At 46.0% G+C, this 144179-nt stretch overlaps 3 protein-coding genes and 1 long non-coding RNA gene across 6 annotated transcripts; 2 read left to right on the forward strand and 2 right to left on the reverse strand.

Moving 5' to 3' along the window:
• Positions 1–10264: 10264 nt before the first annotated feature.
• Positions 10265–13813, forward strand: Mixl1 (Mix paired-like homeobox). Of its 2 annotated transcripts, none has more exons than XM_021231948.2 (2): positions 10265–10655; positions 12567–13813. In XM_021231948.2, the coding sequence occupies exons 1-2, from the start codon at positions 10265–10267 to the stop codon at positions 12902–12904; spliced, it is 729 nt and encodes a 242-aa protein (XP_021087607.2). In that variant the 3' UTR covers positions 12905–13813. The 2 variants fall into 2 exon arrangements, with proteins under 2 accessions (XP_021087607.2, XP_005078194.2); XM_005078137.3 differs by having other exon boundaries at positions 10265–10651; positions 12596–13813.
• Positions 13814–17600: 3787 nt separating this feature from the next.
• On the reverse strand, positions 17601–59758 carry Lin9 (lin-9 DREAM MuvB core complex component). 2 transcript variants are annotated; one of them, XM_040738466.1, is made up of 15 exons: positions 59662–59758; positions 51889–51921; positions 48809–48903; positions 47977–48081; positions 44881–45014; positions 43025–43150; positions 40321–40478; positions 37832–37965; positions 36471–36590; positions 36133–36234; positions 31906–31986; positions 24941–25066; positions 20063–20242; positions 19839–19936; positions 17601–19028 (listed from the first exon to the last, which is right to left on the reverse strand). In XM_040738466.1, exons 1-15 carry the CDS (start codon positions 59738–59740, stop codon positions 18923–18925), a joined length of 1677 nt encoding a protein of 558 aa, XP_040594400.1. In that variant the 5' UTR covers positions 59741–59758; the 3' UTR covers positions 17601–18922. The 2 variants fall into 2 exon arrangements, with proteins under 2 accessions (XP_040594400.1, XP_040594401.1); XM_040738467.1 differs by lacking the exon at positions 59662–59758 and adding an exon at positions 59061–59205.
• Positions 59759–59832: 74 nt separating this feature from the next.
• Positions 59833–60560, forward strand: LOC121136923. Its single transcript, XR_005874107.1, has 2 exons — positions 59833–59917; positions 60370–60560. It is a non-coding gene; the product is annotated as an uncharacterized LOC121136923 (long non-coding RNA).
• Positions 60561–85493: 24933 nt separating this feature from the next.
• Positions 85494–118024, reverse strand: Parp1 (poly(ADP-ribose) polymerase 1). The gene is made up of 23 exons (XM_005078138.4): positions 117805–118024; positions 113572–113737; positions 109603–109718; positions 107911–108125; positions 106660–106759; positions 103387–103503; positions 102606–102782; positions 100361–100508; positions 99126–99266; positions 98391–98630; positions 98146–98214; positions 97771–97903; positions 96706–96901; positions 93510–93638; positions 91940–92023; positions 91034–91156; positions 90428–90556; positions 89163–89261; positions 88340–88492; positions 87511–87638; positions 86830–86891; positions 86272–86386; positions 85494–86042 (listed from the first exon to the last, which is right to left on the reverse strand). The coding sequence occupies exons 1-23, from the start codon at positions 117922–117924 to the stop codon at positions 85961–85963; spliced, it is 3042 nt and encodes a 1013-aa protein (XP_005078195.1). The 5' UTR covers positions 117925–118024; the 3' UTR covers positions 85494–85960.
• Between the last annotated feature and the right edge of the window lie 26155 nt (positions 118025–144179).

The following is a 144179-nucleotide window of genomic DNA, read 5'->3' on the forward strand; positions in this document are numbered from 1 at the left end:
TGCACATGGGTTTCATAGACTCTAACTCAGGCTGTCAGGGTTATGATGGATGGCAATGGGATGACTTTACACACTGAGCCATCACCCTAGCCAAGTTCTATGATTGTTTGTTTAATAACGGATCAAAGGGGATGGATGAATCCAGACTAAGAACTAGTAGGAAAGTTACATGCATGGCTTTCAGGTCTGTCACGCTTTGCCTTCTAATGTATAGTTTAGAAGTGGTTGGAAATAATCCCCATGTTCTAGGGCTGGGTGTGTGGTTCTACAGTAAGAACTTTGTCCATCATCATCATCATCCTCTCTCTCGCACTCGCGTGCGCGCACACACACACACACACACACACACACACACACACACACACACACACAGGTGTCCCAGGGTTCCAACATGCCTCTGAGTTTGGGGACAGCTGTGCTCAGTCACTTCTTGGTCTGGAAACCAAGGCTCATGGATGACTGTGGGGCTCACTCAGGACCACCTTCCTACCCCTCAGGCCGCCTTCTCAGGGAAATGACAGATTTCATCCCTGATAAGGGCCCCTCCAGGCTTCAGCACCCTCACACCCTAGGTGTGGCTGATGGCATGCTAATTCCCACTGGCACCTCTCCAGGTGGCTTTGCAACTACCCGTCAGCTGAGTACTTCCTCCAGCCCAGACCCTTTCATCCAACCTCAGGCTTTCAAGCCTGCCTTTAAAGTAAAGTCTCAGCTACCAGAGCCCCCAGGGACAAAGGGAGGGAACCAGGTATGCTCTCCCTGTGACACAGACACCTGGAGGAGGGCCTAGCCTCTGCCCTGGGGGATATGACAGACTTTGGAGATCACCCATGAAGGGCCTCACCCTCCCTGGAGAGTGGAGTTGGGATTGGGTGGGGGGGGTGAGGGGACTGGAGGGAGGGGGGAAGAGGGGAGGGAGAGGGAGCTGGGATTGACATGTGAAGCAAGCTTGTTTCTAATTTAAATAAAAAAACAGATTTAAAAAAAAAGAGTGTCCATCACACTGTCCATTGAGGCAGGTTGCAGAACTGTAAACTCTTGGCTGGGTGTCTAGTTCCTCTGGGGACAGATTAGTTAAAGGCACTCTGTGCCTTCTGGGAAAATGGTGAGACAGGTTTCCCTACACTGTGTAACAGCCATAGCTGTCCTGGCACTCCCTTTGTAGACCAAAAGGGCCTGGAACTCACAGAGATCCACCTGCCTCTGCCTCCCGAGTGCTGGGACTAAAGACGTGCGCCACCGCACCAGGCCTGAGTCTCATTTTGGATGAGCTCTGTTGGCACCCTCCGCACTGTAGCTGGCTGAGTGGGCGCTTTAGCCTCTACCTCTGCACCCTCATGAGTTTAGGCTCCAGATCCTCATATAACCCCCACCTCAACATACACCACCAGAGCAGCCCTGGACCCTGGCTGTCCCTGTCCTCCTGGACCTCAAAGAGCCCCAAGAAACAAATGCACACCTGTTCCCAAGCCGTGTGTTTCTGTTTCTGTTTGTTTTGCTTTTCCAGACAGGGTTTCTCTATGTAGCCCTGGATGTCCTGGAACTCACTCTGTAGACCAGGCTGGCCTTGAACTCAGATCTGCCTGCATCTGCCTCCTGAGAGTTGGGATTAAAGGCGTGCACCATCACTGCCTGGCACCATGTGCTTCTTTAAATCTAATTCTTATCCTAGGTTCCCCAGGTTGTATCTTTGGATCAAGACAGGTGGCCCCAAAGGCTTCAACCCAGACAACCCTTGCTTATGTGTGTGCTGGAGTGAATTTACACCATTATCCCACCTGATTCAGTGGCTGGTAATTCCAAAGCAGGACTTGCCCTAGTACTGCAGGGTCTTCCTAATAACCCTGGGTTCAGGTTCATTTCACTGGCAATCTCGGTCCTTTCAAATCTAGCCTATACCAAAGATCACAAGAGTTTAGGGACAATTGCTGTCTCCGATGCCTCAAAATTATGTCAATAAAAGTTAAAAGTATGGCCGGGCGGTGGTGGCACACGCCTTTAATTCCAGCACTCGGGAGGCAGAGGCAGGCGGATCTCTGTGAGTTCGAGGCTGGGCTGGACCGACAGCCTCCAAAACAATACAGAGAAACCCTGTCTCGTAAAAACCAAAAAAAAAAAAAAAAAAGTTAAAAGTATGCCTGCCCTCACGGAGTGACTTCTCCCCTGAAGATCTGCAAACATTCAGGTGGTGGGTTGTGCACTCAGAACTAACTTCCTTCCTTCTTTCCTTCCTTCCTTCCTCCCTTCCTTCCTTCCTTCTTTCCTTCCTTCCTTCCTTTCTTTCATTGTGTGTGTGGGGGGGCGGTGTTTCAAGATACAGTTTCTCTGGTAGCTCTAGCTGTCTTGGAACTTGCTCTGTAGACCAGGCTGGCCTCAAACTCAGGTTGGCCTGCCTGTGCCTCCTGTGTGCTGGGATTAAATGAGTGTGCTACCACCGCGCAGTTCAGAAATGTTTTTCAATTAACATATCAAATAAATACTGAGATTACAGATTTTATAGTATCCTAGGCACACTGGGGATACCGGATGTTGCTGCTTGAGTATGATTTGTCATGGTGCTAGAGATACAGTTCAGTGGCCGAGTACTTGTCTAGCAGCTGTGAAATCCTGGGTTCAATCCCTAGCTCTTCGATAGACAGACAGAGAAACAAACAGGACTTCTGACGTTCTGGACATTGAGTGGTGTTTTAAAAAACAAAAGTCAGATGTGGTGACACAAGTTAAAGATGCCAACACTCTGAAACAGGAGGATAGAATTGTCAAGGTCACCAACAGCCTGGGCAACATCGAGAAACTCTGTCTCAAAACCTCAAAAAGGGGCCAGTGAGATAACTCAGCAGGTACATATGTGTGCCTCAACACCTGACAAACTGAGTTTGATCCCCTGGGTCCTCATGATGGAGGGAAGGCCAGAACCAACCCTGGCAAGTTGTCCTCTGAGCTTGATCTGCTCACTGCGGCACACACACACACACACACACACACACACACACACACACACACACACAGATGATTATGAGCTGGTCCTCTGCTGAGACTTCCCGAGCTAATTCTCGTGGGGGAAATGTAACAGTACACACAATTGCTAGGGACAGCCCGGAAGTCAGCACAGAGTCCCCAGTTATGTGGACTGGATAGCCAAGGTGGAGAACAGGGTTTCCTGGAGGGACAAGCGTCCCTGGGGCAGTGGAAGAAGAACGAGCTGTCCTTTCTGCAGGAGAGCATCCTACTCCTCCCACATCCTAGGGATGCAGAGCCCTGGTCCCCTAAGGACACAGAGCCCAGTCAGCTACTCACAGTTGTTTCTCTTTTTTTTGGTTTTTCGAGACTGGCTTTCTCTGTAGCTTTGGAGGCTGTCCTGGAACTCACTTGGTAGACCAGGCTGGCCTCAAACTCACAGAGATCTGCCTGCCTCTGCCTCCTCACAGTTGTTTCTGCACAGGCCTGGCACACGTGCATCTGCACCTTGGTGTAAGTCCATCTGCTGTTGCTCCTCCTAATCCACCTGCCCCCCCCACGCTGCTTCCAGGCTCGGTCTCTGTCCTCCCCACCTCCTACAGCCTTCTCTCCACAGGCAGCATGTGCTCCTACCAGCTAAGTCCAGTGCTCTTGGGAATGGTGCTCCCTGGGGACGCAGCAAATGAAGGCTTGGTGCTGTGATTTCACCAAATTGCTCCTAACTGAGCTCACTTGAGGCACTGCCTTCCTCTTGTCCAGCCTGGAGAGTGGGGGCCCCCTGCAACCCCTCACCATTTCATTTTCCTTGTCTCCACTTGTTTCAAATGCACAGCCCTTTTGTTGTTGTAATACTTGGGGATGGAACCCATATCACCAACATATGGCAGATAAGTGCTCTTACCACTGTGTTACAAGGAAGCCCTCCTCCTCTCCCTCTCCGCCTCCCTCCCTTTTTCTCCCTCTGCTTCCTCCTCCTTATGGCTTTGAGGACTTAAGTCAGGGTCTCATATATGCTAGGCAAATGATTCCAGGTCAAACCAGGTAATTCTTTAAAAAAAATTGTTGTTGTTACATTTAGTGTGTGTGTGTGTGTGTGTGTGTGTGTGCGTGCGCGCGCGCGCATGCACATTCCATCTGTAGAAGTCAGAGGACAGTTTGCAGGAACCAGCTTTCTCCTTGGCAGCATGCTCTTTTACCTGCTGAGTCTTCTGCCCCATCCCCAGATTGTTTCCTTAGAGTCTCTACTCTTTCAAAGCTTGCTACTGTTTCTCAGTAGCAAGTATCTGCCTCCAAGTATCTACATCTAAATATTTCAGGGCAAAATATTTGCTGTTTCAACCTTAGAATGGGCTGTTTCTCCAAGGAATATTTCCCCCTTTAGTGGGAAATGGTAGCCAGCAAGCAAAGTCCCAGTGTTAATGAGCTTAATTAATCCCCAAACACACAAACAAGTTAAAAAGAGGGCTGTCTGTGGCACTGTTTGTAAAAGTAATGAGACAATGTGAAAGTATATTTGGGGCACTTAGGAAAGGGTTGGGGCAGTTAAGGGAGGTCTCCAAGGAGGTGAGTCATGCTAGCTGCACAGGTGTGCCGAAAGCCAGCCAGCCACATTGGGCGGGTTGATGGTGCACATCTTTAATCCCAGCACGGAGGCAGAGGCAGGTGCATCTCTGTGAGTTTCAGGCCAGCCTGGTCTACATAGTGAGTTCCAGGACAGGCTCCACAGCTACACAGAGAAACCCTCCTCGAAAAACAAACCAAAAACAAAAACAAAAGCGTCATCCAGCCACTCAAGTCTCAGTAGGGGTGTTCCAGTGTTCCAGCATCTTCATGTCAGACAATGGATTCTTGAGGCAAATACTCTTTCTCGTTGGTGCTTTGACACAGACTCTTGCTGAGGCGATGAGTGTGCACCACCACACCTGCCTCCAAGTGTCTTGATAGTTCTTTCAGATCCTCAGTTCCAGGGTTTTCTTTCTCGGCTGTTTCCCACCTTATTGGTTAGTTGCATACATCAGTTCATGAAAGACCCCCTCAGAGGAGCCCCTCCTCCCCGGAAGCGCTGGCACGAATACGGGCACGAATACCAGGGAGAGGAAAAGGCGCCATTCCTTTTGAAGATTCCCCATGCCAGGATCAAAAGCGATGCTGTGTCAGTCACATGAATTTATACCTCCCGCCCGGAGAACACAGAAAGAAAGGCTTCTAATGGCTTGCTACGTTGTTATGTTATGTCGTTTGGGAGGACGAAGCCGCCTCTGTCTATTGTAGCCACTGACTGTGAAATAAACTTCAGAAACTGAAGGTGGTAGCAGAGCAGAGGAAGTCAAAGTGGGGATCAAAGGGACGAAGAGCCCCTGAGGTCTCAAGGGGGAAGCATAGCCATTGGCTCCCCCGGGCTGCCCTTTCCTGGTTTCCCTTTTCATAAACACCCTGGGCTCCTCCACCAGGTCCTGGGCAGCCCACGGAGCGGGCCCAGCTCCAACAACAAAGAGAGCAGGGGAAGAGAGCACTTAGCACTTGGGGAGGAAAGACAGGCCCCTGAGATCTGGGGGTGGGCATGGAAGCCAGAATGGATAGCGGCAACAGTCTTGTCTGTCGCAGCCTGGTGGTGGCTCTGGGTAGCCAAGGCTTCCTCCGCGGCACAGGTGTGTTTGAGGATCACCTTCTGTATCACCTAGTCCTCGCCTGTGTCTGTTTCAACAGATGTTATCAACACTAAATATGAGTAGTGGCCCAAAGCATGTAGCACATCTCATCATATGAGCTGGCCCTGGGGTTGGAGAGGGCAAATCCAGACCCTAACATCAGCTATGGCTGGCTGTCTGAGCTAGCCTTGAACTTCAATCTGCTATTCAGTCCCCAGGGTATTGACCTGTTTCTGCCTAATGAGGTTCTTTATGTAGGAGCCTTAAACTGCACAGTGTATCTATTTATGAAGCAACTCTCTCTCTCTCTCTCTCTCTCTCTCTCTCTCTCTCTCTCCCTCTCTCTCTCTCTATATATATGTATATGTAGATACATATATATATGTGTGTGTGTGTGTGTGTGTGTGTGTGTGTGTGTAATTTAAAGATTATTTTTGTTGGTTTTTGTTTTGAGACAGGGTCTTAGTATATAGCCTTGGCTGTCCTGGAACTCACCCTGTAGGACAGACTGAGGCTGGCCTTGAGCTCACAGAGCTCTGCCTGCTTCTGCCTCCCTAGTGCTGGGATTAAAGACGTGTACCACCACCGCCCAGCTTTCTCTCTCCTTTTCTTTAAACAGGGTCTCTCTATGATATAGCCCTGACTGTCCTGAAACTCATTCCATAGACCCGGCTGGCCTCAGATTCACAGAAACCTTCCCCTCTCGGCCTCCTGAGTGTTGGCATTAAAGATGGGCACCATGGTGCCTGCTTGAGAGTTTTTCTTTTTATCAATTCCAGGTCCACCCTGAGCCTTCTCTGTATCTGCACAAGGACTATATTTTAGGCATGTCCAAGCACACACAAGAAAAACCTCAGTTCAGAGCCAGACAGGTGCTCAGCTGGTCAAGGTGCTTGCCACCAAGTCTTAGTTCCGTCCAGGCTTACAGAGAGGAAGGATAGAACCATGTCCCACGAATTGTCCTGTGACAACTCATGTGTGTGCACATTCACACACACACACACACACACACACACACACACACACGGCAGGGCAGAGGGAGAGAAGATAAAAGAAAAAAAAAGGAAGCCAAATTTAGAGCAAAAGAAAGAGAGAGTGGGAGGAACTGAGGTTTTGTTCAATACAGGTTGCCACATGGGACAAATCTGAGGGAAAATGGCCAAAAGAAAATGATGCCTGTTGGTCACTTTGGAGGACTGTCAAGTCACAGATTGCACACTGACTTCTGACCACTCCTTGGGAGTGCTGAGCTGCACACTCTGTCTCCCAGGAACTCTCAGCCTGTCGCTGTGGCCATCAGCCCGTTTCCCTGCCCGATAGGTCCCTTCTCAAGCAAGCAGATGATGGCAGAGGACAGGGATGCACAAAGAACCTGGGAGAATTTCCACATAGCAGGTTGGAGAATTCCTACAGCCCAGAATCCAGCCTGAGTCTCTCTGGAAGGTTCAGCTGCTGCTGGCAAGCCCCCCCCCACCCTCCCCCCAGCAACAGTCAGAGACCTCTGGCTTCTTCTCCAGGCTAGCCTCTTAATCCCTCAGGTACAGCAATGCAGCCAAAGGACAGCAGCTCCCAGATGTCAGAGACCGGTGTCTCTCACTTCCAGTGTAACTGGGGTCCAGTGCTTCCTTCGAGTCCCATCTGGAGGTCAGCTTGGCGCACCATCTCTTTAGGTCTCTGGGCTTGTATTAGGATTTTAATGTATTTCTTGAAGAATAAGATGGGAGCACACACATCTACTACATATATAAGCACAGTCTAGCACAGCCATAAATATTTTTGCCTTTAAATAATTCATTTTAAATAATGGATTAAAAGTGAGTGATGGGCTGGGGGTGTAATCCAGTGGTAAGGGCCTTGTTGGCATGTGCAAGGCCCTGGATTTGATCCTCAGTGTCGCAGGAAAAAAAAAAGAATAAAATCAGGTATGAAATTTCCTGTTTAGGAGGCTGAGGCGGGTAGATCTCAAGTTCAAGGCCAGCCTAAATAAACAAAGGAAAGCTGTAAGATGTAGCCTAGTTGCTATGGTGCTTGCCCGGCACACGTAGCAGGCCCTGTGTTTGAACTCCAGCCTTGTATAAAATCAGGCATTATGTGGAAAGCCCATAATTAGAGCGTTGAGCAGTGGAGATGGGAAGATCAGAGGCTCAAAGTCATCCTTGGCTATACAGAGAGTTTGAGGCTAGCTAGCCTGGAATACACAAGACCCTGATATATGTATGGGGTTGGGGGAGGCATAGAAAATTAAAATCTGATTTCTGTGAGTCTGGCAAGGAAATAGAAGAGGAAAGAAAAGGAGATGGTTGGAGGAGAGAGAGAGAGAGAGAGAGAGAGAGAGAGAGAGAGAGAGAGAGAGAGAGAGAGAGAGAGAGAGTTTTTGAGAGAGAGCAAGCCCATATGTATGTTTGAGGGAAGAGTTAGATCAGCGGTTCCCAGTCTGTGGATCTGGACCCCTTTTGAGGGTTAACAACCCTTTCACAGGGGTCAGATAGCCTGCATATCAGATATTTACATTATGATTCATATCAATAGTAAATAATTTTATGGTTGAGGGTCACCACAACATGAAGAACTGTACAAAGGGCCACAGCATTAAGAAGGTTGGGAGAGCCGGGCGGTGGTGGCGCATGCCTTTAATCCCAGCACTCAGGAGGCAGAGGCAGGCGGATCTCTGTGAGTTCAAGGCTGGGCTGGACCGACCAGCCTCCAGAACAATTCAGAGAAACCCTGTCTCGTAAAAACCAACAAAAAAAAAAAAAAAAAAAAAGAAGGTTGGGAGCTAGCCAAGCAGTGATGACTCACACCTTTATTCCCAGCTCTTGGGAGGCAGAGGTAGGTGGATCTCAGTGAGTTCAAGGCCAACCTGGTCTACCAAGCAAGTTCCAGGACAGTCAAGGCTTCACAGAAAAACCTGTGTCAAACCAAACAAAACAAAAGAAACAAAAAAAAAAAAAAAAGGAGGAGGAGGAGGAGAAGAAGAAGAAGAGGAGGAGGAAGAAGAAGAAGAGGAAGAAGGCTGAGAGCCACCACTAGATTAGTCTGAAAAGCAGGAGCAGGCCTGGGGTTCCAGGATCATGGAATGCAGGAGGATTTCCGGCTGCCACCTGACTCACTCAAGCCTAGACCTTCAGCAGCTCTCAGATCGCTCTGTGCTCTGACGCCTGGAATGATTGCCCATCACGAAGGTATGCCCACTTGCTGTTCTTCCAGAGGACAAGGGTTCGGTTCTCAGCAGCACGTCAGGCAGCTTACATCCAGCATCTTGGTTAACAGTGGACACATTGTCCTCTTCTGGCCTCCATGGGGGCCCACATGCATGTGAGCAAACATATTGCATTTATGAACAGCACACAAGAGAACATGCCCTCTCCTCTGAGACCTCCTATTAGCATTGTAGAAGCAGCGGGAACAGTCCTGGGCTGGGCTGTGGAATACCCTCCCCCGGTAGAGAGCCCCCTTGAGCCTGTAGAAGCAGCACTCTGGTGCTGTGCCCTTGTTACAGGCCTCTGATCTCTCTACTGAGGAACCAGGGTCTGACCAAAGCTTTTGCAGACTGTTGTCTGAGGTAGATGCTTGCGGTGGGACAGCACTGCCTAGCAACATTTCACACAGGGGCACACACACCCGCGCACACACACGTGCACAGACACCCGCGCACACACACCCGCACACACACACGGGCACACACACCCGCGCACGCCCGCACACACACACGACTTCAAAAGAAAGCCGAGGCTATAGCTCAGTGGAGGACTTCTTTAGGATATTCCAGGTTCTATGTCCTGTCCTCAGGACCAGAGAGTGGGTGGACGGGAGAGAAGACTTACAAGAATAAATGAATGCACAGAGAAGTCATAATTAAACTACAGATTCAGCATAAAACAAAATGGGAACTTCAAATGAGCCCCAGGGGACAAAGGAAATCGCAATGGCATTAGAGGCAGCAGAACTTCAAGGAGTGCTCTGACACTGTCAGGACTCTCTAGGAGCGAGCGCTAACCCGGTTCAACTTCAACCCGCCCAGCTTACACCCTCCGTCTTGACAGGTCACAGATATTCCAGGCAGGAGCATCGTCCCTGCTCAGGATGTGGGCCTGTCCCCTTTGAGGTTTCTTTATCTTCACCCCCCTTGGATTCAGGATGTGTCGGGTGGTTTGGAGGAGGACAGGGCTAGGCTGTTTGACCAACCTGGAGTAAGGTCTAGCACATAGCAGGGGTGGTAAACAGCGCCTTTGATGGTGACAGGCGGACAGCGGGCCAGGCTCAGTGCGGGGACCTGAGAATCCGGCCCAGGAAAGATCCCAGCGCTTTTGAGGGACCTTCTGACCAAGAAGAGGGGGTTCTGTCCAAATCTGGCCGGCACTTGGGGCAGCCCCTCTAAAGCAGATCGGTTCTAGGCATGTGGATTGGTGGTCCGGCTGGCTGGCGGATGGGCGTGGAAGGGACGGAGAGGCTTGGCTCAAGTTCGCGCCTCCCTCCCTCTGTCCCCAGGTCAGCGGAAGCGATTATTCCCGCGGCGTCTGGCGGGGCTGGGGCGGGCTCGCACCCCAAGGAGACCTGGCCTGCCTCTCCGACGCCTTTGATGGCGCCGCCGCCCCCTCCCCAGCCCCGGGTGGCTATAACTGCAGGCGCGCGGGGGTCGTGGGAAGTGTCTGGGAGCCATGGCTGCAGCAGGGTCCCAGCAGCTCCAGTTCGTCGAGGGCGCTGCTTTCCCCTCCTTCCCGGCCGCGCACCCCGGAGGGCCGCTGCTCCGGTCTGCGCGCCCCGCCACCGGGTTGGCCCTTGCGCCCCCGGACTCCCGCGCCCCAGCGGTCACGCCGTGCTTTTCAGGACGAAGCCCAGAAGCGCAGACCCCCGCCGGCCTGGATCCTCCCGCGCCCCCCAAAGGCGCGACCGCCCCGTCCGCGCCTCAGCGCCGCAAGCGCACGTCGTTCAGTTCGGAACAGCTGCAGTTGCTAGAGCTGGTCTTCCGCCAGACTATGTACCCCGACATCCACTTGCGGGAGCGCCTGGCCTCGCTCACGCTGCTACCCGAGTCCAGGATCCAGGTGAGTCGCGTTTGCAGGTGCGCGGAGTGGAGGTCATGGAGAGTCACAGGCTTGTTGAGTCATTTTTCGAACGGGACAAGTTACTTTCTTGAACCTCATGATTCTAGACTACTAAATAGAGATATCATTAACCGCCTTGTTAGCGTATGATTTGGCCTGCTAGGAGGCTTCTGACTCCCTTGAAAGGTCCCCTCAGGAAAACGATGGGAAGTAGTTGAGCTTCTTTCCAGGGTCCAGTAAGAAGACAAAGGATGAGGGTCATGAGGGGGGTGTCATCATGAGTCTTCCTCTGGCTTTGCTTTTAAGTAGCAGAGCAGGGTTGAAACAACAGGTACCTTTAAGGCAAGCAACTTTCTTCTAACTTTGAAGAAAAATGAGTGCAAATTGAGTTTATTGTCCGAAGTAATTTAGATCAGAGTCCTGGAGTTGCTGAGAGAAGCTGTGAGCCCCCCCCCCGTGGTGTGTGTGTGTGTGTCTGTCTGTCTGTCTGTCTGTCTGTCTGTCTGTCTGTCTGTGATTGAGACAGGTTCACGCTGGTTAGTCAGATGCTAAGTGGTCAGACTGGACTTGAATTCACAATCCTCCTGTTTCAGTTTCCTGGGTGCTTGGATTACAGTTGTGTCCCCCCCCTCCCCAGATTAGAAACTCGCAGTCTTGACTGTTAGTCTGTGCCCCCAAGGAGGCCTCGTTTAATCCAAGGACAGTGGACCGATCCCAGCCCCTGCCTTTTTTTCTGTGTAGCCCTGGCCAGCCTGGAACTCATTCTGGTATACCAGGCTGGCTTCTACTCAGAGATATCCCGCCTGCCTGTTTCCTTGGAGCCCTGGGATTAAAGGTATACACTACCACCACCCAGCTTCAGCTGTCACTTTGGTTTTTTTTTTTTTTGGTTTTTTTTTTTTTTTGAGACAGGGTTTCTCTGTATTGTTTTGGAGGCTGTCCTGGCACTCGCTCTGTAGACCTGGCTGGCCTCGAACTCACAGAGATATGCCTGCCTCTGCCTCCCGAGTGCTGGGATTAAAGGCGTGCGCCACCACTGCCCGGCCAGCTGTCACTTTCAACAGTTGTTACCAGAGGCTTCCTAAGCAGCACACCTTCAGTGATCAAGGAGAAATAGCAAATTTACATACAGAAATGGGTTCGTTAAGGAAAAAATACCTACTTGTTTTGATAGGGGGAGTCCAGACATTCAAAACTGGATTCTAAATAATTAGAATGTCTATCACCAAGGCAGAGTAGCCTTGTTGTCTTGTTGCCAAAGAACTTCGGGTGCCTTTACTTCTGTGACCTCTTTTCTCATTACAAAAATCCCATATAAAGTGTAGACAAAAGCTGGGTGTGCTGGCACATGCCTGAAACCAACCCCAGCACTCAGGAGGCAGAGGCAGAAGAATCGAGAGATTCAGTGTCATCCTTGCCTGTATATCCAGAGTGAGGCTAGCCTGGGATCCACAAGACCCCCGTCTTTTACTTATTTTTTAATGTGTAAAATGAAAAACAGACAAACCAAGTATAGCAAGTGTAGATAGAACCAGGTACCATTCCAGTTTTGCATCTGAGAATGGCCGAGAAGGTCTGGTGTCCTGACCATCACAAACCAGCTCAGTGTTTTCTGAGAGCCATGGCTAATAATAACCGGAATTTATTTTGTTATTTGTGAACAAAGTGATAGGAAAGAACTCTGAGCCAGTCTGGGGATAGCTCACTTGGTAGAGGGTTTGCCTAGCGTGCATGGGTCTAAGCCAGCGCCTCACAAGCCAGGTGTGGTGGTGCTTGCCTGTAACTCGGGCTCTGAGGAGGTGGAGGAAGGAGAACTGGAAGTTCAAGGTCAAAGTCGTCCTTGGCTACAACCTGAGTTTGATGCCATCTCAATAAAAGCCCCCAAACCAACAACAACAACTCCAACTCAAAGCAGCTGTGCGTTGGTTTCCTCCTGTCTCCCAGGTGTGGTTCCAGAACAGACGGGCCAAGTCCAGGCGCCAGAGTGGGAAGTGGTTTCAGCCCTTATCAGCAAGGCGGGAAGCCTGGCTCCATCGCTCTCCTCCTGGGACTGAAGCAAGATGTTTGAAGCCCCAGCTGCCTCTGGAGGCAGATGTGAACTGCCTTCCCGATCCCAACAGGGCTGGAGGAGGCATCTGTGCCTCTGGTTCTCAAGGTCAGAGTTTTGACACCTATCCAACGCTCTCCGAGGACTTCGGCTCAAAGTTGGACTCATGGGAGGAGCACATCTTCTCTGCCTTAGGTAATTTTTGAGGATTCTGGGAGAGTTCAGGATGCACTAAGAGGAGTCCGGGGGATACGAACCAGAACACTACCCCAACCCTGACTGTCCATGGCCTTGTTGTTGCTGATGGTTCTCACGGGAAGATTTCTCCTCTTCGCCACTGAGCCTATACGGTGGCTTGTTCCCAGTAGCCACCCACCCTTCCGCCCAGGAGTACCTGTGAACCTCTGAGTCTGCACATTCAACTTGGTCCATTCCCCCTGGGCTACCCTTGTTTTCCAGACTGATTGTTCAGAACTTGTTTTCTTCGTGGGAACCCTCAGCTTGACCCAATGTCCCCTTTTTCTTGGCAGCTGTTGCCTTCTCATGGTCCCTCCAGGAACTCATCCTAGAGTCAGTCACTCATCCTACCTCACATCTTCAACTCTAACCTTTATCACCAAGATTTATTACTCTACCTTTATCTTCCGAGTGCTGGGATCACTAGTGTGTGCCACTGTGACTGGATGTTGTTATTTTTGTTTAAAATTGTATGATATACAACAGATATGTCCAAATCAAGCTGTATGACACATGTATGACCTCACATAGTCACCTCTTCTTTTTCTGTGATGACACCAAATCTATTATTTTAGCAATTTTCAGGTATATGGTATGTTGTTATTAACTACAGCCATTACCACAGATTTCCTCAGCGTATATTTCCTAACTGAAACTGTGTCCTAAGCACGTCTCCCCTGCTCCCCACCTGACTGGCTCTTCATCTGGCTTTGTCCTCCTTACACTCATCAGCAAAGACACCACATGCAAGTTCCTCCGGGAACCCCAGTGCGTCTCATTCCCCATATACTCAAAAAAGAAATGACTCTATTTGGAAATCTGTGGTAGCCTTCAGTTATTAAATTGTGCTCCCAATAAATGACATCATCTTTAGCTTATGCAAACCTTAAGATCATTTATCCTCAATATGTTTCTCTGTCTCACTCATTCCTTTCTTGTTGGGACTCATTGAAAAAAGTTTTTTTTAAACATTTTTTAAAACTTTATTTGCATTGGTATTTTGCCTGCCTGTATGTCTGTGTGAGGGTGTCAGATCTTTGAGTTACAAATCTGTACAGATCTTGTGAGCTGCCATGTGGGTGCTGGGAATTGAACTCTGCTCCTCTGGAAGAGCAGTCAGTGCTCTTAGCCACTGAGCCATTTCTCCAGCCCCCACTTTAAATCTATTTTTGTTTTAAAAGTTTTTTTCAGATGGGCGGTGGTGGCACACATCTTTAACCCCAGCACTCGGGAGACAAAGGCAGGTGGATCTCTTGAGTTCCAGGCCAGCCTGGGCAACAGAGGGAGTTCCAGGACAGTCAGGGCTACACAAAGAAACTATCTCTCGAAAAAACCAAGGAAAGAAAAAACAAAGTTTATTTTTGAAAACAGCTTAGACACCCACCTTTCTGAAACCTAAACTTTTTCTTTTCTTTTTCTTTTTCTTTTTCTTTTTTTTTTTGGTTTTATGAAACAGGGTTTCTCTGTATTGTTTTGGAGGCTGTCGGTCCAGCCCGGCCTCGAACTCACAGAGATCCGCCTGCCTCTGCCTCCCTAGTGCTGGGATTAAAGGCGTGCGCCACCACCGCCCCGCAACCTAAACTTTTTCTAACTAGTCTTAATTTTTGTACCTGTTACTTTGACCACCTTTTTTTCTTAGCACTTGTTATTATGTTTCTTGTATGGATTACTGAATGTAAATTCCATCAAAATGAATTATGTTTTCAGGCGGCTCTTAATCACCATGTGTCAGTGCACAGCTGCTGAGCATATACTGAATGGCTGTGAAAACGTTTCCAAGGGAAGTTTCTCCAAGTACAGTGCGTTGAGAATTTATTCGAGTTAAAAGCTTGTGTGCTGGGCTGTTGAGATGGCTCAATGAGGGTAAACATGCCTGCCACCAAGCCTGATGACCTGAGTTCAATCCCCAGGAGTGGAAGGAAAGAAGGGATTTCCTCAAGTTGGCTTCTGACTTCCCCATGAGTGCTGTGGTGTGTACCCCCCCAAGACCAGTAAATAAATGTAAGAAAAAAAAAAAAGAAAAAGTTTATTGGTTACTTTTCTATTGCTGTAATGAAACTCCACAAGCAGGACAGCACATAAAGTGTTCAGTTGGGCTTTCAGTTCGGAGGGTTGGTTAGTGTCCATGATGTAGAAGGGGGGCATGAAGACAGGAAGTGCTCACATCTGAAGATAAGGAGGTAGAGTACTGGGGATGGCCTCAGAGCCAGCAACACACATTCCCCACAAGACCGGGCAGCTCCACCCACTGGGCACCAAGTATTCAAACATGAGCTGTAGGGACCAGTCTCATTCACTCTCACTTACCTGTGCTTGTTCAAAGTAGGTAGCACTCATTGAGTAGTTTGGTTTCATATTTCATTCTGCTATTGCATTCCCAGTGTGTGTAAATGAGTACCTTAACTTAAGATCTGTTCAAATACTGATACTCTAGTTTGAGGTCTCACCATCAGAGTCTCGTACTTAAAACTGGTGACAATTTAGACGATAGTTTGTTTAGGCCAGTTGAGATGATGAAAATCCAGTGACAAGATGGAAAAGATTTCAGAGCACCTTAAAGTTAATCGTGTAATTAGGGGCTGGAGAGATGGCTCAGCAGTTAAGAATACTTGTTGCTATTGCAACAAGTTTGATTCTCATGGTGGCCAACTGTCCTTAATTCCAGTTCCAGATCTTATGTCCTCCTGTGGCCCCCCATGGGCACCAGGCATACCAACGGTGCACATATGAACAGACAGGCAAAACACCATACACATAAAAAAAGAAATGAAAGACAGAAAATAGAAGAATGGCTCATGGTCACAGAGTTAAACACAGCAAGGGCCGAGCGGTGGTGGCACACGCCTTTAATCCAGGCACTCGGGAGGCAGAGGCAGGCAGATCTCTGTGGGTTCGAGGCTGGGCTGGACCGACAGCTCCAAAACAATACAGAGAAACCCTGTCTCGAAAAACCAAAAAAAAAAAAAAAAAAAAAAAAACCACAGCAAGGGCCAGGACTAAAGGAAGGATGACTTCAACCCACTCAGTTAACCGGCACATCTCCTTTATCACTCTGACCCTTTTATATGCAAGCTATTATCTTTCAGGTAAGTGCTCATAATGTCAAAGGATTTAGAGATAAAATAGACAATATATATCTGTGATCTATATGTGTGCGTGTATGTATTCTCTCTCTCTCTCTCTCTCTCTCTCTCTCTCTCTCTCTCTCTCTCACACACTGCTGTGAGTTACAAGAACAGAATTAGGCTCACGATTGCAAAGGTAGGCTGTCTGAAGCATTTCTGGATGTGGGTTGTGGTGGAGCTTCCTCTCGGGAAAGTGCTGCTGCAGTAAGACCAGTTAGGAATGGTTGGAAGTTACAGAGAAGGGGATAAGGAAGCAGATGGAGAGGCAGTGGAGTGGAGACTGGACTGTGCCCGGCTTTGTGGGTTTTCTCAGACTTCTGAATTTGTCCCGAGGTCACAGGCTTTAAAGGTATTCCTAGACAGGGATAGCACGACCAACTCTGCATTTTAAAATGCTATCCTGTCTGAATGTGGAGATGCTGAGAGCTAAGTGGAGATGACTGTGATGTCCCAGCTACAGACGGCAGCAGTGGAGTGAGTAGCAGTGATGAAGATAGATTCCAAGCTGAGAGCTTAAAGCTGGTGTGGCAGCCATGACCAACCCTAACACTTGGGAAGTGGAACCTGGAGGATCAGAAGTTCAAGGCAACTTTCAGTTATGAGCAGTTTCGAGGCCAGCCTGGCTGCATGAGACCTGGAGAGGAAGAAACTTGTTTCATGTGTGGTGCTGGTACCTTGGGCCTCACACAGGCCAGGCAAACACTGTGTCTTGGGTGTTATACATGCTGAGCAAGCACTCTGTCTCCAGGTAATCCCTGAGTTCAATTCCCAGTAACTATATGTTGGCTCACAACCATCTATAATGAGATCTGGTGCCCTCTTCTGGCATCCAAGGCTAAATGCTCTATACATAATAAATAAATCTTAAAAATTTCTTTAAAAACATTTATCTACATCCATGCAGAATATATTATTAAATTTAGTCTTCTGCTAGCCTATAGTAGAAGAAATAATTTACTTGTTTAGTGTTTCCACATTGATTTACTAGCAGATGAAAACCAAAGCAAATCACTTCTCCCTAATACTGGATGGTGATGTTTTTCAAGATGATTAGAGCTGGGCATGGTGGTTGTGTGTCTTAAAGTCCCAGCTGCAAAGCATGCTTGGGCAACATAGTGAGAATTTGTCTTTAACAAAAACAATATAAAAGGCCTGGCAACTGATCTGTAGTGTACCTCTTGAAAACTTAGTGGAAACTGTAATTCTTGAAAACATTAAAAAAATTTTTTTGAGACAGGTTCTCTCCATATAGACCAGGGTATTCCTGAACTCACAGCAATGTACCTACCTCTGCTGGGTTCCAAGTGCTGGATTAAAGGGTTGCACCACCACACCTGGATATAAAAGCATATTGCTTTTATTTGTGTGTGTGTGCTGTAGTCACTTCTCTCCTGGCACCCTGTGGGTCCTGAGAATGAAACTCAGACTGCCAGGCTGGGCACCACACACTTGTCACCTGCTGAGTCATCTCACCAGCCCTCTGAAACATTTTACATACAATTAACTATCAACTTGTGTTAATGAAATGAGAATGCAGATATCAAATTTCATAGATCGATTTATTTAGAATTACAAATATTAAGAATAAAAGATTTATGCATTTCTTAATTAACATAACAGTTTAGCTAAATATAAACTCTGCACTAAAGATCTGCAGTGGCCCAGTACCAACAAAGACACAGAAGCGCTTTTAAACTATACAAAATTTCAAATGGAAAATAATCTTATTTCAGTTTTATTATACATTAATTTACAAAAAGTCTCATTTTATGAGACATCAAAGAATCAGGTCACCTCTATAGTTATATTTTAAACTCCAAATCTGAAAACAATTATATTTTGGCTTTATAATAATCTATATTAAAACAAAATTTTAAAATACACACTTTTTACAAGATTATTTTAGGCAGGTTTTTTCTTAAAAAAAGAAAAAACAAAACCAAACAAGAAAAAAACTAAAACAAAACCTCCCTCTGTAATTCACACCGGTCATATGCTTTCCTTATAAAATATTTTTACTTTATAAATTGTGTACTGTTGGATTTTAACCAGTAATCTGGTTTAAAGTTGTGCAAATAAACAAAAAGATATGAAAATAGTGTGTTATCAGTCTTTTTTTTTTAAATAAATCTAACAATAGCACTTTTTGCCCTGAATCATGGAAAGGCATGCCAAGTCCACTTGCTGAAATTCAGCGTCCTACAATACAGTTCTTCCCACTCCTTCATTTTCTTCTACTGATAAACAACGTTTTTATAAATTATGATAAATTAAAATATTTATTATTATAAATTGATCTATAGAACCATGTCATACTGTCAGTATATGTAACATATACTTAAGTCTCTGTTTCCCATCCATATTCCAGTGGCTTCCTCAAGACCAGGACAACTTCCCACACTCACGATGTATATTTTGAAGCCTGAGATATAATGATCAACTAAATCCACTGGACCGCTGATTTTTCAGACGGCTTCCGTCATGCGTGGAGAAGACCATGCTTCTTCGTGTTCTCTGTCACAGGAGTTGTTTGCATGTGCTGAGCAGAATTCATGCATGTATAAAAAATGGTGAGCACTCTCCTCCATGAAATAGTACGTTCGGATAGTTTTAGGTTAAAATATTTGCTGATAAACATGAAATGTAAGCAACACTACTGCATCTGGATAATAAAAGAATAAATAAATGCTGGTCAGCACAATGCTGGTTGAAGAAGCAGTACAGTGTGTTAGAAGCCGTGTCTGGAGACATACAGGTCCCTTGTTTTCCAGCAGATAGGCTGTCTGGTGTTGGAAGCTTAGATTAATGAGAAGGACGCCTCAGACTACGGTCTTGTGCAGCTGGGAACCAGGTCTCCTGGGCTCAGTCTCTGTTGGTGTTGTTGGCCGCAAAGGCATGTAAGTTTCCCATCTGGCTCAGGCCACTCTGGATATGTGCAACGTGAATTTCTACATTATTCTGAAAACAACTAAAGAAATAGGAAACAAGGTTAACTATCACAAAATTAAGAAAAACAAAAACTAAATTTATTATCTTACAGTGTGTGTGCCGTGGCGTAACTCTGGCAGTCAGAGGATAACTGCGTGCAGTCTCATCCTTCTGTCTCTTTCACTTGGGTTCTGGGGACCTAATGCATGTCTCCAGGCATGTGTGGCAAATGCTTTCACCCATCCTGACAGCCCTAAAACTTGTTCATGTATTACCATGTGTGTGCAGGCATGCCCAGGTTCACGTGTAGAGGTCAGAAGACAACTCTGTTAAGTTGCTTCTCTTCATCCAACTTTCTGTGGGTTCTGGGGATTGAACTCAGGTGTCCAGGCTAGCAAGGCAAGTGCTGTTACCTTCTGAGACATCTCATGACCTCAAGAAAAGCTTTTTTTCTTCTCTCCTAAGGGAGGCTTAATTTTAGTTAGCAAATAGCTGTTTCTTAGAAAACAGCTAATAAAATGCCTTCAGGGACGAAACAGATCTGTTTCAGTGATTGTGGGAAAATATACTTAGGAGCAAAGACGTGTCAGGGCTACTGAAGCCAAAGAGACACTGTTAAGTCTACCACAAACCAAAAATCAAACGTTATGTCCTGATGCCTTCGTACAGAGAGGTTGTGTGAAATGTCTGTTCTGTCAATAGAATGAATGTAAGTGAAAACTCTTTTAAGTATATTTAAGGGATAAACAAATACACAAATACTTCACAAATAAACAAAAATTTTAAAACCTCTACCAAAATATCACTATGAATTTAACATAAAATGGCTATCTTATACCTAAGCAATTACCTGATATTAGAAGCATCTATTGTATTCTTGATGTCATTTAACGAATCTGTGAGTGATTTGAATTCAAAGGAATTCAGGTCTCCTCCCTCTGCTAGACACTACAGAGAAAAAAATGTTTCAAAATTTAATTAGATTTTAGCTTAAATATAGACAGACATAGGAACAAATTAATACAGTGTGCTTAGTATTAAAAAAAACATAAATCTATTTTCTCTGAAATTTACCTTAATTTGTAATAAAATAGCAGTAAGCCTGGCGATTAAGTCCGTCAGATTTTCGTTTTCAACACATGGATGTCCTGAGGAGGAGTTGGCTTGCCGGACGATTTCCTGGGCTTCTTCCTCACACCTTCGTCTCAAGTCTGTGGGCTGATCGGCAGGCTGGAGTCCCTGGTCTGGTGCAAGCTGAGCATGGAGGAGCAAAGCGTGAGACATACTCCGACAGGACAATGTGTGGGCACAGGTGCATCCATCCTCTCCTTCTAGCACCTGAGCTGGGTGATCCCCTCCACACAGGTTGTGTGAGCTGTCACTAGACTGAACCTGCACATCTCCGGCAGGAGTACCACAATGTGATGTAGAGTCCTTCTCTGTACCACTCACTACTGGAAAGAACCCAGTGCTCATCTGGCTCATTATTAGTGACCTGTGTTTCTCACTGTTAAGAAGTGAAGCATCTGCCAGATCTACACACAGTAAAGATTTCTACTTTTAATTAGTATTCATGAGAAGACTTTGAGGCTACATAAAGCTCCTATTTGGCATCACACTTTTCTTTACCAGTCTGAACATCCATTGATGAGCCTTGCTTATATCAGTCATTACTATGGTCATTGTCAAATGTTATGCTATGCTTGTTTATTTATTTATTTTGGTTTTTTGAGAAAGGGTTTCTCTGTGCAGCTCTGGCTGTCCCAGACTGGCTTAGTAGAACAGGTTGACCTCAAACTCACAGAGATCTATTTGCCTGCCTCTGTGTCCCAAGTGTTGTGATTAAAGATGTATACCACCACTACCTGATGTTTATTTATTTTTATGTGCATTGGTGTTTTGTCTGCATATATGTCTGTGTGAGGGTGTTGGACTCTGGAGTTATAGACAGTGTGTGCCATGTGGGTGCTGGGAATTGAATCCAGGTCTTTTGCAAGAGCAGTAAGTACTTTTAACCACCAAGCTATATCTCCAGCCCCATGTGTCTTTTCTTGATTAGTGACCAGCAACTCCAGGGCTGCCTGGCAGAGGGTAGCCCCAGCCTGACAGGCCAGCTGGTGCTGCTGTTTGAACACATAAAAGGGAATCAGACATTTTTTTATTCTTTTGTGTCTGACATTGTTCAAAGGCTGAACAATAATTGAATTCTGTAATTCTCATTGCAGATAACACACCACTGTGTAATGATAGCACATTTATTGATTTATCCTAGTATTTATGGGTATTTGCAGTTTCTAAAAATTTTTTTGTTTTATTTTTATTGATTTATTTATTTTGGGGTTTTTTTGAGACAGGGTTTCTTTGTGTATGCTGGCCTGGCACTTGATCTGTAGACCAGGCTGGCCTTGAATTCAGAGTGCTGCCTGCTTCTGCTTCCCGACTACTGGGAACAAAGGTGTGCACTACCACCCACTCAGTTCCCCCCCCCCCCCGATTTCTTCAAAAATTTATTTTATGGCCAGGTAGTGGTGGTGCACGGCTTTAATCCCAGCATTTAGGAGGCAGAGGCAGGTGGATCTCTGTGAGTTCAAGACCAGTCTGGTCTACAGAGAGAGTTCCAGGACAGTCTCCAGAGCTACACAGAGAAACCCTGTGTCAAAAAACAAAGCAAACTGTTGGAGAGATGGCTCAGTGGTTAAGAACACTAACTAGTCTTCCAAAGGTCCTGAGTTCAATTCCCAGCAACCACATGGTGGCTCACAACCATCTGTAATGAAATCTGGAGCCCTCTTCTGGCCTGCAGGCATACATGCAGACAGAACACTGTATATATAATAAATACATCTTTAAAAAATTTTTTTTAAATTTATGTGTATGTTTTGGCTACACGTGTGTATATACACCACTTGTGTGCCTGATCCAGATGGGGGTGTCAGATCCCTTGGAACCTGTGTTACAGATGGTTGTGAACCTCCATGTGGGTTCTGGGTAACAAACCAGGGTCCTCTAGAAGAGTGGACAGTGCTTCTAACTACCAAGTCATCGCTGCAGCCCCAAATTTCTGATTTCTAAATTTTATCTACTATTTATTTATTTTGATATCCAGTTTCTAATTCTGGGTGCTAATAAGAAATGAACATTCTAGTATATTCCTTTTGGTAAATACATGCTGTCTGTTTATACTAAGGAGTAAAACTGCCAAGTCATAGAGCGCTGGTTTATTATTTCTTTAAATCGATGCTCTACTTCAAGAGCTTTGTGGAAATCAATTCATTTCACTTGAGTGGGAAAGAAGCCTATCACAAATGCCCTTGGGAACTACATGAAGACTGTGTAAGCCTCATCTTTATGTGCCATTTTGTTACAGAAGTCTCTTAAGCCCTGTGGTCTATACTTCTGGATAGTTGCTAGTTGGGGTAGGAAATCTACTTACTGGAACAAATCACTGATAGACAAGTAGCAGATGACTATCAGGAAATTAGAAATAAATAATGATGCAGCTAAGCACAGTGGCATATACCTGCAATCCTAGCACTTAGGAAGTGGAGGGGGGAAGATTGTGAGTTCAAGTTCAGCCTGGGCTGTAGAGTAATACTGTATTATTAAAACCAAGGGATTAGGAATTTAGCTCAGAGGCAAAGAACTTACCTAGAATATACAAAGTCCTGGTTATGTCATTATAGGAAGCATGAAGGGGGAGGGTGTGAGAATGGACAGCTAAAAGAACAGGCATAGGTGATCACAATTCATTCTCTGTTTAGTTCAAGTAGCTAAACATCATAATGTATGACAGATTTTTGGGACTTATCAATATGGTGGTTAGAATCTCCGATCACTAATATAGGAGCTTTACTAGAAACACAGTTTCAAAGAATCCAAGGGCAGAAGCATTCTAAATTCATCACTTATAATTTAATACTTTGTAGTAAGAGCCTCAAATGTAGATGATGGTTGAACTACTTTACTAGTTATAATTACATGCAAATGAAGAATTCTCTAAACTCCTGTGACCTGAATACCTGAAAGCCAAGACTCACAGCTCTGAGACACAGCTGAAGGAGGAGGAAACAATACAGGGTATGACTGCTGACAGAACGCATGCTGCTTAAAAAGGGGGGAATGGCCGGGCGGTGGTGGCGCACGCCTTTAATCCCAGCACTCGGGAGGCAGAGGCAGGCGGATCTCTGTGAGTTCGAGGCCAGGCTGGACCGACAGCCTCCAAAACAATACAGAGAAACCCTGTCTCGTAAAAACCAAAAAAAAAAAAAAAAGGGGGGGGGAATGAGCTGGGCGGTGGCACACGCCTTTAATCCCAGCACTCTGTGAGTTTGAGGCCAGCCTGGTCTACAAGAGCTAGTTCCAGGACAGCCTCCAAAGCCACAGAGAAACCCTGTCTTGAAAACCGGAAAAAAAAAGGGGTGCCTGTTGAAATGGCTCAGTGGTTTAGAGCACTGTTTTTGCAGTGGTTTCAGGTTTGGCTCCCAGCATGCACATGGTGACTCACAAACACTTGTAGCTCAGTTCCAGGAAACTTCTAGAGGCACTGGGTGTACACATGGTGCACACATATTCATACACGCAGACAAAATATGTATACACATAAATAAAAAATAAATAAATAAGCAAGCCTAAGGAAGGCGGCTGGAGGGATGGCTGAGTGGTTAAGTGCACTTGTTGCTCTTGCTGAGGACCCAGTTTCAGTCCCCAGCACCCATGATGGCTAATAACAGTTTATAACTCCAGTTCCCAAGGCTTTGACACCTTCTCTGGCCTCCAATGACACCAGGTACACACATGGTGCAGAAGCGTAAACACAGGCAAAAACACCCATACATTAAAAAGATCATAGGAAACAAAAAATATGGTTTCTGGGATAGTGGAGTAAGAATAATTGTTTTGGCAGGCATGATGGTACATATCTGTAATTCCAGCACTTGGGCTAGAGGAGGCTGAGGCAGAAGAATTATGAGTTCAGGGTTAACTTAGACTATGTAGCAAGACACTGTCTCAAAAAAAAAGAGAAAGGACCGGGAGACGGCACAGCCAATGAAGTGCTAGCAGTACAGACATGAGCCCCTGGGTTTGATCCTTAGAGCCCTGGAAAAAGCAGGTGGGACAGTGTGTGCTTGTGATCCCAGTGCTGGGGAGGCCCAAAGAGATGCCGGATTAGTGAGTCCCAGTGACACCCTATTTGATAAAACAAGGCACATAGTTCCTGAGGAATGACACCTGAAACTGACTGCTTACTCTGGCACCCATTATGCCTTGCCCCCAACAAATGAACAGACACAATCACGAGCGTGCACAAACACACACACACACACACACCGCACTATCAAAACACAAAAGATAGTTTTCTGATGCTGAAATCCAAGTTGTGTGTTTCTTTTTTTTAATTTTTATTATTTATTGTGTATACAGCCTTCTGCCTGCATGCCATCAGAGGGCACCAGATCTCATTCAAGGTGGTTGTGAGCCACCATGTGGTTGCTGGGAATTGAACTCAGGACCTCTAGAAGAACAGTCAGTGTTCTTAACTGCTGAGCCATCTCTCCAGCCCGTGGCCCGTGTTTTTTTTTTTTTTTAATAGAACAATATCACTTATAATTTAGTAACTGAAAATTGATAGTTTATTGCACATAAAATATTCTTAATACTGATATGATTAAATGTATATTTAAAATACAGTTCTGCTAAAAGAACTGGCTTAATTTAGAGCCTGTAAGAGGTGACAGTGATAGCATTAAATTTCCAATAATAAAACGTGGAGGGAAAGTAATACAAATTAGGCTGGGCATGATAGTGCACACCTTTACTCCCAGCACTTGGGAGGCAGAGATCTCTGTGAGTTCAAGGTTAGCTTGGTATATACCGTAAGTTCCAGGTCAGTCATAGCTATAAAGTAAAACCCTGTTTCAAAAACACAAAAAGAAAGCAATACAAACCACCTACCTCATAGCAATACTGCTGAACTTTATGCAAAACTTTGTTTAGGTCCTTGTTCAACTGCTCAAGCTCTAGAACAATTGTTGCATATCTCCGTTGAAATTCAATACCAATGGGCATGGAATATGATTTCTAAGACGAAAGAAAAAACAGATATTAATAAGGTTTTATCTTGTTAACAATGCAATTTCAACAATCTAAGAGATCTAAAACACTCAGCAGGTTATTACATTAGCCTACAGTCAACAATACCATTCTGTGATAATGGTGTTAGTGTTATTAGAAGACTGTCCTTGTTCTTAGAAATGCATGATGTCTGCAATTTATTCTTTTCTCTCCTTTGTATTTATTTGATTGCTTTAAATTATGTAAGTGTGGCTGGAAAGTGGAGGCACACGCCTTTAACCCCAGCACTTGGGAGGTAGAGGCAGGCAGATCTCTGTGAGTTCAAGGCCAGTCTGGTCTACAGAATGAGTTCCAGGACAAGTTCCAAAGCTACACAGAGAAACCCTATCTTGGAAAAAATTTTAAAATAAGTAAATAAAATTATGTGAGTGTGTGTACACACATGTAAAGGCCAGTGCTCATATAGGCCAGAAGTGTAGAATCTCTCTAGAGCTGGAGTTATAGGTAGCTGTGAGTTGTTCGATGTGGATGCTAGGAATTGCGTTTGCATCTTTTGCAGGAGTTATTACGTACTCTTAACCATGCAGCCATCTCTCCTGCCCCTTCTTTTAATGGAGATCTTATATGCAGAAAACTTAAATGGAGCAAACACCCCTGTGCCTTGCTTTGGTCCAGTATCTCCACACTATGCCCCTGTTTTTCCCTTCAGGAACACTGTGGTGATATCTTGCTTATACAAATAAAGCCTGTCTGAAGATCAGAGAATGGAGCTGCCACTAGCTGACCACAGAAGTCTGGGGGTACAAAAAGATATCACCACAGAACGCTAAGTCAGAAGTATGCAATTTGAGAATTGCAAAACTCCATGCTACTTCCAGTTAGTTTTCTCTACTTTGGGCTTATGGTGAGAATGTGAGCTCTCAGCTTCATGCTCCAGCCTCCAAGACGGATGGATGCTTACTCCTCCAATGAACACTTCTGTAAGTTACTTTGGTCATGCTGCCTCATTACAGTAACAGAAAAGCACTAATACAGATAATCCAAAGTAGGATTTTGGCTGTCAACATGGCCAGTTGCCTTCTAGGAAGACCAGTGGCTTATCTTCTTACTGAAGAATGTACGGACACTTCCTTGAACACTAACCAATACTCTAAACATGAAGATGGAGAGTTATAGGATCATTCTTCACACACTATTTTTTTTAAGATTTTATTTTCATGTGTGTTGGTATTTTGACTGTGGTGTTATGTCTCTGCACTACACGTGGCAGTCCCCATGGAAGCCAGAAGAGGGAACTACAGGAATAAGGGGCACCACTGTAATATAGCATGTCGATTGACAGGTTGTTCATTAGAGTGATGGGGAAGAGTTCTGTCAGACTATGTGTGAACGTCCTAAATGCTAGAATGAAGTCACAAAGGTGTAACTTCATGCTGGACAGTTGAATGTCATACGGGTGGAGTACAGCTCAGTAACAGAGTTCTGGCTAGCATATGTGAGGGCCTGGGTTCAATCCTCAGTATAGGGGGAAAGTTGTAACTTTGGCTGGCCTAGTACATGCTACATACATCAGACTGGTCTTGAACTCAGGAAATCTTCAGGCCTCTGCCTCCTGAGTGCTGGAATTAAAGACATGTGCTACCATGCCTGACATTATCATCTTGTTTTTTTTTTAAATAACTCATCTATTTTTATTTTATGCACATTGGTGTTTTGCTGGCATGTACATCTGTGTGAGGGCATTAGATCCCCTGGAACAGGAGTTAGACAGTTGTGAACTGCCATGTGGGTGCTGGGAATTGAACCTCAGTCCTCTGGAAGAGCAGCAGTACCTCATAATCATTGAGTCATCTGTCTAGCCCATCATCTTGTTTTTTAATGTTTTTGTTTTAACTGAAGTTTTAATACAAAATTACACAAACATATACAATTCAATGGATTACTACATAGTAATCACATGTGTAAAAACATGTTCAATTATCATAAACATGCAAAGAGAAATAAAAACACCTACTTGTACACAAATGTTCACAGCAACTTTAGAGAAGATGGAAAAAATCCAAATGCTCATTTGTAGGTGAATGGATAAATTGCAGCATACTCATAAAGCGAGGTGCTATTCAGTAGTAAAAAAGAGGTACTTGGGAGGTTCAGCTCAGTGGTACACGTGTAAGGCTTTGGACTTGATCATTAGCATTGAAGGAAAAAAGCAACTGTGTATTCTGAATCCGACACTAGGTATGCATATCTCAAATTTGTTATGCTGAAACCAGGCATGAAAAGAGCTCAGGCAGACTGTATGATTCTATTTTTACAAAATTCTAGAAAATATAAACTAATTTTAACCCATGATGACAGGCAGCATACAAATGGCTGCCTATACAAATCAGGAAGAGATTACCAAAGGAAATTTCAGAGTAGCAGTAAACAATTTTCTTTTTTAGCAGAGCATATGGTAATGAGTTCACAGGCATATGATCAAATTGTAAATTTCAAGCAAGTATGGCTGACTGAGCATCAATTCTATCTCAATAAAGTTAGGGAAACTAGCCAGGCAGTGGTGGTGCACACCTTTAATCCCAGCACTGAGGAGGCAGAGACAAGTGGAGTTTTGTGAGTTCAAAGCCAGCCTGGTCTACAGAGCGAGTTCCAGGACAGCCAAGGCTACACAAAGAAATGCTGCCTCAAAACAACAACAACAACAAAACAACAATAGACAAACAAAAATTAGGGAAACTAATAATAGGGAAGCCCACCTAGGCCAATTAAGAGAACACCAAGGTCCTATAATCCTATCTGCATTGTTATTTCTATTTTCTCTGTCCAGAGGAGCCATTACCATATAACCATAAATTCACAATTTTGTATTTTATTTAATAAAATATAGCAAAACAGGATGTATTGTTTGCTTTTTGCAGTTTTGAAAAAGCATCTTGACATATAGTCCTGGATAATCAGGAGCTCATTGTGTAAAGCAGGCTGTACTGGCATCTCCAATGGTCCTCTTCCCTCTTCCCCTAAGCACTACAGCTAGGGCTGAGCCACCATTGGTCAGATTTATCCCCACTGCAAATATACTATCAGTTCACCTGTTGCTATACAGTACTCCTTATAGAAACCAGCGATACACAGCCATGCTATGCTCTACTTGCTGGCATCTGGGCTGCTTCTAATATAAGCCATTATCAATAGTGTTGTTATGAACACTTCATACACATATAGCTCGTCTTTTTTTTTAATGGATAAAATTATCCTGAGTTGTGGAATAGGAAGCTTTAACTTGTCAAATTTTCACCCATCTTTGGTTTTAAGTCTTTAATAGACATACATGCTGACTAAACACCCATACACACAGAATAAAACCAAATTTTTCAGATCAATGAAGTCTTTAAAAGAGAATGAATGGCATCTGTGTCCTCACATTGCTCTGGTCATTAACACAGATGAGCATGAAGTTTGGGAAGTTTCAGTCATAGCCAGCAATCAATCCTCTTGCCTCCACCCCTGTGCTATCGTTATAGACGTGTGCTATCGCACGCAGCTGCAAAGTTGACTATTTGTTTAAGGCATTTTGGAGGTAAAACTGAATATCTTTCTGCATAAAAGTTTCCGTCTGTTCAGTCCTCCTTCCTGTTGTCTACCAGGCTGCACATCTTTTTCTTACGGGTGTATAGCAGTAAATGTTTCCTCTGACCCTGTGGTTTGCCGTTTAGTTTTTGTTCTGTGTTATGTTCAACCAAGATACTTGATTTCAATGTAGGCTTATCTAGCAATCTTTTCCTTTATGGTTACTGTTTCTGTATTTACTTAGTCTCAGGAGTCCTACTCTAAAGTCATAAATATAATCACTTACAGTCTCTTAAATTTTCATAGCTTCACTTTGCATTTCTACACTTAAGTCCCCAGTCATTTTGTCTATAGGATAAGTAGTGGCTGAATCCCCTAAACTCTGTTCTGATAGCCAATTAACTGAATATCACTATTTCAAAGATTCCTTTCCCTACTGCTGTGTCAAACCACCTTGTCATGCATTCTTGTGTCTGTATGCATGAGTGTCTGTTTCAATCTGTCTACCAGCGCTGCCACCCTCAGTTACTCCAGCACTGCGGTGTGCCACCCTCAGTTACTCCAGCACTGCGGTGTGCCACCCTCAGTTACTCCAGCACTGCGGTGTGCCACCCTCAGTTACTCCAGCACTGCGGTGTGCCACCCTCAGTTACTCCAGCACTGCGGTGTGCCACCCTCAGTTACTCCAGCACTGCGGTGTGCCACCCTCAGTTACTCCAGCACTGCGGTGTTCAGTTTTTCCAGTTACTACGGTCGCTCTACTACCTCGGCATGTTCGTCTGTGTACTATGTGCATGCCTAGTGCCCAGGAAGGTCAGAAGAGAGTGTCAGATTCCCTGGAACTAGAGCTACAGATGGTTCTGAAGCACCATGGAGGTGCTAGGAACCAAGACCCTCTGGAAGAGCAGCCAGTGCTCTTAACCACTTAGCAATCTCTCCAGCCTCATATGCATCATTTAATATGCTTAAGATGTATTTGAGTAGTCTAAAATAGAAAAGACATATTGAAGTTAACAAGCTCAAACTTTCACTAACTTACCAGTACTATATAATTTGATCCAAAAAAATCTAGTTCAAAGACATACTCTGAAAAACTTCATCAAATTTTCTAGGGGTTGGGAAAATGACTCACTTGGTAAAAAGGCTTGTTGCACAAGCATTAAGACCTGAATGTGTATCCCCAGCACACACACTGCCTTGTAATACCTCACCAAGAAACCACACCCTATCTTCAGACATAAATACTGTGGAGAGTGAGTGATTGAGGAAGATACCTCACATTGGACTCGGGTCTCCAAACACATGTACACATATATGCACGTGCACAAACATGTGAACATGAATGAACATACAACACACACACAGTCCAAAACAACTTTTTTTTTTTTCTGGATGAAAAGGAAAGTGTAACAGATGAATTTTCTTTGTAAGAACAAAGTACTATGTCTAATCCTTTGAATACCTGGCTAGAAGTAACTGACATTTAGTGAGTTTTTGTTTTGCTTTGCTTTGTTTTTTGTTTTTTCAAGACAGGGTTTCTCTGTGGAGTTCTGGAACTCACAATGTAGACCAGGCTGGCCTTGCACTCAGATATCTGCCTGCCTCTGCCTCCCTAGAGCTGGGATTAAAGGCCTGAGTCATCACAGCTTGGTTAGTTCAGTGTTTTCAACTTGAAGTTCCCGGAAAAGGAAAGAAAAAATTCTTAGTTCGCACTGCCTAAAAAAATCTGTACAATTAGCAGAGTGCTGATTTCCCCTGGTCTTTTAAACAATTCAGATGTTATTGTTTTCATTACAGAAGAGGGTGAATAAGGATTTTCTTTTTTTGGAAACATACTGTTCCATAAAAATTTATACCTTTTGCCATACTTTATCCTATATATCTGACTCTAAGTTTGTGTTTTGTTTGTTTGTTTATTTATACATGCTAGGGACTGAACATCCATCCATCCACCCACCCACCCACCTATTTCTGTTATGGTTTGAATCCAGGTTCCCACTGAGCTATACTTCAGTCCCAGGTAGTATTTTCAATGCCTTGATAAGAAAATCTTGCTGGCTGTGGTTGCTCATACTTTTAATTCCAGGACTCTGAGGCAGAGGCAGAGGCAAATGAATATCTGAGTTTGAGGCCAGCCTGGGCTACGATGAGAGTTACATTTAAATAGTATTTTCATGTAAATAGTGACCTGAGGTCAGTTCTGAGCACATATGTTGGGTAGCCCCGGGATCTCTGACGACCTGAGCAGGACTTCAGGGATGTGTATATGCATGTGGCATAGTCTCACACAGACACAGACAATCTCAAAAAGCCCAACCCTTCGGGGCTGGAGAGATGGCTTAGTGGTTAAGAATACTAGCTGGTCTTCCATAGGTCCTGAGTTCAATTCCCAGCAACCACATGTAATGAGATCTGGTGCCCTCTTCTGACCTGAAGCAATACATGCAGACAGAACCCTGTATACATAATAAATAAATAAATAAATACATAAATACATAAATAAATAAATAAATCTTTGTCAAGTTAACTTAAACATGACAGCTTAGCTACCTTCTTCTGAAGCACTTTTAAAAAGTTGTCATTAAATCTTCCTTAGTAAGATGTATTAATTAGTCCTAAGAATTCTACACTCATGTAAATCATCCATAAAGCTAATCCACTCATTAATCCTGTACAACTGTGTAGTCAGTGGTCTAATAGGTAAGGAACTGCATCACAGTGCTACCATGTATTGAATACAGTAAGAAAAAGTGAAATGAAATAATGATTTAAAGTAGTATTTATTGCAAACCAGGTGAGGTGGCACATGCCTGTAGACCTAGCACCAGGAGGCAAGTGCAGGAGGCCAGTTGGAAGCCAGCCTGGCTATACAGTACATTTCAGGTCAGCCTGGGAAACATAGCAAGACCTGGTCTCGAAACAAAAACAAACAGAAGAGTCTCAAAGATGTTTTTTTTTTCCCAGAAGGTATCTAAAAAATCAGAAAGCCTCACCACTTTAAAATTAGACACATAATCGCTTCTCGGCTTTTTGGCTAAGATCAAGTGTAAAATTAGACACACAAAGAAAGGGAAAAAAGCCGGGCGGTGGTGGCGCAAGCCTTTAATCCCAGCACTCGGGAGGCAGAGGCAAGCAGATCTCTGTGAGTTCGAGACCAAGCCTGGTCTACCGAGTGAGTTCCAGGACAGCCTCCAAAACAATACAGAGAAACCCTGTCTCGAAAAAACAAAAAACAAAAAACAAAAAACAAAAAAAAAAAAAGGAAAAAAAATCCTTACCAGTTTTTCTGCTTCTGTGTTCATTTCCCTTAATTTCTTGATATGTTCTTTTTTAATCATGAGAATTTTTGATAATTTAGTCTGTAGACAAAAGAGAAACGTTTTGGAATAAATAGAGATATTTAAGTATATCAAATTTCCAGTTTCCACTAATATGTTCTAATGGTACAGTTTAGTCTCAATATAATTATGGCAAAACATTTTATTTTACACATCTGAATAGTAAGCAAAAATAATAGTTTAAACTCAGCATGGACACACATTCAATTTCAGCACTCAGGATACTGAAGCAGGAGGACCACACATTTAGGCCATCTGAGGCTACATAACAAGTTCCAGGGCAGCCTAGTCTACATAATGATGTCCTGACTTATGAAAGAAAATATGATCTGGGCATTGGTGGTGCACAACTTTAATCCCAGTACTTGGGAGTCAGAGGCAGGCAGATCTCTGTGAGTTCAAGGCCAGCCTGGTCTGTGAGTGACTTCCAGGACAGCCTCCAAAGCTACAGAGAAACCCAGCTTTGAAAAACAAAAACAACAACAAAAATATGACTGTAAAATCTACTGTATTTAGAGGTGGTGAGATGCACCAACCCTGACCACCTGAGTTTGATTCCCTGGTCCCACAGAGTAGAAGGAGAGAGCTGACTTGTTTGTTTGTTGTTTTCAAGACAAGGCTTCTCTGTGTAGCCCTGGCTGTCCTGGCTTCTGACTCTTAGAAGCAAGACCATGCACATGTGCCAACTCCCTATAAATGGATTTGTAAAAAAAGGTCATCGGTGAAGGAGACAGTAATAACATGAAATGACAGCAATACAAAGTGTGAATGAGCTCTATCACACGTAGATGTGTACAGCCATGTGGCTACGTTAAAGTTAAAATCATTGGGCCATTGGGATGACTCAGTGGATAAAGATGCCTGCTATCAAACGTGCTGACCAGAGCTCAATCTCTGGAACCCATATGGTGGAATAAGAGAACCGACTTCCTAAAGTTATTTGCACTGTGACACATGGTGTACTCATCTACCCATCTCTCTAGCCCACACAAAATAAGTTAAAATGTAATGATAAATAATTTTAAGTCTACTGTAATTAGGATAAGTTAAAAAAGGATTAAGGGGTTAACCTGTGAATCTTAGGTACAAGTTTCAGAGTCCCACTACCTGTCCCTCTTGTTCTGTGGACCAGCAAGCACCTGCCCACCCAGGACAGACTCACCAGTGTTCCTATCTGGTTTCCCCACTATCTCTGCTACAACAAAAGCAGCTGAACAGCCCCAGCTGCTAGGCTCAACTGTGGGATGGTTTCCAGGGCAAGATGAAGATTTGAAATAATCTGTCTATAGAAGGCTCAATGTGACTCCCAGTGTCTATTCCTTTCTGCAGTCAAGTCTTTCAGACAGTTCCCAAACCTCTTTGCCTGACCCAGAAAGTAGTCAAGAGAACTGCACATACAGCCCATGCCAGGCCTCCTTCCCTGTAACAACCCTCCACCCTGCAATCCTTACACCTGCTGCCTCTGTGTTTACATGGGTTTCTACTTCATAAGAGTGACTATTTTATATACTTACATTGTGTAAGTTTTGTAAAAGTCAATCTGAACAAGCTCTCACAGCTCAAAATGAACAAATTGTAGACCAACAGGAGTAAAAACTGCTAAGAAGGGAAATACGAAAATTCTTGAAGTTAAATTTTTTTGTTGGTCTACAGAGCTGGCTCTAGGACAGCCAGAGCTGTTACACAGAGAAACCCTGTTTCTAAAAACCAAAAATAAATAAGTATGTAAGTAAATAAAAGTCCTGAAGTTTACAGTGATATTTTAAAAAGTTAAGCAGTTTAAGTAGGCAGGACTATGGTCTTCAGCTGCTCTACCACTGCGCATGTACGAATTGAATCTTGGTCCTCTGCAGAAGCAGTGAGTGCTCTTAACCACTGAACATTTCTCCAGACCTCATGTTTGCACTTATTAAGTCTCAAACCCTGGGACAAACAGTCAAGGTGCCTATTTAACATACCAGAGCGAACCTGGTCACCTGGTTCTCCCTGCATCCCTCAGTTCCCTCCTGTTACAGAGTCCTTCTGGCTGGCATACCCCATAACAGGTAAGGACTAAGGGGTGCTGGGAGAACCTGGTGGCCAGGTCCACTTTGATGTTAGTAGGCATCTCAGTTACCCATTTGTACCAGGTTTGAGACCTAACAACAATATAATGAATGAATGACATTACTCATCAGTGACAGCCAACAAATGAAATATAGACCTATCATAAAAATAACATAAAATTAACTGTAAAGTACAACACCCAAGAGCTGGAATGCTGCTCAATAGTAAAGTGCTTTCCTAGTGTTCATGGGTTAAAGTCCCAGCATCACATACATCAGACATTGTAGTCTGCAATCCCAACAGTTTGGAAGCGGAGACAGTAAGATCAAGGTCATCCTTGGCTACACAACAAATTCTAGCCCAGCCTAAGATACATGTGGACTTCAGATTAAAAAAAAAATAAGAAAGAGCCGGGCGTTGGTGGCGCACGCCTTTAATCCCAGCACTCAAGAGGCAGAGGCAGCCGGATCTCTGTGAGTTCGAGGCCAGCCTGGTCTACAGAGCAAGTTCCAGGACAGCCTCCAAAACAATGCAGAGAAACCCTGTCTCGAAAAACCAAAATAAATAAATAAATAAATAAATAAATAAATAAAAAGAAAAAGAAAAAAAGAAAGCAAGGAAGGAAGGGAGGAAGAAAAAAGTACAGCATTCATATAAAAACAACCAAAGGGTATATGTGAGAGGGAGCCACAAACCTAACCAAACCTCTAGATCCCATTATCAACTTACTCAATATGTCTACACAAAAACCTACACATAGATGTGGTGATATCTTGCTTATACAAATAAAGCCTGTCTGAGGCTCAGAGAATGGAGCTTGAAACTTCTATCTACACACAGATCTTTAGGGTAGAATCATAATTTACAATTGCCAAAACCTGGAAGCAATCAGGACGTTTTTCGTGAGAGAATGGATACACACGGCAGTACATCCATCCAATAAACTATCATTCAGTGCTACAAGGAGATGAGACATCAAGTTATCAGAGGACATGGAAGAAACCTAAATGCATGTTCTGCCCACCATTTCTTTCAGGCATAGGCATATTGCAGGAAAATGAAACATAATCCCAGCACTAAATACATGGCACAACACCCCAAATCCCTTAGGGCTGTGCTGAGCTTGGGGGATGAAGCCCTGGCAGTTTCAAATATTTCAGGGAGATACTTGTTACCCTCCCTTTGCCTACTAGACTAATGAGCTAGAGACTGCAAAACAGTGGAGAGTCAAAATTTCCACAGGAATCAGCATGCTGGAGAAAAGGAAAGCCTAAGAAGACCTGGTACCAGTGGACCAGGCAGGGGAAGAAACTGTACACAGCTCTGATGGCTGATCTCACAGTAAAATTACCACCAACATTTCCTCTGGCTTTAGGTTCAATTTTTCTGTCTTTTTGTTTTTCTCAAGATAGGGTTTATCTGTGTATCTTTGGCTGTCTTCAAACATACAGAGTCTCCTACCTCTGTCTCCTGAGTGCTGGGATTAAAGGCATGCACCTCCATTACCTGGCCAGTTTTGTCTTTTCTACAGAACTGTAACACTGCATCAGGAAGGGCAGCAAGAAAGGTCTTTCTCAGGTTTGCCCAAAGTATAAATAAATCCATGTATGTTCTTTTATCAATTTGTTTCTTTTTGTTTTTTCTTTTCTTTTCTTTTTTTTTTTTTTTTTGGTTTTACGAGACAGGGTTGTTTTTGTTTTTTCAATACAGAGAAAATAGTTAGAGCATAGCAGTTAGCAACAGAAAGAATTTGTCCAAACTCCTAAAATACTCAAAACCAAGGGGGAACCTCACTATAATACAGTTTTGGGTGATGATGATAACGATAGAGGCTCACTGTAACAAATGCAGCACTTTGGTGAACCTAAGCTCATTACACATGTGTATTGCAGGGGCACAGGGGTATAGAAATACCTTTACAGTACTCTTGGTTATGAACTTAAAACTGTACCCCACAACCCCAAAACAAAACAAAACATCCACAGAAAATAAAATACATAAGCACCAATAATGCTATCAGTACAGCCGACCGATGGACAATGCATGCTGAAGCTCCCTCGGCTTACAGTTTTCCTTGGGTATTTCTTGCACAGACTGCTGCAAGGACAAGTCTTGACTCACCACCTGGATAAGGAATTCCACTGGAAAGCCTCCTAATGTCTCCGTGTCAGAGCCAGAAATTTTACTTCTCCAGGGTGACTGTCCTAATAAAGGATCACTATCCTGTGGGACACAAGGAATCATTTAATCATTGACAGTATCTTTAGATGAAGTGAAAGTTCTGTTTAATTAAAATTACATTAAATACAATAACAAAATATTTCCAGAACTGAAGCAACTATTTAAATATCTGCCCATCAATTAAAATAACATAGATACAGGTGGCTGTAATGTGTTCTTCATGACACAGTTTATATTTGCAATAGCTACCCTGCTGAGGACATTTCTATACTACTTACTGTAATTGGTGACTGCAGAGGAGGGGTATAATGTAACCGTGGAGGGGTCATAAAAAACCGAGAAGGCCGCTGTTTTTGTCCAAAGGCAGCAATTGGCATTGTCTCATGAGGTTCATTACTCTTTGGGAAAAGAAGATAATCCATAAAACTTGGAGAATTTGTAAACATTGCATATCAACTTGAGATATAGCATCTTACCAGTTCAGATTGCAGCTATAATCAATTTATTATTTAATATTTATTTGTTTGTTTACTTAGCAGTCTCTAGGGACTTTCACGTAGTAGGCAAGAACTACCACTGAGCTATATCTCCAGCAGTTATTTATTTATTTATTTATTTATTTATTTATTTATTTATTTAGGTTTTTCGAGACAGGGTTTCTCTGTGGCTTTGGAGGCTGTCCTGGAACTAGCTCTTGTAGACCAGGCTGGCCTCGAACTCACAGAGATCCACCTGCCTCTGCCTCCCAAGTGCTGGGATTAAAGGCGTGCGCCACCAACGCCCGGCTTCCAGCAGTTATTTATTAAAAAAGCACGTAAGGCCAAGGATGTAGCTCAGTGGTTCAGTGATCACTACGCCCTAAATTCAATCTAAAGTACACACACACACACACACACACTGTCTACAACATTACAAAATGAAGATTGATAAGTCCCTCAACAGGTTATTATATGTATTAGGACATCAAAAGACCAAGATTTTAGTCTCTATTTGCCTGACAGACAAAACCCCAGCTTGAATAAGCTGATGAACATTATGGCAATTTTATCAAGTAAAAATGATGGTTATCAGGCTGTTCAGTGGTCCAGACACCTGCCACCAAGCCTGATGACCTGAGTTAAACCCTTGGGACCAAAACGGTAGAAGGACAGCATCGACTCCCACAAGTTGTGCTTTGACCTCCAAACAAGTGTTGTGGCATGTGTGAGCATAAGCACAAGCAACACACACACCAAAGAAAATGTAATTTTGAAAATTGTTCTACATAAATGTGAGAAGAAAATAGAAGAAAAGCACTGGAAGTCTAACAGGCTACTTCAGTTTAAATTTAGGACCTAGTGGCTAGACTGAAAATGGGTAGATCCCAAGATTACTTAGTTAGAACCCATGACTCCACCATAGTAAGGTGCCTTGTGATAAAGCACAAGAGAGGATCCTAGCGTTGGGCAATGAGGCTTGGGTACAGCTACCCCCTAGAGATCTAGCACACAGGATTGGGAAAACCTAAGCATCTCTTTGAATTGAAGCCTTGATTCTCTCATAAAAGACAATTTATAGGAAAACACTAAAATAATTAAAAGGCACAAAATACAAATATACTATAAAATATTTTAATTAAGTTTAATAAAATATTACTCACAAGAACTTCATAGTCAGGAATGGTGTGAGTCCCAAGCCCTGTCCTATCGAAGGTTACTCTGTAAGTAGCATTTAGAGTGTCCACAGCATCTATCTGACCAGTGAACAAACCATCGTGAACACCACGTAATCGTGCTAAGAAACAAAAGCATTATAACATTTAGTACATGCAAAGAGTTGTCAAATAAACTGTTCTAAGCATGTAGTTTAAACCATAAAAAATACAGTGTCACTATCTACACGTTTTAACAGAACTGTGTGTTTTATTTTAGAATTAGAGCATTAACAAAGCTTTTTACACAAAAACAAGTCAAAATGATTCCTAATTTGACACATAAATGAAATCATATCGCTACCAAACAGACTAAATAAAGATCACCATTTAAAGTATAAACCCTAAAAAAGTCACAAAATAACTCTGGATATCATACTTTTAGTTTGTTTTGAGACAGGGTTTCTCGGTGTAGCTCTGGTTGTCTGGAATTCACTTTATAGACTAGGCTGGCCCCAAACTCAGAGAGATCTATTTGCCTCTACCTCCCGAGTGCTGGGATTAAAGGTGTGAGCCACCACTCTTGGCTGGATATCACACTTTTAAGCGACACATTAGGAGTACTTTATTTTCAACTTTATTTTATAATTTTATTTTTTATTTTGTGTGCATTGGTGTTTTGCCTGCATGTTTGTCTGTGTAAGGGTGTCAGATGTCCTGCAACAGGGGTTACAGACAGTTGTGAGCTATTATGTGGTTGCTGAGAATTGAACCTGGGTCCTCTGGAAGAGCAATCGGTGTTCTTAACTGATGAGCCACCTCTTCAGAAACTAGGGAGACATAAAGGCTGAAATAAGTTCTCATTCATCTCTAGCTAACTGGGAAGCTATGCAAATGAGCAGGAAAGAACCAAGAGAGCCTGCGGAAAGTAAAAGTTAAAGAAGACTTGAAAACTAGCAACAGCTTTGCACAAATCAGTGTGAGGTATTTCAAACCTCTGCCCACATCACAGGCTCACCACTGAACTATATAGACACAGCAATAACACCTTGGGAATTAGGATTAATAATAAGCATTAAAAAACTGGAGAAGACAAAATACTAGAGAGATGGCTCAGCGGTTAAAAGCACCGATTCTACAGGACCCGAGTTTGGCTGCCAGTACCCCAGATGATTGCTCACCACCAACTTAATTCCAGTTCCAGGGAATCTGATGCCCTCTTCTACTTCTGAGAACACTGCTCACACTTGGTGCACAGACACACATGTAGGCAAAAGAATCATATACATTAAATAATAATTAAAGAAAGGAAGGAAGGGAGGGAGGGAGGGAGGGAGGGAGGGAGGAAGGAAGGAAGGAAGGAAGGAAGGAAGGAAGGAAGGAAGGAAGGAAGGAAGGAAGGAAGGAAGGAAGGAAGGAAGAAAATGGAGAAGACAGACCAGTAATTGCAAAGGCAAGCTACTATAGCAAATTTAACCACACTGTAAAACAACAGTATAGATTGACCAGAGTATCATGTTTTCTCTGGGTGTTGGTGGTGCACGCCTTTAATCCCCACACTCGGGAGGCAGAGGTAGGAGGATCTCTGTGAGTTCGAGACCAGCCTGATCTACAGAGCGAGTTCCAGGACAGCTTCCAAAGCCACAGAGAAACCCTGTATTGAAAAACAAAAACAAAACAAAACAAAACAAAAATCATGTTTTCAACCAAAAATTACTAGGTATATTAACTATGAAATATGATTCTAACTCAGGAGAAAATACACAGCAAGAAAGGAACAGTGAATATGTATGAATATAATAAAAATATACTGTATGCATGTATAAAATTATCAAAGAGTAAAAATAAATGAGAAATGGTTAAGATCACTTGTTGCTCTTGCAGAAGATCAAGGTTTGGTTCCCAGGACCCACATAGTGGCTAACAACTGTCTACAACTTTAGTCTCAAGGGATCCAACATTCTCTTCTGGACTCTGATGGCACTAAACATAGGTATGTGTATTAGAGAAGTAGCTATTTCCCCAACCCTTTCCTGAGACACGGTCTTGCTATGTAAGTAGGCCAGACTGACCTCAGCTTTCCATGGAGCTGGGGTAATAGGTCTTTGCCACTATGCCTGACTACTTTATTTCATACTGTAGTGGACACTATTGAACTAGTATATATTTTCTAATGCACTTACTTTTATTTTATGTATGAGTGTTTGCCTACATGACTGTATGTATATCACATGCATGCCTGGTTGCCTTCATAGGCAAGAAGTGGGCATCAGATCTCCCTGGAACAGGTTGTGAGCTGCTGTGAAGGTGCTGGGAACTGAACCCAAGACCTTTGCAAAAGCTGCAAGTGCTTTTAACCACTGAGCCAGCTCTTCAGCCCACAAATATTTCTTTACTATAGTAAATTGCTACAGAACCAGAATTATAGTTACTAAACTTCTAGTAGATGCGATCTTGGCTACAACTTTCAAGTGACTCATAACCTAGTTTTTGCTTACCTGTAACTTTGGTTCCAATAACCAGGGGTAGAGGAATTTCATCTGGGAGATCTTTGAATTGTGAAACATCTGCAACTTTCCTTTGTTGTAAAAGCCGAATTTTCTGCCGTTTCTGTTTTAATGCTGACCTCTCTTCCTCAAAAAATGCAGAAGAACATCTAGAATAAATTACAGATATCATATAAAGCAAGCCAGGCCAGGCGTTACAGTACACACCTGTAATTCAAGCACATGCACTATAAATATAATAAATTGTGTTTGAAGTGTATAATCAGCTAAATTTTGGGGGCCTGGAGAGGTGGCTCAGTGGTTAAAGTACTTGCTATGCAAGCCAGACTGGAGTTTGAACCCCCCAGCACCTGTGTAAACACTAGTTAGGTATGGAAGCTTGCCCTTATTTGTAACCTAGGAAAGCTGAGATACGATCCTAGAACGAACTAGCTGGAGTCTCAGAGAATGAGGTGAGGCTGGGTGTGGTGGTGTACAACTTTAATCCCAGAATGCTGAGGCAGAGGCAGATGGATCTCTGGGAGTTCAAGGCAGGTATTATCAATCTTAACGAATACTTTAATACTTCAGTTGATACCTGATAAACGTCCTTTATTTCTTTGGTTTTTTAGACCTTCTTTACTTGATTTCTCCTCTAGCAAATAAAATTTGGGGGGAGGGGTCTGGAGGATGGGAGACAGGGTTTTCACTGTCACCCTTGCTGGCCTGAAACTCACTTCATAACCCATTCTAGGCTTGAATTTAGAGATTTGCTACCACATTTTTTTTAAAGATTTATTTATTATGTATACAGTATTCTGCCTGCATGCCAGAAGAAGGCACCAGATCTCATTACAGATGATTGTGAGCCACCATGTAGTTGCTGGGAACTGAACTCAGGTCCTCTGGAAGAGTAGTCAGTGCTCTTAACCTCTGTGCCATCTCTCCAGCCCCGGTACCACACCTTTTATACAAATACAAAATTTGGGATTAAGTCATTGTAAAAACAAATGTGGTGAAGCTTGGCATGTATATCAATGCAGAACACCTTGTATGTGTCTTATGTGCTCTAAAACCTAAGTTTGACCTCAAGCATAGACTTTTACAGTGCTGTTTTAATTTACAGATTAACTTAAATCTTCATATTTGTTCATGTATATCCTATGTTTACTCTTAAGTTCCTTCTTAGTAGTTTCACAGTATGGTGTACAAATGGAAATCAGAGCACAACTTACGGAGGTCTGTTCTCAGCTTCCACCATCTGGGTCCCCAGGATTGAAGTCAGGTCGTCAGAATTGGCAGCAAGTCCCTTACTTGCTGAGTCACCTTGCTAGCTTGGGCCAACTGATTTTTTTCCTTAAGTGTGTGTGTGCACATGCACATGTGTATACATATATATGGGTGTGTTTATAGTGTGTGTCCAAGGAACCCAGAAGAGGAGGTAGCACATGCTCTGGAACTGGAGTTACAGACTGTTATAAGCTACCATGTGGAGCTGGGAATCAAATCTGGGTCTTCTGTAAGCACTCTTAACACTGAACCATCGCTCTAGCCCCTGGCCTGAGTTTTGAAATTAGGGTATTTCTGAAAGCTTATTGTATTAATAATTTGTATTATAACTTGACTTCCTTAAGCGTGTCCACATGAGAACATACACACAAAGTCAATAAATGTAAGAAATATATGTAAGACTTTATGGCTTCCTTAAATATTTTCCAAGACAAGTAAACATATTTTGGGGGTGGACTGGGAACATAGCTCAGTTAGTACAGTCCCTGACCAGCATGTACAAATTCCTGGATTTGATCTCCAGCACCACATAACAAAATTGGACCTAACATTTCATACCTCTAATACCAACACTTAGAAGGAAGAGGCAGGAAGATGAGAAGTTCAAGGCTATGTTTGGTTAGATACACCAGTTTGAGTCTGAGGCCATGGGATACATGTGACTCTGCAGATAGATAGACAGACAGATGGATGGATAGGTAGACAGAATTGGGATGGAAGATGGACACAAAGGAAATAGGTAATTTCATACAGTAACATTGGGGTTGGGCCTGAGTTCAATTCCCAGCAACCACATGGCGGTTCACAATCATCTATAATGAGATCTGATGCCCTCTTCTGGAGTGCAAGCATACATGCAAGGAGAACACTGTATACATAATAAATCTTAAAAACAAATCTTAAAAACAGTAATATATTAAAAATCTCTGTGATCAGAAAAAATGAAATTGTATATTTTATTCTAAGTATACAAAGCTCTTATATTAAAGTTCATTAATATGATATATTTAACATATAATCAATTATTCTGAAAAGTTATGTTTTGGTACTAGTCATTTGAAGACTTAAAAAGTTAAGGTACAAGCTGGGCGTTGGTGGCGCACGCCTTTAATCCCAGCACTCGGGAGGCAGAGGCAGGCGGATCTCTGTGAGTTCGAGGCCAGCCTGGTCTACAGAGCGAGTTCCAGGACAGCCTCCAAAGCCACAGTGAAACCCTGTCTCGAAAAACAAAAAAACAAAAAACAAAAAAGTTAAGGTACTGTATGAGGTTGAGTATGTCTACAATCTCAGCACTTGAGAGGCAAAGGCAGGTAGATCTTTGTATGTTCAAGGTCAGTCTAGTCTGTATAGTGAGTTCCAGGTAAGCCAGAGCTACAATGATACTATTAACTATTTATTAACATTAAACAAAAAAAGTTATTTTTACCTCCGTGGTTTTCCCATTAGTCGCCTGATTTTTCCCCATTCTACTCTTGTTAATTTTCTTGTTTTCAAATTAGGAAAAGATTCCTTTAGGCATACACAGAAGTCATTATCACCTTCAAAAAGTGGCCTGTAAAATAAAAATGATTTTATTTTATTGGTTAATCCTTAATGTGTTACTTTCTTAAACAAAATCTAAAATCTACCTTTCAAAGCTGGGTATAGTGGTCCACACCTTTAATTCCAGCACTTGGGAAGAAAGGCAGGAAAATCAAAAGCACAAGGCCAACCTCAGCCACATCACATTTGTAGCTACATAGGGACAAAGCAAGGTTGAGAACAACCTGGATTACAAGAAACCTTGCCTCAAAAAAAAACAAAAAACAAAAAACAAAAACCACATACATTCTGATTTTTTATATCATACTAATCACAATGTGCCCAATTTCTACTTCTAAATTGTATGTAGGTGAAATTCAAAGGGTTGAAAAGGTACTTGGTAGATGAACTACCTAAAGTGTTGAGTCATTCAGGAAATCAGTCTAGTTCCAAGGTTCCAGGAGACCGGGTGTGACAGGTAGTTTGCTCAGATCTCCATCTGGGACTATCCTCTGGCTCTGGCATTACATTTGATAAAGACAAACAATATTAACTACCAAGTATCTTTGCCCCAAAGGAAAAGCCATCGCCAAGGAGCCCTGTCCTCTTTGGGATTAACCAAGCCTTAGAACACTGGAGCACTCTAGAGGGTTGGGGTAGTTTTGGTCACTCCCAAAATGATCACACCAAAACCATCGAAAAAATTCAACTCATGCGTTTGAAAAATGAAAGGTGCAGTTTTAGCACACACATGTGAATACCCATGAACTTTACAAGCTTCTGAGCAAGCAACTGTTTTTGGAGGACAGAAGGGAAATACAGATCAACAGCCAACCAAGCAACTGCCCATAACGAACAGGCACAGGAGACAGATCAGAATCAGAGACGTTCGTCAATAAACCTATTGTATAGTACTTGGATTTCAGCCAATCTCGATGTGCTACTCAAAATTCCTGTATAAAGTGTCTAAATAACGGCTGTAAATGGAATGATTTGTCTATTTCTCCAGATTTGTAAAACAAATCTCACTGGTTGCAGGTGATGGTGCTTTGATGTAAGGTCACTTATTCTGTAGTAGTTGCTAGTTATGATATGGAAATTATGCTTTCATTTACAACTTCTCACAAAATGTATAACTTCTTACAGAGGCAGGAAAAGGAGAGAGAAAACTGTAGTAAAAACAGGAATTAAGTAAACTGAAATGGACTCTACACTGGGTATGGTGGCACACACCTGTACTCAGCTACTTTGGAGACTGAGGAAGAGGATCAGCTGAAGTCAGGAAGGGGGGTGGGCAGATCTCCAGCCTGCTCTACCAGGTCAGTCAGAGCTTTTAAAAATAAAATCATTTGAACCCAAGAAGTCAAGACAAGTCTGAGCAACGCAAGACCTTGTCTTGTCCTTGTCCCTAAAACAAAGGATTTAAAGGAAGAAAAAAAGGGGGTGGGGGGGTGGCCAAAGAGCCGGATCAGTAGTTAAGAGCCTATATTGCTCTTGCAGAGGGTCTGGGTTCAATTCCTACAAACAGCAGCTTACAACTGCCTAATACTCCAGCTCTAGGGGATCCTACACCCTCTGACTTCTGCGGGCACCTACACACATATGGTGTACATAAAGTCATGCAGGCATACATACATATTCGTAGTAAATAAAAATAAATAAAAAAGAGAATGTAGACTTACAGAAGATGTGACAGCTTATAATGGGAAAAAGCTAGTTTTCAGTTCAAGCAACATTAGTGATACGAGCAGTGATACCTACTTGTCTATATTTGAATAGAACCACTCATAAATGCACCATTTATGTGCTTTGGGAAGTTTGAGTAGGTTCCGTAATCGAAAACCAATCTTCTGCGATGCTTTCTTATCTGGTGTTGACATTGTTGCTGTAAATTTCTAACATTAAAAAAAAAAAGATGAATTATAGCTTCATTAAATAAAAATGAACATTTGCAATACTAAATGCATTTATAAAGAGTTAGATCATATTTAAGTATTCAAAAAGATTCAATATTCAACATGGAATTTGTTAACAAGCAAACCTCCTAATAACACGGGTAAAAACCTCAGTCTGGCAATGTGGTTTAACATAAAGACATTTGCTGCTAAGTCTCCTAACATGAGTCCACAGGTCAGCACAGAGTGGAAGGAGAAAACAAGCTATGTACGTACACACACACACACACACACACACACACACACACACACACACACACACACACACACACACACACAAAACCTAAGTTAAAGCCTCAGGTTCTATACTCTAAAAAGGAAATGTGAACTATAAGATAATTTCAGTTTAGTTAGGCAGGAAAAACAGATGCAGTGAAATACTTACAGACTTCATGAGTCAGAAAAAATTAAATCTAAGTAAATACACATGAAATGCTTAGGACAGTACCCGATACACAGTAAATACTCAACACATGTTGGATCTTAATACTTCTTCAGCTGTGGACTGTGTTCTTTAAGTCAACACATAGCCAAGCTGAGCTTGGTGATAGAGCACTTGCCCAGGAATACAAAGTCCTGGGTTCAGTTCTCAGCACCAGAAAAACAAAAGGCAAAAAACCCACCCAAACAACAACTACGAAACCAGACAGACAAATGAAGACTTAGAGGAGATGACTAGAAGGGGAAAGAAGGCCGGGCGTTGGTGGTGCACGCCTTTAATGCCAGCACTTGGGAGGCAGAGGCAGGCGGATCTCTGTGAGTTTGAGGCCAGCCTGGTCTACCGAGTGAGTTCCAGGACAGCCTCCAAAGCCACAGAGAAACCCTGTCTCGAAAAAAAAAAAAAAAAAAAAAAAAGGGGGGGAATAAGCTACATCACATAAATGACAATGACAACTAGGGCTGTTCGGACTAAGGAAGAGGAATTTGGGTGTAATTTTTTTTTTTTTTACATATTTAAGGATGTCCTGTCTTTCATTTGTCCTGTGTTCTTTGTTCTAATTGCTCAGAAGAAGAAAAAGACTGTAAATCAGTCCTAGGAGATGTGCCTGGAAAGCAGCCATGGTTAGAGCTGGGTCAAGACAGCTCCAGTGATAAAGACCAAACTATTGTTATATTTGCAACTTACCCAGATTATTATAGTAACACAGCTTTGTCAAAGTCTAACAATTGATATTTAGCTAGTTTTTTTAAGATTTATTTATTTATTACATATACAGTGTTCTGTCTATATACCAGAAGAGGGCACCAGATTGAATTGTAGATGGTTGTGAGCTACCATGTGGTTGCTGGGAATTGAACTCAGGACCTCTGGAAGAGCAGTCAGTGCTCTTAACCTCTGAGCCATCTCTCCAGCCCCTTAGCTAGTTTTTTACAAATTAATTAATTTATTTTTAATTTATATGCACTGGTGTTTTGTCTGCATGTATGTCTGTGTGAGGAGTTACAGATAGGTATGAGCTGCCCTGTGGGTGCTGGCTTGAACCCAGATCTTCTGGAAGAGCAGTCAGTGCTCTTGATCACTGAGCCTCTCTCCAGCCCCCTTAACTAGTTTTTAAATCCATTTGATATTGTGTCCAACACCTACTAAACCAACACATTGGATTTTTACTATCAAAGAAATCATGTTTTATTTCCTTGTCAGGTACTTATATACATTTGTCCTTGATGTTTTAAAAGTTCAAGACGCATTTTGTTCATTCTATGGAACATGATATTTTATCATTATAATCATCACAAAGAAGTTGGTCATGGAGGTACACTCCTGTTATCCCAGTACTTGGGAGTCTGAAACAAGAATGATTAAGTCTGAGACCAGCCTAGGCTAAATGCTGAGTTCTAAGCATTGTATGCAAAATTTTGTCTTATAACATGTTAGGGGAATAATAAAAGAATAACAGAAGTTATATCAGAAGTTATAAAGCTGGTCTGGCCAGGCGGTGGTGGCGCACACCTTTAATCCCAGCAGTCGGGAGGCCGAGAGAGGCGGATCTCTGTGTGTTCGAGGCTGGGCTGGACCGACAGCCTCTAAAACAATACAGAGAAACCCTGTCTCGTAAAACAAAACAAAACAAAACAAAAAAAAGCTTGTTTGAGAAAAACCACATTATTGTTAAAGGTCATACTTTCTTAGCTAAGTTTCATTCCTTTATTACATGCCCATTATGACTTTAGATTTTTAAAATTACATTTGTTTACTTTCCAAATGTGTGCCCATATGTGTGTGTGTGTGTGTGTGTGTGTGTGTACACATGTGTGCGTGTGCGCGCCCGTCTGTGCCACACTGTCCATATGGTGGTCACAGGACAGCCTGCAGGCAGGTATCAGTTCTCTTCTTCCACCATGTGAGTTCCAGTGACAGAATTCAGGTTATTTGGCTTTGGTGACAAGAGTCTTTACTCTGAGTATCTCACCAGCCAAAACTTCTTAAGTATCAAAAATAAAATAGGATAAATAAAACAAAATAAAATAACTCAGTGGAAAAGCCTAGCATATGAGACATCCTAGATTTGATCCACAGCACCCCTCCCGAAAAAAACAATACAAAAAGGAAATCCCATTTTATACTGTATTGTTTTCTCTTCTGGAAACTTTTCATCACACTTCTCATGACAAAGTTAAACATTTCCTTTCTCACTTATTTTAGTGTAAAAATCGAATCCATATTACCAAGTCTATTTTACTTATGTGTCCACAACCTTCATGCTTAGAGAGTCACAACTGGCTTCCTACCTAGTTTAAGTAAATCAATAAACACTGAATTTTCTAGGTTAGTAAAAATAATTGCTGAGCAGCAAGACTGACTTAAAGAATGCTGTTCAAAATGTAACAGAATAAATACAAACTATCACATTGCACAATTATTCACATCCTTCACATGAAACAAACTTCAACACATACATACCTGTGGAATCATTGCAACTCTCTGGTTTCTTTTCGGTGACTTTGTATTTATTTGTCTATCATCTTCATCAGAAAAGAGTCGACTTCTTTTTGAATTTCTGAAAGGCTATGATAGAATTTTAGCTTAATGAATGTTTCTTGTTTTTGTTCCAAGTGCAAATTAGATCTGGAAAGCAGAGCTAACTCTAGATTATCAGCAGTATTGGACTATAAATGAGGAGCACAAGGCACACAGAGCCAAAATAAACATCTTAAATTAGCAAATTATTTAAATATGTATTTCTGCAATGATGATAAACCTAAAACTAGAACCCACATCTCTGTGGCCCACTGGCAACCTTGCATAGAGAACACAGGAAAACATGTTCTGGAATTCCAGCTCAAATTAAGTTGGTTAATATGAAGAGGCTATTACATGCTATCTGCTGCAGAGGGTTAGGTTAGACAAGGACACTACATCACTTGAGAAGAGTATGCCTAAATGGCTTTACTATTATATTATATCTAATGTCAAAAGTTTATCAAACTTCTAACTGTAAATAAAAATCTATAATATATGTCAGATAACCGTTAGCTTTCCTTAGAACTAAAAACCCATAAGTACCAAAAATATATGGTACTATCCCAGCACTCAGGAGCCAGGGACATAGGTAGGCAGATCTCTGTGAGTTAGAGGCCAAAATCAAATACTGCTCAATGACATGTTAAAATGAAAATACTTACAGCTGGAGCGGGTGGGACCTTGTAAAACTATTTTTGTGCTACGTGAACTTATGCACACAACCACACACTTCAGTGAGAGATCCTGTGTCTTTCAGGGAAGCTTGGCTTACCATTTCTACAGCAGGGCCCGCATTCCTGCCTTTCCAAACAGGAGTTTTCTGTAAAGAACTGTACTTTTCATTCCATGTGTTAGATAAACTTCCCTCTGTAACAAATAATTGATACTAATAAGTGTAAGGTTAGCTCAAAGGATATTATAGCATGAACACTACTACCTTGTAGTAGTAGTGGTAAATATATGGGGGGCTGGAGAGATAGCCCAGTGGTTAAGAGGACTGGCTGTTCTTCCAGAAGACCCAGGTTCAATTCCCAGCACCCACATGGCAGCTCACACCTGTGTATAATTCTTGTTCCAGGAGATCTGGCACCTTCATACAGACCTACATGTAAGCAAAACACCAATGCACATAAAATAAAAAGATAAATAAATAAATAAATGAAGTAAATACTAATGTGAAACAGTTACAATGTGACTGTAATAATTTAGTTTACTAGAAACAAAAGAAACATCTCAGGCCAGAGATACGGCTTAGATCAAAGGCAATTGAGAGAGATCTGAAGACCCAGTCTGAGTTTGATCCCTAGAACCCACAGTGGAAGGAGACAACTGACTCCTGAAAGTTGTTCCCTGACTGCCATTAAACACTGTAGTACACATCCACACTCAAACAATACAGTTTTTAAAAATCTTATTATTTGATGTGCATGGTGTTTTTCCTACCTCTATTTCTGTGCACGAGGTGAATGCATGGCACCTGCAGAGGCCAAAGAAGGCCATTGGATCCTTCAGACCTTGAATTACAGCTGACTGATGAGCTGCCATGTGGTTGCTGGGAATTGAGCTGGGATCCTCTGGAAGAACAGCCAGTGCTCCTGACCACTGAACCATCTCTCCAGCCCCACACAATTACATTTTTTTTTAAACTAAAAAAAACAATATCAGCCAGGCGTTGGTGGCGCACGCCTTTAATCCCAGCACTCGGGAGGCAGAGGCAGGTGGATCTCTGTGAGTTCGAGGCCAGCCTGGTCTACAAAGCGAGTTCCAGGACAGCTTCCAAGACAATACAGAGAAACCCTGTCTCGAAAAACCACAAAAAAAAAAAAAAAAAACAATATCAAAAACCTCACCTGTGTTTTCTGTCCATTCTTTTAACAATATGATAAAACAATGCATCTTGAAAGTATTACTTTCTTTGGTTTTTTTGTTTGTTTGTTTGGTTTTCGAGACAGGGTTTCTTTGTAGCTTTGGAGGCTGTCCTGAAACTTGCCCAGTAAACCAGGCTGGCCTCCAACTCACAGAGATCCTCCTGTCTCTGCCTCCTAAGTGCTGGGATTAATGTGTGCGCCACCACCACCCAGCAAAGCATTACATTTCTATATGAAATATACAGGTTTTTGTTTGGGCTTTAGGTTTTTAATAATTTTTTTACTGTTAAGAACAATTTCATATTTTAAAAATAAAATTCTAACCAAAAGCAGGACAATGGAAAATAAAGAATAAAACCCTTTTAATTCTATTTGTTTTTGTTTTGAGACATACTCTCACTATGCTTCCCAGGGTGGCCTGGGATTCACTGTGCAGCCAAGGCTGTCTATGAAACTAGAGTGATCCTTTTGTTCTATGTTTCCCAAGTACTGAGACTGTGGCATGGGCTAACACCTAGCTTCCTAGAGGACTTTTCTAAATGATTTTTGCTTCCATGCGTGACACGCGGCATAGGGAAATTAATATAGTATGGTATGGTGTTGTAGCACATTCCTACATCCCAGATTGACCTCAGAGTCACAGCAATCCTCCTGCCTTAGCCTCCAGAACAGTTGGGATTACAGGCATGAGTCACCATGCTCAGCCATTCTTCTTAATTCAAAGAAATGTCTTTAGTGTTATGCAAAAAACCAGAAAAAAGTCCTATCAATTAAATGATTAGATATACAAAATAAAGGAGAATAAATTTAATTTTTGTAAAGAATTATGTTTAAATGCAGACATATGTTTAAATACATATATAATAAAACTGATATATATGATGGTTCTTAATTTTCTATAGTTGGTTACCAACATTCTCTAATTTTTTTCCCTAAGAAATATATTAGTTGGAGCAGGTGTGGTGGTGTTCTGTAACCCTAACACTAGGAAGCCTGAGGCAGGATTAGTAGTTCACGGCCAGCCTCAGCTACGTAAGGATCTTGAGGCCAACCTAGGCTATGAGATCCTCTTTCAAAAGACACAATAACTACTATGGGGCATTCTTGTAATCCTAGTACTAGAGAGGCAGAGGCAAGAAGATTAGCCAAGTCTGAGGCCAGTCTGGTCTAAACACTGAGCTCTGTCAGTCAGGGCTATATCCAGTGAAACCATGTCTCAAAAAAATAAAGCAACAAAAATAAATAAAAACAAAACCACAAAAAGCGTTAAGTCAGATAGAGGCTGAGGCAGGAGGTCCATTGGGTCCAGGATGTCACCACCACCTCCTCCTCTTGCAGAAAAATCTGGTTCTTTCAGTTCAGAGAACATGCAATGTTCTTATCAATATCCATGTAAGCTCAGCACAGGTTTCTTGAATGTTTCGAATGTTTTACAGCAGTGACACTAAACAGAGAGCTTAGGCAAGCACTCTACAGCTAAGCTCCACCCCAGCTCTAATTAACAGGTTCCTCAAGCACGGTATGGTGACTTCAAAAAGGAGGTAGAGGTAGGTGGGTCTCTGTGAGTTCTAGGCTAGGCCAGTCTGGTCTGCATAGTGACTGCTAAGCCATCTCAAAAAACAAAAACAAAAACAAAAACAAAAGATATTCTTTTTTTTTTTTTTTTTTTTTTGGTTTTTTGAGACAGGGTTTCTCTGTATTGTTTTTGAGGCTGTCGGTCCAGCCTGACTTCGAACTCATAGAGATCCGCCTGCCTCTGCCTCCCGAGTGCTGGGATTAAAGACATGCGCCACCACCGCCCGGCACAAAAGATATTCTTTAAGCCCTAACTTTAGGAAATTTTTTCTTAATTACTAGCAAATAAAGATCAATTCTCTAAAGTGAAAAGTTAATACTTGAGTCAATGCAATGAGTCACACATAACTGAAGGAAAAGAAGAATATATTCAAATTGTTATATATATTTAGAAAAGCACGACTCTTACCTTTTAAACTAACAAGGGCTTTTGCTGAAGAGCCTGAAATTAAAAATAAAACAGATCAGGTGGGTATGATGGTGTATGCCTTTAAAGGTGGATCTCTATGAGTTCCAAGCCACCCTGGTCTATATAAGTGAGTTCCAGGCTAGCCAAGGCTACACAGTGAGACCTTGTCTCAAAAATACAAGTAAAAAACAACAACCCCCTCCCCCCAAAAAACCCAAATCAATATATATCTCATAATTGAAGTTAAAGGAAAAGAACTTGGTTTAGGTATAAAAGTGTTCCATTTAGTTTGAGCTATATTGAGCTCAATATGATGGTTGGATATGCAAAGTAAGTGCAGAGCTGTGCACGGTGGATCATGTCTGAAGTCCTAACATATAAAAGGCAGGGAGAGGACTGTCACAGGTTCAAAGCAAGCCTGGGCTCCATGGTGGCTCCTGGATGGATACCCTGGCCCTGTCTGGGAAAGGAAAGGAATAAGTAGCCTGGCACTCAACTTAAGAACTGCAGAGACAAGCCGGGTGGTGGTGGCACACACCTTTAATCCCAGCACTCGGGAGGCAGAGGCAGTCGGATCTCTTGAGTTCCAGGACAGCCTCCAAAACAATACAGAGAAACCCTGTCTCGAAAAACCAAAAATCCAAAACCAAAAAACTGCAGAGACTTGGCCTGTCTGTGGAAACTGTGACAGCAACTGGAAATCATTCTGACAGAAAAATGAGTAAGGACAGAAGTAGTTTTTCATCCTCATTCAAAAGTGCTCTAGCACTGGAGGAAAAGAGAAAGAACACTCACATTATCAGAACAAAAATCAGAAGAGGTAACAGGACAGAGAAAACAGAGAATAGACATGATCCAGAGACTCTCATAGCCAAAAATAAGTCCCTGAAACTTTAGACGGCAAGTATGTACAATACTTAAAGATCTACACAGGAAAATGGAGTTCAGAACACCCAAGCAGGACTAGCATGCATATAGAGGAAGTCACTAGATATAATTATAATAGAATAACCAGGGAGCACCTCCTACATGCAGAATCTATTATTAATAAAGCTCTTTAGGGGATCTGTGGCAGGTAACCCATTGTGAGAAACTCAGAGCTACAGTATCTGTTAACAGTGAAGGCAGGATCTATGAGTGGTAGAAATAGGAGAGTCAATAGGGTTTTTGCAGTTTAATGTTCAAAGGTTCAAATCATGGGTAAGGGAGTAGGGGGAGAAAGCCATAAAATTTTCTTAGAAGGGCTGGGGATACAGCTGGGTTGAGTACTTGCCTATTACCTTCAACCCATAGTAACACAAAATAAACAAATAAAAACTCTACTAGGAAGCTTCAAATAAAATACAGCCAAGAAACAGTAAGGTGGGCAGAACAGACAATCACCAAGGACCCAGGAGAATGCAGTTCACTCCAGGAAAACAAGGGTAGACACTGCCTGCCTGCTGTCTGAGTGCTGCTCCTGCTCGGGCAGCAGAGACACCACAGCAAGGAACTAAGTCAGAGTCCCTGCCTGCGGGGTGGCGCTCCTGCTTCAGTCAGGGGACAAGCAAGCACCCGAGCCAGGTGATGATGAGCTGTGGAAAAGTGAAGCAGGTGACAGAGGAGTGTGGCAGGACAGACTATTTTCATGAATTAGCTTCTCTGAAAGGGCCATTTGAACAGGGTTCTGAGAAAAAGGTAAAGTCACAGGGTGTTCATCTCTATCCCACAAAGGTGGAGTCATAGCTTGAGGATTCTGACTTACTCCTTTGCCTTGTTGTGAGAGGCAGTATAGCAACAACAGGAGCGATGGCTGTGCAGCTAAGAGTCTGCACTGCTCTTGCAGAGGAACTGAGTTCAGTCCCCACACCTGTGCTGGGCAGTTCTTAATCATCTGCGACTCCAGCTCTAGGGGATCTGAAACCTCTGGCCTCTGTGAGCACCTACACTTATATGCATACACCACCCCACACACATACTTCAATCCCAGCACACGGGAGGTAGAGGCAGGCGGATCTCTGTGAGTTCGAGGACAGCCTGCTCTACAGAGTGAGTTCCAGGATAGTCAGGGCTATACAAAGATGCCCTGCCCAGAAAACAAACAGATAGGTAGGTAGGTAGGTAGGTAGATAGATAGACAGACAGACAGACAGACAGATCTTCTCTTGGCTCCTGTGTAGAACTTGGCTCTGCTATTTCCTTGCTATGTTATTTTCCACAACTGTGCTGTTGCTTCTTCATGTGAAAAACAGAGAGTAAACAAGTAAATATAAACAAAAGTGCTTAGGACAATCTACATAACACATGGCCAATTTTCAGATGGGGTCACACTACATCATCTGTCCAAATTACCCATCAGTTTAAAAACATCTGGTTAAGTTAGAATCCTGTTCTAACCAGTTCCATTTATTCAACATTCAACCAGTATTTACTAAATGCTTGGCATAAGCAGTTTGAAAGCAGAGGCCACCATCAAAGCCTCCAATCTCAGAGTTTGTATGCTAGTGCAAAGAGACATACAACAAATAACTACATAAATCAGTAATTATACTTCATGACAGTTACTATAAAGAACATAAGCAGGAGTTAGGGCAAGCTTCCACGGAGGTAACATCTGAAAAGAACTAGCTATAAAATCAAAAGGAACCCCCATGCACCCCAAAAGCAGGTCAAAACATGGGAGGCCAAGCAGAAGGGGGAATAAAAGCCCTGAGAAGTTAGTTTAGATTGAGTATCTGATGGAGAAAATGATCATTGTGCTGGGGGGGGGGCTTGAATGGAAAGATGAAAGCAGGGTGTGCTTAGAGGTGGGAATGCAGGTGTATTCCCAGCCATTCTCAATTACTGTGGCAGGAATATCTGACTAAACAACTTAAAGTTGGGGAGATTTGTTTTGCTCAAGGTTCCAGAGGTTCCTCATTCATTTCATTATGGTATAGAGGGCACGGAAAAGCAGAGAGTCGATGTGATGGCCAGGACAAAAGAGAGAAAGGAAGACAGGAAGATGCCAAGGTAACAACACGTAATGACCACGGACAGAGCCCCCTGACCTACTTTCCCCAACTGGGCCCCACCTACCTTTCCCCACCTCCAATAATGCTATCACATGAACCCACCAGGGACAAATCCGTTTATAAGGTCAGAGCCTTGTTTTGAAGGTACGCTCACGGTACACAGGTGTGCTGCACTGATCTACGTATTTCTCAATCCAATCAAGCTATCAGAATTCACCACCACACCAGGCATGAGAAAAAGCAGTAAGTAGCTCTGCTCTGGTGGGCTGCTGACCAAAAATCACACTAACAACTATGTGACTACAAGTGAGACAGCCCCCCGAGAAGCCATACAGTGGAATGGAAACACTTCAAGAAGACATACTTGCCACAGAGGACCAAAAACAACCTCAAAATCTTTTTTTTTTTTTTTTTTTTGGTTTTATGAGACAGGGTTTCTCTGTTTTGGAGGCTGTCGGTCCAGCCTGGCCTCGAACTCACAGAGATCCGCCTGCCTCTGCCTCCCGAGTGCTGGGATTAAAGGCGTGCGCCACCAACGCCCGGCCAACCTCAAAATCTTAAACTGGAGCCGGGCGTTGGTGGTGCACGCCTTTAATCCCAGCACTCGGGAGGCAGAGGCACGTGGATCTTTGTGAGTTCGAGACCAGCCTGGTCTACAGAGCGAGTTCCAGGACAGCCTCCAAAGCCACAGAGAAACCCTGTCTCGAAAAACCAAAAAAAAAAAAAAAAAAAAAAACCCAAAAAAATCTTAAACTGGAGGCTGGAGAGACGGTGGTTCAGCAGTTAAAACACTTTCTCCTCTTCCAGAGGACTGGAGTTTGGTTCCTAGCAACCATGTTGGGTGGCCCACAGACGCTTATAACTAACTCCACCTCCAGGGGCATCCAATGCCCCTGGCATCTACAGGCATTGCACACACATGCACATACCCACATGCAGACACACATATACATATAGTTAAAAATAACTTTAAGGTTCTCAACATGGTACTCTAAAGAAGAGGAGAGCAGCCTGGAGAACAGCAAATGCAAAGACCAGAGGAAAGGGAGCGCGGCAGCACAGGGAAGAAAAACAGTCCAGCAACTCACACAGCATGAGAAGCCGTACAAATGAGCATGCGTCTTAGAGCTAGCCACTAAAAGGTTTTAAACAAGGGGATGGCTGGGAATGATGGCACACAGCAACTCACACGGCATGAGAAGCCATACAAATGAACATGCATCTTAGAACTAGCCACTAAAAGGTTTTAAACAAGGGGGTGGCTGGGAATGATGGCATACACCTGCAATCCTAGTGACCAGGAAGAGAAGTAGGATGCCGCAAGCTCAAGATCAGCATGGTCTACAATTTCAGTCAGGACAACCAGAGATAATATACATGGAGACTCTGCCTCCGAATTAAAATACAAGATAACAGGAGGAAGACATTTCTGCTCTGACAGGATCCCTCTGACCTTCACAGGTGGGAAAGGAGTAGGTTACTGAAATGGTGACAACCCAGGCTAGGTGACGGTAAAAACTGCGCTGAGTGTTGGTGGCACACGCCTTTAGTCCCTGGAGGCAGAGGCAGGCGGATCTCTATGAGTTCGAGGCCAGCCTGGTCTACTGAGTGAGTTCTAGGACAGCCTCTCGGGAAAAAAAAAGTAAGAACTGAGTCATACGGAAGGTAAAAGCTCCAAGACTGAGTAAATGTTTAAATATGGAAGTGAGGAGAAAGCACCAAAGGTAACTAGGTTTCTGCTCAGGCACAGGAAGACAAAACTCAACCAGTCATCAAGACAGGAGCTACTGGAGTACACATGTGCAAGGGAGGAATTCTGAGATAAGTTTTGAATCTCTTAAGTTTGATGGTCATCAAGGCAGGAGCTACTGGAGTACACATGTGCAAGGGAGGAATTCTGAGATAAGTTTTGAATCTCTTAAGTTTGATGGCCCCTCTGCAACATCTAAGAGATGTGAAATAGCAAGAGCTCAAGAATAGAAGCTTCGAGCAAAGGTTTTTCCCACATCTAAAAATCATGTACTTACATCAACTGAAGTAAAGATCATATGAGCAGAAAGCAAAAACAAAAGATATGAGTAAATGTGTGTGTGTAGATAGATAGATAGATAGAGAGAGAGAGAGAGAGAGAGAGAGAGAGAGAGAGAGAGATCGAGGGAGAGGAAGGGAGGGAGAGAGAGAGAGAGAGAGAGAGAGAGAGAGAGAGAGAGGAAGAGAGAGAGAGAGAGAGAGAGTTCTTTTTTTCACCTGGTCCCAGTAAGTACTCAGGAAATGATAGCTTTTATTATCGATGTTACAGGGGCTACTAACTAATACACTACAAAGCTCCCTTAACTAAACTGGGTCTAAAAAAATAAACTATGTTGTTCATATCAAACTGAAATTACTTTCATTTCCCAAAAACATGCTCTAATTAATAATATTATTCCACATTCAGTTCCATTTTAGCCAAGACTTTTAAGTCTGTTTGTGGTAGTGTGTAACAAATCAAATATACAATTCCTGCTTTTGACAAAGCTGTAGTTTAACTAAACACACACACACACACACACACACACACACACACACACACACCACACACCCCTCCCGCAACCAAAGTACCAGTACCAGAGACATTATGTGGTAATATAAACGATTAGGTTATACATAGCTAATTAAACAGTGTAGCTGATACCTGAGTCTCAAAATAAACCTCAAGTTTGTACAAAGAGCAACAGTCTCTGTGAGTTCGAGGCCGGGCTGGACCGACAGCCTCCAAAACAATACACAGAAACCCTGTCTCGTAAAAACCAAAAAAAAAAAAAAGAGCAACAGTAAGAAGACTTCTCCTGAAGGTATGCTCACAGATGCACCTTGAGGTGTGTTTTACTAGTCTCCTGGCACTTCTCAGTCCAATCAAGCCATCAGAACTAGCCATAACAGCAGGTATGAGACAAACGCTTAAGTGACTCTGCTCTGGGGGCTGCTGACCAAATCACACCAACACACTGCAAGAGAGACAGCCCCTGAGAAGTCACACTCATCTCAGGATAAAAGCACACAGCCCAGGCTGGCCTCCACTTGGGCCTATCCTTTTGTCTCAGCATGTGAGATTAACACATGTGTCACTGTGCCCAGCTTAGAAAAATACGCTCAGATGGCCGGTGACATTTGCAAGCATCCTAAGCAACAATCAACCAAATTCTCCAAACAATAACAATAAAACTCATAGATGGTATATACAATACAGTAATCACCAACCATATAATACAAGTCAAGATTAAGGAAACAAAACAAAACAGCACCTCAGCCCTTCTAGCCACATCAGGAGTGCTCTACAGTCACATGTGACCAATGGCTACCCTACTGGACGCCAGAAAAGTGAACATACCATCACTGAGAAAGTTCTTTGGACACTTAGCACTGATCCAAATCAAAGCTAACACACAAAACACTTTGACTACAAGTCTTCACCAGCTCGGCAACCTCAGCTTTTGACAAGAATGTATGAAGGAATGTGTGACCTCACAGAAAACAGAATTAGGATACCTTGAATTTTTCCTTTACAGATACTGCGAACAGAGATGGGGCTTTTTGAGACAGGGTTTCTGTGTCCTGTCGTCCTGTTGAGGGCCTCCAAATGGTTAAAAACAAAATACTCCTATGTCATAGAAACAATACAGTTGTTCTAAACACAGATTGCTCAGGTTTGTCCGTTTTTCCAAGAAGGGTTTCTCTGTTGTAGCCCTGGCTGTCCTGGAACCTGCTCTGTAGACCAGGCTGGCCTCGAACTTGGAGATCCACCTGCCTCTGCCTGCCTCCAGAGTGCTGGGACTAAAGGTGTACGCACCACGCCCGCCCGAGAATCTTTTGTTGTATACTCTGACCAAGTGCTACAAATACACACCACATAGTACATGCTGATTCGAGACCATTTTGCAATTAAAATATGTCTGTTTTTTTATAGTTTGTGCAATATGAGAATTACAGAATTGTTGCCTTGACCCTAGGTTGCAGAATCAGTGCTTTCCCTGACCGCGCACAGGTGAGTGAGTAAAGAAGGTTAAGTAGGGCAATGCACAGGAGTGGGTGTCGGGCTGAGTGACATCCACGTACGCCGCGGAGCTCACACCCTCGTGTAAAGACACCCCATCTTCTTAAGACACATCCACTAAGAAGGAAGTCTGGGAATGGAGCTACCTCAACACTGTAGCCAAGCTGGATCATCTCCGGAAAGGTCCACGGCCACCTGTAGTCCCAAGGGAAGGGGCCAACCCAGTGTGACACGGAAGGAAACACTTCCAGGATGGACACGGGGGGCCGGGGGAGCGGCGGGGCGATCACAAGTGCCAGCAGGAGCCGGAGCTGTCACAGGATCGGAGCAGAGGCCCGGGCATGAAGAGGGGCTGAGTCCGAGGTGCCCAGCCCGAGCCCTCCCGGCCCCCGACCGGCGAGTTACATAACCGGGCGGGCAGTGAGGAACGGCGCCGGCGACTGGGGGCCGCTCTTCGCCCACCTCAGCCGGGGGCCGCGGTCGCTCCGGGAGAGCAGCCGCCGACTCCAGTCAGGACAGGCTGGACTCCCGGGCTTTCGGTTTCCGGCGCTGGCGCTCACACAACCCCAGAAACAGACACACAGACACCATAACAAAGGCGGCGACGCGGCGGTAGCGCCTGAGTAGGGAGACCGGGGACTGCGGTGGGCTGGCAGCCATCCCACCTGCCCGGCAGCCGGACTCGGCCGGTGCGACCTCGGGACAGGCAGCCGGCGGGAAGGAGGGCTGCTCCGAGACGCTACTTACTCTCGTCAGGCAACTGGTCGAGCTCCGCCATCTTGAACGAGCCGCGCCGCTTTTTCAAAGGCTGCCCGCCCCGGTGCATTGTGGGGCGGAGACTGTCTGCGAGGGAGGTTCGAATGAGGAGCTCGCGGCCCGCGGCGCCTGCTCCCGCCAGGCCGCCCGGCTCCGCCCGAGCCTGCCCCGAGGGGGCGTCCGGGGCTGCCCCTCCACCCCGGACCCGGCTGGAAGGAGGGCAGGGGAGGCCGCGCCGACAGGCCCGGTAGGGCCGAGCGCGGGGGGGCGCGGCGCCAGCCCCGATGCGCCCGCCCGCGCCACCCCCCTCGCCTGCGCTCGCTCCCGGCGCGCGGCCCGCGCTGCGGCTGCGGGAACTGCAGGCTGTTTGTTTCCTGAGGGGAGCGGGAGGGAGGCCCGGCCGGGTGGCGCGGCGGACCAGTCCTGGGTTCCCGGTCGCTTGGCACGGAGGGGCTCTGCCCGAAGTAACGTGTGCTCGGCTCCCCGAGCCGCGTTTCTCGGGCGCCTCCGTCCCCCCCTCCACCCCCCCAAGTGCCCAGGCCGCCCGGCGTCCGCTTCGCCTGCAGGTCACAGGCGCGGGGTCCTGGCCGGCCCTGGCCGGAACCTGAGCTGCCAGCGGCCGGGGTGAGACCTTGAGAGGTCACCAAGTTGGTGTAGGCCGACGACGGCTAGCGACCTGTCCTGCGTTCTTTCTGTCAGGCGTTCCACCCGAGACCGGTAGTGAGCTGGGAGCCTCACAGTGACTAAGGATGCTTGGTGAAGATACTAGTGACACTGGCCGACTGTAATGCAGGAGAATCCCCCCCCCAAACTGAAAGAAGCCCCGGGGAAGATTTCACAGTTCCCATCCGTATCGCTTTACGGTATTAAACCATGGCTGCTTTTGAACAGTTCCTTTAACAAGCGTGGTCCATCTCCCGGGTCTTTTCTCCAAGACTTTATGAGGAGGGCCTGGTCGGAGAATCCTGCAGTTAGGCATTTAAAAGGAAAAGCGGGTGGATGGGTGAATTCTAGAACTCAGAAGTTAAAAGACGGTGCCGTGAGGTGAGAATGGATCCAGACAGGCCTGCCAAGGCTAAGTTGGACTTGGTAAGAGCGATAGAGTGGGGTTTTAAGTGGTAGGAATGGCAGGTTTTCATTTATGGTCTAGAAACAAACGAAAATGTGAGGCGCAGGTTGGAGAAAGACAAGAGGAGGACCTGGGAGAATCCGTGGAAGACGACAGGTCAGGAAAAGGGAGGGCAGCAGGTGACGGCTCTACTGGCTGTGGAAGTTGAGGGCGGAAGTCGGGTTCCTGTTTGAATCATTCCAGGCAAGCTTAATTCTTGTGGTTCAAATTCTCAGCTGTAAAATGCAGGGCAAAAGCATTTGTCTTAATTAAAAGTCGAAAGACCTTAAGGGCTCCGTCCCCCGCGGTTAGGTCAGCTGCTACTGCCACCACCTAAGATAGTACCAACCGCAGAACGCAGGGTGGGGCGTGTTGAGCATCTTCGGAGACAGCAGCGCTGGGCCCCGGGTGACTGGGTGAGGGGGTGACAGAAAGCAAAAGGCCGGTTTAAAACAAAGTAACCTTGCCCTGTGAGTTCATCTGACCCCACCTGAACTTCCTCAACACATCCTGACCAGCAGCACAGTCTCTAACGAGTGGAATCAGCCGATCCTTCGAGGGGTTTGGGTGTGTTCATCAACTTGAAAATGAGGTCAAGCTTAATCCACTTATGACGCTATGACAAAGTATCTTGTGACTTAGTAATTTGTAAACAACAAATTTATTTCTCGCGGTTCTGGATTCTGGAAATGTCAAGGTGGTTGTGCTAATATTGGCGAGGGCTGCTTTCTCCTTCCACAGGTGCCCAACTTCCTGTTACATCTCCAGAGGTGAAGGATGTGCTGTCTCCTTCAGTGCTGAACTCTGTAAGGGTGCCAGTCTCCAGTCATGGCTTAATAGCATTGCATGAGGGACTGAATTTCAATGTGAGTTTTGAAGGGGACACCATCATTCTGCTAACAGAACATTAACCATAGGATAAATTGCCTTTAATTGTGCAGTCCAACTTAAATGACGTGATCTGTAGCTTATCTTGTTTACTTTAAAACACACACATACATACTCACATACATGCTCACACACATGCTTGAGCTCGTTGGATTTGATGGTGCACTCCTTTAGTCTCAACACTTCATGCTGTGTAGCAGTTTCCTGAGATTAAAACCTTCCATTTTAGAGGGAAATATCTTAAGATGTTTTCAGGGAGGTTAAACAACAGGATATTCTATAGGGAGATGAAATGCTGCAGGAGCATTACACCTCAAGGAAGTTAACAACTCAAAAGAGTTTCAGAGCTGCGTAGTGGTGGCACACACCTTTAATCCCAGCACTCAATGTTTGTGAGTTTGAGGCCAGCCTGGTCTACAGAGCAAGTTCCAGGACAGCCTGGGCTACACAGAGAAACTGCCTTGAGAAACAAACAAAAAGTTTCAGGAAGTCCCTGAAACTGACTAGATTCAGTAAATACTCCCTACTCCAAGAGTGTATAAAGAGTGAAAACTTCTGAAAGTCACTTTCAGCTAATCACAGCTGCCTGGAAGAAGCAGAGGTTAAGTCCAGCAGAAGCAGACCAGCCAAAGCAGTCTGAAAGAAGGAGAGACCTGCTGAACTGCATAGAAGAAACAGAAGTTGAGCTGCCTGGAAGAGGCTCTAACCAACTGAGGCACTTGGAGAGGACTCTACAACTGTTGAGTTGCCTGCAGATGACAGTGTGCTGTGGATGGGTTTTTCTTTGGGCCGCCAGCTCACACAAAATAACATGGAGACTTATTACTAATTATGAAAGCTTGGTCTTCGCTTAGGCTTATCCCATTATCTCTCTTTATTGTTGTTGCTGTTTGTTTTTGGGTTTTTTGTTGTTGTTTGTTTTGTCTTGTCTTTTGAGACAGGGTTTCTCTATGAAATAGTCCTAGCTGTCCTAGAACTCAGTCTGTAGACTAGACTGGCCTTGAACTCACAGAGATCCACCTGCCTCTGCCTCCCATTAGCTCTTATAACTTAACCTATATCTTTTAATCTATATTCTTTCGCATGGCTCAGTTACCTTTACTCTGTACCTCCGGTCTCACTGGCGACTCTCTGTCCAGAATCCCACCTATACTCCTGCCTAGCTATTGGCTGTTTAGCTTCTTATTACACCAACCACTGTGACACATCTTCACACAGCGCAAAGGAATATTCCACAATAGTGTGCCCTAGGTTTCTAACTTTTCAGGTTGTCGCACATGCAGGAGTCTTTAGTGACAGCTGTCTTTGGGTTATTTAAGCTCCTCTAAGTAACCCCAATGAAACATTGGTTGCCAAGTTGGACTTTGGTGGTAACATGCTTTGGGCTTTCATTGATTCCCTATTTAGGATGTAGAGAGATTTGTTCATGTCTTTCCAGGAAAAGTCTGCCACCAACACTCGGGAGGCAAAGGCAGGCAGATCTTTGTGAGTTTGAGGCCAACCTGGACTACATAGTGAGACCCTGTCTCAAACAACAAAACCACTAAAGTTTGGATAAGAACACTGAATCATTAAAAAAAAAAAAAACCTAGAGCTGGGTGGTGGAGCACGCCTTTAATCCCAGCACTCGGGAGGCAGAGGCAGGTGGATCTCTGTGAGTTTGAGGCCAACTTGGACTACATAGTGAGATCCTGTCTCAATAACAAAACCGCTAGAGTGTGGATAAAAACACCGAGTCATTAAAACAATAAACACCTAGATAAAAGCTTGGATATTTATAGGATTCTATGCCCAGAATCACAAAAACAAACATGAACACACAAGAATATACTACAGAACTGACAGGATGGCTCACGTAAATGCACTTGCTTCCAAACCTAATGACGTGAATCATATCCCTGGAACCCACATAGCAGAAAAGAGAATTAACCCCCCACAAATCGTCCTCTGTGCATCACATAAAGTAAATTCCATTTGCAAAGTATATATTCATAGATTATATCCAGAACGAAAAGACACGTGTGTTAATAGTGGCTACCTCTAGATAGTAGCTACCTTTAGATAGTAGAATCATGGATGGTTTTTATTTTCTTTATATCTGTTCATACAGCCTTTCTACAGAAAAAAAATTAGTTTTAAAGTATAAGCAAGCATGATGACATAGTCTCTTGGCCAGGTGTGGCAGCATATGCCTGTAATCCTAGCACTTGAAAGGTGGAGGGAGGCAAGAGTATCAGGAACTCAAGGCCAGTCTTCACAGCAAGTTTGAGGTTAGCTGGGTACTTGAGACCCTCTGGAATTAAAACAAAAGGGGCTGGAGAAATGTTTCAGAGGTTAAGAGCACATAACGCCCTTACAGAAAACCCGAGTTCATTTCCCAGCCTCCTCAACTCCCAACTGCTTGCACCTCCAGTTATGGAGACTTTGACACTCTCTTCTGACCTCAAGGGCAACTTATTCATGCACATACTTCCCCTCACACATATACTTAATTAAAAGAAATTAAGGCCAACAATGCTGGGCATGATAGTATACACTTTCCCAGCACTGGGGGGTGGGAGTGGGGGAAGACACAGGCAAATCTCTGAGTTTTAGGATAGCCTGGTTTACATAGCAAGCTCCAGGCAAGCCAGGGCTACATAATAAGACCCTGTCTCAAAAAAAGAAAAGTAAATAAAAAGTAGCATATTTATGAAATTCCATGAGAGGAATGTACTGATAAATTCCACAAAGTAAATGAACATTAAAAATACACTAAATGAAAGATGCCTGTCTCAAAAGATGAATTGTGTGACTCTATCAGTGGGAAATGTCCAAAAGAGGCAAATCTATAAAAAGAGAAAAGTAGATTAAAAGAGGCCAGCAGCTGCTAAGGCTGAGTGAGAAATGAGTAATCAGTAAAAGGTTTAGGATTTCTTTTGGGGTAATGAAAAGTTCTAAAATTGTAGTGATGGTTGCAGACCTGCACATCTACTAAGAACTATTTAGTAGACTATTTAAATAGGTCAATTGTATGCCATGTGAATTGTATAGTAATAAAACTATTATTGGAAAAGCTTTTTTCCCCTCATTGTTAACCAGCTTTCTGTCGTTTGACACCCCAAGGGTCTAGACCCACAGTTTGGGAAGCACTACTGTATTGCAACTTTGAGGGTCAAGCCTTTAACAAAACAGACCTTTCTGTGGGAGATATTCAATATCCAGTGGCACAGACCTTAAGATGCATCTCAATTTCTTTTTTTTTTTTTTTGTTTTTTTGTTTTTTTTCGAGACAGGGTTTCTCTGTGGCTTTGGAGGCTGTCCTGGAACTCCCTTGGTAGTCCAGGCTGGTCTCGAACTCACAGAGATCCGCCTGCCTCTGCCTCCCGAGTGCTGGGATTAAAGGCGTGTGCCACCAATGCCCGGCAAGATGCATCTCAATTTCAAATTTCTGGTAGTCAATTGTACCAAACTTCTTCTCTTAAACCAAAGATAATAGACCAAAGAGATGCTCTTCAGGGCCCTATGGGATGGTTGGCGTTAAGCTGCTCCCCTTTCCACCCTGTCCCTTTAGTAGTCTGAAGACTCTGCTAGAAGGAGAAGCTGCTTTTCTTGTTGGGCCCAAGTGGCTACAGGAGAAGGCAAACTGGATTTGTAACATCTGTTTTGTTTTTGTTTTTACTGAGTCCAGAAATGCCGGTGAGTTGACTCATCTGGTAAAGGCACTAGCCTTCAAACGTGGTAACCCAAATTCAATCCCTAGGACCCAATGGTGGAGAGAACCAGTTCTCATCAGTAGTCCTCTTATCTGCATGGAGTGCTGTGGTACATATTAATCAATTAATGTAATTTAAAAATGACTCTAGGAGATCATCAAATAAATGGAGGGAGGGAGGAAGAGAGAGAGAGAGAGAGACTTAGCCTATCTCCTGGTGCCACAGTGAGAATTAAAGATCTAAGATCTAAGATCTAAAACTCTGACTCACACCCCCAGCTCATAAACACCAGCTCCCTCCCACTCCTTCCTATGTCCTGCTTTGTTTCTTTTTTTTTAATATTTATTTATTTATTATGTACATAGTATTGTGTCTGCATGTATGCCTGCAGGTGAGAAGAGGGCACCAGATCTCGTTACCGATGATTGTGAGCTGCCATGTGGTTGCTAGGAATTGCATTCAGGACCCCTGGAAGAACAGCTAGTGATCTTAACCTCTGAGCCATCTCTCCAGCCCATGTCCTGCTTTCTTAATCTGTGCCCAGAAAGGACTAAGTGCCCTTTTCTTTTTTTCTCTTTTTCTTTTTTTTTTTTTTTTTTTTTTTTTTTTTTTCGAGACAGGGTTTCTCTGTATTGTTTTGGAGGCTGTCGGTCCAGCCCGGCCTCGAACTCACAGAGATCTGCCTGCCTCTGCCTCCCGAGTGCTGGGATTAAAGGCGTGCGCCACCACCTCCCGGCCTAAGTGCCCTTTTCTAAGACACTACACCTTTAGTCCCAGCACTTGGGAGGCAGAGGCAAATGGATCTCTGAGTTTGAAGCCAGCCTGCTCTACAAAGTGAATTCTAAGACAGCCAGAGCTACACAGAGAAGCCCTGTCTCCAAAACAAAACAAAAACAAACAAACAAAAAACACTGCTTCTAGAAACATCACTCTTAGCAAAATTTACTGGTGCGTCTTGGTTAACTTGGTTAACTTGGTTTTCTCTACTCAAGATAGAGCCAAGACAGGGAATAGCCACAACCTCTTTCTCCAGACCATCCCATGTAAAAGACTATGAAAAGTTAGATAGTCATTCTGTATGAAAGGATGGAGAGGAACAGCTTCACCACATGCAAACACACTGAGTCAGTTTCTAAGCGAATAGAGGAAGACAGAATACCAGGGTACATTCAAGGCAGAGTCATTACCAAAACAAAAGACTGGACGGTTCAGTGCAGAAGACTTGAGCCTTCCAAGGTATCCCCTTCAGGATATGTCGTGGGGTGTAAGGCTTTTATATTTGAACACATGGCCCCTGGCTGACTGTGTCACTTTAGGAGACTTCGAAGACTTCAGGAAGTGAGGCCAACCTGGAGGAAGTAGATTCCCAGTGACTTGGTCTTTGTTCTTACATTCCTATGCCACTTCCGGCCTAGTCTCTTCCTCTGTTTCCTGGTCCATCAAGATGTGAGAAATCTGAAGCACAAACTGCTGCTGCCATGATTAGCAAGAATTTTGCCATGACTTCCCAGCTATGATGGGCTGTACCCCCAGTTTCTTCCTGCCTCAAGTTGCTTCTTAAGTAAGTATCCTAGAAGGAAACATTTAGAGCTGGATAATCTCTGGACATGGTAGCGCATTCCTTTAATCCCAGCACTCTGGAGGCAGAGGCAGGAGGATCTCTGTGAGTTTGAGGCCAGTCTGGTCTGCAGAGTCCCAGGACAGCCAGGACTACATAAGTCACTTCAGGCAGGAAGGAACTGAGGGTGCAGTCCATCATGGCTATCACCGTGGAATACATCAGATGACGCTCTGTAGCCATCACTCTGTGGGGCATTTGGGGTCAGGGCGAATCTGCCTCTTGGAATTGTTTAACACTTGTTTCTTTAGTGAAACCCAGAGACAGTCAACAACTAAGGCTTTTTCTCAAGAGATGGAATATGCCCACACATACATAGCTCAGCCCAAGGGATACAAACAGTTGTCGAACGTATGCCCATGACGGTTCAAGACCTGCAACTACTGTGCACCCTGTGAACCCAGTCATGGGGAGACTAAGGAGCCTGCACCAGGGACCTCAGTCCCTTTATTACCGAGCCTCTGCTGTCACCACTGTGTCCTCTGCCTGTATAATGTGAACTGGGAATCTAAGCCAGTGAGCTCTTTGGCGTAACGCTAAGGGTGAGGACAGGACTTCCATGGAAAGCACTTCACCCTTTGCCCCTCTTCTTGTCCTCTGCAGGTGTCAGGCCTGCTCCCTGGTCTGACTTCCCCATGCTCTGTCCTTCCCAAGTGTTGCCTCCAGTGGTCTACAGGTCTGCTTCCGCCACAGTCTGCACCCCCAGACAGACTGGCCCAAACAGGACTGATAATTCCTTATCTGGCCTCAGAGTTCTGAGGATGCTTGGTACAGACTGCCTGATACTCCATAGTGGTGTCCTGGGAGGGGAGGGCTTTGCAAGATAGAGAAAAAGCTTTGCAAGACAGAGAAAAGGACAATGGAGGGCGCTGGAGAGTTTATTCAGTGGTTAAGAGCACTTGTTGCTCTTGCAGAGGATCTGGGTTTTAATCCCAGCACCCACATGGAGGCTCATGATCGCCTTAACTCTAGTCCCAGAGGATTTAACACCTTCTGACCTCCATAGTGCACAGACAGACATGCAAGTAGAACACTTATACACATAAAATAGTAAAATTAATAAATCAAGCAAAATAGCAGGATCTAGTGACACAAGCCTTTAATCCCAGCCCTGGGGGTGAGGGAGGGACAGGCAGACCCCTGAATTCAAGGCCAGCCTGGTCTATAGGGTGAGTTCCAGGGCTGCACAGAGAAATTCTTTCTAAAAAGAAAGGAAGAAAGGAAGGGAGGGAGGAAGGAAGGAAGGACAGAGGGGTGGGCAGGTCATTCTGAGTGGCATCCACATCCTGTGTGGAAACAAGGAATGTACCTGAAAGCTGAGTGCAGAGCCAAGATCCCTTTGTTGGCTCATAAAGAGGCCCTGACCACCTCCATGAAGAGTGGTCCCACTGAGCAGCAAACTCAAGACTGAGATCTAGAAGCTGAGTGAGTGCCTAGTCAAGGCAAGTCTGCTACGTGGAGTCCTGCTTAGAAGAAGGAAGTGTCTGGGGTGGAAATCCCTTAGCAGATTCAGCTCTGCAGAACTCAAGGTTGGAGTAACGTCCAACATTTTCCCATGCAAGAAGACCTACAGAGGTGGCTCTCTGACAAGCAGCAGGGGTTCCCTTCAGGAGCACCCCCTTCTTCTTCTCTTGGCTACTAGACTGATGGCCAGGGTTACATCCCAGCACAACCTGCCTAGAAGATGTACTGGGCCTGATAAATAGGTCACAGCTTCAAGAGTTACCTTATAGCCTAGTGGTGTGATACATATATGTAACCTCAGTTGAACTGGAGGCTACACAGAGAGTTCCAGGATAGCCTAAGCTACAAAGCAAGACATCATTTCAAAACAAAACAAAAACGATTGGACTTTGTGTGAAGTGAAGCAGCTGGGCACAGGTAAATGACACATGTTCTCATTTATGTGTTGGTCTCATAGAAGAGAGTTGTCAAAGCCAAGGAAGGGTGCAAGGAGGAAGCAGGCGGGGGTGGGGGGTGGGGGGGGTGGGGGAGGGGATGGCCAATGGGCTCAGGGGCATCTGTGGTTGGTAACAGTTGACTAGTAGAGGGTATCCCAAAGATTCCTGTATGGTTTAAATGAGAATGTCTCCCGTAGGGCTATATGTTTAAATACTGGGTCCCCCTCAGTAGAACTGCTTGGGAAGGATTAGGAAGTATGGCTTTATTGGGGGGATGCGAGTGGGGGGCTTTGAGGTTTTAAAAGCCCCCCCCTCCACCATCCCCGGGTCATTCTCTTGTCCTCCTGCTTGCAAATCAAGATGTGAGTTCTCGGCTGCTGTTTCAGAGTCAGGCCTGCCTGTTGCCATGCTCCCTACCACGACGGTGATAGACCCATATCCCTGTAGGACTGTAAGCCCCTGATAAGCCTTTCCTTCCATAAGCTGCACTGGTCATGGCATTTTATCACAGAAACAGGAAAATTAACAAGACAATTCCTAACATAAAGGAATGATAATATCTGAGGTGACAGATATGCCAATGACCCTGAGCCAATCATTGCACAGTGTGTCCATGCATTGCAATGTACACCATTAACACGCACAATTACTATAATTGATTAAAGATAAATAGAGATGTTAAAGGAATTACCCAAAGAGATTGCTCAACTGATAAAAACAACTTCCATGCAAGCATGAACACCTGAATTCAATCCCCAGCACCCACATAGTCCTAGCACAATGGAGACAGAGGCAATGAATTCCTGGGCTTACTGGCTAGCCCACCTACCCCAGCTGGTGAACTCCAGGCCAGTGAGAGTTCCTGTTTCTCAAAAAACAAGGTACAAAGTACCTGAGGACTTAAGGAACAATGCTCTAGGTGGGCCTCTGCCCCTACGTTTCTGTACACACGCACACACACACACACACACACACACACACACACACACACACACCTAGCAAGTATTGACAGGACCAGTAGAGCACACTTGGGATCAGATCTTCAGGGCTGTTGATCAATAAGACAAGAATATAAGCTGCATGAGTTCCCTGGCCTTCATTCTTTCCTTGGGGTATAGGATTCCATGCCCCAACAAGGATCTCATGGGAATCCACAAAGCTTAGAGGAAGCCACAGCCAATGAATAAAGTTGGAAAAAAAATCTCAAGCCAAGGTTTCACTTTGTTGCCCGTGTCAGTCTTGAACTTGAGACAGTCCTGCTTCAGACCCCCAAGTGCTGAAATCACAAGTGTGAACCACAGTACTGGGCTATGCAAATGATAGATGAAAGGATAAAAAGACTCTGGGAGGTGGACAGGCTGTTATGGACGTATTCTATGATGCAGAAGACTTCCTAAGGACAGGGTACTAACTATTACCTGGGGAGGGTCACAAGGCATGCTATTGGACTCCACAAAAGTTCTGCTCTGAGTTTTACTTGTAGGTCATGGCATGAGTATACCAACAACAATCATCGTCATCATAATAATAAACAACAATAATAAATGGTGATGATGATGATGCATTTTACGTGTCTTGAGTTTTTGCCTGCATGTATGTCTGTGCAGCAAGTGCATGCAGCATCCACAGAGGACAGAAGAGGGCGTCAGATGCGCTGGAACTGGAGTTACAGACAGTTGTGAGCAGTCATATGTGCTGGGAACTGAACCCAGGTCCTCTGGAAAAGCTAACTGTGATCTTTACCGCTGAGAAGGCCATTTCCAGACAGGGTTTCTGTGTGTAGCCCTGGCTGCCCTGGCACTCGCTCTGTAGACCAGGCTGACCTTGAACTCACAGAGATCCACCTGCCTCTGCCTCCTGAATGCTGGCATAAAGGCACATGCCACCACTGTCTAGGGTCTTTAGAAACCAGCTCTGGCTGGTTGAAAACACACTGTGTAGACCAGGCTGGCCTCAAACTCAGAGATCCACCTGTCTCTTCTCCTGAAGCATGTACCACCATGGCCAGCCCATAAAAAAAAATGTTTTTTAAAAAGAGACATACCATGGGCTGGAGAAATGACTCAGAGGTTAAGAACACTGGCTGCCCTTCCAGAGATCCTGAGTTCAATTCTCAGCAACCACATGGTGACTCACAACCATCTGTAATGAGATCTGGTGCCCTCTTCTGGCATGAAGCATACATGCAGGCAGAACACTAAACAAAATAAATAGATCTTTAAAAATAAATAAATAAATGAGATACACCATTCACTAAGGCCAGCAAGAAGGTGATTTAGAGAAGACACTGTCAGGGAATGATGCAGTGTGCCCCTCTGAGGGTAACGGCTGGTGGTGGGAAAGCAGTGTCAGGCTGGACTTTCAGATGGGGGAGATGGCAGGGGTCCCCAACTGTGCTACAATTCAGTGGCAGTGTTTAATATGACAAGACAGGGGTATCTTTTTGTTGTTTTTTGAGACAGGGTCTCACCATGTAGCGCTGACTGTCCTGGAACTTACTGTATAGATCAGGCTGGCCTTAAACTCACAGAGATCCGCCTGTCTCTGTCTTGTGAGTGCTGGAATTAAAGGCATGTGCCACTAAGCCCAGCTATAGGTTTTTTTGTTATTTTATTTTTTAATAAAAATCAACAGGCTTTTAGGGAAAGCCAGTGGAAACTGATCCACAGAAACATTTGAAGACAGAAACGGTTAATAGAATAGGGTGTCTCTGGGGAGCAAAACAGGAGCAGCCACAAGGCTGCTGTCACATCTGTCATCAAGGGGAGGCAAGAGTGGAGGCGTGTAGGCCGAGGGCAGTCACCCTGATGAAAAGTCATGATCCCTTGTCCAGTTCTGGGACCCGAGCCAACTTCAGATCTGGATCTCACTCAAGAGCTAGCCAGGACCCAAGAAGGAAAGATTGTGACACTGTGACAAGTGTACACTGGAATGGTTCCTTGTTATTCCCCAGAGGGACTCACTTAGAGCAAGGGGAAATGGAGGAAGTTTCAAGAACTGTTGGAGTTGGGGTCTGAGTTGACACTAATAGTCATGAACCTGGAGCTACCACGAGCTCCCTTTAGCATTGGGGTGAGTGGAGTGGAGGAGGAAGACAATGAATTGAATCTTGACCAAAGTCTGGTTCACTGTTGACACACTTGAGAATCACTTCCTGGTTCCCTAAGGTAGAATTCAGCACTTGGAGTAATTTCCTTCAAGGGCTGGTAGGTTAGAGCTACTACAAGAAGGTTAAAGGGCAAATGGAAGTCACTGAAACTTTTCCCTTGTCCCCAGAGACATACATAAAAAGCCAGAACTAAGCATGGAGATGTATGTCCATAATCACACTCAGGAGGCTGAGGCAGGAGACCAGTGGGTTGGAAATCAACCTTGACCTTGATACCAAGACCGTGAACAAGAAGAATAAGAAACAAAAAGCAAAAATAAAATCATATTCTGAAGGGAAGACGAGATCTGCTATTAAAGATCTACAAGATGGGGCTAAAGAGATGGCTCAGAGGTTAAGAGCACTGGCTGCTCTTCCAGAGGTCCTGAGTTCAACTCCCAGCAACCATACGGTGGGCTCACACCATCTGTAGTGATATCTGGTGCCCTCTTCTGGCCTGCAGGCACACATGCAGACAGAACACTGCATACATATACATAATAATCTAAAAAATAAATCTACAAGATGTTCTCTAAGACTTGATTCTTTGTTTGTTTGCTTGAGACAGGGTTCTCTGTGTAGCCCTGGATGTCCTAGAACTCACTCTGTAGACCAGGTTGGCCTCCAACTCACAGAGCTCCACCTGCGTCTGCCTCCCTAGTGCGGCAATTAAAGGCGTGTACCACCAATGCTTGGCATACACAAGTTTCTTACCACTTGTAAAATCATGCAATCAGTCACACTTACATATTTATGTTGGTTTTTGTTTTAAACATTTTTAACAATTTATTTGTATTTTATATACATTGGTGTTCTTCCTGAAGGTATATCTGTGTGAGGGTGTCAGATCCCCTGTAATGGGAGTTACAGACAGTTGTGAGCTGCCATGTGGGTGCTGGGACTTGAACCTGGATCCTCTGGAAGAGCAGCCAGCACTCCTACCCACTGAGCCATCTCTCCACCCCTGTGTTGGTTGGTTTTAATCATCAACTTAATACAACCTAGAATCTCCTTGCAGAGGTCTTTATAAACGTATTGTCTAGATCACATTGACCTGTGGGCATGCCAGGATATGTTATCACAGCAACAGAGATAAAATTAGAACATTATTCTGTGGCACAGATCTCTGAGTTGGAGGCTAGCCTGGGCTACAGAGCAAGTTCCAGGACAGCCAGGGCTACACAGGGAAATATTGACTGGAAAAAAAATGTGTGGGGTTCCGCAGTGTCCAGATGGGAACAACTGAGCCTCATAGTTGAGATGAGTCAGGGAAAGCACACACTGCAGCTAGGTCTAGGGCATGACTTGGGAGGGCCAGATCAGATTTTAGTCCTTGACTGGACGTTATTTTGCAATGCATAAACTCATTAACTGACTACAAAAGCTGGTAGAATTCAAAAATAGACAGGATTGTGTCTTTCACTACATCATACTCTGAATAAGGGACAAAAGAATGACAAAGAAATCACAACTATTTTTGGATGCTTAATACCCATTATAAAGGTAATAATCACAGACAAGTCACATCACTAGATTACTGTCCTGGTTGGTTTTTTGTCAGTCTGTAGGGCGTTTCCTTGGTTAAAGATTGATGTAAGGGCCCAGCCTACTGTGGGCAGCGCTGCCCGTGGGCAGATGGTCCTCAGTGGTGTACATAAAACAGGCTGGAGAAACCAGGGAGCAACCAGCAAACACAGCTCATTCGTGTCTCCACTTCAGTTCCTGCTTGGTTTCCTTCAGCAGACCGTGACCCGGGACATGGGAGGCAAATGAATCCTTTCCTCCCCAAGTTGCTTTTGGTTATGGGAGTTTTACCACGAAATAGAAACCTAACTATGAAAATTACATTTTTATCACTTTTCAGAAAACAAAAAAAACCAAGTAGTTTTATCCTGGTAGTCATTTTCTAACCAAATGAGCAAATTATATACACATACTCACATATTGGCATTCAGTACAGTGATGATCTATAAGAAGTTTCAAAACATATATTTGTGGCCAATGAGGCAGGAAGTATAGACAGGGCTAGGAGACAAGGAGAATTCTGGGAAGTGTAGGCAGACAGCCGGTGCCATTTGAGACTGGAAAGGTAGGACAGGCCAGACCCTTCTCTGGTGAGATAAGACCACGTGGAAATATTTAGATTAATAGAAATGGGTTAACAATTAAGACAGAGCTAGCCAATAAGAAGCCCTAGTCACTGGCCAACAGCTTCTAACTAATACAGCGTCTGTGTGTTTCTTTGGGGCTCAAGGGTGGCAGGACCCAGCTGATTGTGTTGGCCAGTGAGATGGCTCAGTGGGGAAAGCCTCCTGCTACCTGCCAAGCCGGATGACCTGACTGATCCCAGAGCCCCACCTAATAGAGAGCAATTCCTACATGCTGTGGCACACAAGTGTACGCACACACATGCATGCACACACATATAACTCCGGCTAGCAGGAGGATTCTCTCAGGCAGAGTTCCATGTCTTTGGGTAGAGACTCTGAACTTCCTGAGGGTGACTGGGGCCCACCAGGCTGGCCCACCTCAGTCCAGACCTGGCTGAGGAGCCTTTTCCCACCACATACTATTCCTGGGAATAACCAGGGAAGACTAAGGACAAAATAAAGGAGCCCAAAAGCAACACCACTCTGTAGTGACATCACAGGGAGTGCTACCAGAAACTTCTCAGTTGCATTACAGAGATTTATTGTTTCATCACCCACTTACTTGGGCAGATTGTGGAAAAATATGAAAACCCAAAGAATGGGAATTACTCAGAAGATGGGAGGGAGGGGAGCTCTGAGGCTCTGGATCCCATCCCAGCATCTAAAGAATAATGTTTTTGGCCAGATGTGGTGGCACATGCCTTTAATCCCAGCACTTGGGAGGCAGAGATAGGAGGATCTCTGTGAGTTCAAGACCAGCCTGGTCTACATAGGGAGTTCCAGGACAGTCACAGCTACATAGTAAGACCCTGCCTCGAAAACAAACAAAAAATATTTTTTTCAAATAACCTAGAGATGAGATTGCAGCTTTACATTTTGGGACTTTCTTTCTGTGCATTTATATTTAGTTTTTTTCCCCTCAAAGTGGTATATAATACAGACTTTTTTCATTATGTAGCCTAGGTTGGTCTTAAATAATCTTTCTACTTTAGCTTCTGCAGCCTGGCCTTGAACTCACAGAGATCCACCTGCCTCTGTCTCCCGAGTGCTGGGATTAAAGGTGTGTGCCCCCACCGCCCGGTTCCCATCCCCATTTTTTAAAACAGATTTGTTTCATTTTTAATTATGTATGTATGTGGTATGGGGTTTGTGAGTTCAGATGCTCTGGAGTCTAGAAGATGGTGTCCATTCCCCGGAGCTGGAGGTCTAGGCAGTCTGGAGTCTAGAAGATGGCGTCCCATTCCCCGGAGCTGGAGGTCTAGGCAGTCTGGAGTCTAGAAGATGGCGTCCATTCCCCGGAGCTGGAGGTCTAGGCAGTTTGGAGCCACCCAGTGTGGGTGCCAGAAACCAAACTCAGGTCCTCTGGGAAAGCAGTACATGCTCTTAACCACTGATCAATCTTTCCAGCCCCAGCATTAAAAATTCTGTGAGAGAGATGTATGTAGAGGTTCAAGAACAACTTTCTGGAGTCCATTCTCTCTTTCTACCATGTGGGGCCTGGGGACTAAACTCATCTTGCCAGGCTTGTGGACAAACACCTTCCATCCTGATCCATCACGTTGGCCCCTGGAACTTGTAACAATCCTCTTGCCTCAGCCTTCTATATGCTAAGATGTTTTTTCAAGACAGGGTTTCTGTTTAACAGTCCTGGCTGTCCTGGAACTCACTTTGTAGACCAGGCTGGCCTAAAATTCACAGAGATCCTCCTGCCACTGCCTCCCGAGTGCTGGGATTAAAGGACAGATTTTTTAAATGATTATTTTTATTAGTTTTAAATATGTGTAGATATGTGCGTATGAGTGCAGGTATCCTCAGGAACGTGAGATCCCCCTGGAGCTGCAGTTACGGGCAGTGGTGAGGTACCTGACGTGGGTGCTGGGAACTGAACTCACATACACCCTTTGAGGAACAGAACATGCTCTTAGCCACTAAGCTACTTCCTCAGCCACAACCTTTTTTAGAATAAACTCTATGGAACAGTTCTAAACCTTCAATTTTAATCAAGTCAGTTTATGCAATAGTGTGACAGGTAAGTGCAATTATTTCAAAGGGTAGGGCAACCTAGGCTATAAGGTTACTTCAAGGCCAGCCTGTGCAACTTCGTGAGACTCTGTCTTGAAATGAATTGGGAGCTGGGGCTGGAGAATGGCTGCTTAGTGGCTGGCTGTTCTCCCAGAGGACCTGGGCTGTCCTCAGTACCTACACAGTGGCTCACAACTGCCAGTTAACTCCAACCCAAGGCATCTGATGCCCCTTTACTTTCCGTTGCTTTGACAAAAAATTTGCTAAAACCAGCTGGGGGGAGAAAGGAACTCGCAGGAGGCTGGAGGCAGGAACTGAAGCAGAACCATAAACTGACGCTGCCTATCGCCTGGCTCTCCACGGCTAGGCCTGATTCATTATACAGCACAGAACCTGTTCTGGGCGGGCCCGCCCACAGAGGGTCATCAGTCATTAGTCAGGAAAATGCTCCACAGACCCACCCACAGACCAACCCAATGGAAGCTTTTTTTGTCAACTGAGGTTCCCTCTCCCCTGATGCCGCAAGCTTTCAGCCTTGGCAAAGAAACTCAGTGCTTGGGGAATGTAGCGGAGACCGGCTCACTTCGTGGCAGCCAGGAGGGAGAGCACACACGCACGCCTTAGTTACTTTGCGGCTGCTGTGAAGAGACACCATGACCAAGGCAGCTTACGGAAGACAGAGTTTACTGGGGCTTCCCTACAGCCTCAGAGGGTTAGTCAGGGATCGTGTGGGGGTGCAGCAGCAGGCGGGCGCGGTACTGAAGTAGCTGAGAGTTCACATCTGACTCACAAGCGTGAGGCTGAGAAAGAGCAAGGGGACTAGAAATGGTGGGAGTTTTAAACCTCAAAGCCCGCTGCTCCAGGTCTTTCTTTGGGCCACCAACCAGCTCCCAAGTCATGACACAGACACTTGTTATTAGTTATGAATGCTTGGCCTACCTTAGGCACGTTCATGGCTGCCTTACAATAACTTACATTAACCTGTTTCTCTTTATCGACCTTTCCTTTCTTTCTGTCTCTATGTCTGACTGGCTGGGGGCTGTGTGGCTTCTGGCCCCAGGTGTCTCCCTCATTCTCTCCTTCTTCTTTTGTTTTTTCTCTCCAGACTAGATTTCTCCTAACGTTTCTCTCTCCTTGCCAGCCCCTCCTATCCTTTCTCTGCCCAGTTATTAGGCAGGCAAGATGAACCCAAGGCAACACATCTTTTCATAATTAAACAAATGCAGCATAAACAAAAGTAACACATATTTACACAGTTAAAATAATATTCTGCAGTATAAACAAGTGTGACAAACACATCGTTGCCTAGTTAAAATAATATTTCACAACAACCCACCACCACCAATGCCACACCTCCTTCAACAAGGCCATACCTCCTTCAACAAGGCCACGCCTCCTTCAACAAGGCCACACCTCCTTCAACAAGGCCACACCTCCGAAACCTTCCCAAACAGTTCCACCAACTGGGGGCCAAGCATCCAAACATATGAACCTATGGGGATCATTCTCATTCACACCAACACACACACACACACACACACACTCACATTCACGCACACACGCATGCACGCATGCACACACACACACACACACACACACACACACACACGGGGGGGAGGGAGAGAGAGACACAGAGAGAGAGAGAGTGCTTGAGAGTCACAAGGCATGCCAACTACCCGTGATCCTCTACCAAGGACGCCTGTAGCGATATACTTCCTTTCAGTAGGTCCCAATTCCTTAAGCACCACTGGCAGGGGATTACACCTCACGCCTTTGGCATATGGACCTTTGGGGACCACTCTGTACCCAAATTACAAGGAGTAAGGTGAGTCACTGCAATCTTCCAGCTTGTGCCAGCCCTGGGCTTGCTTGGGTCACAGGCGTCTGGGGCTGTGCCCCGTGCCTGGAGTCACAGAGCACAGCCAGGTGCCCGCTGCAAGCTCTTCTGTGGGTACTTCACTGCTTCTCTCTCGGCAGATGCCATGTGCAGGGGCTGGCTGGGTCTCATCTCAGACGGTCATCATTGGCTCCATCTGTCACTGTCCCTTTCCTGCAGAGGCCCTGGAGCCAGTGAGTGGGGTGGAAGGAGAGCTTGTCAAGTGAGATCTCCTATACACAGGACCCCAGAGGGCCAGCACACACCCATCTTCCCGCCCAGCAGAAACAGAACAGGGTTTCAGATGGAGAGCATGAACGTGGGTCCCCAGGCTGCAAGCGCTGTGAAGGGCCCTTGACTGGCTATCAGACCACACCACGACTGGGGGCTCTCGGATCAACTTATAGACACACTGGGAATTCAAAGGCCGGAAACGGAAAAGGTGAGATTCTGTGGCGAGCGGAGAGGCACGCGGTGGGGCTGTGGGGCTCTGCTCTCCTGCCCTGTCGTTTCCTTGCTTTGCGGCCCGGCCCTTGGCATAAGCAGCGCGCCTCACACTGTGACTGAGATGGCCCTCCCTCACCTGAGGCTTACAACAACGGGCCATGCAATTTTGGTTTTCTGCCACAGGAGTTTGTCAAGTGATGGAAAGCTGAATAATTAATAAGGATGGGAAGAGGGGCTGAGAGATGAAGATGGGAACTGCTTCTTTTCAAACAGTGGGAAAGGGAGGGACCCCAGGTGACTCTGGCATTAGGCTAGGGAGAAATGGCAAAGCCAAATTAGAGTGCCGAAGACGTAGCTGTTGGTAGAGTGGTGCCCTAACATGCACGAGGCCCTGGGTTTGATTCCTAGCACGGCATAAATGGGCCCATAATCCTAGCACTTGGGAGGTAGAGACAGGAGGATCGGGAGCCTCTGGTAGCTGCATGAGTTTTAGGTCATCCTGGGATACATTAGACCAACCGTACTCAACCTGTGGGCCATGACCCCCACAGGGGTCACGTATCAGACAGTCTGCACATCAGATGTTTACATTACAATTCGTAACAATACAAAGTTACAATCATGAAGTAGCAATGAAATAACACGGGGGACTATATTAATCGGCAGCAGCCATTAGCAAGGTTGAGAACCACTGAACTAGAACTTTCTCCAATCAACCAACCAACCAACCAACCAACCAACCAACCAACCAACCAACCGAACCCTTCTCATCCCACACCAACAGCTGTTAAATAGATATGCTCTCTGGAATGAACATTTATATCATTGAGGAGGTGGCACTGGGCTTCAGTTGAGTCTTAGAAGGGTCACCATGGGGAACTAAGGCCTGCAGTTTCTTTCTGGTGGCTAATTCTAGAGTCTAGTGTGAGACAAAGAAATGGTTTTGATCACTAGATGTGTGCTTGTTCAATACATTGCAGACAGAACGTGTTGTCAGGTCTGTCTCTTTGGTTGGGATATTTCATGTATTTCCTCAATATTGCCACAAACCAGACCTACCTGGAGATGACCCCCTGCACTTGAACAGTGCCACCATCAATGAGGTCCTGTAACGGTTTCTCTCCAGAGAAGCAAGGTTAGAACGGACCTTTGGGCAGAGACACAAATTCACAGACACAAAACCACAAGAGAAAGGGGAAGGCGGAAGCTTGGCTGTCCTGTGTGCCCAACATGACCTCTGCAGTCACTGAGGCCTGACTGAGCCCGTGAGATTAGCACTAAGAACTTCCATTTAAACTATTCTGGGCAACAGCTTCTATTTCTGTGCTGGTTTACATCTTTCTTCACAAAAGTCACATAAGAGTGGAGCAGCTAAGGGAGACTCAGCAACGATCTGCAGCTGTGCCCATTAAGTCCTGTAGGTCATGGACACCGAGGGCCAGGATGAGCGCTAAGGACCCCATGGGAAGAGCTTGTATTCCTCAACTTCTGCATTTTCCCCAGGGCATAGCACAGACTGCCACTCTCCACTTGAGGTTCTTTGCTGAGACAGCTACATTCTTTAATCAGGCTGGAAATGCGAGGCACTCTCTAAAGATGGAGCACAGCATGTGGTTCCAACCTTAGCGAAGCAGATGAGATGTGTGTGGATTGGTGGACACTATGTGGGAGATGCTACCTGCTTTGGTGGTGCTGGTTGTCTTGCAACCATGATGAGAGAAACACAGAGCAACATCATTAACAGGTCCTGCAATTGTCTCCTTGACAGGGGGATGCCGTGTGTCCTGTAAAAGCAGGTGTTAGTTGGGTTTTCTGATAGCAGCCAGAAGGTTAACAGGTTGGTTCTGTGAAGGCCACACAAGTACCTTCTAAGGTTCAGACTCTATTCAGGAAGCCTAAGTAGTCTGGTCTTACCTTACTGTGCTGTATCTGGTCCTGAGCTTCTCTTCATGACCAGTGTAAAGAAATGCCAACAGCAGGTCAAACCAAGTCAGGCTATCATTTTTCTGGGGGGGGGGGAGTCTGTTAGATTGCTGTCTTTTTTTCTTTGGAGCCTGTCTTGGAACTCGCTCTGTAGATGAGGATGGCTTCGAACTCAAGAGATCCTTGTGCCTCTGCCTCTTAGTGCTGGGATTAAAGGTGTGTGCCACCACCACCCGGTGAATTGCTATCTTCTTATAGTGTGTGTTTAGGGATGTTATGTTGCTGTTTTCTCTTAACTGAAATATTCCGTCCTGGAGATCCAGGAAATGAAAGAAACTTATAGCACCTAGGAAATTGCTGAAAGTGGTCAGATTCATAAGCCCCCCCCCCCCACATAGTTATAAGCAGCAGTCTATTGCTGAGGGCCAACAGCCTGCAGGCTGTCGGTGGAACGCCCGGGATGCAGCTTTCCTGGCTTGTCACTCATGCTGGGGGTGGGTTCCTCCTTAGTAACCCCTTATACTACTGTGAATGACCTAAATAAACTCACTGATTCACTTAGTGTGGGTGAGTTCTTTGGTTTATGGATGGCATCCTAGCTGGGACAAACAGCTGTTTGTTTACACCCCCCCCAGGTAATGGATCAGGGTGTGATAATCTCAATTGTCAACTTGATGAGATAGATCTAGACCAGTGGTTCTCAACCTTCTTAATGCTGAGACCCTTTAATACATGTGGTGGTCCCTGAGCAGAAAATTATTCATTGTTACTTCACCTAATTTTGCTACTGTTATGAATCATATAAATGTTTTCCAATGGTCTTTTGACCCCCAAAGGGTTGCAAACTACAGGTTGAGAACCACTGATCTAGAATAACCTACAAAATAAACTTTCTGGAGTTGCAGAAAGGGTTCAGGACCAAGAGTGTTTGTTGCTCCTATAGAGGAATAAAGTTTGATGCCCCCTCTCCCAGCCTTCCTTAAGTAGCTGTTATCAGGGTGTTTTGTCACAGTAAAGAGAAAAGTAACCAAGATAAGGGTGTGGTGGTTTGAAAGACAATGGCCCCTAAAGGAAGCTGCACTATTAAGAGGTGTGGCCTCGTTGGAGGATGCGTCACTGTGGGGGCAGGCTTCGAGGTCTCCTTTGTGCAAGATTTGCTTGGTTACTCAGACCACTTCCTGTTGCCTTCGGTTCAAGATGTAAGAACTCTCAGTCCTTCTCCAGCGCCACGCCTGCCTGCCTGCCTTCCTACTATAACGGACTAAACCTTTAAACCGTAAGCCAGCCCCAGTTAATTTTCCTTTGTAGGAGCTGTCCAGGACACTGTGGCACACACCTTTATTACTAGCACTCAGGAGGCAGAAGCAGGTCTATCTATGAATTTGAGGCCAGTCCTAATCGAAAGAGCAAGTTCCATCCAGAACAGCCAGGGCAGCTACAGAGAAACCCCGTCTCAAAAAACACCCCCCACCCACAAGACAACCCCACCTCAACAAATCAAGCAAAAGATGTCATGGTTATAGCGTCTCTTCAAAGCAACAGAAACCCTAAAATAAGGGGTGACTAAAAAAAAACCACTTTGCTGATGGGGGAAGTCCTTCTGTGTTTATGTAAATAAAGCACTGTTGGCCAACAGGGAAGCAAGATAGGTGGGGCTAGGAGTTGAAGAGAATTCTGGGAAATGCAATCAAGCGTGGGGGTTGCCATGTGATCTCCTGGGAGGAAAGGAAGCACCAGGAGGATGTCCTCGGAAAGATAAGTCCTTATAAAATATATATTAGTAATTATGGGTTAAAAATTAAGTCAGAGCTAGCCAATAAGAAACCAAGCAAACGGCCAACAGCATCATAATTAATATAGTGTCTCGTGTTATTTGGGGGCTGAGACAGCAGCGGGACCCAGGCAGCTGGCAGGAAGAATACACATTACACACTTTGGGAAATACAAGTTCTCAACTACTCTTCAGTTCCAGATTGTTACTGAGTTTAAACTTCTGATCTGCCAACTCCATGTTAGGATGCCACAAAACACTACCTATGAGAGCCCCAAAGTCTTATGGGAGTGCAGTCTTTCCAAAGCTTAAAGATGTGGCTCATCCAAGAGCTGACCAATGGATAGTTCAGGAAGCCAAGATGGCTGGCTTCTTTCCCATTTTAATCAGGAGAATATGAACAGTGGGTGTCTCTGGGGTGCTGATGCCACCACTGCCTGAGCAGTAGGTGCCCCTGGGATTTCAATGCCACCAGGAAGGCAGCACCAGGTGTGGTCACCGCAGCAAGCATCCATCAGCATTCTACTGGTTTGACCGTCTGCTGGCTCCATAGCCTGAACTGCTGGTTTGGAAACAACAGAATCCTTTAAAATTGCTTCTGAAATTCCTATCAAATGCTGAGCAGACAGAGAGGTCACAACTCAAAGCTCTATTATTGGCTGGAAACCAAAGTTGCATTTTGGCTTATTCAAATCTAGACAGCCCAGCCTGGACCCCTGGTGAGTAGCAGCACATGGCTAAAATTAGCCTGGCCATCTGCTGAAACAGCAGCTGGGCTATTCTAAGCCCCAGAGAGGCTGCCTGGAAGTGCAGCTGGACCTCTCATGGAATGAGCCAGAGGCCTGCTGCTTCACGGTCAAGGGGAAGACAGGACTGCTAGCAATTCTGGAAAGAAAGCCAGGGTCGTGGTGGGGTCCATGGAGGCTGGAAATGCAGAGCTAGATCCCTGTCCTTATTTTCTGTTTTTTTTTCTTCCTGGAACTTCCTGTTTTCATCCAGACACTGGCAATACCGTTCTCTGTACCCTAGCAATAATGGTCTAACCTGTTTAGTACTCCTCACAGATGAGGAGCTGAGTGTTTCACAGAGATCAGTGTTCATATTCTCAAGACAACTCTGATGGATGCCAGATCTGGTTCACTTAGAAGAGTGTCACAATTATGTTGGGGACTCTGGCTCCAATGACCTGGAGTTGAAGGCCTTCTGTAGACCCCCATCTTCTGCCACCAGAGGGGAGCAGTATCCCACAGAGTTAAGACTCTATTTAAATATACTTGACAATAGTCACTGGTCACCAGAAAGCCTTCTCAGGTAGTTTGCTCTTTGACTGCAGTCAATACACCCAGAGGCTGTCAACCTTCTGTAGCTGGTCATAAAGCTTTAGTTGGTACTTACTCCCCAAGAGGACAGCACTCAAGTATAGTTCAGACAACAGAATCCTGCTGGTCCACACACTGGAGGAATGCACAGTTCCTCTTGGGCCCTCTGGGAACACAGGCATGCACTGCACGCAATAGCGTGGTCTGAAACAGCTAGGGATGGTGCTGAACAGATGCTGTCCAAGGGCTGCTTGTCCAGACACAGGCGGGGGCAGCTCACCAGGTGGGCAGAGTGCACCTCTTTCGCCCCAGCACTTAGACCCCAGCTGTTGGTTCTTTGGACACACAATCATGTGTCCTATAACTGAGCTATGCCTAAGTCCATGTTTTAAATTTATAGATTGGCTGATCTCATCTTTGGTTGCTCTGGTAATCTGAATGGCTCCAAAGACTCATTGGAAATGGCACTATTAGGAAGTATGGCTTTGTTAGAGGAAGTACTGGGGGGCGGGGCTCTGAGGCTTCAGAAGCTCAAGCCAGGCCTAGGGGCGCACTGTCTCTTCTTGCTGCCTGCAGATCCAGATCCAGAACTATCTCTAACACTGTGTCTGCTTGCATGCTACTACACTTTCCCCCATGACAGAATGGAATAAACCTATGAACCTGTAAGCCACCACCAATTATTGTTTTCTTTTGTAAGAGGAGCTGTGGCATAAGCCTTTAATCCCAGCACTCGGGAGGTAGAGGCAGGCAGATCTCTGAGTTCCAGGCTAGCCTGGTCTAAGAGCAAGTTCCAGGATAGTCAGGGATACACAGAGAAACCCTGCCTTGAAAACAAACAAACAAAATAAAGAGTAGCCATGGTCATGGTATCCCTACACAACAATAGAAACCCTAACTAAGATCGTTGTTGTTCTCAGGGTAACACTTGAATTTCTCCTCTATCCCCACGGCAGAGTTTCTCTGTAGTCCTATAACTCAGAGATCAGCCTGCCCCTGCCTCTGGATACTGGGATTAAAAGCATGTGTCACCACTGCCTGGTTAGACTTGAATTTCTTAAACATGGAAGGAAATCCATTGAGTGATATCCCCAAACTAAAACCACCATGCTTAACCAGGCACTGGGAGGGTAGCCCCTTTTCTCTGCTTTTCAAGGTGGCCGGTGGTAGCTGACGAGCTTTACGGAATGATTGGGTGAGCTGGAGACATTCATCAAGTTAGACACTACAAAGGCAAGAACTTGACCACCAAGCAACCAATACCCACATTCCTCATCAGAAACCCAACACTTCTTCACATCCCTCAGTTTAACTGCAGCCACACATCTGGATTCTACAGGACACAACTGCAGATCACAAATGACACTAACTGCCAGAAGAGGGCACCAGGTCTCATTACAGACGACTGTGAGCCACCAAGTGGTTGCTGGGAATTGAACTCAGGACCTCTGGAAGAGCAGCCAGTGCTCTTAACCTCTGACTCATCTCTCTAGCCTTCAACTATCATTTTCAAATTCCAGATAGCTCTAGGATGATGCCCTGTGGCTTTGGTGTGGTATAGTTATTCTCAATGACTTCCCAAGTATTAGTAATCTGAAGGAAGTCTTCCCTATGGGTTCAGTGCTATGGGAGTTCATACCTACAGATCGCTGGGAAGATAACCACATCCCTGTCAGAGGAGATGAGCCACACGACATAGGAACAAATAGCCATTTGCATTTTAAGTGAGAACTATTAGTCCTTTGGGTGAATACACTGATTACAAGTGGTTCAACCTGGAAGACAGAATTGCTCATGGATGAGTCAAGAATCCCAAATGCAACTCTGAATGGACCACATCACACATTCAGGTAACCTCCTTTTTTGGTTACCCCATATCTATCACTGAAAACCAAAGCAAAACACGAGTCCAGAAGGCTAAGGGGTCAATAAGTACAAGATAAAAGAAAAATCTATATAGTATGAAATTAGTTTTTATTTTTAGCTTAAAATAAATGCTTAACATTTTGCCAAAATCAAACCAAAGACGAACCTTTGAAAAAGGGAGGAAGCACATTTCCCTTCCCTGTGGGAACCGGTAAGGCAGACATTGTGGCTGTGGTGTGGCTGTTTTCCCCCTCAGGACTAGTCTAGGCAAACAAAACAAATCCTCTCCCCAACTTTTCCTCTACTGTCAGCTGTGTCCATCAGGGCTGTGCCTGGTAGGATAAAACCCCAAACAACCCTCCCACCGAGTGCAACATGGATAAGGGACTTGAACCCAGAGCCCTTTAACCTGTCTATATAGAACCCTAAGGAGATCGGGTGAGGGTGCCACCATTAGGCGGTGGCGTGGCTGAGGTTTTGTGGTATCTGTGGTGTGGAGGCACCAGGAGGAGTTTACCCCTAGGCTCTGGGTGGTGGGCGCAGCACGCCCCTCACACTTTACCACAGGGACGTCTTAAAATTGAACTTCAGTTTCAGCAGGTATTTCAGATTCACCTGAGCAATGTCGTAGACAATGTACCTGGGAGAGCAGTGGTTAAGGAGCCAACCGTGGAGTCCCCTGACCTTCCTCACACCCAATCTCCTTAAGTGGGTGAAGGCTGGTGTAAACCAGAGAGCCAGGTTTGCCCAGGAGACCACCCACGGGGGAAAAAGTTGTCATTATCCCTAGATGAGCTGCCCAGGGAAGTGAGAGCACGTATACACCTCTGGTACAGCCCACAGCACATGGCACAGCCACGAAAGGATACTCATTATATAGCAGGCAGGTGTCATTAACACCCGACGGGATCCCTGTTCCCAGCGGAACCTCTACGCCTTCCAGGGTGATGCTGGCTGAAGGGTCAGGAGTCGTTTTGCCCAAGCCTGTAAGGTAGAAGGGTCAAGAATGACAGGATGTGCAAGAGGGGATGGGAAAATGTCCTGTGTACATGATGCCTACTCATGCAGATGTGTTTACTTCAGAACCTCCTTCAATCTAAATCTGGAAAGTCCCCGAGGTCCAGATGGGAGTGCTAACTGGTGAATACCAAGGCCGGGATCATCATGTGCTACCCACTCAACAGTTTCAGGTTCACCAGAGATCCCTCCTGGCCTGACACAACTGGTCACAATGTCAGGCCACCATTGTCCTCTCATTTGGTTCCTGGTGTCCCACGGAACTCCTATGGCGTCATGACACTAGCTGCAGCCACAAGGAATCAAAGTTTTGTTTCTCAATGAAGCTCCAGCAGGCAGCTCCAAGAGTCTAGCCTTTGGAGGAAAGTCCCCCTCTCCCCCATCCGCCATGTCTGGTTGGAGAAAAGTACCTTTGACACTGTGCTTGCCCTTGGGTAACTTGCTGATATGTGAAGCATGCTTGAGTTCATACCTGTTCAAGAGAGGACAGGCTCAGACTAGCCCCTGGTCACTGGGCTCCCAAACCAGTAGTCAGCAGCATCTTTGCTGTCAGGTAAACGAAACGCCCACAGAACTGTCCACCTTTACATCGGACTCTCCCTTTCCAACTCCTGGACTCTTCGGAACCTGGTGTTCTCAGGTATAGAGCCTGTAACAACTGTCCCTGCTATGGGGTTATTTCCCAAGAAAGGGCCTGCTTGGAGCTGTGGCCAGCTGCTCGAAGGTTCCAGTCTAAACCACCCCATGGCCTAATTCACCATCTTGCTCTTTTGTCACAGCTTACAGGATCAGGAGGTTGCCTGAATGAAGCTGGAGGAATTGGATCTTCTCTGAGGAATGGCCTCTCTATTTCTTCTGCAGAAGGACTCATACTGCCAATCCTGGCTCTCCTGCATTCCTTCCCCTGGTGTTTTCAGAGCATCTCTGAATCTCCCTCGATCCCTTCAACCACTGTCTACTGTACTTACAAGCCAAGAATCCCGACTTCAGAGTCCACTAACTGGTGGGGATTTCCATGATCACTGCCTGGCCAAGGAGACTCTCCTTCCGGCTCATTCTACCCACCCTGGCCTCGGAGCTAGGATACTTACATGTTTCCAAGGGCAACTTCTCCCAAAAGTATTAAGCCAATCGGGTCTCCCTGAGATGTGTGGCAGTAGTTCGCACTTTTGGATACCATATCAGCAAAATAGATCCCTTTTCCAAACATGTAGCCTGTCTGGAGAATTGAGAAAGGGACAGTTGAAAACCTTCTACGACTAAGTCAGTGAGGCAGTCCAGAGAATACCCACATGAGCTACTGGCTAAGCCCCGCAGCCATCACCTCCGAGAGACACTGCCACAGGTCAGTGCTCACAGAGGGGTTATGGGGAATCACCTAACAGCTTAGGACGCAGCCACTGTCTCCTAGCCAGGAAGTCTCATGAGGGTAATTCAATGAGTTAATAATCACTATTTAGATTAGGCCAGCAAGCACTGGCTACTCCCAATCCCTGTTAAGTGAAATGCAAGGTTTTGCAACAGTAAATGAAGGGCTCGGATGGCCACCTCAGAAACCCTGTCCAGTTGATCCCTTTTATAACCCAGCAGGTGACGTATCTATCCCTTGTCCTGTTTATTTTGTTGGTGGAAATACAGGAGCTCATGGAGCTGCACACCTGGGCTCCAAAGCATGTTCTTTGCATGTCAACATGTCCAACCAGCCTTCAGAGCATCCTGGTCTAGACACTTTTGTTCTAAGCTGTTGCAAACACGTGCAGCTGTGTACCACTGCAGACTCAGAGGCTCTCCACAGCTGTACTGACAGGGCGGACCTCGGGCTCAGAGGCTCTCCCTGAAGCAGCCAGGGCTCTTTAAGGAGGAGATTATTGCAGGAACACACACTTCCACACTTGCCCATACCCGAGGTCAGACACCTACCACAGGTGCTTCAGGCGGGGCTATCCGCAGACCCTGTGACAAGATGCCAGCAAAGTTGGTGGTCCTGGACCCGTGCCACAGTAACCTCCGATTATGCAGCTGCTTGAAGGGTTTGTAGCGCTGGCTCTCTCCCTCACGCTCTATCTTAAAGATCTGGGCAGAGAGTTAGCAAAAGGGAGGCAGAAATACTGTCACTCAGGCTGACTGAAGAGATGAATGGACTGATACTGACCACCTGTCCCAAGAACTAGAAAACTTTATCTTTGCTGCAGGGATGGGATGATCTAAGGTACATGTCCCAAGGCTCCACTTTACAGGGACGAGCTGTCAAAATACACTAACATGCAGCAGACATGCACCTAAGGAATCTTTTCTTTGAGACTAGTCTCACTATGTAGCCCAGGCTGGCTTTGGCACTTTCAGTTTCCCGCCTCAGCCTCCCAAGTGATGATATTAGAGAAGTGCACTACATCTGGCCTGAGGAAGTTTATCACGAGACTCCGGGGCACTTTAAATACACAGCCAACTATACAGTATCACTGATTCTCCAGCTCAACAAACAAGTCATTTCTACTTAGTTAAAACTAAGTATGGCTGGGCGTGGTGCCACACACTTTTAATCCCAGCACCCAGGAGGATCTCTGTAAATTCGAAGCCAGCCTGGTCTCATACCAAGTTTCAGAACAGCCAAGACTACAGACCCTGTCTCAAAGGAAAAAAAAAAAAAAAAAGCAAAACAGCCCTTGCTTTCTGAGCTAGGCCCAGGAATGGAGGGGACAGGGGACACCTGGCGGGATAGAAGGGGGTAGAGAAGGAGTCTTACGTCTATCACTTCCAGGTCATAGGCATTGTGTGTGGTGGCATGCGTGTTCTTAACATACTTCCTGATGACCTCGGCTTCCTCAGAGTCTCTGTCAACCACCTGGAAGACAGGCCATCTGGATCAGGGCAGGGGACCCCAGAGAGCCCCATGTCTTTAGGTAGATTTTATTATATATTCTAGTCATGTCTCGGTAAGAGTAGGAAGACTAATCAAGCTTCAGTTGGTCTTAGCTGCAAACACAGCAAGGCAATTTATGTCCTTTAAAAGAACCTCTGTAGAAAATCTTTTGCTAGCTAGTTTTATGCCCACTTGACACAAAGCTAGAGTCACTGGATGGAGCCTTCATTGAGAAAATGCCTTCATTAGACTGGGCTGTAAGCAAGCCTGTATGTATTTTCTTAATTAGTGAATGACATGGGAGGGCCTAACCCATTTTGGGTGTTGGCACCCCTGGGTTCTATAAGAAAGCAGGCTGAGCAAGCTACGAAGAGCAAGTCAGTGAGCTGCTGCTCCCCTGCATGACCTCTGCATCAGCTCCTGCCTCCAGGCTCCTGCCCTGACTTCCTCTGACGAAGGACTCTAATGTGGAAGTGGAACCCATATAAACCCCTTCTCTCCCAAGTTGCTTTGTTCATGGCAGCAATAGTAAGTAACCCTGACTAGGACAAATTCTCTCTACCATTTTATACTGACATGATTAAAATCAGATGCATTATGGGAAGGATAGGCACAGGGGGCAAAAGACATACATAATCAGGTCTGTCAATCAAAAAAACAGAGGATCACCCAATGTATACTACGTTTGCAAACCTGTGAAGCTTTTTAATCCTTTGACCAAAAAGCAAAGAATCTGGAAACACCTGGTCTAGACTCCAATCCCTAGGAGTACTTGGACCACGATGGGCCCATGCTGCCTGGCAGAAACAGCAGAGGCAGAAGATAGGGACGTCAGGCTGGGAGCAGAGGAACACAGCCAGGCAGGGCAAGTACCACATGCCTAAGCCTTCACCACATCCAAGTTCAATCGACTGCTTTATCCAAAATAGAACAGGAACTCTTGGTAGGACTCTCAAAATCTAGCCTCCACACCAATCTGAGGCCCTAGCTAGCTCCAAAGACTCCTGCAGAGGGGCTCAAGGGCCACCATCACCATCTGGGTCCGTGAGAGGGCAGCTTCATGGCCTGGCTGCACTTGTAACTGTGAAGATGGCCCCAGTTCACATGGAGGTGGGGACCACGGCTCTCGGAAGGAGCAGGCTTCTCACCTTAATGTCAGTTTTGAGCTTCTCGTAGTTGACATCAATGGGGTCTTTACTGCTGTCATCAGACCCACCCCTGAGAAGACTATAGGCCACCTCAATGTCCAGGAGGTTGTCCAGCATCTCCACCTTGGCCTGGGGACAAGATAAAGACCCGGGAGCTAAGTTCATAGGGAAGAAGACGACTATCAAGCCTTGACAAAAGTCAGTATGTAGATGACATCCCACACAGGGGGTGGGGGGAGACCCCTTTGCTGGCCAGAGTCTGCCATCACCTCTCACTCAACAGTTGACAGTCACAGGTGTTCCTTGACATGCTAATGAGGCTCTGATGCCTGGGGAGGTAAGTGTGGGGCAGATGTCAGGACTCTTACACATGAATGATAGGCAGGGAAATAGATGCCACTAAGGAAATCTCGAACTGATCTCAGCCAGGGACTCATGGGAGCCTTTATGTGGGGAAAGACATATGGTGTTCTTGGCTAGTGACAAGTTCCTACACTTACTTGTAAAGCAAAGGAAAGAAACATTAGATTCTGTTCTGAAAGAGCACAGTAAGGAGGATAGTCCCAGGAGTAAGACAGTCCCGGCCCCCGCCCAGGGGCCTATTACCTGCACGCTGTCTGAGTTGTTGAGGAGCGGGGGCTTCTTCATCCCGAAGTCATGGGGGATCAGGGTGTAGAAGCGATTGGAAAGATCCAGGATCTGGGAGTCACTGCTGCCTTGGGACACTGCCTGGAAGGAAAGGGGACAGAAGGAACATAGGACCGAGGCAGCTGCTGTATGTACAAGCCAAGAAATGGTGATGAGCGCTCCTTCTCACTGGACTGCTGGACTGAGCGTATGTTATCAGACTCCACACAAAGCGCTACTGCACACTCTATGTGGTGGGCTCATGGCTACTGCTGTAAAACTCCCTGATTTCGTGTGAAAACACGCCTCTAATCCCAGCACCCAAAGGCAGGTGGTCTGAGCTTCAGGCTACCCAGAGTTATACAGAGAGACCTGTCCCAAACAGAAACAAAAAGAAAACTTCATAATGTTGGGGAGCACGAGCCAGAAAGAGCTTGGGCTGGAGTGGAGGCAGGGACACAGGGCCACTGCTCAGTGCTCCGTGGGATCAGTTCTCCAGCACCAGGACGTCTACTTTGCTGGGTGCTTCCTTTTCTTCCCACAAGAGGCTGCACCCCACCCTCAAATGCAAGTGGAGCCTTCTCGTCTCTTGAGGGTGTACCAGAAAGCCCTCGGATTGCAAACACACAAAACAAAACTCTCCACCAAGTTTCCACGGTGTTTATTACATATCTGCTAACTAAAGGCATTACTATTTGCACATTTCGTTAGCGATCTTTGGCCGGTGATAGGTAGGGACTGTAATAGCTACTGAACTGGAAAAGAAGAACTCATCCACATAAACCATGGTTCTGTACGGTCACAGTTACCACACAGCAGATGTGGCTGCTGCCTCTCACTAGCAGAGAAGCTGGCCTGGCTGGAAACCCTGAGGTGCTTGCTCACCTGCTGGACTTCACTGAGGATGGAGTAGGCAGCCTGGATCTGTCTTCGGCTCAGCTTCCCCAAGGGCATCTTCTGAAGGTCAATCTGAGGAGACAGGGGACGTCTGTGTAACAGTGGCCCAATGCTACAGCTCAGCACTTGCGAAGGGAAGAGGCAGCATAACTCCCACCAACCCCATAGGACCGAGGTGATGGAAGAGCCTCCCAATGCAGGCTGCATGCATTGCCCAGGACTCCAGAGGGCGCCCTTCTGCCATCCAGTTCAGAAACTAGAGCCTCAAATTTCCAAGCGGTGAATGTTATTATTCAAGAACACACATCTGATTCAACACTTTCCTTTCAAATCAGACACCCTAGAAGGTTACAAAATTGTTCTCAACAACACTGTGACTATCCACAACCCCTCAGGATCCACTGTTAGTCGGGATCTCGAGCTGAGAAGGCAGAAGCACGGTCATTTTGGTAGTGACGAAAAGCTGACAGTTCCCCATCATAAACGAGGCTCCCTGTTTCAAGGGCCACACCCACCCCTTCATGTGAGTGAGCTGGCCTGTGTTCACTGAGTGCTTGAGCTGAGGCACCTGCACTCTTTGCCCTAACCCTGTGGCACTGGGCACACCCACCAGAGATGCTTGGTTTGCAGAGCAGCCTACAGCTTCTGGGCTCATGGCTGTGGAGCAGGAGGCCAGGTGGCTGGCCAAGTAGAGAGGTCTCCTCCTGCCTCAACTGCTGGCAAGACTGGAGGTGACATGAAACAGGCCACCTTAGCCTGTGGTCCTCACCATGCAGGCCCAATCTGGAGCAGCATTGCTTCAACTGGCATCATCTCTCCTCCAACCTTCCCTTTCTCTTCTTTTGCCTCATATATGTGAGGCGGGCACTCTACCACAGCTACACCCAACTCCAATTTTTAAGAAAGAACTGACGAGTTTGACTGACTGACTGGAGCATGGATCAAGACAGTGGTGGTCACAATTTATTTTTTAAAACTTTAAAAAATTATTCTCTTTTTAAAAATTTATTTATTACATATACATGCCAGAAGAGGGCACCAGATTGAATAGGCTGTGAGACACCATGTGGTTACTGGGAATCGAATTCAGGACCCCTAGAAGAGCAGTCAGTGCTCTTAACCTGTGAGCCATCTCTCCAGTCTCAAAAATTATTTTCTATCTATGATTGTTTTGTCATCACCATGTATGCTTGTATACCACTAGTGTCTGTGGAGGTCAAAAGACAGCACCAGATTCCCTTGGCACTCGAGTTACCGATGGTCGTGAGCCGCCAGGTCCTCTGATAGAGCAGTAAGTGCGATTCTCTGCTATGCAGTCTCTCTCCAGCCCACTTTCCTTTTTCTCCAGGGGAGCAAAGTCTTGAACCCCCACTGGCACCAGCTAGCTGGTATATTTGGCCCCAACACAGAAACAAAACGGGACGGGCACAGGGGGCAGTTCTCTACAGTGGATTACATCCCACAGCCGAGTGAGTTTGGCGAGCAGGAGCAGGGATGAGGATGTGTGCCCCTCCCCCATTTCAATAACACTGGAGAATTTGCCAGGCTCAGCACCCACCTCATACTCTACCAAGGCCTTCTTCATGCTCTCCACGTCAAAGATCATCCCGACGAGCTCCTGCACTGCCTTTGGGAGCTTCGACTTAGTGCCAGGTTTTACTGTCAGCTTCTTTACGGCCTCTTCATCCTTCAGAACCCGGAAGAAGACAAAGGGTGGTGTCATCAGGGGTCACCTACAGGTAACTATGATGTAGGATAGGGTATTTGCCAGCAAAAACAGTCAAATGTTCACCAAAATTCTCCAGACAATGGTGGTCAGGAGGGCTTCTGCACAGGCAAAATAATTCCCAGGCATCCCAAGCCCCGGACTGCTCCAGGCTCCTATTTTAGCTGTTCTGACCAAGTCTGACCCTCTCGGTATGCTGGTGCCTGCAGAAGACGCTGCCCACGCACACCCATGCCCACCTTAGAAGGGATGCTGCTATGAAAATCAAGTTCAGATCAACAGGCAGGAAATTGTCAGTAGACAAACTCTCCCCTTTCCCAGCATCTGTTTACCCAGGGCCAGCTGCAGGAACCTGTCTGTAAGCTTTCCCCTACAGCATCTATCATTTTCTGTCAGCCAGCTTGACAGAGATGAGGCATCCCTTAGCAACTGTCAACCCTCCTCAGCCTTCTCTGAGACGGTGTTGCCCAATGGACTACTAGCGCTTGAGATTTTCTCCTGCCTCCTGGAGAACTGGCTAGGTTAAGATCACTGCTTTATGATCACCTCATGTGGTTTTCAAACCCAAGCCCCCGGCAGGCAGCTGTGCTGGGTGTGGATCTGCATCCTCCTTGTCTTAGGCTGCAGCCATTTCCCAGGAGACTTACTCTGCACACAGAGCTCTAGAGGTGCTTTCTGTTCTGCAGGAACAACCTCACTAGAGGACAAACTGTCTATGGGTTTAAGAAAGCCACATTAAGCACAATACTTATGACCCAGCGATACCACTTTTTGGAGGTGACACTGTGAGAGACACTTAAACATGTGTATGCCTACCTGACTCACCATAGCAGGTGCCTGAAAAGAATCTAAATGTCTAACCAAGGGGAGGGTGTTGCCCAAGATGGAATTCTAAGCAGTATGAAGAAACGATGCTTTAACTGTGTGAGGTGGTACACGTCTTTAATCCTAGCACTAGAGACAGGCAGATCTCTTGTCTATGAGTTTAAGGCTAGCCTGCTCTACATAGTAAATTCCAGGCAAGACTCTTGTTAATTTTTTAAAAAAAGAAAAAAGAAATGATGCATTGGCTAAATATAATCTCAACCCTCAAGAGACTGATTCAGGAGCTTGCTTTAAAAATAATAAACAAAGCCGGGCATTGGTGGCGCACGCCTTTAATCCCAGCACTCGGGAGGCAGAGGCAGGTGGCTCTCTGTGAGTTCGAGGCCAGCCTGGTCTACAGAGTGAGTTCTAGGACAGCCTCCAAAACAATACAGAGAAACCCTGTTTCAAAAAACCAAAAAAACAACCAAACAAACAAACTCTAAGCCAGGCTGTTGAGGTGACTCAGTGGTTAGTAAAGGGACCCAATGCCAAGCCTCATGACTTGAATCCATGAAAAAGTAACCAAACCAAACTGAAAAACAAATTCATACACACCCCAAACAAAACCCAAGTGCAAGGGGCCGGGTGGCAGTGGCGCACGCCTTTAATCCCAGCAGTTGGGAGGCAGAGGCAGGTGGATCTTTGTGAGTTTGAGGCTAGCCTGGTCTACAGAGCTAATTCTAGACAGCTAAGGTCATTACACAGAGAAACCCAGTTTTGAAAAACCAAAACTAAAGCAAACCAAAACAAATCAAGAACCACACCAAAAAACTGACCACAAAACCAACCAACATACAAAACCCCCAACATTCCAAAAGTAAACAGTAGCTCTAGGTGGGCACTAGTTTACTATGGCAGGTGCTGGCTCCATGAGTTGAGCGCCATGTGAACAACACGCCAGGTGTCAGAGTATACACAGCAAATGCTCAGTGGTTTCTGTCGGTAGCAATCGCATTATGATGAGACCATTTGCACAATGCTGGGCTAAATTACTAAGGCTAGCATCTTGTTTCTACTTCCTATCTCCCTCACACTGCGCTCCTATGGGAAGAGGTATGGAGAGATCCTGGGTCATGAGGGAAGAGACGGGTGTGTACCACATGGCATGTAAGGCAGGATTCTAGGACCATGGTGAAACCAGCCAGATGCACACAGGTGCCATGAGTCTACTATGGCTATTCCCCAGTAGTTTTATTGTCTGTGCCTTTCTCAAAAACTTTCTGAAACAAATAATGAAGATATCTAATTCAGTGGAGGGACAAGACCAAGCTTGTCCACCTCCAAGTTCAAGGTCTCAGGGTTTCAGCCTCAGCATTACGTAAGAGCTAAACTCTTATTTATTAATTTAAAACAAAACACCAAAATAAAAAAACCAACCACCAGGTCATCACCCTGGAACATGCTATGATGACCAGAGTGACCTCAAGCTCATAGATCCACCTACCTCTGTTCTTGCTGCCCTGAGATCAAAGATGTGAGCCAGCACATCAGCCTCTAAAATAATTTATTTTTATTTTATGTGCATTGGTGTTTTGCCTCCATGTACTGTATCTGCATGAGGGTGTCAGAGGGCACCTAGAACTGGAGTTAGACAGTTGTGAGCTGCCATGTAGATGCTAGGAATTGAACCTAGGTCCTCTGGAAGAGCAGCCAGTGCTCTTAACCCCTAAGCCACCTCTCCAGTCACCTCTAAATTCTACTTTTAATGCAGAGCTCACAATACTACAACAGAATTAATCTCTCCTCTGTGGCATGCTAGACCCAAGTTTTGGAATCAAAATCTCCACCTGGGGGGCCCAGGGCACTCAATCCCAACATTTCTCAGCATTTCTGATGCTGAAGCCAGATGACTGTCAGTTTGACTTGCTAAAGAGCAAGCCCCTGGCTCAAGCAAACATGAACATCTCGTTATAAAAACATCACCTAACAGGTAACCAAATGCTGTCTGACCACACAGGGAGTTTCAGAGTAGATATAGATAATACTGGGACTAAATCTACACTGGGGCAGGATACCTAAGTTACTGACACTGGATTCCAATAGAACATTCCACGAAGTAAGCATTATAATAGGCCCCAGGACACCTCCAGAAATGGCTCCTCCTTTGAGTCTCAGAATCTCTTTTCTGTAATAGGGCACTGAAGAACTCTACTATGATTACCTGGCCATAGTCGATCTCCAGAGGGTAGAACTTTTTGGGATACTTTGTGAAGTTTTTCGAGTGCCAGGCATTGCCAGTCTTCTCTTCATAGAGTTTCATGAAGTGCTCAACAGCGTCCTCTTTGGATGGCATCTGCTCAAGTTTGTTACTGCCAATGACGGTGCCAACGCGGCCCCAGGACCGGAAGATCCAGTACCTGTGAGAGGGCAAGACGGGCAGACAGCAGGGTGAGCTTCTGCTCTGTTCAGGGTCTCCTTAGTGAAGAACAGTTGTCCCCTGACACCCCTGGCTGTCCTGGAACTGGCTCTGTACACCAGGCTGGCCTCAGGGATCCACCTGCCTCATGAACAGTGGTGACTGTCCACTAAGGGACAATTTTAAAAGCAGTCCCTCTCTCATTTGTTGACTGAGTGGTGTTGCAGATGGAACCCTGGGCCTTGAACACATCAGGCAAGCACACTACAATCGAGAGAACCTAAAACATGTTGAAACAATCACCTTCATTCTAGTAACCAGCAAGTGTGGAATGGCATTAAAGAACAAATTTAAAAGGATGTGATGGCGGTGCACACCTTTAATCTCAGCACTTAGGAGGCAAAGGCAGGTGGATCTCAAGAATTTGAGACCAGTTTGGTCTACAAAGAAAAGTTCCAGGACAGCCATGACTACAGGGCTACATAGAGAAACCCTGATTCAAAAAGCCGATAAACAGAATAATAATCTAACTTTATGTGCATTGGTGTGAAAGTATAAGATCCCAGGAACTGAAGTTACAGACAGCTGTGAGCTGCCCTGTGGATGCTGGGAACTGAACCTGGGTCCTCTGGAAGAGCAGTCACTGCTCTTAACCACTGAACCCTATCTCTAACCCGTTTTTTTTTTTTTTTTAAATGGCTAAAAGAATAGCCCTGGGATGGCTGAGTCAACCATAGCAACATAACTGATGCAGTAGCTGCAATTTCTTTAGAGTTTTTGTGACGAGCTCTCCTGTTCAAGGCCCTACAGCAGCCTGACTTCCCAAAGTGGGCAGCACACGAAGCCTTGAGGGCGCCTGTCCCAGCTCACCTGCTCTCCTTGTCGTCCTCCAGAAGCTGCAGCTTGTAATAGGAATTGGTCCCTTTCACAATGTCCACCAGGCCAAGTGTGGCACTGAACACCTTTCCGCCTTTCTCCAGGACGTGTGCAGAGTGTTCCAGACCTGCCCCAGAGGTAAAGCTCCTATAGTTTTCTCCCTTGAAAGGCTAGGGTGCAACAGAGGGGTCTGTGGGCCTAGGAGTCCCCAGTTAGTTGCGTGTTCCAGTACCTTTAGAGGTTCTCCCACTGGCCCACACGCCTCCAGGACTGCCTGGCAAGCAAAGGATGCCTGCTTCCCTCTGGCTACTCTAAACTGCAGACATCTTCTAATCACCCAGGGGGCATGGCCAACTCCTCATCACTCACCAGAGTCAGGATCAACAGCTGCTCCTCCCTTCAGAGTTAATTTCATCCTCTTTTCAGACTTGTTGACACCTGGAGAAGGACAGAGGACCATGAAGACCCAACTAAGACAACAAAGGCAGCGCCAGCTTTCAGAGGCTGCAGCACAGGGCCTGCTGGTGAACGCTGCACTGAGGACACCGGCTCACTAGAGCACAGAGCTCCAGGGACAGAGACGCGAGGCCACAGGCAGGGCAGCTGGACCTCACCTTCCTCTTTGACAGGACCTTTGCTCTTCTTGGAGGGTGCAGCTGACTTCCCCTTGGGGTTTGCCACTTCAACAGGCTCGACCTTCACCTCAGCCCCCCAAGAGGACAAGCTGTGGGCTGAGAGCAGCTCTTGGAGGCTCTTAGTGGAGGCAGACACGTCCTGGAGGAAGTCCTCACACACCACACGAATGTTGGCTGCCTTCACTTCCTCCATCTTCTTACTCATCTTTTCTACCTCCTCTGTTTGAAACCAGAAAGAAAAAAGAAAAGCCAAACAATCCAGAAGCTGAAAAGTAAGCCTGGAATTGCAGCTACCACAGCCCCAGAGTGCGAATGACATCACCAACACGTCTTCCCTTCCAAACTGAACAGCCTGAGCCTCTTCATCTGACAGTCATGTTCCGTGGCACCGGCTGCCCCTTGGGTATGGAATGCCAAGGGAGGCCACCTTCTTCAAACTTCAGTGTGGTCAGCAGGGACTTGACAGAAATGGGCTCTTGGGCTCAGACCCTAACACTTCTTTGTTCTGGCAGTGAACATGGGGACTTCCCTCGGAACACTGAACAGTATAAGCTGTTATGGTCTGTGGCTGGGAACGTGAGCCATTGTGAACACGTATAATACTCAATACTAGTTTGCCTTCCAGCAATGGTGATGAGAATCTGAACCCCAGCTGTGTCACCCACATTCACTGGCCCCTCACACATGCAAGAGACACGAGAACGTTAAACTCACTTTTAGTGCTGATACACAAGGAGGCCTTGTTGGCCGATCCCGTCAACTTGCCCCCGAGTTTCTCAATTGTGGCCTTTGCTTCATCTTTGTTCTGGGAGAGTTTACCCAGAGTCAGGATCTTCATGTTAGACAGTGGCTTATCTGAGACAGGAGAGCAGAAGCATCAGGCCAGCCCCACTCTAGTCTGCTCCCACAGAAGCCACTGAGCATGGCCAGCCTTGGGGAAAATCTTAGGAAGACGGAAGCCAACAGTCAGTGGGAGGACAAAGGCAGAATGGTGAACTGCCACTTGAGGACACATCAGCTCCACAGAGAAACTGGGGAGGATAAGCCACAGAACAGGGTGGTCCAGGCTGGCTACGGGGGCGCGGGGCGGGGCGGGGCGGGGCGGGCGCAGACTAGAAAGGCTGCATCTAGAGATGGGAACAGAATGCTGGAAGAGGGGAGGTAGTGAGATCCAACTCTTGAGTCAGAAAGAGCAGATCAGACTCCTTGGTGACGCTGAGCTGAGCTGTTCCAGGCAAAAGCAGAGTGAGCTGCACCAAGCACCCAGCACTGACTGTCGGGCTGGCAGACAGAGCCCTCTGGGAGCTGAAGACGAGATTACAGCACTGGTTACAGCCAGGTCACAGCTTCGTCTCTCTCTACTGGGGGAGACCTAGGCTGTCTTCTCTAGGGGATGGGTGTTGAGGACACCAACTGAATTTCACTGAAGTCTCTGTAGAAAACAAAATCTCTGATTTGGGTGTGAATTACAACCAAGGAGACAGCAGAGGAAGGACCTGCAAGAAAGAATCCTAACTGACCTCCACGTGGGCAGGAAGACCCCAGACTTCAAGCAGCAGAGGACTTGGGGTGACCACCGCTCAGCACCAGGGGTGGAACAGGTGCAGCTGGGCTAGTGTCCACAAGCAGAACCTTGTCCTCTGCCCAGCCCACTATGGCCTCCTCCTTTACGTTTCAAGAATCCGCATGCCTCAAGGAGCACACAGCATTTCTCCTTGTCAACAAAACACACAGATCTCACTGCTCCTAATGGCCTAGGGTATGTCAACTCATGACTGGGATCTCCCCAGGATCTTGCGGCCGCTGGTACAGGGAGATAATGGGCCTGGAGACTGTATTCTGACTGTCCCCAAGGCAAACAGCACAGGACACCCACTTCATTACCCTATGTCCTTGCATGACATAGCTCCTGGGTCACACCCAGCCCACTATCCTTCCCAGAGTCATACCTGCTGGGGCAGAGGAGTTCACAGCTGTGGGTGCTGAGGTGACAGAGGGTGGAGGTGCCAGTGGCGCTGGGGCACTGGTCTCTGGAGGGAATATCCGGTCCTGTTTTTTGACCTTTAATTTCTTGAGGTAGGGTATTTCTCGGAATTCCTAGACAATGTTAAGTTTTAGTTTTAAAGGCATCAGATATCTCTTGAAATAAGCTTGCGGTAGTCTAAGTGGGATTTGTCCTGTACAAATTAAATCTTTTAAAAAATTTCTGTAATAAATAGGAAGTCAAGTTCCAGGAAGAAAGCCTGCTATTGTTACCATTTATAGGACTTACTTCCTATGTCTACGACAGACCAGTTACTATAGGGGCCCTAAGAGAAAGTCTTACCCTTTAGGAAAGACAGAACAAGGGCCAGTGAGTGGCTCAGTGCACACTACCCAGTCAAGGATCTGGTCTGACCCAGAACCCACACTGTACATGAAAGTCCCACAAGTTATCCCTGACCACGGTACACGCGCCCCTCCCCAAACTAAAAGTGATTCTTAAAAAAGCAGTAGACAAATTAGTGAGAGAAGAATCACCAGCGCTGGGACATATGTGGGGACCTCCCTCGTCCTCGGTTACTTCCCTCTAGTGTCCACAGATGCTGAAAGCTCTAGGCCGGGGGTGGGGGTGGGGGTGTGGGCACGGTGGTGTGATAGCGCACATCTTTAGTTCCAGCACGTTGGCAGGCAGATTTCTGTGGTTTCAGGACATTCTGGTCTACACAGTGAGTTCTAGGCCAGCGAGGACTATATAGAGACCATGAATATTATTCAGCATCAAAATCCAATGAACTGCCCAGTTCCAGGCAAACCTTGTTTGCCTGTCCCCAAGAGAAGGAAGCTAACATGAGAGGCCACATGCACAGCACACACAAAGCATTCTAGACCAGTTAACCACTGGAGCTCCAGAAGACTTAAAACAGAGTTGATAAAAAACAGCAGTGGCTTCCAGAGGCCGGGAGAGAACAAATATAACACCGACACTGAGAGTCTCAGGGCAATCAATGTTAAATGATACTTTCCTAATGGTCACATTTCAGTCTACAATTTATCAAAACCCGCAGGCTGTGCCAAGACTTGGCCCTAATGTAAACTACAGACTTTGGGTGATGGTGTGTTAGTGCAGGCTCATGGGTTTTAATGGATGTACCACTCTGGTGCAGGGTATTCATAGTGGGGAGGCTGCGAGGGAGCCAAAACAAAAACACAAGGAACACTTCCCACACCCAGTCAGACTCAGAAGTTTTCCAAAGGAGACCAGGCTAAGCCCCCTTGCTTGTTAGGAAGGAACGCATGTATCGAGCCCTCTTTCATTCACCAGGAACTAGTCAACTGGCACAGTTCTTTCTGTATCCCAGGCAACTCACAATAGCAGACTTGCACTCGGGAGGACAGTGATCACTTGATGTTACATACAAGTGGTTCTGTGAAGAGCAGGCTCATGCTCCCAAGTCTCCCTCTTCAGAAGGGAACTCCCTAGTTGTACCCATGTGCAATGAATGACACGCGTGGTGCCAGACACCTTCAGACTCACACCCATCAATGCCACATGGTACAGGAAGGTTAGAAGGAGGGCCTCTGCCCTCAAGGAAGCAGTTCTGTCTGCACGAGCACGGCACCCAAATGCCAGGAGGTGGGGCATGCTGAGCACGTGTGGCAGTCCTGGGACAAGTCTGCCAAGAGCCAAACAGCAGGTGCCTGTGTACAGGCACCTGGTAACATACAGTAGCCTGTGGGAACCCTGGGAAGGGTCCCGAGTGCTCTTTGAGTCTGAGATAAGCACCCGGGGGAATAATATAGGCATGAACTCCACAGTGCTTGGACAGAAAGCATCACCAGACTGGAACACATTTTGCTCCCTCCTTGCAAGAGACAAGTACACACTCTGCCTCTAATGGCCGATTCTTCTCACTGCCATCTTACAACTGTCCCCACCAAAGGCAGGAAAAGGCACATAAATGCTACATACGGAGTGTAGAGTGTAGAATTTGCAAATCAGAAAGCTGGGCAAGTTGAGTTTTAGAGGTGAGGAAATGATAAACCAGGCAGAGAAGAATGGGAGGGAGAGCGCAATTACAGCAAGACAGGAAGAGAGAATAAACTCTTATACTGACTATGAGGAAGGGGGAGGAGCATGGTCTGTCTGTCATCTTAGGGCCTGGGTGGGGCGTGGACAAGTCCAGAAGGGGGTTTCCTGCCTCAGACCCTCACCTTTGGGGTCACCCATTCCTTCCGGCTGGGAGTCTGTGTCTTGACCATGCACTTCGTCCAGGCAGTGACATCCCCGGTACAGTAGTAAGCATCACTCTTAAAGACCAGCTGGCCTGAGCACTCCTTGCAGGGCAGGAGGGCGCCAAACGCCAGGCCATCAGCAACGCGGTCCAAGATCTGAAGAAACACGTCAGAGCGGAGAGGTTCAGGAAAAGACAGCCACTCACGCACACGGAGGACCTCTCGAACAGGCTCTACTGCCCAGAAAGAGGCTCCACCACAGCTCAGGTGCCAGCTTACAACACAGTCCAGGCTTTACATGTGGAGTCCTTCTCTCTGAGTGAAGGGTTCCTGCAGCAACCCCACTGCAGGAAATTATAGAAAGCCAAGGGAGGCCTACAGCTCTCAGCCTACCTACCACACATGGAGTGGCCCAAGCGGTGCAGGGTGGCCCTAGCAGCCCCGGGACACAGGCAGCAGATAGCAGAGGTCCTTAGGCCAGTGTGACATGAGGCAAAAGCACCTGCTCACCTTGGGACCTCGCCAAGTTCCAAACCAGGACAAGCGTGTGGCAATGTGTGGTACAGCTGGGGATGCCTCCCGACTGAAGGAGACAGTGACCGTGATCACACAACACCACCCTGGAGCCATGATTTCCTGAAGGGCCTTCTGTGTGTGCCCTGCTAACACAAAGGCAGCTCACCGCAGATTGTGTGTCCCCCTAACACAAGGCAGCTAGCTCATCGCAGACGGTGTGTCCCCCTAACACAAGGCAGCTCACCGCAGACTCTCCAGATGGCACTTGCTGCTGGTTGAAGATAAGCAACTCCTTCAGGTCATTGGTGGAACACGCTTTCTTCAGTTCATCTTTGATGTTCCAGATCAGGTCGTTCTGGGCCTGAGGATGAGACCCACAACTGAGATCAGTTTTTAAAAATTAATTAATAGTTTTATTACTGTGAATTAAAAAATTACATTCACTTATTAATGTGTGCATCCTCACATGTTCCACAGCGTATATATGTAGGTCAGAAAATAAATAACTTGTGGGAACTGGTTCTCTCCTTCCGTAATGTTTTTTCTGACAAAGGCTGTCTGGAACTTGCTATGCATACCAGGCTAGCCTTAAACTCACAGAGATTTGCCTGTCTCTGCCTCCCACGTGTTGGAATTAAGGTGTGTGTAATCACATCTAGACCCCATAATATAGCATTTATAGATCAACAGAACTAGTGGTCAGCTGAGGGTATGGCTGGTTGTCACCGAGGCAGGAAGTATGGATATCCTTTTGGGGTAATGAAAGGCCTGGGCTGTGCACTTCAAAAGTTCAAGTGGTAACTTTTAGGGAGAGACTGAGGTAAAATAGGATCTCACTCAGGAACCCAGGCTGGCTTCAAACTCATGGCAATTCTCCTGCCTCACCCTTCGTTGGACTAATGAATTAATCAAAGGTTATCTTGATTAACAAAATGGCACAATTTTGATGAACAAAATTGCTACTATCCTGATGACCTGAGTTTGTTCCCAGGGACCCACACTGTGGAAGTAGAGAACAGAATCCTGCAAGGTGTCCCCTGACCTACACATGCATGCCATGTACATATGCACACATGTCAAATCAATTAATATAAAATAACAAAAATCAGGCTGGAGTGGTGGCTTAGAGGTTAAGAGCACTGGTTGTTCTTCCAGAGGGCCTAGTTAATTCCCAGCACTCATAGGGTGGCTCACAACCATCTAGAATGAGATCTGTGCCCTCTTCTGGCATGTAGGCATACATGCAGACAGAATACTATACATAATAAATATATCTTTAAAAAAAATCAAATGGAGTTGGGCAGCTGGAGAGATGGCTCAGTGGTTAAGAGCATTTATTGCTTTTACAAAGGACCTAGGTTTGGTCATCATAACCCACATGGTGGCTCCCAACCATCTCCTCGGGCATCAGGCGAGCACGTAGAGCACAAAGGCACTAGGCTCGGTGCACAGTGTCTTTATTGGCTGGGCTCTTATCACTGGAGCGGCAGGCTCCGTCACTAACCCTCCACGGCACACTCTTGATGGAGCTGGGCTGTTCCTCAAAGGCAGCTGAACCAACACCACCCTCAGCCAGGACTTAACCTTCAAGCAAATCCATGTGCACATCAAAATAAACCCAGGTAATATTCTTAGAAAACATTCTAGAAAGTGTAGAGGAGACTGCTTGTAAGACTGAATCCCTGTTGGGTGGTAGTGGTGCATACCTTTAATTCCTAGCACTCGGCAGGCTGATCTCTGAGTTTGAGGCCAGCCTGGTCTATAGAATGAATTTTAGGACAGCCAAGGCTACACAGAGAAACCCTGTCTCGAAAAACCAAAAGACTGAATCCTTTACTGCATGGAGCCCTGGTGTCAACCTCTCAGAAACCTGTTTCAAGAGATACAGAGAAGCAACCAAAAGTTCTGGGTAGGGCTTAGGGCCCCAATTATCTTTCCCAACACCCACTTAGATTCCTTAGTCTCTTGCACACTCGAGTTCAAGAAGGAATCTGTGATCTCCTCTGCAACTGGCACTTTGGTCTACTAAGTGCCCACTCTTTGCTGGTGCTTTAAGTCCCACTTCATTTATTCTTACAACTTCCTGCCAAGGAGATGGGCGAAGATGAGCCTCCACCTTCCCCGGGGCAGCAGGCAAGGTGGGCATCACACACCGGCTCCACCTCCTGAGCGGGAAAGGACAATGCTGGCCATACCATACCATACCATACCATACCATGCCATACCATACCACACCATACCATACCATGCCATACCATACCACACCATACCATACCATGCCATACCATACCGGCTGCTTCAAAGTCAAGGAGAGACACGCAAGTCCACCAATTGACGCCATCAACACACTCACTCCCTGCTTCCCAGTTCCATGCTGGGCTCCCAGTAACAGCCTTTTCATTTCTCCCCATAGCAGAGCACACACTGATACCAGAAGCAGCAATGTAAGAGCACAGGCTTCACAGAAATGGCAGTCCTATTGCTCTTTTCTGGCTTGCTTGTGGTCACCGGCAACAGAGCATCAGCACACCCATGCAGAGACATGAAAGTAAAAATGAATGAAAATCAAATGTGGGGCTGGAGAGACGTCTCAGCTAAGAGCACTGGCTGCTCTTGCAGAGGACCTGGGTTCAGTTCCCAGCACCAACGGGGCAGCTCATAGCCTTCTCTAGTTGTAGTTCCAAGAATCCAGTACCTTCTTTGGGTCTCTGTAGGTAGCAGACACACATGTGATATAGACACACAGGCAGCCAAAACACGCCCTGTCCCCAAAAGGAAAAGAAAGCTGGTTGAACTTCACATTCATTCAAGCAGAGGGCTCTACCAGTCAAAACCAGATCACACATTGCTTCTCATGACTGAGCCACTAGCAAAAGTGGAAAAATCACAAACTCAAACAGATGGCCCCGGAAAGATCATGTTCTCAACAAAAGACCGACTGTTCTCTGCCCAACCAGCATTCTCCCACTCCAACACAGCACAGCAACAGTGATGAACCCCTCTGGTTGTTGCTTTGTGTTTTCAAGGCAGGGTTTCTCTGTGTAGCCCTGGCTGGCCTGGAACTCACTCTGTAGATCAGACTGGCATAGAACTCAGAGATCTGCCTGCCTCTGCCTCCCAGGTGCTGGGATGGGGAGATTCCTTTTTACTGCATGCTTTCTAGTCCTTTGTGAAAATTTAAAACTAGGAAAACTTTCTCCTTAGGCCCCAATACTTAGGAACAAGCCTGCAGGTGTAGGATGGTCAGTGATGCCTGGGTTGGACTGGAAAATCACTTTGTGTCACCCAGTGACATTTCTACATTGCATGGTCCTGGCTGCAGACATGGCACTTGAGCCTAATGTGTTCCATCACCCAAATAAAAACGACTTCTGTGAGGGGGGAGAACAAGCTGGGACAATAGCCTTGTGGCTCAAGAGCAGCCATGCAAGCAAGAATTAACACTGGCCTTGGTAAGTGGGACAGTCGATGTCCTCCTGCACGAGAAGGGGCAGAGAGGAGACAGCCCAGGACTCACCTTGAGGGCCTTTTCCAGCTTACTGTCCTTGTCCTTTCCCTTTTTAGATTTCTTTTTGGCCACTTCATCGGCTCCATCCACCTCGTCACCTTTTCTTTTTCTGAAAGACACAGGACTTAATAAGAACCAGAGTCGCCAGGCTGACACAGCACGAGCAGGTTAACACGTCTTAATGTCATTTTTTTACCCCACGTAGCTGCCTCTTTCATCTGCCTTCTTTCCCACTCTGCTTTCAGGGAGCTGCTATGACTTTCAGAACATCTTCTGACAGTGAGGGGCCTGGAGTTCACCTCAGAGTCCAGAACGACCACCACAGACTAAGGGCTCAGGTCACACCGGATGCTAAACCTCACGACTCTTAGACACAGAGATGGGGAATTGTGGGAAAGCCAAACACAGCTACAAGAACTGATCCTAGCCGGGTGGTGGTGACACACCTCTTTAATCCCAGCATTTGGAAGGCAGAGGCAGGTGGATATCTGAGTTCGAGGCCAGCCTCGTCTACAGAATGAGTTCTAGGACAGCCATGACCATTACATAGAGAAACCCTGTCCCAGAAAAACACAAACCAACAAATAACCGGGCCTAGCACACCAATCAGGCTCAATCATGCTCCAGTTCTCCAGGGATAATGACAGACAGCGAATCCCAGCGCCCCGTGCTGTAAGAGCCCAAGGACACCCTCACCACTGGCTTGACTTGCTAGCTTCACATTCCAGAGCCACCAGCACGGTTCTACAAGCTTGTGCCAGGATCTGGGATCGTGCAAGCTTCTTGGTGACAGGGGTACAGATACTGATGAGCACAGTCATAGGTCTCCAACCCTCAGCATGTTCATGAACCAGCCACCCTAGGTGCTAACTGCTCGTGTGGGCCCAACTGCTCTGATTCCAGGCCCTCCCCTCCCTTTCCTCTGTGGTTCTCCCGGAGATGCAGACACAGAACAGACCCTGCACCAGCACAGCGATGTGAAAGGAACACAGATGCGGAGGCTCATAGCGGTAAACTGGCCATTCCCCGGGCTGGCCCTGGCCGAGAGCAGGAGCTGGGAGAGGTTCAGAGAGCTAGGGGCAGATCTCAGGGTTGGTAAGCTGGGGGCTGGAAGAGCGGGGCTGGGAGAGCAGAGCCCCAGTCTCTCTGCTGTTCCCTGCTGCTACAGGCCCTGGCTTTCTGGTCATCAGCAGAGGAGTGGAATCCACAGGCTCTGCGGGCCTCCCCTGGGGCTCCCCACTCCAGCCACAGCCCACCTACCCTTCACTCTTGACGCCCGGGAGCTGTTTCTTCAGCGCTTCCTTGTCCTCCGCAGAGAGGAGGCTAAAGCCCTTGAGCTGGCCGGCACTATACTCAGGCCGGAAGCCCAGCTCCTCCCGATTCTTGACAAAGCAAGTTGGATGGTACCAGCGGTCAATCATACCCAGTTGTGGCTTCTCCGGGTCCAGCATTTTCTTGGACAGGCGCACCTGGCCCTGTAGGGAAATAATGTGGTCCCTAAGAAATGACAAGGCAGGGGCAGGGAACAGCTAGCCTAAGGCACCGAGTCCAAATCAAGGCACAGGTAGCAACTTGGAAAATTTTGGTTCTTAAGTCATCAAAGATTGTGGGGTACCCTTGCGCCCCTGCACTTACATTCTATGAGACTGACATGCCACCTACCCCATTAGATGACTATCTACCCGCCCACCTGCTTAGACAAGTAACAAAGTAGTAACCCACCCAGGGGTGGGTTAGGGTGCTGACATGATGTGCTGGTCAGCAGTGACATCGCACCATTCTGTGATGGCTTCACTGTGGCACCTTTCCTAACAGAATCTTGTCACCTATCCCCACCCTCTCATGGACTCTGCGGTTGTTGTATTTAAGGGTCTGGCTAAGCTGTAGTGATAAGCAAGAGCTGGGTCCTGTCAGTCTGCCAGGTGTACAGTTCCCACAAGTTTCCCACCTATGAGGCAGTTGCAAAGAACCCAGTGACTAGGGTTCCTGACAATGCAGAAAACCGCATCTGGGGCTGAGTAACACTCACGTGCACAGAGCAGGTTGCTGCTCCCTTGGAAGCAAGAGCACCATAATTTTTTGCTTCCAATTTTTAATGGTGAAAGCCGAGGACATTTAGCAATGGCATTTCCCTCAATTTCATGTCTGTTACATGAGGCTCCTGAACTATCCCAAAGGCCCTTAGAGCAGACTGTGATACTCATGGGAGGCGGTGGAAATCCTACTAGAAGGTTAGAGCTTTGGGTTTCCCTTGATATTAAGATGTTCTTCTTTCTCTTTTGCATCCCACGAGCTCGACAGGCCTCCTTGCCATGCTCCTGCCATGTGTGACGCCACCAGGGGCCCAAACCAACAGGGCCAAGGAACCATGACTGAAACGTCTGAAACTGAGAGTCAACACAAACCTCCCTCTCTTCACGGGGACTACCTCTGGCATTGTTACCGTACTGAAAGTTGACTCACATACTTCACAATACTCCAAGGGGGGAGAAACCCCCAACCAGCGCTTCATAATACGTGACACCGGAGAAGAGAATATTGGCGAGCACAGGCAAGCTTTCTACCCCATTCTCAGGCAGCCGCTCCACCTGACTGGCCACCAGCCTTCAGGGACAAGAACCTGTGGCAGGGGAGGCTGGTCTGTGAAGTTTCTCTGGTGATACAGGAGTGCTAGGGGTCCATACAGCCCTCCTAACCGCAAACCCACCACCAAGAACTCCCCCATGCCTGCTGACTTTGCGGGGACCTGTGCCGGTGCTCTCCAAGATATTTCTTGCAGGGCCCCCCCACCGACAAGCACAGGACTAGGCCTTCCCAAAAGTCAGGCCATTCCCATCTCTACAAGGACCTCTGCTGTATTTTTAGCCACACGTAAAGGCTGTTTCTCTTTTCTCCTGAGATGGCCGATGCCCCCGCCTAGGGCAAGGACCCGGAAGTGCAGACACGGCCTACCTTTTCTATCTTCTCCATACAGCCCTTGCATGTACTTCTGTTGGACTTGGCATACTCTGCTGCAAAGTCACCCAGTGTCTTCTCCGCCTTGCCGACACTTCCATCCTGGCCTTTGCCTGAAGAACAAAACACACGTCACTGCTCAACTCTGCAGTCTCCAAATGCCCCCAACTTCTGTCTTCCTCTCCCAGGATCCTCCCACAAGGACACTGTGTTTTGGTTGACCACAATCAGTCTAGATCATCTCTACTGGCAACAACTGTGGTTACTTTCTGTTATAATTCCCATCTCAGACTTCTCATTGCTACTATGTGTTTATGACTCAAAGTGAGTGTTGAACTGAAAGTAGCATTCAAATACAGATCAAACACAGGCCATATAAGACCCGAACACATGGCAAGGGGCTTGGGGGAGAGACAAAAGCTCTATCTAAAAAGTTAATTTTGACTCCCAGAAACAGCTGACCTGACAAGGGTTACTTCTCGAATCCCAGACCGATGGCTGGGAATCCAGCATGGGACTGATCAAGACCCCCTGAATGTGGGCGTCAGTGAGGAGGCCTAGGCAATCTATTGGGCCTTGTATGGTAGATCAGTATTTATCCCTCGCATACAAATGGACTTTGGGTGCCATTCCCACAATGAGAGATGCACTCTCATCCTGGACGCTTGGGGTTGGGGGAGGGTCTAGGCCTTGCTCTGGATGAAATGACAGACTATGGACACCCCCATGGAGGGCCTCACCCTCCCTGGGAAATGAGGGGGTACTGAGGGGATTGGAGGGAGGGCGTGGGAGAAGGGAAAGGGAGAGGGACCTGGGATTGATATGTGAAGCAACCTTGTTTCTAATTTAAATTAAAAAAAAAAGTTAATTTTGCCTTATGTGCCAGGGATTCTGCTTGTATGTCTGTGCACCTGGTGCCTGGGGGAGCAGAGGGTGCTGGATCCTCTGGGACCAGAGCTGTGGACACTGTGAGCTGTCATGTGGGGGCTGGGAATCAAACCCAGGTCTTCTTTCTAGAAGAGCTCCTCGTGCTCTTAACCACGGAGCCATCTCTACAGCTCCTAGATTCATGCTGGGTGTGGTGGCAGGGGACAGCCTGGTCTACATGAGTTCCAGGGTAACCAGGGCTAAGCAGTGAGACCCCCATCTAAAAAGTAAACATGGTGAGGTGGCTGAGGGCAACACACCTGACAATCTTAATTGTATGGGCCAGGATTCATGCTGGAAGGAGAAAGGTGACTCTTACAAATTGTCTTCTGGACTCCACATGTGACCCTTTGGCCCACATATGAACACAATAAATAAGTCAGAACATGGTACTTTGCAAATTTATAGGAAACCAGGACAATATGCAAATATGAAAGCCATTTCCACATGTTAGAAATAAAAACCATTTTAATTTAGGAATTAAAGCACACAGCTATTTAAATACAGACTTCAGAGAGTATAATTTAATTTAAATACATAAAATATTTCAGATCCAATTTCTGTCATGAAGGACTCTTAGCCCTCTGGAACCAGAAGCCCAAATAAAATCTTTCTTCTCTAAGTTGCTTTGGTCACGCTGCTCCATCACTGCAGCAGAAGTAACTCACCCAGAGTCTTTTCAACAAATACAGCTTAACAATAGGAAAAACCCTCATCGTCTTCCTTCCAGCTAACACAAGCTAACTTAAGCCCAAGTGTTGTGGGGTGTTTGTACACTGTGTGAAGATGTGTTGTCGTGACTGGTGTTATAAAAAGGTGAATGGCCAATAGCTAGGCATAGGCAGGAAAGGAAGAGAAGAAGGAAGCCAGGCAGGTGGGTTTTGCCTAGAGACATGGAGAGGAAACAGAAGGCGTAAGATGGAAGAGAGGTAACGCCATGTGACAGATTAATATAAACGTGTTAACTGAAGCTATAGGAGCTGGTAAGGAACAAGCCTCAGCAACAGGCTGAGCTTTCATAGTAAGTCTCTGTGATGTGATCTGGTGGCCCAGAAGAAAGTCAGTCCAACCACACCCGAGTTCCATTCTTGGGACCCAATCAGTGTGAAGAAAGAATTGCCATGGCATGTGTGCAACCCCTCTCCCCACAAATAAATAAATATAATATAAATAATTAAGTTGAAAGGCAAGCCACAGACTGGGAGACTGTATAACCACAATCCTTGTGTTATGCTAGTGGCCTGCACCTAGAATTAAGCACTCAGAGTTCAGGAATGAAGTAGACACCCAGGACTCATACACGGTAGTTCACAACTATCGGTAACTCTAGCTTCAGGGGACGCAGTTCTTTTCTGACCTCCCTGGGAACCAAGCACAAACGTGGTACACACAGACACACACACACACAGGCAAACACTCACGCACATAAAACCAAGTAAACAAATCTATAAAGTTTAGAAAAAGAAAAGGGAAAAAAGGAACCATGACAAGCTACAGGCTGGCATCCCCATCCAAAAAGGCTCGGCAATCTGTTCTCAAGTTCAGGTTTTTTTGTTTTGACTTTTGGAAAAACTGCAGATACACAAAACATCCTGGAGACAGGATGGGCTGCAGGTCCACACACGAAACCCATCTGCTTCACAGACATGCTGTACACAAAACCCAAAGGTAAGTGCACACAGTATTTCTAGCCTGTCTACAATGAGGACTCCAACTGTCATGAAATCAGGTGTGGAATTTTCCACCTGTGGTGTGTACTGCTGTTCAAAGTTTCACACTGCGGAGCACTTCAGATTTTTGGATGAAGGACACCTTATCAATATTAGAAAGTCTGCTGGGCCGGGCGTTGGTGGCGCACGCCTTTAATCCCAGCACTCGGGAGGCAGAGGCAGGCGGATCTCTGTGAGTTCGAGGCCAGCCTGGTCTACAAAGTGAGTTCCAGGACAGCCTCCAAAGCTACAGAGAAACCCTGTCTCGAAAAACCAAAAAAAAAAAAAAAAAAAAAGAAAGTCTGCTGGAATAAACAGTCAACAACCCAGAGTCACCAAGAGAAAACTGGACTAGCAAAGTACGGTGTTCAAAGGAAGGGATACAGTTCAGCCACAGAAAAGAGCCAAGGGCCCATCACGACAAGCGAAGACGCACAGAAGAAAGCACACACATTTATTTCCTTTTTTTCCCTGAAATCAAATCTAGGCAAGACTAACTTATGAGGCTAGATATCACCAGGTTGGCCTTGAACTCTCAAAGAGGCCCGCCCGCCTCTGTGAGTGCTGGGAGTAAAGGTGTGTGCCAACACCGCCCAGCCTGAGGTATGTTTTTATTTTGTTTTGAGACAGGATCTTCCTATAGAACACTGGGTATCCTTGAACTCACAGAGATCCACCTGCCTCTGAGGTCTGCTTGTTGTTTTAAGAAAGAAAAGAATTAGCAGTATGAGAGGAAGAAAAGGTGTGGAAGTCTTCCCTTGGGGTAACTTGTTCATGTCAATAAAGGAGAGACCCAATTTAGCAAAGCTGTTCTCTAACCTCTACGTGCATGCTGTAGCGTGCGTACATGCGTGCGCACACATACCCCTAATAATAATTTATTTTCTTATTTTTTTTCGAGACAGGGTTTCTCTGTATTGCTTTAGAGCCTGTCCTAGAAATCGCTTTGTAGACCAGGATGGCCTTGAACTCACAGAGATCCGCCTGCCTCTGCCTCCTGAGTGCTGGGATTCGCCTGGTGAGAACCATGCAAATTTAAAAGGATTTCTAGCATCTGGAAAAACAAAAGCTTTAATCCCAGCACTCGGGAGGCAGAGGCAGGCAGATCTCCGTGAGTTCAAGGCCAGCCTGGTCTACAGAGTGAGTTCCAGGACAATCTCTAAAGCCACAGAGAAACCCTGTCTCGAAAAACCAAAAACCCACCCAAAACATCAAACCTCATGCAGTAATAAGACCACGTGGCCCGATGAGGAGCTGCTGAGGTACCAGCAGTGCTCTGGACCCCTAAGTGCACAAGACAGAGACAGGGCTTACCCTCCCCCATACACACCTGCCACGCCCCCAGCCTGGGCTGTCTTCTTGACCTTCTGCTGGTCATCCCATCGCAGCTCAGAGAACCCGTCCACCTCAATGTCAGGCTGCCGGATGGAGTGGCCCACCTTCCAGAAGCAGGAGAAGTGGTACCAGTGCGGGACCTTTCCGTCGAACATGGGCGACTAGAAGTCACGAGCAGAGGTGAAGGAGATGTTAATCCTGTGTTGGCTACAAGTCCACTTGGTGCCCCGCCCTGTTCTCTTCCCTGTGGTCTGCCTGGGGTTCTCAGGTCTCACAATGACTTGCAAATGGGTGAGAAACAGCTTCCCACTTCTCACCCGATGTTTTCCGAAAAGCCAAGAATTATGGCTGGCCACCCCCAAATACACTGAGGAAGAGAAGTGGTCCCAGGTTCCTTTTAGGGTATGTACGGCACTTCTGACTTGCCACACAACCTAGTGACAAACAGCACATGTTCTCATTGTCCCGGCGACCCCTGTATCTGTTAGAAAAGCCAGGCAGCAGCACTGGAGCTCGGGGATCTGGGCGCCCCAGAAATGGCTCATAAGTGCCCCTACAGTTAAAAAAAATAATGAAGAATCAGACCCAGATAACAAGCCAGGCAGAAAATGTGTCAGAAGCACCAAGGCTGGCACCCTTGAGTACAAGGAACAGCTTCTGTGAGGGGGGGGGGCCAGAACAGCCTGAGGGGAAGACCGGCAGGCCAGAGCTAGGCTGACCACTAGCCTCAGGGAGACAATGGATCTCCCAGTGGGCCTGAGTTAAGTAGAGTCTCTGTGCCACCGCAGGCAGGTGTGTTCTTTCCCCATGATGCTCTGGGCTTGGTACTGCCCGTTGCAGAGATGGCGACAGTGCCGTGAGGAGACTCAGGCATCGACCTAGTTTCCTGGTGCCCTTCCTTCATGAGCCATGACGCTGTGAAGCAGCAACGCTATCTCACAGATGGCGGCAACATGGAGATGACCTAAGTGAGATGGCCCCTGATGACTGCCTTCAGGAGACAGAGAAAGGTCAATGAAATAAAACATCAACTTGGCACTGAACATATAAGCACCTCGCTGAAGCTTGAGGGTGGAGTAGGCAAGGCACTCCAGCGACCCACTCCCCTCCACGAGTGACCTCCCTTTAGATGCAATAAAACGTAAGGCTGAGGGCTGTGGAGATGGCTCCCTGGTTAAGTCGCTCTTTCAGAGGACCTGGGTTCGATTCCTAGCACCCACAAGGTAGTTCACAACCACCTGCAACCCAAGCTCCAGGGGATCTGCCTTCTTTGTTCACCGGGCACATGGTAAACAGACATACTTGCAGGCACAACACTCACACACATAAAAATTAAAAAATCGAAGGCCAAGACCTGTGGCCATGACCCAACTGTAATTGCTGCAGGGCCCGCAAAGCTCCTCAGAGTGCCTCTACAAACTCCCTCAGGGGTCTCAAGCCCCACCCACTGCTCCCCTGGGGATGTACTAAACTGAGTCAGCATCCACCCCAATTTCCTTGGGGGGTTGCCCGTGGGGCACTTACCCAGAGTTTCAACCCTGCAGAGGAGAGGAGGGGGGGACTGCACTAAAGATGGCCTCTAAGCCAAACAGATGGCACTCTGGAGCGGACCTCCGGATCCCAGGGTCCCTATCTTCTGCTTCCCTCAACCTTTACCCCTGCTACTCTACAACACTCACTTACTCTGATTAAAAAAAAAGGCCCCCAAGAAAAACAAACACTTTTGACCACTGCTAGGATTGAGAACTCCTGGGCCAGGGTCCTCGGACGTTGGCCTCTACCTAGGAGCAAGGTACAGAATCTGGGGCTTGGACCATTCAGAACAGAGCACCAGCCATGGACCAAGTGCCTCACCCAGCCCTCAGCAACCGTAAGGCCGGCCGAGAACCTTGCCAGAGGGAGGGAGATGGCCGGGCTCTGGAGGTAATAATTCTCAAATCCTTCCAGCATCATCCCTGTCTCCCAGTCAAGTGGCCGAGGGTCCAATTTCTCCCTCCAGCAAGGGTTCAGAAAAAATTAGGTTATCGGCAGCTCAGAGAACAATCCTCCTACACAAATGTAAAAGAAGGTATTTAAATTCAAGCACCAGAAGAAAGGTTTCTAGCACGACAGCCCAGGCTCAGCCGACAGGTAAACTCCCAACTACAACTCAGGAAGCGTCCCCCTTACTTGGAATAATAAAGAGTTTCTTTTACAATCAATAAAATCCAGAGGGCCATGAATGCTAAATTATCTACGGGAGTCCCAGCCTCCCCTCCTATCCCTAGACAGTAGTGGGGGTGGGGCCAAAATTTCAGTAAGGACTGTTTTCTAGCTAACACAGTGAACCCTAAAATGCCTAATAAAATATGCAAGGTCTGGAAGGAAACTGATTACTTGAAAGGCTGTTGGTGCACACCTTTAATCTCAGCACTGGAGGAGGCAGAGGCAAGCAGATCTTTGTGTGTTCAAGGCCAGCAGGATGACATATTGAAACCATGTCTCAAAAGAAAACAAAAAGCATTTGAAAGGTTGGGTATGGTGGTGCAGGCAGGCGGACTGGCCTGTAATTCCCATCACCCCTGAGATGGAGGCCAGGGGATCAGCCTTGAAACTGTCTAAAAAAGAAAAAAAAAATCAACCTACTTCTGGGGAAGTACCATTACTTCAAACTTTACAAATGCTCCCCATAATAGCTGCTGTAAATAGGGCGAGGAATTCCCACCATCACGTGATATGGAAATGTAAGTCTACCATGCCCTTGCTTTTCTGCTTACCCTCAGGAAGACTGGAAGAAATAATGGGTTTAATCTAAAAGCTAGCAAGGTTGTGGATACCAGCTTTCTCTTAAACTGGGAGAGACCTGAGTTCTCTTTACCACCCCAGAGGGTAAAGTTCAAAGGCCTCCGTGGGAAACAGGGCTCGGCACTGCTCTTCCCTCTTAGCTATCTCCATCTTCCTGTCTTACTCGTGTGAATAAGGACTCTTAATCAAGCCCCCACACTTGACGGGGACATCTTAGGTGCCTCCCTCCTGGCTCCATCCCTCAGGGTCTATCAATCCTTGCCACATTCCGCAGAAAGCGCCCAGAGTGAGTTTCCTGTCCTGTCCAAACATGGAGGCAAGCAACAAAGATGAGTCTAGCTGTGCTTGTCTTTTGTCACCAATGATAATTACAGCCACCACGGCAGAGCCTGGGACCTAGCTGCTACTTAATCAGTGTACAGAGTGAATGAGAACTGTGTGCCAGGCATGCCGAGGGAGGGAGTCTCTCCCAGGGAATCACGGAGACAGCTTCAGGTCTTGCCATAACGTGAAGTAACAGAAGCTAAGTGGGTTCTTGGTACCCACTGGGTGAACGTCTTACCCGCTCCCGCAAATAAGTACAGACACCGTTGTGGGCTGTCAGGCCTTTCTGAAACCATTACAGCAGCTGGACAGCAAGGGAAAGCAATTATCTTGATCATTAGCAGTGAGCCTGGGTAACTTGAGGATACGGGGGAGGTAGGGACAGGGCAGGTGAGAGAACCACACTTGCAAAGACAGGCATCAGGGAGGCAGAAGCCTCTGGAACTGTTAAGCCCACCACCTCACAGTGCAAGCCAACTCTTCTCTAACCATCACGGGAAGCGTCAGTGAACACACCAGAAATGGAAAAAGCCCCGAGAAGTCGGTGACCTCGGGAAGTTTGGAGAAAATGTTATTTCCAACTAGAAATGAGGCCCAAAGCTAACGTACTGTAAAGAAACAGCACTACTTTGCATAGTTAAAATAGAAACAACGAGAGTGAATGAATGTTGAAAGGATAACCAAAAATAGGCTCAAGGAAAAAAAATTCCCAAACCCCTAACCCCCACATGCCAGTCCTCTTTATTCACGTAGAACAAAAATCTTCCAGTACAAGGTAGGCCCAAATCAGAGCAGCTTCAAAGACCGCGAGCACGTCCCCCACCCCCACCCCAAGAGAAGGCAGGGAAATGAACAAGAACTCCGCTTCCATCCAGACCCAGCCCAGAGGCTCCTTGCATTTACAAAGCCAGATGCTCTGACTTCCCGGGCTTTTCTTGCAGGGTCAGAGCAATCTCCCGGAAGGGGTCGGCCCGGTGGGCCTCAAGGATGGCGGCTGCAGCGCCGCGGGCCTTTCCCGCCCTTCTCCCCGTTACAGTGAGCCGCAGGAGCGCGGCGGCCCCGAGCCCAAACAGCCGCCGTGGCCGCGCCGTCCTGCGCCCCCGGCCCGGCCCGGCCGCACCTGCACCATGATGGCCATGCGGAGCGAGTCCTTGGGGATACTCTCGCTGCATTTCTTGCAAGAGGCGCGCCCGCTCTTAGCATACTCCACTCGGTAAAGCCTCTCCGAGGCCTCCGCCATCCTTCCTCTCGTGCCGCAGCGGCAGCCAGACGCCGCCGCCTGTCCGCTCCGCTAACGTGTCGGTTCCTGCAAGCGTGCGACGCCGCCTCCGCTCCGGATAGATTACTGATGCCTGGCGGCGGGACCGCCCCCAGGCCCGAGCGCGGGGGCGGGGCCTCTGCTCATGGGGCGGGGCTTCGACACGCGCCTCCCGGTGGGTGCGTTCCAGCGCGACTGCGCCTGTGCGCGCTGGTCTCGCAGCCTCTAGGCGGGGGCAGGGTCGGGCGCGCCCCTTTTGTCGGTTTGTTCCAGAAAGGCTTCCTTCCTCTCCCAACTGCTTCCACCTCCCCCTCTCACGTTTTTTCTAGGTCTGTCTGAGAGTGAACCCTGCTAACCCGAGGGCATTCTGGTCTGCAGCCTCCAGACTGCTGCCATAGAAAACCAACCGAAGCCTAACTTTCCATTCTTAGTAAACTGAAATGCATAATTATAAATTCCAAGACAATTAACAGTGCCTGTTTTCAAATCGTGCATTTGGGGAGACTTAAAATATTTAAAGGTTCTCACCAGTTGAAGTTATGGTAATCATTAAGATTGCTGCTGTTTGATCTTGTAATTTAATGTAGTACTATGATTTTAACATAACTGGTCATATATAAATAATTTGTGTGTGTGTGTGAGTCCTTCCCCTTTGCCTTGTACCCAGTCCTACCTTTATCCACCTCAGCAAATGCCTCTTTGCTGCAGTTGCTCTAAACCAGGCAGGCTAGGCTATCCCAGATTTAAAAAACAGAGTCTCGCAGATCAAATTACAAAGTGTGCATTGCAGGGATGTTTTTCCTGTATGAATGTTTATGTATCATGCATGGGCAGTGCTTTTGGAGGCCAGATGTTTTCGTCTCTCCTGGAACAGAAGTTAAAGATGATTGTGACTGACTGTGCTGGTCCTGGGAATGGAACTCAGGTCCTCTGTCAGAGCAGCAGAGCCCTTACCTGCTAAGCCATGTCTCCAGCGCCCTATTTTTTTTTTTAACATACTTTGGGAATATCAATCAGATTGAAAATTCCCTCTCTCTGTCTCTGTCTCTGTCTCTGTCTCTGTCTCTCTCTCTCTCTCTCTCCCTCTTGCTACCCAGGCTGGCATCAACTCCTGGTTGAATGAATGATTCTCTTGCCTCACTGCATGAGTAGCTGGGACAACAGATGGACCACTGCAGCTAGCAACACTGAAAATCTTGTGTTCTTCACTGTTTTTTTTTAACTTCTGTTTTTTTTAATCCTCTGTGGATTCCCTGTACTACTTTTTCCATTTAAAAATTCCTCATGCTATTTATGTTAAATTTCACAGTTTTGAAAGACTTATTTTTATTTTATATGTATGAATGTTTCACCTGCATGTGTGCATGTACGTATGTACACCATGTGCATGCCTGTAGAGGCCAGAAGAGGGCATTAGTTCCCCTGAAACTGGAATTATAGCTAATGTGAGCCTCTCTGTATTATGGGTACTGGGAACTCAATCTGGGTGCTCTGGACAAGACAGGAAGAGCCCCCTTAACCTCTGAGCCAAATCTCCAGCCTCCAGGTTGTGTGTGTGTGAGTGTGAGTGTGTGCGTGCGTGCGTGTGTGTGTGTGTGTGTGTGTGTGTGTGTGTGTGTTTTAAGTGATGTCGATTGTCTTACTTATTCCCCTTGTCTGCCCTTAACGGTGGCTTGTGTTGCCTGCTTTCTTAAGAGGGTAAGACTAGAGGAAAAAGCCCTGAGATGAAGGAAGGAGACAGTGATCAAGGAGTCTGGACCAGTGGATTGGCGCCGCCCCGTGGTGTGGGAGGCAGCGCCTGCAGTTTCCCTGGCAGACTCCGCCACACATCGCTTTTGCTACTCTTCTTTTTCCCCCCTGGATGTCAGAGAAGTGTTTGTTGTTGTTGTTGTTTCTTGCAATGCTGGGGAGGGAGCCCAGAACTTCATGTGTACCGCACAAATTTTACTGCTGAGCAATATCTCCAGTCCAACAGCCTTACTGTCTTTTAAAAAAGTATTCAATTACTATTATTGTTGTTGTTATTAATTATGGTGTGCACATAGGGGTTAGAAGACAATGTGTGGGAATTGGTTCACTCTTCTATCATGTGGGTCCTGGGGATTGAACTCAGATCATCAGGTTTGGCTATAAGAGTCTTGCTGAGCCATCTCACTGGCTACTCATATAGTAACTAATATATAAGTTATATCTTGTATTCTTAGCACTCAGTCTAGTGCCTGGCATATGGTAGATAATCAATGAAAAGTTACTGAATGAACAAATGATGCATATATAAATATGTACGAAGGTATGCTTATGAAAAAAAATCAGGAAAGATCCCTAAAGGCATGGTGGAGAGTGGGAACCACTGTGTGGTACCAGAGTTAGCTTGTTAATTCCGTTTATCCCGGGTAGGCAGAGCTCAGCCCTGTTCCCAGGGCTCTACCCACATGGACCTCTACTGAGCACATTTCTCACAGAGCAAATAAACCCAGTTATTTTAAAACTCGAGGGCAACATCATGAAACTCACAATTGCCTCTGAAAATTATGTTCCCTTCCAAGCCTACGCAGCAGTCCTGGCTGCTGATTTTCTGTCAAGAGTGGAGCTTGGTTGTGTGGGTATAGCCAACCCAGGAAGAAGTAACCGGGGCCCACAGCCTCTCTGAAGGGCTGATTGATGAGGGGATCTACCTGGTCACAGTCAGTCCTTTCTTTGCAGCCTCCCCCCCCCGCCCAGTCCCTCCAGCTAGGTGAGGTACACATCCTCCTAGCTAGTTTGAGAACCTTCATCCTCATTTGCTCAGCACTGGCATGGGTCTTATAAAAAAAATCAGATCCTCTTGTATTTTTGACAACCACGCATGCAGAAGGGTAGGAAAGAAAATGCAGATAGTGCCCCAATCCAAGAGAGAGTTTCACCAAACTAAAGTTACATTGCAGCTCATCTGGGAACCCTTGTGTTTGTGAAGCCAAGTTCCTTTGTTAATGGTTACATAAGTCTAATCAGAGTGTAGATTTCTTAACTGTATTCACACACAGGCACTTTTCAATCTCTGTGATTTGTTTTTCAATAACACTTCCTTTTTTAAAAAAATAGCTTCAAAATTCTGTCATTCTCCTCACTATATAATTTCCAAGGGCAGGAAATTTCAACGAGAACTAAGTAAACTCATGTAATTTCACACTTTAAGATTTGATTTTTTTGAATTACAGTTGAATGTTATTGCAGCATGATTTATTTGACATATTGAGAAATAACTGACTCAGATCTTGCTCCCTAGAAGACAGTCGCATGCAGCGAAATCTCCAGGTCTTTAAGACAGAGAGGGATTGTGGAAGTATGGTGAGGCTGGGGAGTGGGAGTCACACATCTCGTGCGTGCGGCCTGGGATGAGCTCAGAGTGACCTGCTCCATCCCCAGAGACTCATGAGCTGCAGTCAGGGTTCCGAAAGGCACATTCTACAGCCCTTGGGTGAGGTGGTAGGCAGGGTGTAAGAAGGGATATGTGGCTGTCAGCAAGCCCTGGAATTACCCATTCTGGGAAGCTGGGTCAGCTCAAGGCAGGCTTGGTCATCTGGGCTGTTCCATAGATGGTACTTGAGGCACCAGGTCCCTCTCCAGGGTTAGGAGGGGATAATATTTGGGGATTTGACCCATGAGGACCTTCGTACAAATCTGACTGGCCAACTATAGTTAAGAACCCAAGGCAGGAGCCTGCCACCTGCCACAGCCCAGTCTAAACTGCACGGGTTTCCTTCTCCGTGTACTAGATCCTGTTGTATAATAATCTACTCATGTAGCTGGCTTTTCCACGTGTCTAAGTCTGTTCAGACGGCTATAACAAAATCCCACAGACTGGATGGTTTATAAGCAACACAGTTTGTTTTTCACAGTCAACAAGCTGGGAAGTCCAAGACCAGGGAACCAGGAAAGGTGGCATCTGCTTCCTCACGATGGATTTTTTTTTATTGTAACTTCTCATGGCAGAGGGATGAGGAACTCTCTGGGGCCTCTGTGTGTGTGTATGTTGTACTTGTATGTGTGTATGCATATACTTAGGTATATGCACACATGCATGTGAAGGCCAGAGGAGGACATCACGTGTCCTACTTTATCACCCACCACCTTGTTCTTTTGAGATACAATTTCTCATTGAGCCTGGAGATTGACTGGTAGCCAGCAATCCCCATCCTCTTTTCTCTGCCCCCCATAGTGATGGGGCTACAGGCTCATATGACTGAGCCCTGTTTTTGACATGGGGATTTGAATTCAGGTCTTCATGCTTGCATAGCAAACACAATTACTAAATGAGTCACCCTCTCCAGTCCCTGGGGTCTCTTTTATAAGGGCACCAATCACCTCTTAAAGGCCTCCTATTCAAATACCTTCATAATTAAGAGTCAAGTAAGTGGGCTGTAGAGATGGCTCAGTGGTCAAGAGCTCTTGCTGCTCTTCTAGATATCCCAAGTTCAGTTCCCAGTAACATGACTAGGTGGCTTATAACAGTCTGTAATTCTAGTTCCAGTACCTTCTGGTATCTGTGTATATCCACGTACACACACACAAACAGAGAGAGAGAGAGAGAGAGAGAGAGAGAGAGAGAGAGAGAGAGAGAGAGAGAGAGAGAGAGAGAGAGAGAGAGAATTGAACAAATAGATTTGGAGGAAGTTGAACCATCTAAACTTCCAACTCTTTGAGATCAAAGGCCATGTTTTATTCACCTTTCAGCAGTAGTACTCAGCACAATGTTCACACAAAAATAATTCTGTAAAGGTTTACAACATACATGAACAATAGCCCATATAGGGCCAGCTCCACAGTGACACAGTATGGCCAGCCATTGCTCAATAAATCTAAGTTTGATTATCCCTTTTGATGTATGATTACATTTGTAGATGTGCTCTAGAAAAACTTGTGACTGAGCAATGGGAACACAAGAAGATTACAAAGATGTTTGTAGAACATTTCTCATAATAGCACACAGTGGAACTAATATAAATATCCACAAAAGGTAAAATAAATACACACATTACAATGTACTCACCCAATAGATTCCAGCACAGCAGTGTGAAGGAATGAAGTACAGATCATGTATCAATACATATGAGTCTCACAGTGCTACGTGAAAAAATTGAATCAGAGTTACTAAACTCATTTAGTTGGGTAGGTCCATTTGTATAAAACTCAAAGCCAAAAGAAAAAGTAATATACCATTTAAGTTGCTTACACACACTACATCCTTAAAGAAATACAAAAAATGTGATGATGCAATGTTCTGGAAATAAACATCTCTTACATTCTAAGAGGCTGGAACTTTTGCTGGACCTCACAGCCAGAATTAATAAATAATACCCTTTAAAATCGCTTAGGACTGCTCTCCTACTGTGTTCTCAGTCTGTTTGTTTAATTTGCCTTTAAGAGAACAGTGTAACAACCGATTTTAATTGCCTTCGGTTTCCTCCAAGTAATCAACTTTTACAACCTAAGCTAATTGCTTGGCGGTAGTCATAAGTTATATACCATTCCATGCCCTGACACATAGAATGTATGTGTATCATCTGCCAAAAGCAGCAAATGCAGAGGTTGAAAGCCACCATTTGTGGATATTGGTTGATAAACAATGATGTCTAGAGTCATTTGTTGTCCGGGTCAATTGGATACAGTTGGAGCCGGTGACTTAATCCCTTATAAAATTCTGCTTGTAAAGTATGCCATTCCTTCCTCGTGTGGTGCTTTTTATACTGTTCAATAAATACAAAGTGAAGTCCTTTGTTAGAGACGACACACACACAGCTCACACAACAGATCAACACAGAGACACACAGCCACAGAAACAGACAGACACACAGGGGCATACAGACAAAGAGAACAAATAGAGAACAAGACTCGGGAAACATGAAGGATAGCATTCAAAATGTGGATGCACTCTTGGTTAAACAATTCCAAGGGGAAGTGCTTTTCTTTCTTTCTTTAATGTGATATTGCCCATGCATTATTTCTGACTCAGGGTTAAACACTAAGGTGTATGCTCTGTGTAAAATTGTTGACATTTCAAGTAGTGGTTATTTTAGGGGGATAAGTGAAATAAAATGGAGACAGAAAACTCAAGGAGCTTCAATGTCATTTTTTTCTTCTTTTAAAATTTATTAACTGTAAAGAGAAGCTTTTTCTTTTTGCTAGCCGCTTTGGTTTATCCCCCGCCAGTCCCCTGGGCTCTGCCGCACCAGCCTGGTTCTAGATCCGCATGAGTCCCAAATAAACACACAGGAGGCTATATTAATTATGAAGCTGTTGGCCTTGTTTGTCTCTTACTGGCTAGCTCTGCCTTAAGTAATTACCCCATAATTGTTAATCTAAGTATGTTTCTTACCGGAGAATAGTTCCCGGCGTCCTACCCCCATGGCGTCACATGTTGACTCTCTTGTGTTTCCCCTTCCCAGAATCCTCCTCGACTCCTAGTCCCTCCTATCTAGGTTTTCTATTGGCCAGACAGTACTTTATTGACAAATGCACAGGCAAATAACAGGACTTCCCCAACAATTAACGTTTACTTTATATGCATTGGTGCTTTAGCCATGGGTGTCAGGTCCCCTGGAACTGGAATTACAGACAGGTGTGAGCTGCTATGTGGGTGCTGGGAATGGAACCCAGGTCCTCTGAAAGAGCAGTAAGTGCTCTTAAACACTTAGCCATCTATCCAACCCCCAAAGTCATTTTTTTCAACTAGCAGATGAATGTATGACTATTTTATTTTGATTCTTTTGAAATGTTACGAACAATGTACATGTTCCTGTATTTCACAACAAAAATTTTCAAGTAGCACCACCACCGCCTGGCTGACATGAGTTTCTTAATTTGCTATGAAAAAATAGCAATGCTTGGTGGATTTGAATTTACAATCCATAGGCCCAGTAGTGCTTCCCCTTAGGAAAGTCATGGAAGTCCATTGAAACTCCGAAGGGACAGAGAGTCAGGTATTATAGCTTACACTCAGAACAACCCCAGTGTGTTGAAGGGTCAGGTTCCAACTTGGTGCTACTGGGAAGTTGTATGACAAAACATTTTCTGGAAAGATGCAGCACATGGTCTACTTACCCCAGATGGGGGCCTCACAACAGATCAAAGTACTGATACCACCAGAGTAGAACTTGGTGCATCAAATAGTTTTATTTGGATTACTTATGGGAATATGGATGCTTATTTACAGGAATATAGATGGTCACTTACAGGAGCAGAAACAACTCATAGACAGCTGCATCACCAAAGCCCACCCCAGCGTTGACAGCCCACAAAAGCAAGGAAACACGGAGCACGCCACACAGCCTGCAGGAACCTTAACCAACAGAGCATGTCCCTTCCAAGTGAAGCTCTTCCAGGCAGCTGGGTTGGTTTCTGTTTCTTCCAGGCAGTGGGTCTGGTCTTAGAGTCTTCTTTGTTGAGTTAGTCTGAGAGGGATGCTCAGCTTTCATTGCTTACTCTGGCAGGAAGGGCCCTAGTGGATTTAGTCAATTTCAGGGACTTCCTGAAACTACATGAGCTGCTTATCTCCCTGCTTAAGGAGCTTCCCTGAAGGATTTCAGTCTCCAAGGAAACAGAGGTGGGGAAGCAGAGCCTAGCAGGAGGCCTTGGATCATGTGGACAAGCCCCTGAAGGCATAGCAGGACCCCAGACCCTTCCTTTTCCTCCCTTTCACTTCCTGGTGATGATCTGGATGGTTCTGCTCTGATCTCTACCATGAAGTTAATGGCCTCACCACAGGCCCAAAAGTAGCAGGGCCAACTGACAGTGGATTGAAACCTCCCAGACCATCGAAGCAACCCCCTTTTCCTCTATAAGTTGTTAATCTCAAGAATTTGTCATAGTATTGGAAAGCTGACTAACAACCTGGAACCAGCATCCGGGCACAGATGACAGGCTGCTGGAGGTAAGATGGCTGTCACTATCACACATCTGCTCTTCCCCACATCTGGCTTCTGAAGCATGCTGTACATGACCTTTGACCCACTGATCTTGTAATGAAGTCAGGTCTAAATGCTCCTAAAATATGGCTTGTTCATAAATCTTCGAAATTGGGAAGATTGACTTGGAGTCTTGAGAAATCTTTCCACAGCTTGGAAATAAATTGCCCTACTGTCCACTAGATGGTGTCCAATATGTACCCACAGCTCTGCCTCACGCTTCTGAAAAGGAGCCCGGCTGTGAAGCTGATGAAGGAAGCATGTATGGTGTGACATACCTGGTTTGGATGCTATGTTTTGTTTTCTGGTAGCTTGCAGGGGCATGCTTTCCAGACTGGAAGAGAAAGCTCCTGGGCTGTGGACAGAGAAACTCGGGCTGGCGGAGGCTGGGCCAGGACTGGGCAGTGGAGAGAGAGGTGAGGGTAGGTTCAGGGGTGGAGGGACAGGTCCTGAGGGGCAGGCTGGTCACAGCACTCTTTGAACTTGGTTGTTCCAATCTTTCCTGTGTCTTCTTTTCCTTTACAGGTTGTAAGCTACATAAGTACGGGGAAAGTGCTTTCGTCCATGCAGATGCTTTTCAGGACCACATGCATGATGATAACAAATAACATAGTTCAATGGTTAGTGTTCATCGGTTTGTTTGAATTTGGAGTCACCTAGGTGTCACTGAAATGTAAATCACACACTTGATGAAGGGTATGGGTGACTACTTATTGTGGGAAGGTGCTTACAAGAGAAACAGGCAACCCAGGTTGGTCTCAGCGGCTTCTGGCCCTTTATTCCCCATGTCTGTATGCACCTGTAGCCATGCCCAAAGCGGGCGAGGTCAGCGGCACAGATACCTAAGATCTCTCCCTACACCCAGGACACACACCCTGGGTGTTTCTCTGAGGATTTTTCCACAGAGGTTTAGTTGGAGAGGGAAGACCCACGCTGTATGTAGACAGCGTCATCCCATGAGCTGGGTTCCCAGACTGTATGAAATGGGGAGAGTGAGCTGAGTGCCTCCATCCATCCCTCTCCCTCTACTCTGCGGCTCAGATGCTATGTGACCGGCCACCCCGCAGTCCCCCCGCCATCCTGTGATGAGCTGTGGCCCCTCAAACCCTGGCCAGAGTAAGTCCTTCTTTCCTTAAGTTCTTTTGCTAGATACTTTGTCACTAAAATGAGAAAACAAACACAAACTCTTCTGTATTGAGATTCTGTGAGACTTCTAAAGTATTTGCATTTGCTTCTGTCAAGCTCTTTAGTGACTCCCAAATACTTAATTTGTGGTTTTGTCCTGGTCAATATTCCTGGGACAGATGTATTTCAGCCAGGGTTCTTTGAAAACTCCTCCCAGGCAATACTGATGTGGAGTTGAGACCGGAAGTACCCTCCTCTAAGCTACTCCAAATTGTGTAAAACGGTGGCTTTTCATGTCTGGCTTTACTCTGAGAGACTCCTATACAAGTGGTATTTGGCTCCATGTTGAAGAGAGAGGATGACTGTACCTGGGTGAACACACGGATAGCTCCCCCGTTCTGCACCACCCATGTGGCTCAGACCATTAACTGGCTTATAAAAGAAGAAAGGATACTACTATATGTTTATCAGTCTTATTAGAGCCATATCAGGAAGACCAGGCCTGAGACCTCACTGGAGACACCAGACGGAGGCAAGGGGGCAACACTCTCACACGGATCCCGTGAAGATGAAGACACCTAACTCCTAGGTGATGATAGTCTCTATTGACTTGTCATCTGACACCTAACTCCTAGGTGATGATAGTCTCTATTGACTTGCCGACTGACTATCGTGTGTGTTGAGGAAGGAGAGTCCCCAACTGTCTGGAGTCTTCAGCTTGCCTCAGTCTCCACTACTGACGAGGCCTGCTTGAATTGCCTGTCATCCGTACATCCATCCACCACCCTTCCTTAGTTCCAGCTTTTCACCCCATCCACCCGTCTGCCCATTCCTTCCTTTTCACCCCATCTCCTGCCCATTCCTTCCTTTTCACCCCATCCATCCTCTGCCCATTCCTTCCTTTTCACCCCATCCATCCTCTGCCCATTCCTTCCTTTTCACCCCATCCATCCTCTGCCCATTCCTTCCTTTTCACCCCATCCATCTCCTGCCCATTCCTTCCTTTTCACCCCATCTCCTGCCCATTCCTTCCTTTTCACCCCATCTCCTGCCCATTCCTTCCTTTTCACCCCATCCATCTCCTGCCCCTTCCTTCCTTTTCACCCCATCCATCCTCTGCCCATTCCTTCCTTTTCACCCCATCCATCCTCTGCCCATTCCTTCCTTTTCACCCCATCCATCCTCTGCCCATTCCTTCCTTTTCACCCCATCCATCCTCTGCCCATTCCTTCCTTTGCTTGTCTGGATCTGGCCCAGCCCTTCACCTCTATAGCCTCCAGCCAAGCTTAAGCCTGGATGCTATAACAGCGTGTCTAGCAGAGCACAGTAGTTACCCGGCTTCCTGTGGAGACTCCTTTCACATCCCTGTTACTTCTACCTCTCAGGCTGGCCTCTTTGAGATTCCTCTAACTCACTGTAGCCATTCTTTAACCTAAAAATCTGTCTGTCTATTGATTGTATGATGTGTCATGTGTGATCTGAGAGTTAGTCTTAGTGACTAAGACTGGAACCAAAGAACCCGGACTTTTCCTGGCTAGATAGCAAGGAAATGAGAGCTACTTGGCAAACTGCTGTCAACAAAACCGCCTTAGCTTGTGAGTTTATTAGGACGTTGTGGGAAGACACAGATGCGTTCATCTATGTTCCTGACATAGTGAAAGCATGACATACGGCTTCAGTGTTGAAGTGTGCTTCTCATTATTTCCTTTGCAGAAGATCTCCAGCGTTGGTTATTCACTCTCTGCATCCATCATATCTCTAGGGATGTACGTCTGTGGCGCTGGCCCCTCATGTGCAGAATCTTGCCCACTAGCTGTCTTCCAGGGTGTGCTAGGCATTCTGGCTTCTAGCTCTCTTTGCAAGGTTGGTGCCTCGATTTTTGTCTCACCTCACACAAAATCCTGGACTCGTGGCTATGCAATCGTCAATCCTCTCAACAATCAATCACTTTCATCAAGGCTTGCAGTGACCTGACGTGGCCACCACAGCTCCCTGTATTCTGTCTATCAGTGCCTCGGAGCATATGCAGAGGTAGAGCTCAGGCTGCAGTGGCAGGTGTAGGATCCTGGGTATGGCTTTTGCTTCTTCTGGTTCTTCCCCAACAAAAGCACACCATTGTTTCTGTAACAATCACCGGCACACTTGTTGAAGGCATAGGTAACTGTTTATTGTAGAAATTACTTGCAAGAGAAAACAGGCAACCCAGATGAGTCAAGTAGCTTTGCGCCACCAAACTGGAAGCCAAAAAGAGAGCAGGGCCGCAGTCTTTTATAAGAACCTCCGTACACGCCTCTAGCCACGCCCAAAAGTGGGCCTGGCTAGTGGCGTAGTTCACCACCATTTCATTATCTCTCCCATATGTGTCCTTAGTCACGCCCAAAGTGGGTGTGGTTAGCGGCACGGTGACCAGCCCTATCATTACCACATCCGAGTGCCATATGGCTAACGGTGCAGTCTTAAGTCTCCTCCTACACACCATGTCATTGTATTTTATTCTATTCAACAACCACTTATGGGGGAATCTACGTTTATGGTCATTGTCCTAGGCCCTGGCTTGCCACAGGCGATAAGACACCCTTCCAGCATGAGAGCCTCACTGCTGTTTGCAGTGATGCACAGTTCCCTGTAGTGAGGTGCTGAGGTATGCTCTCCTACCCTGAAGAGATGAAGGGAGGCCAAGAGAGTGTGAGTATTCCAGGGAGCCTCAGCTCAGAGGCCACCTCAGAGCTCCTCAGGTAGACCCTGGGCGGATTCACAGCATAGTCACTGGGCTTTTAGCTACCCACTGTCACTTAATACAATGTATAAAGAGAATGACTGCAGGCTCACCCTCTGTGAGCAGTGAGAGGCTGGCGCCCTGGAGGTCTTCATCTCTTATTCTGAGAGAACGCAGTAGGCGCCCTGCTTTTGCCTGTGGAATGACTAGGAGTTGTCATTCATTCAGGGTCTTTGTGATCAGGGAGGACTTGGAGGGCTAGGATCATGGAGGTGACACCAGGAAAGCAGGTGGTAAGGTACCAGCCTGAGGAGGTGTCCCACTCTCTGGGTACTCTGTGGGGCCGTGAGCAGCAGCCCTCCAGAATCCTAGGTTTGCGTGACGTCTCTACTCCTTTAAAGCCAAGTGCCCTCATCCAGGGCTTACACCACAGTCTTCTCATTCTCTGGTGCTGGATATTTGCTTTGAAGGGAGATGCGTGGTCACCCCACAGTCCTTTGCCCAGGAACTAGCTGTCCTTTCTCTCCCCATAGCTCTGCGCTGAGCCTGCTCGTGGTCCAGAGTGACCTCTAGAATCATTAGGGGAGCTGTTTAGAAATACCAGGCTTTATGTAATTGGCCAGAATGCAGGGGCTGGGGGCAGCCTCATTTCTCTGGCTTCTCTGATGTTAGTTGCAGCCCTGTCTGGAACAGGGCTTCCTGCCCCCGCAGCCAGCAGCCAGCTAGCTTTCTTTGATCTGCTCCAAGCAGCAGCCCTGGCCCTTTCTCTCCAGCAGTGTCCCTGGGTTCCTTGCTGTCCCTCTGCTCCTTGGTGTGCCACACATCTCAGAGCCCTCTCAGCACTGATTTTATACATGTCCCAGCAGACTGCTGCCACGTGAATTACAGAGAGCAGAATCATAAAGACAGCTCCTGGGAAATAAATGAAAAACAATCATTCAGACAAGACAGACAACAGCGGTAGAGAGACTCTCAGTCCCCAGAGAGGGAATAGGGAGGGAACTGAGAGGGGAGAAAGAGGCTGGATCTCAACATGATGTTTATGAACAAAAGCCACTGAGGAGGAGGGAGGGAGGAGTGAAGGGAGCACCTGCCCAAAGGGTCCCAGTCATGATTAATATTGATGGCCAGCCTGACATGGTCTAGAATCACCCTGGAGACAAATCTCTGGCCATGCTTATGAGGAAGTTCCTAGATTAGGTTAATTAAGCCAACAGCCAGACTGAATGGAAGAAGAAAGCAGGCTGAGTTAATGGCATTTAGCCCTCTCTGCTTCCTGACTGTGGACATGATGTGACAGATGCTTCTGCTCCTGCTACCAAACCTCCCCTGCCAGGCTGGACTTCACCCCTTGGAATTCAGCCAAAGTAAACTTTTTGTAAACCCTCAGTGGGGTCTCGCTATATGGCCCTGGCTGACCTGGAACTCACTGCAGACTGACTTAAACTCAGAGATCCACCTGCTTCTGCCTCTCAAGTTCTAGTATTAAAGACCTTTGCTGCCATGCCCTGTAGACCTTCCTTTTTCTTACATAGTGATGGTCAGGTATTTAGTTGAGGCAATGAGACCCACAACTACCAGTCCTCCTCCCCAACAACCACCTCTGAGGAAGGGTAGGATAGAAGACTCCTGTCAAGGAGGGTCCAGTGGACCCACTATTTGGAGCTCGTGCCAATTAGGCATGTGTGATGTTATCCAGATAAAAGGGGGGTGTCAGGGGGCCGGAGAGGTGGCTGGGCAGTTAAAGAGCTGTGCAAGTGTGAGGCCAGGGGTTCTAAATTCCCAGGGGGCTCTAAATTCCCAGGGGTTCTAGATTCCCAGGGGTTCTAGATTCCCAGGGGGCTCTAAATTCCCAGGGGTTCTAGATTCCCAGGGATTCTAGATTCCCGGGGTCTAAAATTCCCAGGGGTTCTAGATTCCCAGGGGTTCTGGATTCCCGGGGTTCTAAATTCCCAGGGGTTCTAGATTCCCAGAAGCCGTGCGAATGTTGAGTGGGTGAGACAGCTGCCTGTAATTCCAGCTTCTGAAGGTTGAGACGGGATTCTTCTGAGACTAGCCATATTGATGAGCTCTGAGCTTGACTGTCAGGAATGTTACCTTTCTGACTGTAGCACACTGGTTCTCAGTCTTTCTAATGCTGTGACCCTGTAATACAGTTCCATTCGTTGTGGTGACTCCCCAACCACAAAATTATTTTCATTGCTACTTCATGACTGTAATTTTGCTACTGTTATGAACTGTAATACAAAGATCTGATTTGCAGGATATCTGATATGTAACCCCTGTGAAAAGGTCATTTGAACCCCCAATTTGGGTTGCAACCCATAGGTTGAGACCCACAGTGTAACCTTTGGGGCCTAAGCCCAGTGTTCCTTCCTTGAGGAACTAGATTCTTGCCTCTCACTCTTGGAACCAGGCATTTAGGGCTTCTATAGGCAAGGGTTCCGTAGGCTTACCAATCAACTTTACTTTCATACAGTACTAAGTGGTACCCATCAGCACCCCTGACCCTGGGCAGAGGACTGGGACCTGAGCAGAAAGATTCAGTATCTTATCTGGGGAGCCAAGAGCACCTCCTGGGGGTTCAATGCGTATACTTGATAATTTGGTTACTTTCCCATTTCATAAACACCATGACCAAAGCAGCCTGTAAAAGAAAGCATTTAATTGGGCCTACGGTTTTAGAGGGTTAGAGTCCATGATGGTAGACAAAGGCATGGTGACAGGAACAGCTGAAAGCTCACATTCTGATCCACAAGCCGAGGCAGAGAGAGCTAATTCTGAGAGAGGGAACACTGGGAATGGCCAGAGCAGTGATTCTCAACCCGTGCATTGTGGCCCATGGGGGAGGGGGTGTCAAAAGACTCTTTCACAGGGACTCCTAAGGCCAACTGAAAACACAGATATTTATATTGCAATTCATAACAGAAGCAAAATTACACGAATGAAGTAGTAACAAAAATAATTTTATGGTTGGGTCACTGCAACATGAGGTACTGTATTAAGAGGTCACTTAGGGAGGTTGGGAACCACTGTGCTAGAATCTTTCCAAACCCCAGAGTCAGCCCCCGGTGACTTCCTCCAGCAAGGTCATACTTCTTAGTCCTCCATAAACAGCCACCAAAACTAGAGACTAAGTATTCAAACATATGAGCCTATTCTCATTCAAACCACCACACTTGGCAGAACCGCAGCCCCATAGCACTCAGAGAGGGCAGGGAGTGTGGTGGGAGCATATTCCTCTTACCGGGACACATCTTTAGAATAAGTACCTGGGAGTTTGTCCAGGAGCTGCCACTGGGAAAGCCAGCTACTGGACATAGATCCATTTCACGTGGAGCTCTGTCTGTGGAGTTTCCTTGATCATGTGGTGGGAGAGCATTGTGGGATTTGCATACTGTGTGAAGACGTATTGCCTTGATTGGTGTAATGAAAAACTGAATGGCAAGTAGCTAAGCAGGAGATTTCTGGGGAGAGAAAGGAAGAGGAGGAGGAATCTAGGCTTAGAGGAGACATCAGGAGACCTGGAGAGGAAACCGGAGGTGCAAGACGGGAGCGAGATAAAGCCCCATGGTGAAGGTAGACTAATAAAAATAAGGGTTAACTTAAGTTATAAGAGCTAGTTAGGAACAAGCCTAAGCTATAGGCCAAGCTTTCACAATTAATACAAAGTCTCTGTGTCATTATTTGGGAGCTGGCTGGCAGGACAGAAAAAGAGTTGTTACGCATGGCATCCAACATGGGGACATATATTTCCACACTGGACACGAGAAAGTTTTTTTTTTTAAGTTCCAAATACACAAACAAGGAGCCAAACATGGCTTCCTAGTCTCACAGTCTCTCAGGCAGGCCGCAGCTTGCAGTGTTGCAGCTCCTGATCACTGTCTGTGGGCTTGAGCTAGCCAGCGCCACGTGCAGATCCCGGCAGGTTGAGGGCTGGCTCGTGTGGTCAGAGAAGGCTGCAGGCCTGCAGTAAAGTGGTCCAGTCTAAAAAAATATCCTTAAATAGATACAGTAGAAAATGGGTATAGACAGTCATAGAAAAAATAGTTTAAAAATAATAAAAAAGCCTTTAAAGAGAGAGTAAAACAATATAAGAGAAAAAAGCCACATAAAGATGGAAAATACACAAGGCATCTGGATCTTGCATGGCGCCTTGTTAACTTTGAATGTTTTTGAATGCTGATGAGTGAACACAGCTGCTGAGAGACACTGGGTTAATAAAGGGACTGATGAGCTAACCAGCCTGTATACTTTAGAGATGTATTGGCTTCAGAATGGAAGCCAGGAAATGTGTTGCACTGGGGGAGTGGTTATTCCTTTGTTTCCACAGGAAGCAAAAAGTTATGGTTCTCTTCAAAATTAATGAAGATCAGATTTGATTGGGGGAAGATCTCCTGAGGATCTTGGCTGTAGACATGAAGAAAGAAGCCTAGAAACTTAGGAAAGAGGTGTAAAGTGTAAAGTGTGTAAGGCTGAGAGACACAAAAGCCCAAATTGTTTGTCTAAGAAAACGTTTGAGGTCTCAAAAGATAGTTTTGGTTGGAAATACAAGTTAGGATAGAAAGCGAATTAGGTATAAGACTTTGGACTCACCAATATAGGACAGATAGTGGAGTATTTTTTTCTGAATTTTACAAGTGCAAATGGACTGTACATTGTGAATTTCTTACCTGATGATTTGTTCTTATTGTATATAGTTTTACTATTTTAGAGTTAAAACCTTCCTTTTTATTTAGACAAAAGGGGGGAAATGTTGTGGGATATTTGTACACTGTGAAGAGGATTGTTGTGATTGGTATAATAAAAAGCTGAACAGCCAATAGCTAGGAAAGATAGGTGGGACTTCTAGGCAGAGAGAGGAAGAGGATAATCGAGGCATGCAGGCGATGCCATCAAGACACAGAATGAGTTGGAAACAGAATGGATGAGAGGTAAAAGCCCCATGGTAGAGTGTAGATCAATAAAAATATGGGTTAATTTAAGTTATAAGAGCTAGTGGATAACAGCCTAAGCTAAGGCCATGCTTTCATAATTAATAAAAAGTCTCTGAGTTGTTATTTGGGGGCTGGCAATTCAGAGATAGTCTGATGAGAAAGCTTGCTTCAGGAGAGAGCTGGTTAGGTGTGAGGATAGTGAGCAAGGCCTTGGGAATGGTGCTACAGGTGGAGTCTGGCTTGTTCCTTGACAATGGATGGTGGGTTGATGAGCAGATACTCTTTGTCTCTCTCACTGACTAACCCAGTGGCTCTCAACCTTCCTAATCCAGTTCTTCACATTGGGGTGATTCCCCAATCATAAAATTACTTTTGTTGCTACTTCATAGCTGTAATTTTGCTACCGTCATGAATTGTAATGTAAATATCTTTTTTGGAGATAGAGGTTTAGATTCGTGCCGCTGCACCTGGATTTTATGTGGGTACTGGCAATTTGAACTCAGGTCCTTATGCTTGCACAGCAGGTAGCCTACTGTCTGAATAACCACTCCAGCCTCCTGGCTAAGAATTTAGTGTTGGGCTGACAAGATGACTCAGTGGGTGAAGGCTCTTGCCACTAAGACTGATGACTTGAGTTTGATCCCTGGGACCCACATGGCAGAAGGAGAGAAATGAATGACACCCTCAAGTTGTCCTCTGACCTCTGTTGCTAGCTCAGAGGTTTTGGGGAAGCCGTTGAATAGTGAAGATTCTGACCTAATCAATCAACCCCTTGATGGATTCATAATGTGGATGCATAATTAGGAGGCATTAGAAAGCAGGGAGCGGGAACTAGTTACAGGAGGTGGGTCTCTGAGGGCCCTTTTCTCGCCTTTTTCTGCTTCCTCTCCATTGTAAGCCAAGCTGCTCCACTCCATTACAAATCCTTCTGCTGGGATGTTCTGCCTCGCTCAGTGTCCAGAAACCCCAGAACCCAGCGGTGCTGGACTAAACCCTGAAATCGTGAGCCACGACATCTTTTCTTCCTTGTAAGTCATTTCGCGGGTATCTGTCAGAGCAACAGAATGCCTGACTAAACCACTCCCTGTCTGGCCAACCAAGGCCGGCCTGTGTGGGATCTGAGGCCCAGAGACTGGGCCGAACCTGCCTCCCCTCAGGCAGAGACTGTCAATTTCCAATTAGCTGGTGGCTTGGCAGGCAGTCCCAGGCTCCAGACTACACATATTAACGAAGACACAGTCCCCGCTGGAGACAGCACTGAATGAGAAGAGAAGTCAAATTAGGTTCTTCTCATGGCGGGACATTAGTCTTTGGTTGGCAGCCACTGGCTTATGTCTGGTGGGCGTGGGCATCCCTTCTGGCTTGTAGCGTATTCCAGCATCCTCCTCTGAGCTGTGGTGCTGGGATGGGGAGTTTTACCTTTGGAAATGAGTCTTAAGATTTGGTGTTTCCTTCTAATGGAGGCAAGCAGGAACTATGGCAGGGAGGAGGGCTTTGTTATGCCTAGGATTTGGGGCAGGAAGCAGGGTTCCACAGGGCCCTAGGGAGTGGGACTGGGTCTGCAGTGTCTGTTCATGAGTAGACAAAGCAAGAGGACTAACAATGGCTTGCCCTTTGGAATGGTAAGTGTGACGCAGACTTCATGATGGGGAGCTGACCACGCCTCAGACACCACTAAGCCTGTGCAGTATCAGGTGGAAGGGGTAACCAGAAACATCCAGTTCTCCATTTAGAAAGCAGAATGATGGTGACATGCCCTAGGGAGGTCTCCAGAAAGTCCCCAGTGAGCATCCTTCACTGTCAAAGGCAAAGCCCCAGGGAGTGACAGCTTCCCTTGGTCAGCTCTAGCCTGTCAGCTACAGACAGGTTTTCCCAAAACCCAAGGCAACATCTGCAGAGAAAAAGGAAGGGTCTCCCTGGGGAGCCATGTGCGTGCTCTTTCCTTCACCTTCTCTAGGCTCTGAAGCACCTGCAGCCCAGGCTGGGAGCCCTTGAGCCAAATACCCTGGAGGGAGCCATCTTGAAGCTAGCCTTGGATTTTAAAAGTCAAACCTTCTAACAGAGTGTAATCCAAAAATATACTAAATTGATCCTTTGATATTTACATGATAGATTGTATGAGCCAGAATCAACCCCTTGTCCCTAAGTTTGCTTTTGTCAGGGTAGTTTACCATAGCAATAGGAATGCAATGAACAGAATTGCTGGGCCTTTAGGCTGTTTCAGACTTTTTCTGTATTGCAGCGGCAAACCTTGTACATAAATTATGTCGCATTTGTGAAGACTATTCCTGTAGCATCAATTCCAGAAATGTAATTGCTAAGTCAGAGGAATACATAGCTTCAAATTTGATTGATTTGGGAAATTGTCCTCCATAACTGTCTTGCTTATTTGTACTGCCAACCAGCAAATTCTAAGAGTGCTGTTTCCCATGCGTCTCCAGCAGGCTATGTGACCGAGTGTTTAGAATTCTGTCATTCTGCTAGATCAAGGGCATTTCAGTATAGTTTAAATTTTTCTTTACAGATAGAGTGTGTGTGTGTGTGTCTGTCTGTCTGCATATTGTATGTGCAAGTGCACACATCATGTCAAGACAAAAGGAGGCATAGGTGTCTTGCCCTATTGCTCGGGGCCTTACCCTTGAGACAGGGTCTCTCCCTGAACCCGGGGCTCACTGCTCTTGCCTGGCTGGCCGGCGAGTGTCTCATATATCTGCCTGTCTCTGCTCTCAACACCACATGATATACATTTATGATCATGCTTGATTGTTTTTAAGATTTATTTTTATTTAATTATGTATACTTATGTGTGTTTGTGTGGATATATGTCACATGTGTATGGGTGCCTGCAGAGGTCAAAAGAGGGCACTGGAGCCTCGGGATCTGGAGCTTCATAATTATGGCCTACCTGATATGGTTACTGTTGACCAAAGTTGGGCCTTCTGGAAGAGGGCTGGGCCATCTCTGTAGTCCCCTGCATTCAGCTTTTTAAAAACAAGGTGTCCTGTTTAGCTTTCATTATCAACTTGACGCACCTGGAAAGAAGGACTCTTAGTTGAGGAATTGCCTCCATTGGATTGGCTGTGGACATTTCTGAAGGGGCATTTTCTTTATTGCTAATAATAAGAAGGCCCAGGCCGCTGTGGGCACTTCCACCCCAGCAGATGGTCCTGACCTGCGCACAGAAGGAAGTGAGCAAGCTGGTAAGCAGAGCTCCTGCATGCTCTCTGCTTTAGTTCCTGCTTTCAGGTTCTAGTCTATTCCTGCCTTGGCTTCTCTCAGTGGTCATGATGTGAGAGTGTAAGTCAAACAAATAACTCTTAGTTCCTCCAGTCCTTTTATCAAAGCAACAGAAAACAAATTAGGACATTAGGTTTTGGTATTTGAACTCATCCTTGGGTTTTCACAGCAAGTGTTCTTACCCATCAAGCCATCTCCCCAGCCCCTGAACTATCATGCTTATATAATAACAAAATGCATACGCCTAGTTGTGTAGGTTTAAGAATTGATAAATGTAGGTTCCCATGTGACCAGACCCCAGTCAAGTCACAGAACATTTCCACCTCCCATGCTCTAGTTTGGGTACTGGCTGATTTTGTGTGTCAACTTGACTCAAGTTAGAGTCATCTGAGAAGAAGGAGCCTCAGCTGAGGAAATGCCTCCATGAGATCCGGCTGTAAGGCATTTTCTCACTTAGTGATCAACACGGGAGGGTCCAGCCCATTCTGGATGGTACCATCCCTGGGCTGGTGGTTCTGGGTGGTTCTATAAGAAAGCAGATTGAGCAAGCCAGGGGAAGCCAGGCAGTAAGCGGCTCCCCCCACGTCCTCTGCATCAGCTCCTGCCTTTGGGTTCCTGTTCTGACTTCCTCCAACGATGGACTATGGTGTGGAAGTGTAAGTCAAATAAACCCTTTCCTCCCCAACTTGGTGTTTTGTCGCAGCAACAGAACCCCTCACTAAGACAGTTTGAATGTGGCTTGTCCCCTCTGACACTCCTGCTGGAGTTTAACCTCCATTGTGCCATACTGAGAAGGCAGAAGCTTTATGCTGTGCAGAGCTAAAGCGTTTGTGAAGGCATTGGGATGAGCTGAGGTTCCCGGGTTGGAACCACTGTGGTTGAATACAGGTGGGTTCCTGAGACACAGAGAAGAAAGCAGTCGCTCTTGCTCTCTCTAGCTGTGTTCCCACTCTCCTGTGTCTTGCCATGGGATACTTTTCTCTGCTTTGGAAGAAGCCCATCCATCGTCATATGATAGCCATGGCCTTGGACCAGGGCCACGAGGCACAAAGGGCCTTCTTCCTTTACCATTTCACCATCTATGGCAGGGTGTTATTAGCAAATGAAAGCCACCAAGACACCCTGAAGCTTTTACCTAGATCCCGTACAGCTGACACCCTCTCCGCCCTGTCTGAGGAAAACATGCTCTGATTTCTACCAGTAGAGATTAGTTTTGCCCACTCTGCGATTTCATGGACATGAAACACAGTTTGCACGCTTTTGTGGCTAGCTTCTTTTGCTCACTGTTTCTGAGATCCACCCATGTGACCTGCACATGGCGATGGAAGCACCCATTCCTTTTGGTTGCCCACAGGAATTCCATTGAATGAACAACAAAAATTTTCCTTGGGACTTAATATTTTTATAGGATGAATCTTGTCCAAAAAATGTGACCCAGAATTCCTTTTGTCTCTTCCATGGTTTGTGACCCACAATGTATTTCGAGGCTCTGCCCAGTACTTGTTACTAGATGGGTAGAATTAGACTTTTTAAATTTCATTTGCTTGGATTTGGAGGAAAGGTGTTGTAACACACACACACACACACACACACACACACACACACACACACACGAAGACAGATACAAATCTAGTCATTCCAGAGAGGGAACCAAGGTCAGAACAAAGTAACCCTCCCACCAAAGTCCAACTTGGAGAAGCACTGAGTTTATTGGGCTGACTTACAGAAGTGTGGCCGAGTATCCTCACAAGAGCCTGGATGGCACAGGTGACTGCCTCACCAGAGAGCCTGCCCCAGCATGGGTGAAAAACCCAAAGCGGCATCCCCAGAGCTCTCTGTGATCAGCAGGCAGACTGACTCTTACAGTCTCCTCTGCTAACAATTGGTCACTGCTCTTATAGTCTTGAGAGGGGTGTCTTAGGGTTTCTACGGCTGTGAAGAGACACCATGACCACAGCAACTCTTATAAAGGACAACCTTTAATCGGGGTGGCAGCTTACAGTTTCAAAGGTTCGGTCTGTGTTCATCACAGTGGGGAGCATGGCGGTGCTCAGCAGTGATTAGCATGGCAGTGCTCAGGCAGTGATTAGCATGGTGCTGCACAGGCAGTGATTAGCATGGTGCTGCACAGGCAGTGATTAGCATGGCGCTGCACAGGCAGACCTGGTGTGGCTACATCTTCATCAGAAGGCAACTGGAAATGGGCTGTGTCACTGGGCAGTATCTTGAGCATAGGAGACCTCAAAGCCCACCCCCACGTGACACACTTCCTCCAGCAAGGCCACACCTCTTAATAGTGCCACTCCCTTTGGGGCCATTTTCTTTCAAATCATAACATTCCACTCCCTGCCCCCCAAGGCTTGTAGTCATGATGCAATGATACGTTTAGTTCAACTTCAAAAGTCCCCACAGTCTATCACAGTCTCAACAATGTTTAAAAGTCCGACGTTCTAAGTCTCTTCTGAGATTCATGCAATCTCTTAACTGTAATCCCCTATAAAATAAAAAAGCAGATCACATACTTCCAACATATAATGGCACAGGATATACATTGCTATTCCAAAACGCAGGGAAGGGAGCATAATGAGGAAATCCTGGACCAAAGCAAGACTGAAAACCAGCTGGGCAAGCTCCAAACTCTGCATCTCCATGTCTGATGTCAAACGCTCTTCAGATCTCCAGTTCTGTTCAGCTTCATTGACTGTAACACACTGCTTTCTCTTGGGCTGGTTCCAGTCCCAGTTAGCAGCTCTTCTTGGCAGGTATCCCGAGACTCTGGCATCCTTAACATCTTAGGATCTCCAAGGTGACACAGGCTTTCTGAGTGCTGAGATTAAAGGTGTGCCCCGTCACACCTGGCTCTGAACTTTTCTTTAGCTCCTTTTCACAAGTTGGAAACTTATCTGGGTAGGATCTTGACCTGAGGTCACCACTCCCTTTATTCCATCTGTTTATTAATCTGTTTATCTCCTTGAACATAGGATTTAGCTCTATTTTACTTCCTGGCTCTCCCTTTTCCCTCAAAATTTACATTTTTGCAATTTACCCTACAGAGTTTGCTCCTTTTCATTATAAGTCTTCATTAGAATTACCACTAATGGGCTGGAGAGATGGCTCAGAGGTTAAGAACGCTGCCTGTTCTTTCAGAGGTCCTAGGTTCAATTCCCAGCATCCACATGGTGGCTCACAACCACCTGTAATAAGATCTGGTGCCCTCTTCTAGCCTGCAGGCAGACATGCAGGCAGAACACTGTATGCATAATAAATAAATAAATCTTAAAAAAAAGAATTATCACCAATAATCCAAACTCTTCACTTTACCTCAGACAGATTCTTTGGACAAGGGCAAAGGCAGCCACTTTCTTCACCAAGATATCACAAGAACAATCTCTTGGAAGTACACTAATTCTTCTCCTCTTGAGGTAGACCCCACAGTTCATCAAATCACACTGAGCACCTCTGTGTTCCATGCTCCTACGAGTATGTTCTGTCTATGTATTCTTATGATATAGAGGTGAAGTGGCCTCCACCGGCTTATGTGTGAGCAATAGCTCCCAGACAGTGATGCTGTTTGGGGAGGGTACAGCATCTTTAGGGGATGAAGGAGGTCACTGAGGGGCTAGCCTTGGGAAACTACAGACTGGCCCTGTTTCCAGTCCAAGCTGTCTGTTTCCTGACTGCTTGAGGGATAACCAGATTCCTCTGACTTCTCATGCCACAACTATGAGCTGCTTCTGTCATCATGTCACCTCAGCTCAGATGGGCTGTGTTACCTGACCTCTGTGTAAACCAATAACATTACCTGTTAAGTGTCAATCATCATGTGTTGGGCCCCAGCCCCCACGGGGTCTCTGTGAGTTGCTTGTCAGCCAATAACCTCCTGATATCTAGTCCTGGCTTACAGCCCTGGCCTTGTCCCACTGGCATCAACCTCTAATTATGAAAACATGAACTCTTACACCTGGAGTTTCTCCACTGTGCTGTAAGTCTGTATATAAGGCTGCTCCCTCCTTGCAATAAACACACACACACACACACGCACGCACGCACGCACGCACGCACGCACGCACGCACTCTCAGCACAAACGACCGGACGTCTTGTCTTTCATTCAAATCTCCAGGCTTTCGCCCGATACATTAGACTTGCTCATGGTGCAGGTGCCATGATCATGAACCTTTCCAGCTGGAGTGCTGTGCAGTGACCTTTGGGAGCAGAGAGACAGACAGCTGGAGGAGGAATCCTCACCTGGGCACCTGCTGTCCCTTCTGGGGGCTCACATCAGGCAGCTCATGGCCACCTCTCTTCAAAGACAGGAAAGTGTGTCTTCTCTTCACTAGGCAAAATGTAACCGTGAAATCTGGGGAAGCCTCCAACTGAACGCTAGGCAAAGTCTTTCATTTAATTCATCTAAGAGATGAAATCTAAGTTTCTTTCTAAAATTGACTTCTATACATTGTTGCATCAGCTGTTTTACCCAATCTGTTCCTGTTTTATTCCTGGCTTAGCTATCAAAGTATTTTAGAGGTATTTTTTTGGGGGGGGGAGAATACATGTATCTTATTGTTTTTCATTTCTAAGAAAGGTTGTAACATTTTACAATTTATTTTATGTCCTTGGGTATTTTGCTTGAATGTATGTCTATGTACCATGTTCCTGCCTAGTACCTATAGAGGTCCAAAGAGGGTGTCAGATCCCTGGAGGATGGAGTTACAGATGGCTGTGAGCTATCATGTGGGTGAAATCAAACTCGATCTTCTACTAACCCATGTCTCTAGCCCCAGATGCAGCAGTTTTAATTGGAAAAGATTGGATAGTGGGAAGGAAGGCTCTGGGTGTTCTCAGGACTGGCTTTATAATAATGACACTGAAGATTTTTTCTTTTACACTTGTTTATTTGTGTATGTAGTGTGTTTACTTACATGTGTGTGTACACATGTGTATGTGCGTGCATGTATGTGCATGTGTGTGTACGTATGTGTGTGTGTGGTTACCATTTGAGGAATCCATTCTTTGTTCCCACCATGTGGGCCCTGGGAATCACATTCAGCTTATCAGCTGTGGCAGCAAGTGCTTTGCTGAGCTATCTCATCAGCTTGAGAAAAACAATATTCTCGCTCTCTAGCAACCTAACCCTGATACCTCCCGGTGCCCTGCTCCCTTCCAGTGCCCGGAGTATGCTGTCTCGTGCGACACTCCCATTCCTTTGCCCTTTCTCCTGCTTTGGAGAAGCTTTTTGAATGGGAAGAAGTGAACTTATAAGCTAGCTCCTTCGTGGTTTCCTTGCTGGGATCCCTGCTTCCTCCCTACATTCAGAGTCCAGCTGAATAACTCTGTTAAAGAAGAGGAGTGTCTTATGTCCTGTCCCAGGGCAGCAAACCAAGCATGCCTGTCTCTTCAAATGTCCTCAGGTGGAGGACGCCAGTCAGGTAGCCGGTGGCTACAAATAACAAAAACAGAGTTCAGGTAGCTTAAGCAGCAGAGAGGGCGCCTGTTCTGGCATGGAAGCGAAGCTCTGAGAGGGGCCACATGCAAAGCTTAAGGATGATTCTCAGCTAGCTCTTCCTCCGGTGATGGCTCGAGCAAGATGGCCTAGCACGTCCAGCCACATGTGACATCACAGGAAGAAAGTGAAGCTGCAGGTTTACTGGCTTTGGGGATCATGGGGACACTTGGACTAAATCAGAGTCTGTCAGATGGGTGATGAGCAACATCCACTAGAGATAGGTTTGTTGGTGAAGCAACAGCTCCTCTTTAAGGGAAATAAGGAAATAATTTATTCTGAGGATTCAAATATGAGACCATGGTCTAGGAACATGGATTCAAATTACCCCTGAGGGACGACTTCCACTACAAAGAGGTTGTGCGAACTTTCTTAGACACAGAACAAAGTCATAAATCAATAGGTTAGCTAGTGATATTGGTGGGAGCTCCAGGCAGGGTTCTGGAAAGGCAGGATGCAACCTCTTCTATGAATTTCAGATACTTTCTGAATTCCATGCTGGGCTTTAGGATGCATGGAGGCTGGAGGTCTGTGATGCTTAGGGATTCATTCTCTTGAGTTGTATCTAATCATGTCTAATATGTGAGGTCGGGACATTTGGTATAATGTTTTACTCTTTTTTTTGCCTTTTTGAGGGGCCCACCACCTAGCTCCCAATTAAATCACACATGGAGACTTATGCCCAGCTTTAACTTGGCTTGTTGCTTGCCAGCTTTTCTTAATGTTAATTATCCTGTAGGTGCAGCCAGAGAACAAGGAGAGGAGGACATCAGGGGCC

The sequence above is a fragment of the Mesocricetus auratus genome, unplaced genomic scaffold (genome assembly GCF_017639785.1).
Source record: "Mesocricetus auratus isolate SY011 unplaced genomic scaffold, BCM_Maur_2.0 Super-Scaffold_100676, whole genome shotgun sequence".
Classification (NCBI taxonomy): Eukaryota; Metazoa; Chordata; class Mammalia; order Rodentia; family Cricetidae; genus Mesocricetus; species Mesocricetus auratus.

Coding starts and splice junctions, on each gene's coding strand:
- Mixl1 (XM_021231948.2), top strand. CDS start 10,265: ATGGCTGCAGCAGGGTCCCAGCAGCTCCAGTTCGTCGAGGGCGCTGCT. Junction 10,656..12,566: donor CGAGTCCAGGATCCAGGTGA/GTCGCGTTTGCA, acceptor AACTCAAAGCAG/CTGTGCGTTGGTTTCCTCCT.
- Lin9 (XM_040738466.1), bottom strand. CDS start 59,740: ATGCACCGGGGCGGGCAGCCTTTGAAAAAGCGGCGCGGCTCGTTCAAG. Junction 36,591..37,831: donor TTCCTGACTATGAAGTTCTT/GTGAGTAATATT, acceptor CTTTTCCCAAAG/AGTAATGAACCTCATGAGAC. Junction 19,029..19,838: donor ATAGATGCTTCTAATATCAG/GTAATTGCTTAG, acceptor CTATTTCTTTAG/TTGTTTTCAGAATAATGTAG.
- Parp1 (XM_005078138.4), bottom strand. CDS start 117,924: ATGGCGGAGGCCTCGGAGAGGCTTTACCGAGTGGAGTATGCTAAGAGC. Junction 98,631..99,125: donor CTTGTGTATCAGCACTAAAA/GTGAGTTTAACG, acceptor GGTTTCAAACAG/AGGAGGTAGAAAAGATGAGT. Junction 87,639..88,339: donor CCCCGCCTGAAGCACCTGTG/GTAGGTGTCTGA, acceptor TCAATTCTCCAG/ACAGGCTACATGTTTGGAAA.